Raw genomic sequence first — 122,347 nt, 5'->3', positions numbered from 1 at the left:
GTACACAAATTTTAGATGTGTTCATGTGAATAATAAAGTAGGGAGGCCATGAAATTCCATATCCTAGAAAAGGATGAAGAGGCTAGGGGGCAAAATGATAAGAAGTTGGCAAGCGACTAATGTGGTTCGAACAATTCTCTATTAAAAGAATGGGGATTAAACGACCAAAAGTCGACAAGCAAGGGTGGGAATGAGGGTAGAGTAGACCCTATCTTAAATAAAAAGGGGGCCGGGGCACTAAACAATTTGATATTGGCGGGCAATTGATGCAGTTAACCAGTTAATATAGTCTCACTTTGAAAAAAAATGGTGGGTTGAATGAATGAATAAATGTCTTACTGAATGAAGGGGTGGATCATTGGAGATAGCAAATAATTGCTTGCAAGCAATTAGGACAATCATTTTTATTGACCAAAAGGGGAGAACTGAATAATATGAATTATTGGAGTCACAAAGGTGGTCGGAACAATCCTTTTATGAAAAAGTAGAAGTGCATCACCTGAAGCTGACAAAAAAAAGGAAGTGAATGGGATAATTCCCCTTCCTTTAGAAAGGGGATTGAATGATCGAAAGTAGATGAATAGCTACATGAAGGTCACTAAGTTAATTCATTCCTTGGTTGAAGAGGGAAATTAAACAATATGAAATTGGTGGTAAGTGGATCGAGAATCTAGAATCGTCATAACGATCAACTATAAGTGGTAGTGAAAATCCTACTCCTCGAAAGGATGAATCAAAATTGACGATGAAAGGAGAATCTAGAAACAACAAATAGTCAACTGGGTCTCGAAGAGGCAAAACAAGTTTTTAAATGCTCAACATTTTGGAGCTAAGATTGCAAAAAAATAAGAAAAATTGGGTTCTATTTACATATTTTGGAGGAGACATTATAACCTTTATATGATGATGCATCAAATTAAACATTAATCATTCTTATCAACAACGGATTCACAAGATTGTGCCCTCCCCTAATAAAAAAATGAAAAATCATTCCTTTGAGCTAAATCAATTAGTCAAATCAAGCCAATGTCATATCAGGTAGCCATCTGGTGGTCGACAATGATAGTCCAACAAAAGTGTGACTGTGGTTGCTGCAAGCAACATATCTAATCAACTAACATAACATACTTTTTTTTAAGTTCCTGATGTTACAAACCCAACGAAGTTGAAAAATAGTGATTGGTTTCTGTCAGGTTGACCAGAATAATTTTGAGAGGATTTATGGAAGAAAGCATTTTGAGCCCAACATAAGTGTCGTTGATAGACCTCCATTGTTATGATGGAATGTTTGTCTTCTCAAGAGTAATTCAAATTGTAAGCAACATATCTAATCAGCTAACATAACATACTTTTTTTAAGTTCTTGATATTACAAACCCAACGAAGTTGACAAATAGTGATTGGTTTCTGTCAGATTGACTTGAGAGGATTTATGGAAGAAAGGATTTTGAGCCCAACATAAGTGTCGTTGATAGACCTCCATTGTTATGATGGAATGCTTATTTTCTCAAGAGTAATCCAAATTGTAGGCTGTGTGCCCAAAATCTAAATGGGGAGAATTTTTTTTTTCTTTTAATAAATAACAATAATAATTATCTAATATTATCTATCAATAATAAATAATACAGCATATTCTATAATTTAAAATATCAATATACACATATATTTTCATTCTCAAAAATCATATACACTACTCAGGATATACACAATCAATTCATAACTACTCTATCCTGAGAAAAAAAGAAATAGAACCTGAAGAATCCTGACCAGCCTTACACTCCTGCTCCTCTGCCATTGACCTAAAATCATTTAATCACATATAATGATCTTAAAAAGTCCAGCAGGTCACTAAAACCTATACTGAATTCAAAGCACAGTACAGGAGTAATATGCATTTCAGCAATCAAATTATAACAGTTACATTCATATGATCATTGAATCGGTGCAAAAACAAAAAAATTTATATGCAATAGTAGTAAAAACTATAAACAACAAAACACTACAATATAAAAAGCCGGTAAAGCAATAAATTAGTACGAGTGTCAAACCTATAAAACAGTCATCGTACTCATAATATCAATCAGTGAAGAAATTATATAAAGCATCCAATCAAAACTTCAGTAAAGACCGTTGAAATTAAATTACTGTAGTAAAATCATATCGAAATGTACACATGCTATTAAGTTATTTTATATTACATGCTCAATATATCATATATATATATATAGCATCAGTACAATGAATCAGTAGTATCAAATAGTATCAATATCTATATAAATAGCAATAACAATCTAGTGGCAAGAGTAGTAGAATAATATAATAACAGTAAATACGTATAGTAATAATAAATTCATACAATAATAAGAAAATTACCTCAAAAACATGCATTTTAGAAGTCACACTAAACAAGTAAGAAGTCATGACTATCACAGTGTTTTTCAGTGTTGTATCAGTATCAGTAAACAGTTGGCTCAGTAAATAGAGTTGTCACTCTTTGCCCGTCAGCACAGTATCATCTCCTTATAATTTCAAATCAATATCACGTGAATAAATATAAGATAACACCAAATCACGTTATTTAAAGGAAATCCCGCCAGCCCACCATCCTTAGGGGTGTCAAAACGGGTCAATGGGTCGAGTTTGGGTCCAATCCTAGTTGACCCGGAAATAAACAGGTCAACCCGAACTCGACCCATTTTGACATGTTTCTCAAAGCAATTTTCTAGTACAAAATTAAAATTTGGTATTAAAATGTTATTTTAAGAAACAGTTAGAAAGATCTCTCACACAGAGCTTAAAGCGGTAGAAAAGTCATCCCAAATATAGTCTTAAATAGTTCAAAAAGGAAAGAAGTAGATAAAAGAAATAACACGTTATTTTTAGAGCCTTTCATTTTGAAATAGCAAATTATTTAAAACTACAGTAAACACTTGAACTTAGTCAACATTAGATTAATAAAACTATTTAATTCAAGGTTTTAATTGCAAGCTTAATAATCATAATTGAGCTTGATACGTCACAAGAAATCATCTTAATTAAGCACGAATCTCGAAACAATTGAATTAGATATTTCCAATTAAATTTAGAAACATCCAAATTCTGATTTTACCGAATGTGTAGTCAAACGAAACGTCTTGATGAGACGAACACAATGATACAAAAAAATGGTTCAATCTGAGCCCAAATAAGCCCAAATCAAGAACCTAGAGCATAGTTAGAAACCTCCAAATATGAATTGGATGACAAAATGATCTCCAAATAATACATGCTTATAATCAAATCGGGCGGCTCAATGAGACGAATCCAACGAGCCCAAGATAATTTAGTTCTGACATCATAAAGACATTTAAAGACATAAAGGCTTGATGATGATGATCATAAAGACATTTAAATGTTGAAGAAACAACCTATGATCGAGATAATTAATGAGTAGTCCAATTAAGTGCTCTAAATTTGCTCTATATTTTCTTCATATTTGCAGGACATGTTACTCTTAAAATCTATAAATATATCCCCATTGGGAATGAAATTCAAGATATTTTTGCAATAACTTTTATATACTCCATTGGATGCATGGTCCATATTAATCCCTTGATTATAGATAATTAGTTAGGCATTTAAGATATTAATGACATTAGAATTGAACTAAATTGGGCTCATTAGATTCCTCTAATCAAGACAATCATTTTATTTTAAGCATATAATATTCAGGGATCGTATGGTCACACATAAGTATTGTGAAATTTCCAACTATATTCTTGAATGTTTCATTTAGGATAAAATATCATAACTGAAATATAGAAAATAGAGTTAGAATCCCAATTATATAACCAAAATAGGTAAAAAAAATCACCGGACACTTTAAGAAGCAATAAAAACCCAAAATTGGAAAAAAAATACCACCAATCATCTTTAAAAAAAAAAAAAAAACTAATCTTGGAATCAATAAATACAAATTCACAAATCAAATTTCGTCCTAAAATGTCCAAATTACAGAGATCTTTCGTCTCATTCCGTAGGCAAGGTTCATTGAGCCGAATTTGGAACGATCTCATCCGTTCAATAGAGCTCAGAGAAGAGATCGTCGTTACAAGCAACACCATCACCGCCGCCAAGTCCACCGCCGGTGATGCAAAGGTACATACCTCTGACCATCTAAGATTTTCACAGCCTAGACCTCGCAAGACACAAGCTCAACCTAAGGCCCATAGATGCGGCTTGTCAACCATTTTCAGATCTTGCCTAAGACCTTCCATGACTACCCAATAGGTTATACATATGTTATTATGTTGTAGAAATTATTTATAAAATATTAAATATTTGATCATGTGTCACATAAATGTATACTATATTATGTATACTTATTTTTGGGCAAAATTTGTGTTCTAATCATTTTGATTGTTTTTATGATTTTTATCAATTAGAGCTTATATTCAAAGCTTGGTGATTATTAAAAAAAATGTCAATCACAAATGCTAATAATATATTAATGTAGCATTTAAAAATTTTTTTGTGTTGAAGAGTCAGCATGTTGATCTTGGTGATAATTTATCTTCAGACTCCTGCTGGAAACAAATGAAGATTTTTTTTTATATATAGAAAAAAATCCAATAAAATTAATTTTTTTTTTTATCAAAAGGACTTATGTAGCAACAAAATGAAGAACAAATTAAATAATAAGAAATAATTGTAAAGACAAAAATAAAAGCTCTATGATGAAATTAAAGTGGCCAAATGATTTGCTTTAGTAAGATCATAATTGCTTCTATTTCACTCTTTAAAAATAAAAAATAATAATTAAAATTGATGATGATGAAGTCATGAATTATTGCAAAAAGCCATAGCTACTAATCATCTAACAGAATTAGCGTGCAAAAGCTGTAATCCACAAGCTTACAAGGTGGATGGGGTCACCACCAATTTTTTCTTTTGTAGATATAAGTTTTGTTTGTGACGACTTTTTTATTGCTTTTTAAAGCAGCTTTTTAGTACACAAATTAAAAATTTTGTACTAAAAAGCTTCTTTAAGAAACAGTAAGAAAGTCATTAGCCATACTATAATTAAAATAACCAAAAATCAACTAGGATTCAATAATATAAAGAATCATATCAGTGAGTGAAAGAATCCCATAGCATCTTCCTTTTCATAGCACTATTCTCAGCATAATTAAGAGTAACAAATAACTTAATAATAAAAGAGAATACTAACCAGCCAAAAGGATGGAAAATTACAACCACCAATGATGATTTAAAGTTATTACAACAATGCTTTTGAGCAAAAACTATATATTTTCTTGCTAAAGGATTATCAACTAAAGAAGAGGTAGAAATTTACTCACAAGAAAATACATAAAAACAATCTTTGGATCTCCTGCAATTGCTGATTCTAGCATCCACCACTACAGCCATTAGCATTTCATGAGATAATGTTTGGAACTGGCATAGATCACTATGAATTTGTAGGGAAAGACTCCTTTTGTCTTGCTTTTATGCCCTTTGAGGTAGAATGTACATACTTATTTGTCTGTACTAATTCCACTTAATAAGTTTTTGTAAATGTCTTAAAAGAGGAAAGAGTTTTCTCCCTAAGGGGAACCAAACATGATTGGTGATTGATGGAACAAGTATTATAAGAGGGAGAGAAAACTTTACAAAAGGGAGATGAGTTCTACAACAAGGCAAGATCGGGGTATATTTCATTTAGGGTCCATTTGGAATGAATATAGTTTTTTTGTAAAATGATTATAAGGTTGTTGCCAGGAAAACAATTTTTTTGAAAGTTCCTGTAAAAAACAACTTCCTAGCACATAAATTTCTTAAAAGCATTGAAAAAATAATAGCCGAATAGAAACTATGATTGCGATATGAAAAGCAGAGTAATAAGAAAGTCATCGCAAACGAAGCCTAATCTAAGAGAAGGAGAGGATGGATCTTCACTGTCAATAAAAGAGGATACATGAATATTAAGATTATGAGTCATAGCAGGAGAAATTATTATGGGAGAAAAAAGAGACCGTCTGAGGCAAACTATTTTCTCTAGCAAATGTATGCCTTTAAACACGGACAAATTTTGATAATATTTCAAGCAAATATAACCACACATTAGATATATAAACTCTATTAGAATATTTATTAAATAAATATTTCAAGATGTAAATTTTTTTTTAAAACAAAGGAAACTTTTTATCATACATAAAAAATATATTTAAAATAAACTCAAAATTTTTAATTTAAATAATAATAGAAAATAAATATTTTTTATCGAAATCCCTTAAAGCCATCTATTTTCCATCAAATATTTAAAAAATGATACAATTATATTACTAAATGCTTAGGTTGTAAGCTAACATTAATGATTTTGACCTTGTATCTAAATACCATGAATATAAGACTAATAGATGAACAGAGAATAATGTGCTAAACAAAAACCACCAAGCTAATGAATCCAAGTATAATTCAAATAAAAATTGAAAATAATGAAAACTATTACCTGCTGGAATTTGTTCAACCAGATCAAACAAACTGCATGTTGTACAGTAATAGGCAGTATTATGATATATCATAATCACATGAAGCACAAATCACCAATAACAGTAGAAGAAACCACCATATATACAGCATAATAAAAGTACTCAAATTGTCTAGTGAAAAAAAAAAAAGGATTCAACAAACTAATCAAGGTGTAAACAGTAGTGATTATCTAAAAAGCTTAGCAGAAGTTCCTTCTCCATATTACCATATAGTTGCAGTGGATGCAATTTGCAAATTACATTACAGATATTTCATAAAAGGCCTGAAAGAGCAAAATAGCTGTTTTTCAATGCGTTCTGTTTATTCTGATATTATTATGCCAGCATCTTCTGAGAGCTGCATATTTCAACAAAATATTAACCATGTCAAACATCAATCCTGTTGATTATACTTTATAGTATAGAATTTGATGGGTTAATCAAATTTGACGAGCTAATGATGGAAAAAAGCAGCTGCAGCTGCAGAACATAAAGGATTTGAAAATACTAAACAATTGTTTGAAAAAATGAAAAGAAAAGAGTTAAACAAAAGGCCAATCCTTGCGTTTTGAAATATATTATCTGCACGGGGTACTAACATTCTGCAAGAAGGCCTACTGCTCTCGCAGGAGAAAGTAAGTGTTATTGATTCAAGTCTTCTGGATGACGGGATCAAGCATAATATACATCAACAACAACAACAACAACAACATCAAGCCTTTAACCCAATTCGTGGGGTCGGCTACATGAATCCTTTTTCTCCATTGTAAGCATAATATACATCCATGCCAAAAAATATTTTGATCTGAAGCTAGATATTTGAATCAATAAAGAGTAAAGCCACTCATCCACCTAAGCATCCTCACCTCTGAAATACTTAACTTAATATTATGTTTCGCTTTTAATGGCCAACATTCTGCACCATAAAGCATTGCAGGTCTCACTACCATCTTATAGAATTTTCCCTTAAGTTTGAGAGGGACTTTTCTATAACACAACAAGCCCAATGCATTCTTCCACTTCAACTAGCCAACTTGAATTCTACTAATAATATCACCATCAATATCACCATCACTCTGAACAATAGACCCAATATATCTAAAATGAGTGCTCTTATTAATGACTTGATCGCCCAAAGTCACAATTCCCCCACTAGATCTATTATAAATAAAATTACACAAAAAAAAATCCTCACTACACAAATAATATAGCAATTACTTCTGCATGAGTACCCAATAAAGGACACCAGCTATTAAGAAAGAAAGATATTGAATTATTGTTCTTGTTTTCTAAGTCATAACACATAGAAAAGGAGAAAAATGCTCCACTTAAGAAGCCACATAAGCGTGTCTTGATAGCTTTTTACATAAGGCGGAATTTTGAAGTAGGCGGCATTTTGAAGCCTTTCTCTTTTAAAAACAACATTTATCTATAGCTAGGAGAACCATAAAAAAAAAACATTTCTCAGCCATCTTATAAGTAATCCCAAGCATTATCAAATAAAAGAAGTCAAGCCAAGCATTATTCATTTCCTAATACCACTGGAATATTGGCAATTAAAAACATTAGCTCAACGTTTTAATAGGGAAAAAGCGCAAGCAGCTATCTTCCATATGGAATCCAAAGATAAAGCATAAATTTTCATCCCATTTATGAGCCTCTAAAGTTATCATTGTAATTGGTTTTCTTATCAGCCATGCAATTTTTAATCCAAAAGATTTTCAATAAAATTTCTGGATTCAATCCCCTGCACAAAATCGAATCAAAATTTTTTATTCAAAAGTACTCTGATTTTGATGAATTTACTCCCAGCCACGCAAATTCGTTTGCGAAGAAGAAGGCAACTTACAATGTTATCTGGTAACTGGAGAAGATTTGATGTTCTTGCCCGTCCTTGTAAATTGTAATACTTCCTTTTTTTTTTTAAAGAGTAAAGCTACTCAGTTCGAAAGGTCCTGCCCAACTCTCTCACACTAGAATAGTTTAAATGGGAAAGCAAACCATTTCTCCTCTTTTTTTTATCATAAAACCAATTTTAGGGTTATCTGTTCACCAAATTTAATTCATTTTCCTCCTCATAAAAGAAATCATAAAAAACCATTCATTCCAGATGCTCACGGCAACCCAAAAAAAAAAAAAGTCAAGTTGACATCATCGCATACTTTCCCCTAAAAAAAAATGAAAAATCAACAAAAAAAACTAAATCATATTTAAAAGAATAAGCCTTACACGATACAACCCCACGCCATGTTCCACCAAGTCCTCCGACAACCCCTTCTGACATGAATGAATGTTCTTAAACTGTCCGACGCTAAGCTTCTTCGTAATCAACCAAACATCGAAGTAGATATAATTGGAGGGCGGAAGATCAACCTTGATGGAGTCGACGTCAAACCATATGAAGAAACGGTGGACTTGGATGCCCTTGAGATCGTCGATCTCGCCATAGCGTATGACACCGGTTATCTTGGGCGAGTAATAAACCAGGTATTCGAAGTTAACGTAGCACTCTCCAGCAAGGTTTACTTCAAATTCGCCGTTACTGGCGAGGGAGAAGGAGGTGACGGTATTGGGGAGGAGGCCGGAAGGGAGACCGAATTTGGGGAGAAGTTCGTATACTGTGGTGCCGTTTGATGGAGGGGATGGCGACGTAGCTTCCGCAGAAGCGGCGTCAACGGCGCCGGCGGCGACAAGGAAGAGGAGAAGGATATTTAGAGAAGTGTCAAGCATGACTTAGCATTTAGATAGAGAGAAGAAGAAGGGGGTAGAGACTTGTAAACAAAAAGTTCAGGACTTTATGCTTATTTTACTTATTATTTTAAAAAAAAATCCACCTTTGAAAGTTACAATCCCCTTCGAATTTTTTTTTTTCTTCTTTTTATTATAAAAATATTATTTTAGCTTTATTAATGCACATGTTCATTTAAACTTCATTTAACTTTTTTACTAGTTATTAAAATAGTTTTTTATAAATATTTTTTATATTTTAAAAAGCTGCTTTAAGAAGCAGTAAAAAATTCGTCCCAAACAAAGCTTCAATCATATTTTGTGCAAACACCAGATATCATTCTGAGGTAAATCATATCACACCACGTCACCTCTTTGATGTGTATCACAGCTGTGTATCAGGTGACATGGCACACTCTAATTCGCCTCTGAACATAGAGCTATTTTTGATATCCACACAGAATAATTTCTCCTAATACGACATCACAAAATCAACTTGATCGGGCACGAATCTCGAGGCAAAAGCTAGTTGGAAACTTCAAAAATTAATTCCGAGAGCACCCGAACTCCGATTTCGGCGAGCTTATAGTCAAACTGAGCATCTCGAAAATACGAACCCAACGACACCAAGATCAACCCAATTCGAGCCCAAATGAGTTTGAATCAAGGACCCGAAGCTGTTGGAAGGTTCAAACCGCAATTTGAGTTACCAAACGATCTCCGATTTTAACTAGCTTCTACTCGAATTGAGCGGCTCGACGAGACGAATCCAACGAGTCCAAGATCGCCAAATTACAATATCATTAAGGCCTCCAAATGTCCAACGAACGGTGCACGATCCAAGCGTTCAATATCGGCCGTCCATTCAAACCACTCCCTATTCACCCATGATCTCACACCTATTTATGAGATATGCCACTCCAGAAAAACTATAAATAGAGCCCTCATTCTTCACAAGAGGAACTCAAGTGAAGAGAGAGAAGAAGAAGAGAAGGAGGAGAAGGAAGAAGCTCCTCCTCGACCACCGCCGGAGCTCTTCCCGCCACCTGAAGCGCCGGAATTCTGGCAGATTTTCGGGAAAAGCAGGGAATTTGCAAAACTTTGTAAAGTTGCTTCAAGTTGTAATCTGATCGTCCCGATTTGTGGGACGAATCAGTTTCTTGTAATTTACAGAAACACTAGTGGAATTTGTGGGACGAATCAGTTTCTGGTGTTCATTTCTCTTTTCGGTTTGTGTGCTGAATACTCGTGCAACGCTAAGACGAATTTACAAACTCTACCGCCGCGTATATTCTAGCACACAACATCTCCAATCATACAAAGGATGTTGTGTTTATTTATTTTATAAAAGTAATTGCAAATATAAATTACTTTTTAATATATAAAATAGATTATGATACGATTCTATAATCATATAATTGCATACAAATTTTAAATCCACTTCAATAAAAAAATAGTAAAAAATTTAAATTAGAAAATATATCATATATTATGATATATATTTTACATTATAATTAATTCAAAATTCAAAAATCTTAATTAATAAAAAGTATTAATGCTGATTGAGTTCAAAAATATATACATAAGTTCAATTTTTAATGATTTTATAATTGCTTAACTAAGTAAATGATTTGATTTATTCAAACAAAAATCAAACTTACCCTCTAAAATAATAAAAACTCTGTTAAAATATATTTATATATTTTATAATAAGAAATAGCTACTTTTATTATACATATTTATTATGTTATCATTATTGTTGCGTCTTGGAGTATTCATGGTGGTACAAAAATATAAAATTTAGCGTCTTAGCGTTGTACGAAAATCCAGCACGCAATCAGATAAGAGAGGGTGTAGCATTCATGAGACATTAAGATTTTTACGTGGAAAACCCCTAAAAAGGGGGAAAAACCACGGGATATAGCCCAATTTGAATGAATCCACTATTATTTGCAGTCGATTACAAATGAGGCCCTTCCTTAGGGGGGTAAGGCATTGGCTTTATGTACATTATATGAAGTACATGATGAGAATACAAAGAGTCACTATTGATGTGTTCGTTTAGTTGGAAGGATCGTAGTCAATGGGCGACGTAAGTCGGAAGGACCATAGTCAACGAGCGACGAAAGTCAGTAGGATCTTAATTGGCGGGCGACGTAAGTCGACAGGACTGTAGTCAGTGCGCGACGGAGGTCATAAAGATCATTGTCTAGCGACAGAGGTCGGAAGGACTGCGTTAGATAGAAGTCCAGCAATGGACAAAAATCCAGCATCAGATATATGTCAGTCAAAAGTCCAACAACGGGCAGAAGTCCGATGTCGGGTATAAATCTGTCGACGAGCGGAGGTCCAACGTCGGGTAGAAGTCCGATGTCAATAGACGGCCGGGGAGAACTCTGACATTAGATGGTGTTCAGGAAGAACTCCAGAGTCACTTGGAGATCGGGCAGAGTTACGGCGTCACTATAAAGTCGGGAGGAATTCCGGCATCACTTGGAAGTCAGGTGGAATTCCGGCGTCACTTGGAAGTCGGGCAGAATTCCAGCGTCTTGTGGAAGTCGAGTAGAGTTCGGACATCCCTTTGAAGTTGGACGAAATTTCGGAATCATTTGGAAGTCTGGCAGAATTTCGGCATCCCGTAGAAGTCAGGCAAAATCCCGGCGATGGTCGATGAGGAGTTTCTTCCATCCCACTCTTCTCTTCTTCTTCTTGCTTTAGTCCCCCTCTCAAGAGAAATGAGGGGCTATTTATAGTATTTTGAGGATGACATGACCCATAAATAGGGGGGAGGGGGGGAAATAAATAGGGGGGGGGGGGATAAAGGACAAATGTGGAGTGTATTGGATGGACGATCGATATTGAATCCCTTGATCATGGACCGTTCGTCAGACATTTGAAGGTCTTAATGATATCGGAATTCGACGATCTTGGGCTCATTGGATTCATCTTGTTGAGCCGCTTCATTCGACTATAAGCATGTCATATTTGGAAACTGTTTGGTAATCCAAATTATGGATTGAACCTTCAGGCCTGGTCATGGAAAGAGGAGGGGGTGAGGTAGCCGGCGGCCAGGGGTGAGAGAGGGATGGAATCCGGCAGCCAAACGAAGATAAGGAGGAGGAAGAATATGAATATGACTATGATGAACAATAAGAAGGAACAAAACAAAAACAAAGAAAGAAGATAAAAACCGCGAGCCTTGGACTCTTCCAAAGACTGACTTGTGATTCTTTGCCCTTCTCTAAGGGACTTCAAGTCACGAGCCCGGACCTATCCTGCGGATGGTGAAAACTCTGATTCCTTCCCATAGGAATCTCACTATCGTCCTCTCAAAAGAACAAAAGTGTTGAACACAAATTTTTAATATCAATCATCCATCTCTATTACAATAGCTTAAGTCTCTATATATAGACCACAACATAAGAAAACTCAAAATGCAAAATTGCCCCTTGGGCTACAAGACCAACCTAGGGGCAAAACCGAAAATACATCAAATAAGAACTAAAATTCAGAAAAATAACTCATAATTGAAGATTTAAATTATAGCCGTCGATTTGCGACGCCTCCTGTGATAGATGCGCCAAATCTTCGTACCGATATCCACATCATATATTTATTTCTATATCACTTTAATATCTAAATCATATTAACATAAATACATGAAAATATATAAATAATTTTTCTTTAGGAATTGCTAGAGGTTGCAATAATTTTTATTTTTATTTTTACTTTTTTCCCCACCAAATAGAAACTACATTTCAAAGTATGAAAATTGAAATGCATTCATTTCTTTAAAATATTTTTTTTTCTAGCGAATTAAAAATTAAAATTTTGAATATAACTATCTGGTTCTTAAAAAAGGACCCTCACATATTTTCCATGAAGAATTTTTTGAATTTAAATTATTAAATTTCATCTCATTTCAATCAGATAAATATTTATAAAAAGTTAAATCCACTTCTATTTGAAAACTCATCAAATTACTTTTTTAAGGCTTTGAAATTAAATTTTTTAAATGTGAGTTTTATGCATCCATGTGATAATATGTATGTATGTACATAGGCATACATGAACACATGAATGTGTATATGCGCACGTATGCATAATGACAAATTAAATCACCATATGCACATGACAAAGGATGTCTAATGAATACTAATTCTCACATTAACAAAATTTTAATGTAATTTTCAAATTTACAGTTTTCTATTCTCTGAAAACAAAATAATTCAATTCAATTAAAATATTAAATATTAAATATAATTTAAAAGCAAGCATAGAATGACAGGTTCTGTTAATGCCCATTTGGACAGATGAAATAAAGACAATAATTTTTTTGTCGCAAGTGAAATAAATGATGGAAGCTTCCTTGCAATTGCAGGTGAAGTTGCTCTCAGCCAATCTTAAGAGTACAATGATAGGAATAAATATTAAAAACCCCTTCCAAGAGAGATTATTCTGTGTGGACACCGGACATAGTTTATCGTTCAAAAATGAATCAGATGCAATCATGTTATCCAATACCGAGTAGAGCCAAATTGCGGTACCGAGTATGAGGTGACATGACGCATTTTCATTGGGCTCTGGATGACGTTCAACGTCCGCACAGAATAATTCATCCTCTTACAGGGAATGATCAATCATTAGATATCACATACATAACAAGATTTTTATAATGATATGATGGATGGAAATTGTTAATCATTCTTCCTCATATGTGTAAGTTTTACACAGAAATTGAATGATCATTCACAGCAAATCTTGAAGCAAGATCCATATGAACAAAATAATGAACAGAAATTAATTGCAGAACCTCAAATTCATAAATAAAATCTTGCAAGTTTCCATCCTTATGGATCATCATTCTGCAGAAGCAGAAAATCAATCTCATGTGCTCGATTCAAAGAATTATACAGTGTGGAGTTTGGAAAGGAAGCAGGAAAATTTACCATATACAGACCCAAACAACAAAGAAGAAAATTTCAGCAAATTAGCTAGATCAAAAATAAATCAGACCCTAATTTGGAAATGCAACACAATAGTTGAAGAAATTGAATGAAACAAATTACAGCTAATTATACAGGGATCTGTATACAAGAGAAAATTCAGATTAGGAGCTTCCATGTGATCTTACTGATGACATAGACATTGCAGAAACTGAAGCTGTTGGGCTGTTAATGTCTCTCTCTCCATTGCCCATTCTAGCCTTTCCACTTATCTTGCTTATATTTTCTTGAGCAATATCAATAAACCAATCATCATTAGGAAGAACACTGCATTTGAGGATTCAAATTCAACTTTAGGAAGGTTTAGAATGTAAATGTTATAAATTAAGATGTTTTTCCAGTAATTATATGAGCATTATGATTTAAACATGTACAAAGAAGGGCTTCATATGAACAAATTTGTATAGGATACACATGGATAATACTTGTATCAAGAGCTCATATAGAACAGATCAATAGTATACATTTACTTTAAAATGTTTGCTTGAGACAACGAGAAGCATTAATATATAAAAAATATTGCATTTTTATACTACAAAACAACACCCAAAATTAATATTTTTCTTAAGATGAAGTTTAACTCTCATCTTGGCTTATGAAAGTTCTTACAAACTTTGGCAGTTGGCTAGTTCAATTTTTTAATGTCAGATTTTTTTTTTTCAAATCAATAATAATCATCTCTGGAAAATAAAAATCATAATATATGTAAAATAAAAGAGCAGTACACTTCCTTCCCTAAAGGCAATGGATAGTTCAACTAGAGATAAGGCGATGTAGATTAGTGTGAGGTAACTAAGGCTTCGTTTGGGATGGCTTTCTTACTGCTTCTTAAAACAACTTTTTAGTACAAAAATAAAAAATTTTGTGCTAGAAAGCTACTTTAAAAAGTAGTAAGAAAGCGCTTTTTTACTGCTTCTTAAAGCAGTTTTTTAATATAAAAATTAAAACATTTATACTAGAAAGCTGCTTTAAGAAGCGGTAATAAATCCATTCCAAATGAAGCCTAAATTTAATAGATAAAGGAAAGATCTCTATAAAATATATTTGTCATCGTATTAACTTTTGAGAAAAGGAGATTTAGGGTGCACCAACTCGAACACAACCAGTCCCATCCATCTAAATAGGAATGCAATGAGCAGTGTTAAGAGGTGATTGGTGAGGCAGTGCCTCTTAGGAAAACTTTTTCAGGCAAGATGAAAAAAGGGAAGCCTTCTGCTGCACGTAAGATTCCTTCTCCCCTTATTGCCCGTCCTGCGCTCCTTCTACCCAAACGTATTTCTATAGATGCGTCATTGTACTTTCATACACTGTACTTATTCGAATAAAGTCAATTAAAATAGCACTAGGATTTCTGTGCACATGTGTATAAAGAACATAAACTTTATGGTTATCTACTGCCTTCCATTTATTATCTCTTGGAATGTGGTACTATTGATGAATTATTTTCAATGCACTGTTATTTAGAATTCTTCTGAGATGAATGTGCTGAATAATAATACACAACAATAACAACAACATCAAATCTTTGTCCCACTACGTGGGATCGGCTACGTGAATCCTATTTCACCATTGTGTCATGTTAAAAGTCAAATTCTCATTTAAATCTAATAAAGAAAGATAATTTCTAATATTTTCTAACCAAGTCTTTTTAGGTCTACCTCTACATTTCTTAACATAAGTCAAATCTAATACCTCAACTTTCCTAACCGGGTCATCAGAAGGCCTCCGTTTAATGTGACCAAACCATCTAAGGCAACTCTCCCTAATCTTATCTTTGCTACTCCAACCTTTTCACGTATATGCTCATTTCGTATCCTATCTCTAAGGTTAAAGCCACTCATCCACCTTAGCATCCTCATCTCTGCAACATAATAATCTTCATTTAAACTCTTGTGAAGCTACTGAGATGACCATTTGTATTTTAAAGAAGTTAAAATCTTTTATTTGATGGATGGCATTTAGTTAAAACTACAAAAAACTACTTATGACCAGAAAATGAAGCTGAAGCAAGCATTCATAGTATTGCTTCTCATCAAATATAGAACTTGCCTGTCAGGATCGACTCCAGTTGCAGAAAACGCAGCCATAGCTCTATCCATGATCTCTACAATAACTTGATGAACATGTCTGGATAAGTATCGACCTTGCCCAAAAAGGATAACAAACTGCATGTCCAGATAAAACTACACATAATGCGGGAAGAAAACATCAGTAGTGAATCCATCATCGATAGTCTTAGAAGAGAGATGGAACTGAATCTACCTGCTGAAGACCTAGAGGGCCAAGAGGCCTAGGCCCTTCTTCAAGATCTTCCCAAAAGTTCTGATCTTCAGAAAGCCATAATATGACGGTTTCTGTAAGTCTCATCATTAATAATGTAGAAAATCGTTCCCTTCCAATAAACATGTCTGCAGCTATGCCAGACATCCTATTCAACTTCGCATATAATTCCTGGAAAAAAGAAAATTGAAATATCAATTAAGCACCAACAATGCCAATTTCCAAATGAGCCAAATTAGTTAAATTTTCCAATAATAAAACAAATCCATATTTGACATTGTCACTATTATTAACTTAATTATTTGGGTGCGGCATTATTATAAATCCTCAACCTTCATTCATTACTGTTGAGTATCATGTATTATGAGTAATTAAATTCATAATAACATTTTTATTTTTAAAAAATGCAATCAATAAAACATTGTGAGTGGCAATGGTAGGAGCAGAAATTTCAAATGATTTCATAACTATTTCCAAGGGGGGCTTCCTAATAACAATGTGACGTGTTCTTCTTTCCTTTGGGGTAATTTGTATCCATATTCTTGTCTTTCAAATTGATTAGCCATTGGTTTTGCATAGTGAACGAAATTTTTATCAAGATATATTATGAGTTTTCTTTTAAATCATGAATTTGATTAGTTGCTAAATTTTTATATTTGTGGTGTTTTCTTGTGAAATTTCATATTTTTACTAATTGTTAAATTACCTAGGGGAATGAATAAAGCAGGTGCGTTGTCCTTATATTATAAGTGAAGCATTTTTCTTAAATTATGAATTAGCAAAATATTAACTGTAATTTCCTTTTATTTTCTTCTTGAATATAATCCTAACTAGTATTAGTAACCCTAGACCCAAAACATTCTACATTATTGAAAAAGGGAAGGTTGGAATCTCAATTGTACTATTTTCTAGTTGAATTAAATCCACTTGCAGCAGTGAACACAACTTTACAAGGCAATAAAAAAACAAGAGAAAACAGATTACCCTAAATAAAAAATTTAAAAAACTAAAAATAGCAAGAACAACATCAAGGCACATGATTTGTATATGCAATGACTATAGATTTTAGATTGCTTTACCAAGTTTATCTATGAATATTTAACGAAAAAACTACCTGTCTTAAAAGCAAGATTACTTCTGCTCATGGAAAAGAACATAAAATTGGAGTAATAGTTACCAGGAATATTAGAGAGGGAGACCACTCTGGTTCTTCATGACTATCATCCATACTAAGGTACATTTCTGCACTGAGATGTGTTTCACCATCCTCCGTGAAAATAAGATCAAGAGCATGCTGCCGGCAAAATGAATCTCTTAGTCTGTCAACACAACGCTGCAGTTTTCTTTTCCATTCCCTTTGTTCTGGTAAACGATTATGTCTGTCGCTACTTTTTTTGCGAGAATCATCAGCTCCACTGTTCTGGTACAGTGAAATGAGCTTTGTGGCTGCTCGAGGGAGCAATTCTTCAGCTAACAGAGATGCATTTGCCAGTAAAGCTAGCTGTTGTGCTTCAGTCTCTGCCAATCTAACAATTTTATTTCCAGAACCTTCCAGATTTTCCACATCTTCCATTGAGCCTGGTAAGGCATTAATTAGTAAATTTACGTAGGAATTGAATACTTTGTGAAGGCCATCCAATGTGGAGCTACCCAACTGCATACTCATAAGTGGCCCTACATCTTCAAAAAAATCCTACAAGCCAATAACACAGACAAAACATGGTAAGAAAAAAAAAAGCCCATGTAAATGAGGGAAACTTGATGTTTGGTACTGTCTTAAACCTACAATTAATAAAAATGGATAAATAAAAACGAAAGAATTGGAAGTGTCTGACACAGTCTTGTGTATGCCATCTTTTTAGTTTTAGGCTTTGTTTGGGAATTGGGATGGCTTTTTTATTGCTCTTAAATCAGCTTTTTAGCACAGAAATAAAAAATTTTTAAAAGAAAGTTGCTTTAAGAAGCAGTAAGAAAGCCGTCCCAAACGAAACCTTAGCTTGCCTTATGTTATACTTAAAATTTTATATATAAAAAAAAGACATATTTGGCTGTAAATAACAATTTTTCCTTAAAATCCTCAACAATTTAGTAATGATTATTTATTTCAGACGAATTGAATGTCATGGAAATTAAAAATTATTTAAATTGAATCAAATAATTGCTTTTAAAATAAGTGAGCACTAGAAACAATAGTTCACATAAGCAGGACCTTGTTAAAACCAAGAACCTAAATATTCATCAATTAACGTCAAGGTACAAGAGAATTTTGCGCATAGAGTACATTAAGAAGGTTCTATAGAATGGGATGCATCTCATAGAAAAGAAGTAGAAGGGAGTGTTGATTACATTCTAACAAGCAACCATGAGACCATTTGTTCATGAGAACCGGCCAAGTTTGTATGACAAGGAAACAGTTAAAGAATTAAACTAACATGGCGACCAAATAGAGAGCCCATCAGCAGAAGGAGATGGCATTAAGGAGGAGCTATAGGAGTCCTATGCAAGATGAAATTCCTTCGCCCTTCTTCGGTTGGAAAGGGAAATCTCCAACAGTAGTTGATTCAATTGTTTAGGAAAAAAAATCAACTTGCTAGAGATTGTAAAAACACATCATTAGTCATAGATTGGGTCATACTTGTAATTCTTGTTCAATTCCAAGAAAAGATGAGGTCTCAATCAAGGTCTTTTCTTGATGCTCTACAGGAAGATGAATTTTTTTTTTGCGATCGGATGGAATTATTTGCCTCCACCAGCAAAATTAGGCGAGGCAACCTTTTCAATGGGCTTCTTTGGCACTAGAATAAATATTTGATTATTTCTATCACTTCATTAACCTTGATTTTTTTTGTCAAATTCAAATCAATATAAATACTTCAATATATGATGAAAAAAGGTTGCATCAAGCTTAGTGGCTTTACCATCATGGTCAGAAAATGAGATAAAAATAACCCTAGATCTAATAAACTCAAATGACTGTGGGCAGCCATTCATGGTTTATCATTTGTGAAGCTTTGATTATTGCGAAAGTTGAAGACTTTTCTTGCATTCCCAGTCGACTTATGATATACTCTTAAGGAATTCACTTGTAGAACATACATTAATCACAAGAACTCTCTCCCTTTCATAATTTTCCTCCTGTGGTTCACCGTATTTGGTTCTTCCTCCATAATTACAGTTTCTCATAAATTTGAGATTGCAAATGTCCATTTTGGAAATTTCACATCTAGATATCCACAAGTTATATAGGCTTTAATCCAGCCATAATGACAAACTTAACCGTCCTCTCTAATTCAAATTCAAATGTCTGAGTCTACAATGATTTATGTTGGTAGTAATTTTAATGCTTCAATGTTTCAAAACACCTTTTCATTTGAATCCATGCCAAATGTATTGGGTTGGGCTATCATTTTTAGGCTTCTAATTTGACTCCACTGAATGATGCTTTTGTATATCTATAATTTCAAAATTGGTATCTAGTCCCTCCGATTTGATGCTTGCAAATGCCGCCTCATCGCCAGCTTAGTTCACTGTTGCCGTTCCACTTCATGAAGATTTTCTATTGTTGCAGGCCCTCTACCAAGTTGGAGCTCTCTCAATGTTGAGTTTCTTCTTTTAGATGTTGACACAGTCAAGACTGTAATTAGCTTCCAAAAGTTCTAATAATCATATGATTTCCTTTGACTTTTGAACATATTAATTTTGAAATCCTGCAAAACAAAATTGTTCTAAAAAAATTCTTGAAATACAATTAAAGTAACGTAATCTATGTTGATTTCTTTACTTAAAAGTCCCCTTTCCATCCTTTGATTTTTCCAAGCTTTTTAAGCCCACAATTGTCAAATAACATGGTAGAACTAAAATACTCAATGAAAAGTTTTTTTTTTTCCAATGAAAAGTAACATTAGAAAAAAAGAATTTTATTGGACACCATTTACTAATTCACCTTCAATTTATGTTGTTGGATTTATATCTCCTCTTCTAGTTGACTTCTCAAATATTTAGCTAATTCTTGTGATGTTCTAAAATTGGATGATTCTTTTTCCTTGATTGATTGCTCAATCTGATTTCCTTAGACTAGTTTTCTTAAGCTCAATTTACTTTTATGAATATAGGAGCATGTAACGTTTGTAGCTTAGAATTTCTTGTAAGCATTAAATAAAAATTACCTTGTGCGCCATCTAGGGAAATGGAAAACAAATCCTAGAAATTTCTAGTTGGCTTTAAGCATTAACAAATCATATTTGTTAGAACTCCATTATTCTCCATTTACTAAAAAGCAAGACCAGCACCCAAAAGGAAGAAATAAGATAAACTCTTGTATGCATTGATTGCATTCAATAACAAGTAGCTTTAGATGAGTAGGTAATTGTCTAAAAATGTTAGCTAATGCATCATTTCCCTCCATGCTAGAGTTTTTGCTAGAAGATCCTTTTGACCATTTATTGGGTGTTATGTGTGGAGCGGGGGGAGATAGAAAAGTAAAATATTACTTTAGTCACAAAATGGCTTGTTTTAAATAATTAGGAGTATTTTTTCTCAAAAAGTTCAAGAAAAAAGAAAAAAATGCATTGGATATGATGCCCCTGTTGTTTAATTATCATTACAAAACATATTCAAGATAATTGTCAATAAATACTCGTGGATTTAAAAATATATGCACTTCTAATTCTTAAGGTGCATAAGTATATTTGTATAAGAAAATTGATAGAAGCATACTAAAATAGCCTTAGTAGAAAAGCACAGGTTATGAACAAATTAAATGTCATCTGAGTGGAAGAGCATCTCTTACCTGAACCATCGAATTAAAACGATGTGCACTGCTTGAAAGTTTGGGCTGAACTATAGCTATTGTGTTCGTCGATCTACCAGACACACGTGTTCCAGATGAAGGTTGTGTAAAAACCCAATCATCTGCAGCTGCCAGTGCTGCTGTACTTTCTTCAATCCGCTTTAAATTAGCTTCCAATGCTTGTTCAACACTGGGCCTGAAAAGTTTCATAAGAACAGAGGAAAGAGAAAGCCCGCGAGCTTCCAGCAAAGAACAATGTCCAATGGCTATCTGAACACATTCTGCAGCAGCTCTTAGACCTCCGGCAGCTGCAGATGAGGCTAATGCATGCCTCTTTACAAGTCGTGCAAAATCCTCGGTCTGCTTAGCAGACCATGTTACAAGTTCTGATGTATATGCTGAATCATCACCGAAGACTTCCAAAGAATCATTCACAGCTTGAGCAATGGCAGAGAAAACTTGTTGTGATAGTGCAGCAGTATATGCTCCTCCATATGAAGTGCTTGTTGGATGAATGGTTTGCATGTTATATTGAAGCCTACGATAATGAGCATTTAGCAATAAACTATGGGCACGGTGTCCATCCCCAAGCCTTTTCAGAGCTGAGGCAGCTGCACGAAGCTCCACTCCACGAGTAGATGATTGGCAAGCTGCTTCAGCAAGTTGATCTGATAACTTTTGACGACATTCAATAATAGTATTTTGTAGTGACATAAGCTGAGTTGAACTCAGTGTGTGGTTCTCTTTTCCATCTGAGGCCGCCACCCGTTCTGCTTCGTCCAGGGCATCTAAGGCTTCCTCCACCCTCCTTTCAGCAAGTAAAACGTCAAGCATATCAGGAAGCTCTCGCAACCATTTTTCTAAATTTGAAGGCTCTTGATCATCAATTTTTGCTGTACTGTCTTCCGTAGAATAATCAGAATCCTCAGAAAAAGTTTCAACATGAACTCCTTCAGCTAAATTATGAATTAAAGCAGCTTGAGAGGATAGCAGATTTCTGATAGAAAGAAGTTCACCTTCTAGATCTGATATTTCCTTGGATGTCCTGTAAAAGCATTGTGCCCATATCAATTTGCAAAGAACAAACCAAAATGGAAATAAACAAAAAACATAATGCATGACATTTTTAAGAGAAAATTTTGTATCAAACCAATGTGAAATGGAAACATGACTGATAAAGTAGATAGTATCTAGACCAAATAACTATGATGGAAAGAAGAAAATATAAATGTCATATATTCTTAAAGAAAAACTTTTGTGGTCATAGTCCCTAAAAAAAAAAAAAAACACCTTGTGCACCATCTAGGGTGTACACATACATAGCACTACTTTTCAAAAAAAAAGCTTGGCAATTGTGTGACAAAAACAAGCCAAGCTGAATAGCTAAATTTCACAAGCAATAGTAAAAAAGTGTACCAAAGAACAAACTTAGTGTATGAAAAATAAGTTGCCTTGACATGCAAACTCATCATCAAAGAATTTTAATGATTAGATTACATACCTAATGAATGCTGCATAGTTAGCATAAACACTTTTGCGCATTTCTTCCGCAGAAGCCTTCTTTAGATCTTGCAAATAGGCACACATGTGCCTTATTTCCTGCAGTGGGGGTAATCCAAAAAGTAACTTAGAATCACAAGTTATCGCAAAAACAATACGACAAGCGACATGATAGTTGTAACATAGTTATAAAAAAAAAAAAAAATCTTACACAACATGTAAACTCTTGAAAAAGTTGCACAAATTGACTTGATAAATAAATAGAACTGAATTGCAGAACAATCTCTCCATAATGTTTGGATTTTCTAAGTAGAGGAATGTGAGAAAAATAAAATTTAAAAAGAGCACAGCTTGCATTATATTACATTCCTTAACTTAATGAGGAAGCTACCCAAGCAAACCACATGATCTTGCAGTTCCACTCACCGACTTGATTAAATTCCTATAAAGCCAGCCTTTGGAGAGAGAGTGAAATGAAGCAGGACAAAAGAGAAAAATAAAGATAGTTACCCTACAAGAAACAAGTGCAATGACCTATTTATGCAATAACATACGGATTCATGAGTAAATTACCTAACTAATGAGTATGAAGTGATTTTAATTCATAGCAAATTATCAGCTACTAAGATTTGATAAGATTTGATAAATGATATGCGGAGATCCTACAACTTCTCTAATCAGGAGCCTCAATTCTTGTCAGGCTTTACTTTTAATGCATCATTTCCAAGTGTAATGTATAAAAAGCACAATATAAGAACAGTTCTAAAATTGAAGTAAATGGAAAAGAAGCTTTTTTTATGACAATAGACAAAAGAAACAAAGAAGAAAAAAAATGCATGGATCCATACAACATCAAGAGTGCTTATCATTCTTGAAATATAAAGAAGAAGAAGAAAATAATTAAGGGAAATGCTCACCATCCACATGCAAGAGACACAGCCAGTGCATGCATCAAAATCATAATAAAAAACTAAACAACCTACATAAAAATAGTTCCTACTTCAAAGTTAAGAGATGCTAAAACATGCATGGGCAGCTCAACATTCCAGTTGTGCAGCTTATTTCCTAGAGCAATCACTTCCCTTTCCAGCTTAACCAATATAGAAATCAACATCAAATTATCAATGAGTCTATATGATCCCAAAATACTGACTTGGTCATCTAAATATCATCCATTCGCCATAGGAAAGCATTTAAACCTCAAGCGCACAGTAAGTATACTAAAGACCATAACTTTGTGAAATAAAATTTGTTTCCACTGATTCAATATAAACGACTACACGGAACGAATGTACTACCAAAGCAGGCGTCACAAGCTACAACACTTAAAAGGAGACCAAAAGGGTTGATTGAAAGAAAATTCGTCGTGGTTATCAAAGCATGTGCTTTGACACATAGCTCGTCTACAATTTATAAATTTTGCATTCCTATAAAATCACCCCAAGCAGAATTCTCTCTATCACCCTAACAAATTAAAACTAAACATGATTCACAAACGAAGAAGGAAGGGAAAGAGCGAGGGAACTTACCTTCTCGTTCATGCTCTGGCATTTGGACTGCATGTAGGCATCCGGATCAAAATTATCAGTTTTGAATATCTTTAGCTTATCGGAAAGCTGTACAACACTATCTTGGGATCCAGGAATCGATCCTCCAAGATGCTGGATCCCCGTGGAGCTGAGGCCAGAGGGCCCCGAAGCCCTAGATCGAGACGACTTCGCCGAAGCCATCGGCGACAGAATAAGCTAAGGGGGCTGTTTGGCAATATGATTTATGCAAAATTTGAGCAGGATTTATGTTAAATCCTGTTTAACAGGATTTATGGAACCGTTAAATCTCACAGCGAGTTAAATCCTCCGTTTTGCTCTTTTTGCTGTAAATCCCGGATTTACTAAATCCGGGAGTTTGGTGGATTTACGGGATTTGGCCGAAGAAGTGCACGAACGGAAGAAAGATATGGCCAGCAAGCTCCCGTCATCTTCGGCGAACGGCGAGGTGTGATTTCGGATCCGATCGGAAGGAATGTTATCGAAGGAGGCGAAGGCGAAGATGAACGAACAGTGTGGAAGGGGAAAGACGAACCTACCGCATCTGCGGAATCAAGCTATCAAAAAAATATGAAAATAAAATAGTAAAAAAGTTAATTAAAAAAACATAAATATAGCATAGAAATAAATTAATTTAATTTAATTAAACTAATTAAAATATAATATAATATATAAATAATGAATTACTTAAATTAATTTATCATTAATTTAAATTTCTATTATATTATTTATAAAAAAAAAATTTAAAAAATAATGAGAAAGTCATTCCAAACGAAGCTAAGATAAATTTTTGAACGATAAGAGTTAGCTTGGGAAGAAGAAACCCTGAAAGAAATCAGCTTTTGCAAGATAAATATCTTCGACTTGAAATAGAATATCACACATTTCATCTTGATGTGTTGGTTGAGAGCTTAGACTATCAACTAAGACGTCTTAGATTCAAGTCTTGTGTATGCGATGTGTGTGTGAGTCTGTCTTAATTGACCTTAATGTCAAAAAAAAAAAACTCCTCATGATTAGCACAAATTAAACAATATGAGAGAGCGATGTACCACCGTCAGATTGACCATGAGACTTTAAATGACCGTTGGATTAGTCGGCATGTTGTTCGATGCAGTGAGTAGCGGGAACTCTTTTTTTTGGACATTTAGGCCGTTTAAAACAAACACACATACGACGCATGCACAAAGACTAGAATCGAAGATCTCTCAATCGGAAGCCTAAGCTCTCAATCAACATGCCAAGATAAGCTGTGTGTAGCAACCGAAAAACATTTTCTGAACGAAGAAAATGCGTTATAATTATATGGACTTAAATCTTGACCAGATAATGGGACTTATGGTAGCCTTGCAGCAAGACTTTTGACTTATGTTGCTAGTCCTTAGCATAAGTGTATTTAAAATTTAATTAAAGTATATATAATATACTTGAAATACTTAAAATTATAGAAATTAAATATAAGAAATTTTTATCTTATAAATTTTAAATTTGTATAAAACAAATTTATAATTTTTATTTTTACTAATATACATTAATTTGGATAATGAATGTGAGTAACTCTGCACCCACAAAATGTAAAGGTGGAGTTGTTTTAACGCTATTATTTTTTATTAAATGCACTTTTTCAAGGGGAAAGAATTAATATGAATTTATTAAAAATTATATTTAATTTTTTTAATTGAAATCATATTTATATCTTTAAAAAATAAAAAGATTTTTTCATGCTTGAAATTTGAAAGTGGCACATTTACTATAATTTGTATGCATCTTTAGGACATGTCTAACATATATCAATAAAATATAATTTGCCGTGCAAATTTGAATTAAAAATTATTAAAATTAAATTTCAAATTATCTGCACTTAATGATTGAATTAAATGTCTCAAAGAAACAAGCCAAAAAAAAAGAAAGATATGAGTACAAATGAGCTCAAATCAAATAATTAAGCACAATTGAAAACTTCATAATATTATTTGCCAAATCAAATGATCTCCATATCTTGTAAAATTATTATGTGCGGTCACTAGACGACATATGGAGGCAAATCACGATGCGCAACGTCACTTTTTGATGTGTACCTGTGTTACGTACCGCTCTGTACCAGATGACGTAACATATTCTAATTCGCCTTCGAACAGTCTGATGACCACATAGAATATTCTCTCCAATATCTTAAGTGCTTCCTATAATCAAATCATCATCTCAATAATAAAATCAATCAATTATGACATCATCATGTCACTACATGGAGAATATATGATAAGAGAATCAATAAGATGTGTCCAATAGGACAATTGAGGGGTTTTAATTAACATTATCAAAATGTCATTCAATAAAACTATAAATAGACTCATTCTTCATATGAAGGGAACTCAGGTGTTTGAATCCATTCGATTTCTAAAAAGAATTACTAATCCTTAACTTTTCGACGAATACTTCATCAGTGGTTGTGAATGACTAACTTTTTCAATCCTTTCGACCTTGGTTCCGTAAGAGCAAATCAGAAAGATTGAGAAATAGAACCATCTGATTTGATTAGTTCTCCATAGCCATTACATGATCATCTTAGGGTGTTAATTGATCGAAAACTTGCATAATGTGCATATGATTTTGTCTTAATTTAGGGGTGTCAATATTTGACATGACCCGAACCCGAATCGAAAATTTCAGGTTAGGGTCAACCCGAACCCGAAACTGGTCGGGTTCGGGTTCAGCATTTCGACCCGTTTCAAAAATCGGGTCTGGTTCGGGTTAACCCTTTGGCCCGAAATTGACCCGATTTTGACCCGGCAACCCGAGATTGACCCGAAAAGAGGAGTTTGACCCGTTTTTTACCCGAAAATTAGCCATTTTTTGTTGGAAAAGGGTCATTCGGGTCGTGTCGGCTTGACCCAGACCCGAAGCAGGTCGGGTTCGGGTTGACCCGAATAGTACCGGGTCAATTTCGGGTTCGACCCGAACCCGACCTGTGACCCGAAATTGACACCCCTATCTTAATTGACCTATTAGAGAGAGCTTATAAATCCAAAAAAGCTCCATAGACCTATCCAATGATAAGCCGCCACGAACAACCACCATCACAATTTAACATGATTCATTAAGTGATTACTCAAAACAATGAATTAAAAACAACATAATCAATATGAGAATTGTGTATGTTGTCAATCATAGAACTATTTAAAAAAAAAACTAAAAAATTTAAATAATTTTGTTTTTCCTGGAGAAACTGAGGGCCACAAGAAGCCACTTTTATTAGCTAAACTGAGTAAACATGAGAGTTGCAGGTAATCCTGTGAAAGGAAATACAACATTCTTGTATAGCTCTCCTAACAATTGAAGAAAATAAATGATCAAAATTCAAAAGAGGCAAATGACTGTACAAAAACGTATGAAATTATAACATCAATGCATCAAAACAAAAATAAGGCAGCTCAGATGTCCATATCAGCAAGAGTATATGAAAGACAGATGTTCATATCAAAATAAGCAGTATTCATCAATATTTCTTGAACATTACAAGCAGAAGCATGAAATACAACATCCATCAACTTCTCAATATGATATCCAAAGCTATATATGATTAGAATTGCAGAAATGTCAAAAAACATAAGAAATTCCATATCCACGATATACATTAGGATTGCAAACTAAAAGTCTTACTTATCATAAACATTAACAAACACATATAATATAACAATACTAGAACACAACACCTTACAACTTATATTAATTAAGAGAAGAAATATACAGATGAGGCGGAAACCGTGGATAGAGAAGAAGAGGAAGAAAACCGAGACGAAATAGTAGAGGGGAAGGGGAGAAAGGAAGCTAGCTCGCAAGCTAGAACAAAACCCGCAGATTTTACATTCAAAAAATCATCACATATCGCACTAAAACTGTCACTAAACAACCCCATTTATAGGGGAGAAAAAAAGGAAAAAAAAAAAAAAATTAATGCATGGAGTTAAAACACCACCCAAACAGCCACTAAAAACTCAAAATCTGCAGCAAACAAGGACGGAAGGGACAACAATCAAGGGGAAAAAGAATCAAAACAGCAGCTAGTGGGCACACAAACCGAAGGAATAGTTGCCAAGGGGAAAACACAACAGCCAATGAACACAGAAACCGAAAATCAGCCTTGAGAAGCTCAAACAAACTGTTTGGAAATTCCAAACACCACACACAGCACCTAGGGAATTCCAAACAGCACACACAGCACCTTGATTGCATCACCAAACCAGCAGAATTCCAAGCAGGGAAGGCCAAGTATTTAATAACATCCAGAAAAAAACATGAGTCATGTTTTGCCATAAAGTTTAAAGTTACCTACTAAAATGCCTCGGCATTTCGGTATCAAAATGAACCATTTGACACAGTACACATAAGACGAATAGCAACAATCTAATGAACCTTAAAAAGCTTCTATTACACGAGGGCCTATAAACTGAAAGAGTTCTCACAATTACACATGACAAAGTTCTCTAAAACATAAAAATAGCAGAAGAATGAGCTCCATCGGGCTAAAATGTTTATTCTGTATTGAATGTATCAAACGGTCGGTAAAGTATAAAACTGTCCACAAATAGGTATAGCTAATAAAATAGACACAAAATGAATTGCTCTTTTAAACCACCTAATTCTTTGCTAACATAGTGTCCACAACAAGGCGTTATTTTGCAATATGGCGCTCCTATTTTGGTCTATCGGAGGGAACAATCTGTAGAGTTGTATAATGAGATGCATTCAAAAACTGAACGGCTGAAAAAAGAATACCTTAAACTTCAAAAGCCCAACCAGAAAATTTACACACCTGGAATTTGAAGCATGCTATTTAGCTCAAAAGATCTAAGTATACAATAGAACATTATTGCAAAATAAAAATTCTTGAAATTCAAATCCATGTGTGAAAGATGAAATTCTTGGAGCCAAATACCAATTATTCGAAAACATCCAATTAAGCAACAGCCCTGCAATGGGAACTTTTATTTGGTCAGGTGACCTGACGTAGCTCTACGTTCGGACGCCAGTAAAATAGTGCAACATGTTCTTACTCTTTACCGCGCGGCCTGACAACCCGACTCGGAACGGACCCGGGATTGCTATGTTCTCGTATTGCTAGTTATTGGTCGATTTTGCTCGGCAATAACGAGAAATACCATTCTGTGAAGACCAATGCTTGCTGGGTATTGGCCTTGACAGAGCGGTATTTCTCGTTATTGCCAAACAATACCTAGCAATACCGAGCAATACCGAACATAGAAATCCCTGGCTCCGGTCCGGGTCGGGCCATCGGGCCGCGCGGTAAAGAGTAGAACACGTGGCGACATATTATTGACGTCCGAACGTAGAGCTACGTCAGGTCACCTGACCTAATAATTGTTCCTGTAGTGTACATAGGCTTCGTTTGGTTGCTCGGTTCCTTTTGTAAATGGTAGTATTTAAAAACGTTGTTGAGAGAATGGAGGTTTGTAACGGATAAGCAGATACCAAAAAACTTTTGAAAATAGTAGAAAATTTAAGTTTTGTAAAAAGTATTTTTACAAAAAAGTAACATTCAAACAACAATCGAAAAATAATTTTACCGTTTTGAAAAACAGATGGCAGAATTAATCCGTCCAAACAAGGCCTTAATGTCCGTAATGTTATTTAGATAAAAATGGATACCATATACTACAATGTTACAGCGCAGAATATAAATTGAAAATACTATAAAAAAATTCAATACAAGAGAAATTTTCATTCACTCGAGATTTCTACTCCAATCCACTATTCTCTCTCCAGTAGAAATTACAAGTTGATGCAATGCCTAAGCAGTCAACTTTTACCGGGCAAAACGCATGGTAAACTCTGCGGCAATTTGATCATGCTTGGCTCTATCGGTTACGTACAAGCAAGCAATATTGGACATCAGAGGGTTATCTACAGAAGAAAGCAAGTGTAATCTTTAGTTGTTGAACAAAAAAAAATTCAAAGCTAAAAGTTTACGTGACGCAAGAAGAGCGGGCAAAAAAGATTACAACAACAACATCAAGCTTTTATCCCACTACGTGGGGTTGGCTACTTGAATCCTTTTCTCCATTGTGTCCTATTAAAAGTCAAATTCTCGATTAAATCTAATAAAGAAAGATAACTTCTAATACTTTATAACCAAGTATTTTTAAATCTATCTCTACCTTTCTTAACATAAGACAAATCTAATGCATCTACTTTCCTAATCGGGTCATCGGAAGGCCACCGTTTTATGTGACCAAACCATCTAAAGCGATTCTCTCTAATCTTATCTTCCATTGACGCAACTCCATCCTTTTCACGAATATGCTCATCTCTAAGGGTAAAAAAGATTATAAAATATAAATACATCTTGGCTCATCTAATAAAAAAACAAAATAAATAAATTTCAATTCAAACAAGATATGTCTTCTGTAATTTTAAATTTAAGATAATCCCATCAGATAAAAATCAAATCAAACCAAAAATAATAATTTAATTGAACCGAATCAGTCCACCCAATAGTTTCTTTTTTAAAAACGAACAAAAAACTGAATAAATAAAATAAAATAAACACTTTGATTTAGTTTAAGTGTAAGGCAATTTGATTTTGATTTTTTTTTTTTAACTTTTTGATGGTCGGATAGGGTTCATTCCAAACAATAATAGTTCGGAACAACAAAGAATTGTGCATACCTTAGAAAGATCAGAGCATGTAAGGCATGAAACAAACTAATAAAGGATAACATCAGATTTAGCTTAGCAGGTATACAGGACATACAAGGATCAGGGTTGGTGAACATTGATTTGATGGCTATCAGCACCTTTGAAATTGTCAAAGCAGGGCTCCAACCGTCCTTCAGTATATCCAGACTTACATTGCCGCTTGAATCAACATTACAGTGGTATATTCGAGTTTTGGAAACCACCTGAAACGCAGAAAGAATACAAACGATCAAAAGAAATACTCGAGCTCTTGGAAAAGTTTTATAATGGAATGTAAGCGATTAAATAATGCGAGTCAAGTGTTCTGAACTAGCGTATTAATTCACAAACATTCAAAATTATCAATTCTTTCCATGGAATATTAAAAATTTTCATATCATTATTTCAGCTTTTGTAGTTTGTCTCGGACTTCGTTTGGGACGGCTTTCTTACTGCTTCTTAAAGCAGCTTTTCAGTATAAAAAAATTAATATTTAAACTAGAAAGTTGTTTTAAGAAGCAATAAAAAAATTGTTCCAAACAAAGCCTCAGCATGCTACTGTAGAGCTATTGAATGATAGTGACTACCGCATTGGTATTATATCAATGACAACACTGACATTCTTTAGAATATCAACAAGAAAACGCTTAGATACATCCTTTTGCCCGCTTACTTCTGTGGAAGAGGTGTTATAGATTGACTTTTAGGCACGGTTTGTATTGAAGAACTTGCAAGAGAGCAAATGAAAACAAAATGGAATGGAAAATGATAAAAAAAATTGAAATTAATTTTCACCTATTTGTTTGATATAGAAGAAATGAAATAAAAAAATATATATTTATTTCTTGATTAGTTGATAAGAAACTGAGTTTGTATTTCTGTTGAGGTGACATTTCGAGTGACAGAGATGACTCAAATATAATTTTTTCCCATTTTTCACTACAGTTGAAAAATGCATTTGCTCACATTTCGTAGTTAAATTAACTTATTTATTAATTATATTAGAACCAAACAACCAATATGAAATTGTAAAGTCAAATGTACTTTATCTTCCCTTCAATTCTTTCAAATCAACATACCTTAGTTAAAAAGGGATGGGTATTAAATAGACATTGATATATAAATGTTTTACATGAATTTTATTCTATTAAGAATTAAAAAAGTGGATTATATTCTATTTAAATTAAAGCTTGACAAGTCAAAATGTGACATGTGAAAGAGCATTTAACATAACGACAAGAGTACAATTTGTGAAAATGAGTAATATAACTTTGAAATATAAAATACAAGCATTCTTCCGAAATATTCATGAAAAGAAAATGTTTGAAATAACTCGTACATAAATATGTAAGTATAATATGCAAATTTGCTAACTAAAAAAAGTATTCTAATATCATATGTTCAGCTCATCTGATTTTAAATGGTCCTGCGAACAAAATTCCCAAAAAAAGAAAATTATCAAGCTAGCAAATATTAATCTTGATAAAGAGACTGTATTTCCATTACATGAAGATTTGCCATCCGATTCACATGTATCCAAATAGTTTATTAGAAACACTGAATAATGGGTTAGGAAAAAAAACTTCAACAGTAAATTTTTTTTTTTTGGGTGATTAGACTTAGGCTTCTTTTGGAACAGTTTTCTTACTGCTTTACTTTTCAGATCACAATTATAATTTCTGTTTCGTCAAAGTTTTTTCCGCTTTTTTGAAAAAAAAAAACAAAAAACTGGGAAGCTATTTTCTTATTTTCTACAATAACTTGATGCGCCTTGGTATTAAAAATAACAATCAAATCAACGGGATTCGAACAAAATGCAAAATTTTTTATTGCTATGAAATCAAATAATAAGAAGTAAGATACAATTGATCCTCTTTCGAGAGGAGGATCTTCTCACCTAAATCATAGAAGCCGCTAGGATCCCTCACACAAGAAAACTACTGCACTGAAACATAAAATTCTGCATAAGAAAAATAAACTCTAACTTTATACTTAAATAAGCATCCTCCTTCCCTCCTAAATCAACCTTTCTTTGTAAAGTGTTTCCCTCCTCTATTTGAAATTCAATTAGGAAAGGATTTCCTAATTGATTCCCTCCTAACATAATATTTTAATTCCATGCTGGCCCCACGCCTTCAACTGACTCCCTTGCCTTGTCCGCTGGCCCCACTTGGGTCGAAATCTGCTGAACAAGGCGATTCAGTGGCTAAAACAGGGAATTGTTGCTGCAAAGTCTGACATCACTCCCATTTGACCTCATGCTCTAGTAGGCCCTTCCACATGATCAATACTTCTTTGCTTCCAGCTACTCTCGATCACACTCATTCGATCTCTAGAAAGTGTAGAGGAAGGAACATGCTCTCCTATCACTCGTCACAACTGGGGCACGAAACACATGATGGATGGTTGCCGATGGTGATAATTGTAGGCAATAAGATATAGCCCCGATGCACTCCGCTATCTTGTAGGGACCAAAATATCGGGGGATAGCTTATCATTTTGTCTTCGTGCCAGGGTTTTCTGTTTGTAGGGACGAAGCTTTAAATAAACATTGTACCCTACCTCGAATTGAATGTCCTGCCTATGTGCATTTGCATTCTTCTTTATAATTTGTTGAGGTCTCAATAAATGCCCCTTCAGCTCTCTTATCTTGTAGTTCAGTATCCGTCAGCCTCTTGAATTTCCCTCCCTGTCGGGCTCCCGAACTGCCTTCCTTTGGCATCTCCCTTTTAACTAGTATGGGCTGCACCTTAGGTGCTAAGAAAGTGGTTGTCCTACGATAAGAACCTAATCCACTGACCCCTTTACTACTCTTTTGTAGTGACTTCTTGTCCTCAATCATTTGTGCCAACTCCATCGCCTCTCCCATATCACAGGGTCTTTCCACCCGTACTGCTGCCCTCAACTCTGATTTGAGGCATTTCATAAAGCTGCTTTCCAACACTGTCTCTGATAACCGCCCTACTCGTCCTGATAGAAGCTCAAATCGTTCTCGATACTCCATCACCGTGCCAACTTATGTCAAGGCAAAGAATTGCTTATAGTAATCCCCATCCTATTGGGCTTGAAAGCACTCCAACAAGCGTTCCTTGAACTCATCCCACAAATGGATTGGGTATCTCATCTCTCGCCATTGGTACCTTGCTAGTGCCTTCCCCTAAAGACAGAGCGGCGGCCATCATTCTCTCATATTCTGTCAACCCGTTTCCTGTAAAATATCTCTCCACCCTATATATCCACCCATGTGCGTCTGCCCCTTCAAATATAGACATTTTCAGCTTCCTAATCTTCCAAAGTCCCCTTTAGCCCCCCAGCCTCCCATGGCGCGAGCATTGAGGCCCCTCCGCAGTTCCCTTTCCTCCCTTCTCCATTCACATCCCCTCCTTCCTCCAAATTCAGCCCTCCTATTTTCTTCTTCCCATTCTCTCCTTCCCACATACTCCCTACCCATCCCCTCTATCATAAGAGGATCCATGTGGGGTATTTCCTCCTCTCCTAAAATTTCCATCTCCCCATCTTCCCTTGGCATGTCATCTTCTTGATTTCTACTCGCTTATGTTGGAACCATTTTGGTATGAATCTCCAACATCTGTTTCATAATCTTCTCAATTTTCCCAAACTTTCATTCTATCACTAAAATACGTTCATTCATTGACCCAATATCCGCTCGTAGTTGCCCTACTTCCCCTCCAACGTCTCAACTCTTTTTCCAGCTATTGGTACCCTGATCAAGGTTTTCTCGGCGAAAAACAATAACCTTTGACGTTGCTCTGGCTTCCAAACAACAAACTTTAACGGACAAAAAGGAAAACCGCAACAGAACTTAGCCACCAAAATCCAAATTTTGGTTCAAGAAAGTGCTATGATACCAATTTGATGCGCCTTGGTATAAAAAATAGCAATCAAATCAACGGGATTTGAAGAAAACACGGATTTTTTTATTGCTATGAAATCAAATAGCAAGAAGAAATATACAATTAATCCTCTTTTGAGAAGAGGATCTTCTCTCCCAAACCTAGACGCCGCTAGAATCCCTCATACAATAAAACTCAACACTCAAACACAAAATTCTGCATAAGAAAAATAAACTCTAACTTTAGACTTAAATAAGCTTCCTCTTCTAAATCAGCCCTTATTCCTAAAGTGTTTCCCTCCTTTATTTGAAATTCAATTAGGGAAAGGACTTCCTAATTGATTCCCTCCTAACATAATGTTTTAATTGACAACAACCGGCAAGGATGACGACAACTAAGTCACTGAGAAAAAGCCAGCCAGTAAGACACCGATGTTGAGGGTGTGGAGAACGAAAACATGAAGGAAATCAAACACAAAAGTTAACTACAAGTCAAAAGTTTTTCGTTGAAGTCAGGAAAAGAAGAGAACCGTCAAGGTTCTTCTTCACACTTCCATTGCTATATTCGGCCGATCTCCATTGAAGTGCAATTTTGAGTAAGCCAAACAATCTGATGGACCTTGATTTGTAATTTTCGGAATCCAAGCAAAACAGCCCAAAAACGATGGAAAAATGCGAAATTTCTTGGATGAAAACACTCACAAACACTTCAATAACTTGAATATTAAAAGACTTACAAGTTTCCACGGATACAATGCTCTCAATTCGAGAAGAGAAGCTTTCTCCCAAGCCCTAGAGAAAAAGAAAACTAAAACAGCCACCAAAATGAGATCCCTCCAAAAAGCCACCCTAACTCACTTTTAACTTTCACATGAACCCCTCAAATCCCCTCATTACCCCTAGGGCAAACACCACAACCTTTCTCTTCAATTTGGTGGGCCCAAGGGGCCCACCCGAGAGCTTTCCCCCCCTCGGCTTGTCCGCCCAGGCAGGCGGGTTCTCCGCCTGCAGTAAGTGAGAACCGGCCCTTTAAGGGCCGGTGTTGCTATGGACCGAACCGGTCCATCACAATCTTAGTTCTAAACCCTAAATTATTATGCAAATTGTTCTTAATATTCTTTTTTATTTTGGATTAAAAAAATACCTTTTATTGATTGATACGAAATTAATTGTATAAAATTGTTCGAACATTGTGTTTTTCTCTTGTGCAACGAGCATTGCAAGTTTTTTGTGTCGAATAGGATTCTATTTTTAGACGCTAAACTATTGCTGCACTCCTGATCCATCTTGTCTGCTTTAAAGTTTTTCAGAATAAATTCTTCTTTTGGATTCTATGAATGAGGGATCCTAACAGCACGGGTCAAAATAACTTGGTAGATTATCTTTTCATATATTTGAACAAGGGATTAATGAAAGATGCTTGAATCTGTGAATGTAGAATTGCTGTAGGGTTTGGATGACGCCTCCATGATCTCCTCTGATGGCCTAAACAATCACTCCATATAGTAATGATTCCTTACAGAATTTTTCATCGTTTCTATCGATAGGATGATGACAGATGATGTTAATGTACAGTTGAGGAGATGGATCTCGTTGCAGCGATTAAAGACGGCCGATGAGTTGAGTTGGAGGACTATAATCTTGAAATTGACTCAGTCATGAGACCTGAATATCCTTAATTGTTAAAGATGACCCACACATAATGACATAATTAAAAAAAAAAATAGAATGAGCGAGAGACAAAAATTTTTACTTGAAAAACTTAGAAAGAAAAAAATCCTAAGGCAATGTCCAGTTGAAATAACTTCTACTGACAAAAGGTATAAGTTATAAAAGCCACCTTCCTCGAAATGACACTGAAAGGTTAGGAGGGCTACTATGGATGGCTGTGACACAATTCTCCTTCCATAACTAGATATGACATGATCTAAAGGTAACGTAGATAGGTCATAGAGGCCACTAAGGATGGTATGATCAATCCTTTCCTTGCAGCAAGGCAACATATGATGTTTATAGAGGGCATTGAAGACGATCGGATAAATATTGCTTGGAAGGTAGAGATGATGTGACCTAAAGGCAGAGAAGGGTATCCAGATGTGTTCATGTGAATAATAATAATAATAAAAGTCTTCATGCGAATAACAACGTAGGGAGGCCATGAAAGCTTATGTACTAAAAAAGGATGAGGACAGAGGGCAAAATGATAAAAAAGTTGGAGGGGACTCATGGGATTTGAACAATTCTCTACTAAAAGAATGGGATTAAACGACCTAAAGTCGGCAAGCATTAGAGTATATCCTCTCTTAAAAAAAGGGGTACTGAACAACTTGATATTGGTGGGCAATTGAGGCAGCTAATATAGTCCCACTCCGAAAAAAAAGGGTGGATTGAATGAACCAAGGTCTTACTGGAATGAAGGGGGTGGATCATGGGATGACCTGGAGATAGCAAATAGCTACATGCAATTAGGACAACCATTCTTATAGACCAAAAGAGGAACTAGATAATATGTATGATTGGGCGACTAAACTAAACAAATTGAGATTGGCAAGTGACAAAGGTGGTCAGAATAGTCCCTCTAAAGAAAAAGTACAAGTGACTGGCCTGAAGCTGATAGAAAAATGAAGTGAAAGGGATAATTCCCCTTTCTTTAGAAGGATGATTGAATGATCCAAAGTAGATGAATAGCTGCAGGTCACTGAGAATCTGAGATAATTCATTTCTTGGTTGAAGGGGGAAAACTAGACAATTGGTGGTGAGTGGAGAATCTAAAATCATCATAACGATCAACTATTAGTAGTGGGTAGTGACAATCCTACTCCTAGATGAGGGGTGGATAGGATGAACCAAAATCAACAATGCAAGGAGAATCTAGAAACAAGAAGAAGTCAATTGGGTCTCCAAAAGGTAAAATGAGTTTTTAAATTATCAATGATTTTGGAGTTAAGATTGCAAAAAATAAGAAAAATTGAGGTCTAATTACATATTTTGAAGGAGACATTCTAACCTTTATATGGTAATGTACCGAAACATTCACCACTCTTATCAACAATGGATGCACAAGACTGTTCCCCCCCCTAATTAGAAAAAAAAAAGAACAATAATGCCTTTAAGCAAACCGGATAAGTCAAGTCGAGCCAAGGTCAGATCAGGTGGCTATATGGTGGCCGCAATGATGGTCCAATGAAAGTGTGATGGCGGTTGTTGCAAGCAACGCATCTAATCAACTAACATAACATACTTTTTTTATGCTCTTCATGTTACAAACCCAATGAAGTTGACAAATAGTGATTTATTTCTATCAGATTTCCTAGAATAATTCTAAGAGGATTCATGGAAGAAAAAAAATTTAAGCCTATCATAAGTGTCAATGATATACCTCCATTTTTATGTTGGAATGTTCTTTTCTCAAAAGTAGTCCAAATTGTAGGCACCTTGTGAATTGAATGTTTGTGGATACAAGAACTATGGTAACTTTTGATAAAGGCAAACAAATTGTTCAGAATCAGATGAAAATTGGGACGAACGTATAAAAAACCACCACAATATTGCTCACATTGAGAAAGGTGTAGTTAACTTGCACCTTAGTTGATTAGAATGAGGTCCTTGGTGTATGTTTTTTGCTAAAGATATAATTATAATCACTAAGATATATTGATTAGATGGAAAATTAGAATAATAGAAAAAATATTTAAAAGAAAAAAGACATGAATATGAAAACTATGATCGAGCATCTGATGTGTAATTTTTGTGGGATTAATATTATTGTATATTAGGCAATACTACTTGATAATAAAATAATACTAATATGATAATTTAGATATATTAGATCTATTATATAAAATAATGAGGAATGAGGAAATAGATGTTGATAAACTTCTACAAGTTAAAACTAGCTGATTAAAATTAAGAAATCTCGTGCATGTCAAGATAAAAGAAAATATAGAGAAAATTTTGTTTTATGGATTCGAGTGTTAGGCGCTAAAGAAGTCAACAAGAACAACAACAACATAAAGCTTTTATCCCACTACGTGCGGTCGGCAACATGAATTAGGCCCTAAAGAAATCATTGATAGTAAATTTGAGCATGATTGAGGATGTTAAAATAGATGCATGGCAAACCATGAATGATAATTTGAGAAATAATTGTATTAGAGGTGCGGTGGAAGTGACATCTATTGAAATTCATGTAAAAAAAAAGACTCGGAGTGAGCAATAGAAGATTAATCAAGGAGGTGAAGGGATAGATCAAAGGTAATATTAATAAAAGTTGCAAAAAAAAGTATTATGGAAAACAGGTTTAGAACCTCGTATAACACTAAGCAGTGATAAATGAAGGATTAGCGTTGATAAATCCAACCCCACATGATGGGTAGAAGGTAAATGTTAATGAATGTGTAAGAAAATATTTGTGATAAAGCAAATGAAGATTTCTACATTCAGGACCTTACAAATTGCACTCCATCTCAACTAAATGCTATATATATTTGACCAAAAAAGAAGAAATCAAAGCAAGAAATATCTGCATGCAGCTACAGATGCATGCAGGCAACAGTAGAATGCCTGGTAATGAAGGAACACCAGGTAAACAGAATAAATATCACATAATTGAAGAGACAAGTTAAATGCAAGTAAAAGAATCTGTGTTCCCTGCTCCTACATGTGTGTATCCATTCCTTTCCGACTTGCCTCATTGAGCAAACTTTTTGAAGGGTCAATTCTGTAGCAGTTTTCAAGTTATAACAATACACCACTGAGGCTAGCCAATAGTCAGCAGGTGGACTAGCATGTCGAGAAAGGTGTAATTTTCCTGATACAACCAACTAGGTTTGACTTATAGAAAGCAGAGAACAATTATGACAAATCAAATCTAATAATAAAAAGTAAATGGTTGTGTAATTCAAAGTGTATAATATCTAAAATACAATTCATAAATAACAAAGTCTGTACCTTGGGAGGTTTGAATGGATAATCACACGGAAAAGTAATGTCAAGGAAAAATATTCCATCTTCATATGGTGATCCTACAAATGAGCAGAAAAGACATAACAGCCAAGAACATCAATTTAATCGCATTCTTGAGATTAAATTTAAGAGCATTCCCAATGTTCGCTGGGTATTCTATGGTATCAGAACAAAAGAAACCAAAAAGGAAATTGAAAATTAAGAATATAGTACAAGATTACAACAAAAACAAAATAATGCGCAAGAATGACATTCACAACTCTTAATTCCTAATTCCTAAGTACATCACCAGATCAACAAAACATTAAATAACAAAAACAACATCAAGCCTTTATCCCACTGCGTGGAATCAGCAAAACATTAAAAATAAACAAAATTAAAGTTATGGAAAGGTTAGCGAGTCCATGTAAACCGATAAAATTAATTAGAAAGGCTAACATCAATCAATTAAGACTAACCTGGCGAGGACCTAATTATCACAATTTATTTTAGATGGCCTTTTACACAAGAAGTGAGTAGAACTTAAATCAACTATAGCAATTTGGTTTATTGATCGTACACAAATGTTTCCTTAAACATTTCATTAATACATTCGAACCTTCACCCAACTGTCTCTACTATGAACCCTTTGATATGTTGAACACCCTTTTATTACTTGATCAACAAAAACATACCTGATGGCCTAAGCTAAGAAGAATTTTGCAGTTGTATAGTTGCATTATAACAATAAAGATTTTTTTAATTTAAAAAAAAATAACAATAAAGGATTTTATAATATTCTTTTTCCAATTTTACAACACAAATTGAATCCTTAACAGGACTTTACAATGCCACTCACCTCACATTAGGGCCCTAATAAACTCATTGTAACACTTAAAAAGGGCTTACTCGATGCTTGAAGAACCCTCCTGAAGGTTTTAACAAGCAAATTTGAGCAAGCTAGCCTAAACTCAAAATTAAAGATTTTAATTTCAATTCGAAAGCAGAGTTTCAAACTGAATCAAGTAAAATATTCAAATTTATATGAAAAATTTAATAAAAATCAAAATTAATATTTACATAAAAATATCCAAATTATATTTATAAAAAAACATTAAAAAATATATCAAATATTAAAATCTGCATGTTTATGTGTGTATATCATATATTGAGTTAATATTAAGTTGAATAAACCTTAATTTGAATGAGTCATATTTGGGTCAGAGCATATAGATATTGATTTTAAATTGATTAAATTCCAAACAATTATCGAAAGAGTTTCCAATTTTAGACGAATTACTAGCCCTACTCTCGCATATGCATAATCCGAGGAGTGGTTAATACACACTCCTAGCTTGCATATTTATCATGACTTGAACTATAAGCTTCAGTTCATAATAGAGAGCTAACCACTACTCTGCAAAAACCTTAGATTAGACTTAGGAGATCATAATCTATTTCCACAGTAGCAAAATCTCAAATCTCTTTGCTCTTGCATAAATTGGGTCGAGTAATGAGTTGTGTTCATCAATAGAATTCACTGAAATAAACATATTTCAAGATACATTTTGCACAACAAGCATTTGTTTTACAATCCCACTTGAGAAAAATAAGTCCACATATATATATATATATATATATGTTTGTATATGTCTGTAAAACCAATCCTAGTTGTGCAAAATGTATCTTCTTTATAACTATATAAGTGTACAATATGAGTTGTCAATTTCATATATAATGCTCTAGGAGTAAAATGCACAAGCATTTCTATAAGTTACGGTGTTTTCATGTTTAATTAATTAATATGTTTTGCTTATTTCTTCTATATAACTATACAAGTGTACAAATATAATAACTATCTTATCTTTCTTCTATTTTTAGAGCTTTGCCCATTAGAGAAAGAAATTACAAGATGTCATTAAAATTTTTTTGGATTTCATCGATCAAGTTACAAGAGTTCAATGGATGTATAAGAGAAATGGTACTACAATCTATAGCTCTGTCCACCATGGAACATCAATACTATTTGGGTCGGTCTAATATAAAATGTCGTCGCAGGCAAAGTAATCCCCAACATATTGAGGTCTGGTTCCATCACTTGTGCCTCAACCATAATACAAGTCATCACAAAAACTTTTAATATGGAACCAACAACTATCACAAATCCCACCACCACAGTCGATGGCTCGATGCTACCAGCTTAACACCTACAGCATGCCCGAACTTAGTGCGATGCACCCATGGAGACATCTAGGGCTGCAAGCGAACCAAACGTTCGACGAGCTACTCGTTGTTCGGTTCAATTAAAGCTCGTTTGTGATCGTTTAATTAGCTAAACAAACAAACTTGAAAAATATTTTAAATACTCGGTTCTTAAATAAACAAACTTGAACACTAATGCGTTCGGCTCATTTATGTTCGCGAACAACATCATTTGAAGTTCGTGAACAAGCTCGACATTAAGCTCAATAAGAAGCTCGATAAAAGCTTGATTCGTGTTCGATTTTGAACTCGTGAATAAGCTAGATAAAAATAATTAATATTTGACCATAAAATTAATAAGTATAAATAATCATTGCCTTTGTTACATAGATAATTGCTTTTATTATAAATGTGTTTGTTCATATATATGTTCATGAACGTATTTGTTTGATAGTTAAAAAAAATTCATTAAATATGTTCGCAAACAAGCTCGATAAGTACTAAACGAACGAACATGAACTGAACATGAACCAAACATGAACACTCATTAATTTAAATGAACCAAACATGAACCCAAACAATAAAGCTCGAACAAACATGAACCAAACTTGAACAAGCTGATATTAAATGAACACAAACATGAACACTCACATACTCGGCTCGACTCGGTTCGTTTGCAGCCCTAGCGACATCTTCCGCCCTTCCTATTCAGGTGCAACATCATCCAGCATCCTCTAATGAGATCCACACACTCTATGCTAGAGATCTGCACAATATTGGATAGAGGAAACATACATCCATGGTTGCTTCTTTGTTCAATCGGAAGAGGTGGACAATTTCTTTGTTATTACATCTTCTAGTTTTTGTGAATTACCCTAACTGTATGGTTCTATTCTCAATTACATGTTATAATCATATTTTAATTAAAACTACCATAATAATTTCAGAATAGTAATAATTATGGTTTAATTAATTCATTTTATTAACTAATATTAATTGATATTATTTGTGATTTAATTTTATTCTATAGAATTTTTTTATGTTTCATTATTTAATTCTTGACTGATTAGTAATTATTTGAGATATTAATATATAATAATAACCATTTAATTAATCAAACTAGGGTTGGTAAAAAATTTTGATACCAGAATTTTCGTTCATTAGTTTAATACTTTACTAATAGCTAATAATTAGGATATTAATATGAAATAAGTACGATTAAGCATGATTTCACTAATCTTGTTATAATTGGGTAATAACTTTTAATTTCAACGTTAACAACAAGTATTAAAATTTTATTTGAGCTAACAGACTTAAATCATAAAAAAAGTGGCCAAATATTTTATCAAGATTTAATCGGATTTAATCTTTGTCATACCAAAAAAAATTTAAGATTTAACTACCCAAAGATTTACTAAATTCAAATCTATAGGATTTACTAAATCCTCCTTGACTTAAATCCTACACGCAGCCAAACAGCCCTGTCGGCTGCCTAGGACTGCCCTCGCATTCCTATTCCCTGGCCCAGACGGATCGATGGAACCTTCCAAATTAAACAAATTAATGTAAAGCAATTCGTCGGTGAGTTGAAGCAAATTAATTTTAATTTAAGTCGCCCATTTCTGAGCGAATTTCATGTTTCAGACAAAATTAGCACCCCTTATCGGCATTTGTCGCTCACAACTACAAATTATAGCTTTGGGTCTCAACTGAGTGAAGGAGAATAATAGCGAAGACAAATAATCGTCAACATTAAAAAGGGCAGGACTTAGAATTAAGTCTTCAAGGATTTACAAGTTACCTGGAGGACCGATGATTGTGGCGACCCAGTGGTACAAATTATCGCCTTTGGGGCCGGCGGAGCAATCCGAGGGTGGATCGGCGTTGAGCTCCATCATTTCTTTCTGAATCCTCTTCCCTGACGACGACACGGATGCGGTTGACGGCCAGGGCCGGACCCCGCTCCCGCCGACGCCGACGCCGCCGCTGCCACCGCCGCCACCAGAGTACGGGAGACTCATGGAAGATTTGGATTAAGCCCTAGATCGGCTCCCCAACCCATATTCGATTCCTCTCTCAAGCAGCGTGACTCCTTAAATGTGGAGAAAATAAGTGTGTTTCCCGTACTTGTGGGGTTGATTGCCGTTAGGCTCGTTGAGAGATTAATTAGTCTGCCAAAGTGCATCCTTCATGGGGGTGGCAACAACTAGATACACCATTTAAAAAGAAAAAAAAGATGATAAATTTATGCACTGATTATAATATTAATTATTTAATTAATTTACTTAATTATTAATATTTTTATTTATATTAATTAAATTAATCAATATAGCTTAGAGATGTCTAGGGCTCGCTGTGAATGTGACTTTCTCCCTTTCAAGCGCTTCTTTGGCCCAATCCCATAAATCCACCAAACTACATGATTTAGTAAATTCGGTATTTACGACAAAAGGAGGGAAACAGAGGATTTATTTAGGTCGAGCATAAATCCCATTTGGCAAGATTTACACTAAATCCCGCTCAAATCCGACGTAAATCATGTTGCCAAACAACCTCCAGAATTGTCAAAATGAGTCAACAAGCCGAGTTTGGGTCAACTCATAATTGCTCTAACCCTTTTAATAAACGGATCAAAAAGTAAAACTCGAATCCAACATGCTAGCAATTCAAACCTGACACGATAATCCATTTTAATTAAAAATATATTTTTATTATCATAAATTCAACATACACGATAATCATAATAATCAAAAGTTATCCCAAACGAAGCTTAAACTCCTGAATTTTATGAGAATTTTGATATAAAATTGAGGGTAGATGTCTAATATAATTTGAATTTATTATATTTTATTAGCACCTTCTCCAATAATAGTAAAAAAAGATGCCATTTATAATAATTAACTCATTAATTAATTATTTTACTAAGATTAAGCCCAATTCTTTCCCCTCATCAAAATTTTCATATATAAAAAAAAAATATTATCTCATATGTGCTACTCTCTAACTTCCAAAACTTAAATGGGTTACATAAACAGTACAAATTTAAATTCAAAATACAAATAATTAAATAAACAAGTTTTCTACAGAAGTTATAGAGGTAATGATCTCAACAAGCTTATCATGCATCCTCATCTAATGAATATTTGGCCTAAATTTCATTCACAGGCTAAACTAAGGCTTCCTTTGAGACGGCTTTTTTACTATTTTCTAACTCAATTTTTTAGTACACATTTTTTTAGTTTAAGAATTTTTCGTACTAAAAAATTGCTTTTGAAATTAGCATGAAAGTCGTCCCAAATGAATGGGGCAGTTTTCTTACTGCTTCTTAAAGTAACGTTTTAATAAAAAATATAATTTTTATATTAAAAAATTACTTTAAGAAGCAATAAGAAAGCTGTCCCAAAAGAAAACTAAATCTTAACTTCTTTTTGAGCTCATTTGTCTGCAAAACTGATACTGGTGAGTGACAAGCTAAAAGTAGAATAGTGAAAGCAATATCACAATGATTATATGCAGTGATGGAAGAAGCTGATTCTTTGTAATGCCATTGATTGGGCTCACAGGACCAAATCCTGTACTTCTGCTTGAACTGGAGTTGAGCCCCAAGCTGAGAAAAATGAAATTGCAAACAAGATAATTTTTGTGTAAGGAATAGTTAGAAGTTAATAGAAATTAATAAAAAAAAAAAATTTGAGTCAGAATTTCTTGATATAAATTTGATCAAGATGAATTTTCTGATCAGGAAAATAAGCAAAATATAAACTTACAGAAAATTTATCATGATTAGATTTAGATCAGAATATCCTAACTAAAGTGTTATCATGCAACTAATGAAAGATCATTTTGGCTTACCTCCCAGCAAAGATGCATGAGCCATGGCCTACAACAATAACAAAAAATAAAAAATATGTTAGTGCTACAAACATAATGGCCAAGTTGTGCAAGAAGGAACTGGCTTTTTGGAGCCTAAGTTTTGAGATATTATTTTGTGCGGACACCGAACGGGAAGAACCGTCTGGTTTTGTCACTGTGAACAGTAAAAAGGCAGCAAAAATAATAAAAGTGCAATGTTCTACGCTTATATTATTCACAAAGACAAACCGGACAGTTCTCTTCGTCCAGTGTCCGCACAGAATAATTCATCCTAATTTTTATATAAACAGGAGTAGGATTTCTTGCCATCTCCATTGTTGTTTTGAGTAAACAAAGTGTTTCTTAAGCTTCGTTTGGGATAATTTTCTTTTTTGCTTCTTCAAACAGCTTCTTAGTAAAAAAAAACTGCTTTAAAAAGCAAAAAAAAGCCGTCCCAAACGAAGCCTTAATCATCAAAATGAAGTTTCTTGTATCAAGATGTTGAAATTTTGATAAAGCATTAAAAATGAAAATAACAAGATCTTGATTGAAAATGAGAATAAACTGAATGAAAATGTTACTTTGATGAAATATTAAATTAGATATTTAAAGATGAAATCATTTGGAAGATAATAATGAACAATAAAATGGATAAACAAATTTAGGTTATTTGAACATATATAACAACTGAGAGAAGATGGATCCGTTATACGACTGGATAAAAAGTATTGTTAATAAACTGCTAAAAAACAGGGATGGACCTAAAGTCAAACCTCAGACAACACAACAAAAGTAAATGAAAAATGAGAATTTATAATGCCGACCATAAATAGTTAGGATAAAGTTAATGATGTCTTGATGATGATTTCTTATTTCAGAATTAATTTCATAAGGAATTTTTTTAATGAAAGAGCTTCCTTCTCTGAGAAAAGAAATTGTAAGGTGAACATAAATCCTTATTTGTGAATCATGAAATGATGGAAATCCAGTTCTGCAACCTTGATGGTGATATGGAAACGACTATTCAAGCAAATAAGCATATTTTTAGATGAAACACATGCTTTAATGGAGTTAAGAAAACTGATGTGCAGTTCAAGATAGGTGATAAAGTGTATTTGAAAATTCGACCCTATAGATAGAAGACCATAGCTCAAAAAAGGAATGAAAAGTTATCTCCATAGTAATATGGGCCTTATGAGGTTGTGGAGAGGATTGGTGTCGTAGCATATCATTTGCAGCTACCCCCTACTTCCACCATACACTCAATATTCCATGGGTCTCAGCTGAGAAAAGTTACCACAATCCATCAATGACGCTTCCAATAACTTTGACAGAAGAAATGGAGGTGATCTGGAGCCAATAGAAGTGAGAGGAGTTCGCTTGGCAATCGGATGATCTAGAGTAGTGCTGCTCGAGTGGAAAGATTTGCCCAACTATGAAGATACATGAAAACCGTGCAGGATGATTCTACAATAGTTTCCTTCGTTCCGCCTTAAGGATAAAGTGACTCTTTGGGAGAGGAGTATTGATTGACCGAGTGAGCCGGTCCAGCCAATTAACCCAGCCCCAACACGGGGGAGGCGATCTAGCTGGTGGGCGGAAAAGCCCTGTGATAACTTTTGAGAGGGGGCTCAAAGGGTGTTAATTCTACCATTAATTACTTACTATAGAAAACTAAAATTGAAAGGGACTTAGGAAGATTTACTTATATAAAGATGACAGATTTGAATTTAGATTTGGAGAGAATTAGGAAGATTTATTTAGTAAAGATGGATGATTTAAATTCAAATTTGGGAGGAAATTAGGAAGGTTTATTTAGGGTAAATTAAGCTATTTTATTTTCATTATGTGAATTGTGTTTTGTAGTAGTTTTCTTTGGAGTTGTTCCTAGTGACGCCTGGAGTTTGTGGAGAGTCGATCTACCTCTCGAATAATAGATTAACTTGTATCTTAGTTTGTTGAGCCAATATCAATAAAGTTAGCCCATAATATCATTCTTTCTCGTTGATTTTTGTTGTGTTTTCTCTTCGTTATTGCTGTTTTGGCAGTGTGGAGATCAGATTCCGATCAGGATGTTGCTTGTTTCAAATTGTGCATAGAAATGCCTCGAAAGAAAATCTCACACAAAAATGGGAAATGGAGCTTTAAGAAAGAACACAGGAAACATACTATATTAATATTATATTAAACATGTACGGTCTTTCAGGAGCCACCAAAACATTCTAAAATTTATGATATCAAGACAGCTAACTGTTGCTTTGCTCCATGTACTGCCAGCACTTGGCTTGGTATAATCTGCCAACTTGCAAGAATGTTTGATTTGGAGCAAGTACCATTTTAGCAGCTTTGCTAACTAGAAGATCTCATTCAAAAACCAACTTCACAATTACCAATCACTTGACTATTATTAGTTAGTCTAGCTATTGAATGCAAATATCTTCTTGTAATGGACATCATATAATGTTGTCCTTAACTGTCACCTTCAATTGTCAGAGTCTGTGCATTGGATGCTCACGATCAATATAGAAGATTTAGGCAGACAATCTAGCTTGAGAGACCAAATCCTCAATCTTGCTTGTTAATTCCTATTTCCTAGGAGTTCAGGCTCACACAACTCAAGCAGAGTCGAGTTAAAGCAAGTGAGAAGTGAGTGCGTCACATGCGAGTCATCGCAATGAAAATAAGCAGACTAATTTGGTGTGTGAACCAGCACATGATTCGGAGTCACAAACCAGCAGAATGTAGAATGAGTCGCGAGTAAGGGGAGTGAGTTGCAAACAAGCGGATCAAGACACGAGCAAGTGAGAAGGGCTGGGTTTTATAAGGGTTGGGGTGGGAAGTAGAAGGGAAATGCCTCTCTATCGGAAGAGATAATTCTGGTGTATTATTCACTAGAAGAAGGTGCACATATAAAAGCACAGAAGGAGAGTTTAAAAAGAAGGTAATACAAAGGTAAATATCCCCAATTAATAGGACAAAAAATGTAATAAAATTTATCTCCCTAATCTAGTAATTTTCAAAGATAACAATTTTCAATCTAATTATTTTCCTACAATAATAACTGAAACAAAAAGAGGAAACTTTGTTCACTCCCAAAATAATTTGGTGACATGACAAGCTCTACTTCAAAATTTTGCAATATTTAATATAACCGAATTCAAAAGACACATTCATGACCATTGATCAACTTGCTGATTTGATGTCAAGTCCACAGTTGGATATCAACTGCTCCAGCTTCAATTCGGTTTAGCTTCTAGCAAGTTGCCTGCTACTCACTCCATTCCAAGTGAACTCGATCTCTAGAGCCCCAATTCAACCTATCGACTTGCAAAAGATGTATTTTTTTAAAAAAGTTATACCATCAATGATTGACTTCGTTGTTTCGACTTCACAATAGTTGATTGCCCGACTATTACTTGCTAGGCTAGTTGTTGAATCTAAATTTATTCTTGTATTGCCCATTCTATATTATTTTCATTAACATGATAAAAAATGTTTAAAATGATATGCAACAAACAAGATATAATGCCTTAGGCAACACTCAACGAGAACTAATAGAAAATGAGGATTACTAAAGCTGGCTCCAAATAGTTGAGATAAGACTATAATGATGATGATAATGATTAACGACTTTATGCTATACCCGCAATGGAATAAGATGGATTAAAGAGATAGTATGACAGTAAATATCATTTTAAACATTGGTAGCTTAAAATAACTCTATATGTATTAATGCTTTGGCTTTTTTAAAACTATAAAACATTTAAGTCTTGGATCATTGAATTCATGATACTCTAAACAAAAATATTCGATGGAAGTTTTCTGGTTTAAAAATTTTCTTATCAAATCAAGATGGCTTCTTGCTAGTCTTTATTGGCTCAAATGCAGTAGACGATGATAGTAGTTTGTATAAGGAACTCACCTGAAATTAATGTACACATGAAAAGTAACAAAAACAGACTTGCAATTTGACTATTGCTAAGATGAAACTATCTGAGTGCCAAAACTAATAATTGTGTGAAATTATAGTATGAAAAGCAACGGGTATACAGGTATAGAAGTTGTTTTTTCACTGTTCTTTTTCAAACCAAAAAAAAAAAAGCATTACAACTTAACACAAGGAATTCTTCATTTTTATCATTATAACATACTGCTTCCACCATGGGCAATCCAACTACCAACAAACTTCCAACCCCTCTCCTATAATAAGAGGAGTATTAGTTTGTTAGAACATATAAAAATAATAGTAGGTGCTCATTTGGTTGTTCGGAGTAAGAAAATATGTATAACAAAATTAAAAATTACAGTATTCAATCAGTTGGTGGGTTGCAATTAAAAGCAATTAAAAATCATTAATCAATGTTTGATTTTGAACTCACAATTGCCTCAAACCCCCATCAAATGTAATGATTTCATTCACACAAAGCATAAGGAAAAACAAAAAAATATGTTTTCAATCTACATACAATAAAATGAGTAGTAAACATACAATAGAACTTCTAGGAGGAAATCTAAGAAATAATTTAAGAAATCATGCAAAAGATACTTCAAATATTGAACACAAATAAAATAAAAAAAACTTAACAAACTACTCGCAAGCATTCTAGCGACTAAAGTCTAAGAATTTCCTGCAAATGCTCTAAAGCTTTTTAATGAACGATAAACAAAATGGCATCCTGTATAAGTATGTGTACTGAGAAAAAAATGCATTTTTTATTCCCTACTAATACTACACCAAAATCCAATGAAATTATTTCATAATGTTCATAATCGATAAACACCTTTATTCCATAACTTGAATATGCATTTTGTGCCATTAAAATTCAAACTTTACTTTCACAACACTTGGAAATATAAAATGGCAAAAGATCAGAGAACTTACTGGGGTCATTTGTCGTAATTGTAGCCGTGTGGTCAAAGTTACAAGTTCCACCACTTGCTTGTGTCCTATGGTAATAGTCATTGTAAGCATACGAAGCTACAGCAACAATATTACCATCTTCATAACATGGTTTCCCAGACTGGATGGCACTACAGTTTGCACCGCCGGGGCCACAAACCCAGTCAAGTCCTCGCTTCACATCTGTCGGATCAGCACTAGAATTAGCCACACAAAAAATACCAGTCATCCCTGATAAGGCTGCGCCACTGTCAGCAACATCTACAAAGTCTAGAGCATATAGAACCGTTCTATTTGGAAAAAATAGTCCCCAGTTCTTCTCAGAAAGGGGCCCAGGCAGGAGATCTTCATTAAACAACTCATGGATGTATACATTAACTGGATTTTTCGGTTGACTGGGGGTGCCTGAATTGTTCAGTATATGCCGAACAAGGTTGGTGTTGTAAGCCAACGCATTATCCACATTAGCAAACGGTTCGTTATCCCCACCGTTCGATGGCCACCCTGAAGCCGTCACGATAATCGGAATCCCTGAGAAATTTAGTGCTTGAATGGAGAAGTAAGCAGCATCAACCATCGCATCAAACATGTTTGAATATAAGGAAAGGGTGTTGGGATCAACAATCTGATTGTCAGGATTGAGAGATCGAAAAAGAGCAAATTCAAGAGGAAAAATGCCATTTCCTTTTGTGTAACCATAATATGGCTGTGCATTTAACATGAATGAGGATCCTGTATTCTTCAAGAACTGGAGAAAATGATACATTATTGAGCTCCAAGTTGAATTGAAAGTGGCTGTGGATGGTGGAAAAGATCTAGGAATCATGTCCATGGATTGAGGGCTTGAGACTTTAACCTGAAAGTTCAGGTTAGCAGCTAGAAGAGCAGACTGGAGAAATTGCATGGCAGGAACAAGAACAAGAGCAGCATTAGGAATGGTGGTAAGAACTTCATTGCCAACTGCAATATAGGTGATGTTTGTTGCTGGAAGATAGGCTGCAACATTTCTGTTGATCCAGTCTGCTGCTGCTGATTGAGATTCCCCTACTCGTAGTAATTGGTCATTGGGAACACCAACCATAACTTCTATTCGAGTGTTTGCAAGGGCGGCGAGTATTTCATGGTCAGCATCGAATAATCGTACATGTTTGATCTTATGAGCTTCGAGGATGGACACTATGTTTGATGCTGATGGCAAATTCGAAATGTCTGTACCAATGTTAATCCCAACAAATGAACCTACATAAATAAATAGTTAAAGGAAAATCCATATGTTATCCATCCTGTAAATTACAGTGCCAAATTACGGATAGGTGATTCAAGTAATGCATGAAACAATTGGCTGGAACAATTAAAACCAAATAGTTAACATATGCAACCTTGTCAGTATTAAAGAAGAATTTTTTATCAGCGGTACTTGCTCAAAACCTCTCAAACTTCTCCCAAGAAGGAGAAATTTAAAAAGCTTTCCACGCTGGAAAGATAAGAAGATGCAGTTGAATACCTGAAACATCTGAGAACAGAAAGATGAGCAGTAGAATACTTCTTTTCCATATTCCATCAAGCAAGCGGCTGGAACCCTCTAAATCTGCAACCCGGCTAAGACAACATACAGGATGCAACTCACACATGTTCCGATATAGTGAAACTGAAAGAAACAAAGAAGCCATACATTCAAAGAAGGATCCGGTACTTCAAAACTACATAGCCTAGGCCTAAAAAAATTCCAACCTTCCTCCTATGGGGATGTCAAAATTCTCTTAGAATCATTAAAATCGCAAAACTAGTTAACAATCCAGCTTGTTTCAGGCAAAAAATTTATACTAAATAACATGTGCAACCTTCTAGAATAACACCACAAGGACTAAGGACCCAAAAGCATAAGGCAACATTACTTGAGAGCTTATTTTGCTCTTCAGAATTACAAATTCTTAAGTTATCAGCCGAAGATTTTATATCCTTTAGTGGCCAAAGTTCCTTCAAACTTCTTCGTTGAAGTTTAAGCCTAAAAATTTAATAACTCAATGTTAACATCTATTGATTATGCTTTAACAGCTAAATCAAACCTAAAAAATTAATAACTCAATCTTGTTATTTTGCTTTTTTATCTTTTTTATATTACATTTCGATTCTATCAGATCGTAAGCAAACTCAAACTTTAATACATTACACCCACCCAATTCCCATTTTCTAACTAGTCAATAGACAAACCATTGAGCCATTGATAGCATGCAATGCAGTGATTTCCTAGCGTGGAACTCCAGCCACCATGCCTGAGCTCACAAACCCTACAGGAAAAAATGCGAATCATGCCAAACTAAGCTAACCGATGCCAAATATTTCAAGAAAAAAAAAAAAACAAAATTTTAAAACCTATTCCTTTCTCCAAAATCCCTTCTTTCACAAAACTAACCCTATAAATACCTTTCCCCGAATTTCTATAACAACAAAACGCAATCTTTTTATCTCAAAAATTGCAGAATGTGCAACAAACCTCACCAATCCACCTCCACCTAAAGCATCAAAACCCTAAAGACCTGCAAACCAGCGTACGAACAATCCGAATTATAGAAATACTCGAAAAAAAACCAGAATGCAACTCTCCTAATAACAAATCAAACATTTCCCTAAAAAGTAAGATAGGAAGAGACGAACCCTAGGAAGCCTCCGAGCTCACAGAGTTCAGCTCTCATGCGACTCTCTGTAAAAAGCTGCAAGCTTTCGAGCTACAATGCTACCTGGAATCCAAAGAGACAAGTTAAATTAGCAAAAATTACATGAACGCTTTAATTTCTATGCCCATTTTACTGTTTATTAAAAAAATTAATTATGATTTTCCAGTTACAATAGTCCATATAGGTTAGTAAATGACTATTAAAAACTAATAATTTTGATTGATTATTAATTAGCCGTCTTTGATATTGATTAGTACGGCTAATCCATTTGGCCTTCTGCCAATTTTGATCAGTACGGATAATCATTTAGGGTTTATGCAGATCATCAATGTGGGGCCATTGTGCCTCCTCACATAGGTCATTTTCAGTTACAATTTGACTAAAAATTTCAAATATTTTTAGTTGGGTTGATCGGCTTGACTTTCAAATCTATCTCATGAGTTTTTTTTTTTAAAATAAATTAGTTGTATGAATAATTATATTATAATTGAATTTGATATGTCGTTATAATATTAAGTTGAAGTATGTATTTAAAATAAATTTTTTTTGAATTGACTTTTGTATCATTTGAATTTTATTTGTAGTAATTTTATAGTATAAATATGAATCATAATGGAATTAAAAAATAATAATTTTAACGTCATTAAGAAATTTAAATACTTAAAAGATATTAAATGAGTAAGAAGATTAGTACGGATCATTCAATTGAATGTACTTATTCTAGTTGAAATTATTAGAATGCTCTTTTCTTATAATTTGTAAATATATCATATATTTGAAGAGACTTAGGTTTCGTTTGGGACGGCTTTTTTATTGCTTTCTAAAATGGAGTTATAAAAAAAAATTGTTCTAAAACTCTGTTTTAGAAAGCAATAAAAAAGCCGTCCCAAACGAGCCCTTAGATGAGATCATAAAAGCAATTTTTGAGAAAAAAAATTTAGAGCTCTAGTTCTAGCATTTGATGCTTGTTGTTGCCACAAAAGTAATTTTTGAGAAGTGAATTTAGAGCTTTGCCACTAACATTATCTACAATGATGGACACCAACGTTGAAGCCCACCATTGACAATAACACTCATTGTTGTTGGCAAGACAGACCTCGTCGATAGCTAGTGTCACCAATAAGGCCAATATTTGTCATCATCAATAAAGCCAATTCTCATTGCGAGTGCCAATGCTTAATATCATTAACTCCAATGTTGTTATATGTCGTTGCCGGTAAAGCAAAGGCTCATCATTGATATTAATGTTGATGTCTACTGTCATCAACAAGGCTAAAGCCTATTGTCATCAATAAGGTAAATATATGACGTCAACACAAATGTTAATGCCTAGCATCAGTAATATAACCAATGCTCATTGTCATTAATAAAATTAACACTCATTTGCCGGCGTAGATGCTAACACACGACATTAGCATTAATGTTGATGTTTGTTATTGCCAATAAGATTGGTAGTCGTCATCAAAATCAACAATAGTGTATGTTGTCACAAAATAAGGATGATGCCCGTAGTTATCAATTTGGCATACACTTGCCATTAACACCAATGTTGATAGCAATATTGATGCTCACTATCAACATTGATGTTGATGTCCATCATTGCTAATAAGGCTAAAGCACACGATCAACATCAACTTTGATGACTATCATTGCTATAAAGTTTAACATGTTTTATTAACACCAATATTTGAGACTATCACTAATAATAAAGTTGGCGCCGCTCATCATCGATATTAATGTTGATATCCACTATCACCAATAAGATTAACAACCATCATTATCAATTGCTATTAATAAAGCATATGACTATCATCCATCCCAATATCTATGCCCATCTTCACCATGAGGCTGATGCCGTTGTCGACATAAATGCTAATGCGTATTCTCAACACAAACACTAATACTTATCATTTCTAGTGAGGATGATATTCACCTTATTGGTTGTTAGTCTCTCATCTTATTAGGAAACAATCCATCAACAACCTCTTAATGATATCTCAAACATATTAAAAATCATTTCACTTCCACCATGAAAGTGAGTTTTATATATTTTTAAAACTACATTATATTGATTTTCTTATCTAATTAAGTGAATATCATCATTTGTAATAAGCAACTTATATTAACAGAACAATTTCCAGTAGGTCATGTCTCCTATAATTGGGCTCCTACTCCTCGACCCGGCAGCATAAGGAGATCGAGAGTAAGATCTTTCCCTACGAGTTTGCCGGTCTTCGGGGGAAACAGATCTGTCCAAAAATATTTTAAAATTACAGTGAATCATCTCCAATCGAACTCCATTTTGTGTCCTTCGCAGAAGATAACCGTCCTTCTCCTCTTTCGCATGTTTCTTCCGCAAATCCGGTAGCAGGCGAACAGTGCAACGCCAATATTGCTGTCGTCGCAGTGTTCACCCGCAACCAAATGCCGAAAGTTTTGCCGTTCAGCTGGAGCTTGCGAGCGACGCCATTCATGCGTTTGGAGTTCGGTTGGAGAAGGCGAAGGGAAAATTCATGAATAGAGGGAGATAATTGCATACCTGGAGTGTCGTCCACGCTTGGGAGATGGAGAAGGTGAATGGTGAACGGGGCTGCGGGAGCGGGATTTTGCATGACGAGGGGAACGAGAATATCTTGAAGAATGGCGTGCTGGTGCTGGTGACCTTGAACGAGAATAGTGCGGGGAGCGAGTAAAGCGGCGCGGTGATCTCCGATGGCCATAGGATCTGCTGCGAGTTCAGAATAAAGGAAAACAAACTTATCAAACAGCATTACAAGCATGATGTATGACAATAACAAAAAAAAAACTTTCAATAACCTGCAAATAGCCTTTCTACAAGTAAATTATGGATGGAGCAATTGCAGAGTTTAGGTAAATGGTACGTCGCAAAACGGGAGGCCGGCTTTCTCATTGCTTCTTAAAACAGATTTTTAGTAAAAAAATTAATTTTTTTTAAAGCTGTTTTAAGAAAACAAGTAGTAAGAAAGCTGTCTCAAACGAAGCCTAAATCTCGTATTGAACAAATAAGCATAAAGTAAAACAACCAATTTCCTCAATTATAATCCAAAAAAGTCAAACTAGAAATTACAGGAACTTTAGCTTTTAATAAAAATGCATTAAATATAAAACACACGTGGTGAAGAAATAATGAATATATAGATTCCATATAATATTTTTTTGGGGAAAATTAAGGGACTGGCCTATTTTCATTGCTAAGAAGAAAAATTTACAAAGAATGAGCTGTAAAACCAGCTCAAATGCTGAAACATAGCAAATATAATAGCTAAAACAGAAGCCAAAGGCATTAAGGCCTGAAAATCAACATAGAAAAGAGACCAAATTAAAATAATTAAATAAAGGACTCAGATGCGGCTGGTGGTTCTCAGCATACGTGAAGACATCAGGATTCAAACCCAACTCGGTTGTCAGGTATAGCAGATCATCCAATGGTGAAGCAGAATAAAACAGCAGCCTAAGGCTTCGTTTGGGATGGCTTTTTTATTTCTTCTTAAAACAGCTTTCTAGTAAAAAAATTTAATTTTTGTATTAGAAAATTGTTTTAAGAAGCAGTAAAAAAACCATCCCAAATGAAACCTAAATGTAGCTGAAAAAAAAAAGAATAAAAACTAGATAAAAGCACCATAGTTGCCTCGACAAAGCCGGCAAGAGCATAATACAAAAATAAGTTGATAAGAACAACCAAAAGTAAAACAAAAGCCATACTTTACCAATAATAATAATAATTAAAAAAAACCAGCATGTTAAAAATTATGCATCAAATCTAAGGTTTTGCAAGTCACCTGACTCTCTCTCTTGCCCTCATGTCAACCGGTTTCTTCCTATTCTCCTCTGCATAAACAACTGTTAACTCACGACCAAGAAGAATCTGACCATCCATTTGATACTTGGCTTCTGCAGCATCAGCAGGGTCAACATATTGAACAAAGCCAAACCCACGGGGTTCTCTGAAAAAAAAGAAGAAGAAGATATGAGAGTAGAATTCTTGTAATAAGTGTAATATTCGTAAATGATGATTAAATAATTTTCAAGGTTGAGGCAATCCTGATAAACATAGAAGACCACTAGCAAATAATGCTTTAGTTATTTTCATGCAAATCAAGTAAAGCAGGCACCTGGCTGCTAACCTTGAACTCTTCAGAGTTAAAGATGACTTGAAATTCTTCAAGACTTGAATATCTTCAAAAATTATAAACTTCAAACCCATTTTCTTCCCCCTTCACAAGCCATTCTCTTCATAAATACTTACATCTTCTTGAATAGAACTCTTAAGACTTGACTGGTGTCTTGAAATCTTTATTTTCACTGTTAGATCTCAACAGCCTTAATAAAAAAAATTGTACAATGCATTTTACACACTAGTTAGGACTATAAAAATAATGCCCAATAGGAATGCAAGCTTAATGACGCCTTGCACTCCTAATTCCCAGAAATTTCTAAACATTGAAGTATGAAAGAATTAAAGGTAAGAAAAATAAAAAAGGAGAAACCATAAAAAGAGGGGAAAATGAGGCTTGGAGAGATAATGGTACGATACAGAATTGGAGCATAAATTTCAGTTATCTGACGATTATAAAGACGTACTTATAACTGCTTTATACTGTTCGACTACCTACAGTTCCCACAAGTTAAAATCAAAAGCAAAACCACTTCCTTACCCCGAGTAGTAATCACGAGGAAGATAAATGTCCTTAAGAGGACCAAACTGCCCAAAAGGCTTACGAAGATCCTCAGGCCTGCAAAATAAATAAATTAATTAATAAACAATTCAAGATTTATCCAATATCATCTCATCGTGCATATAATAACATAGTATTCCAAAGGAAAAAAAAAATCCGTATCATAGGAAATCAAATCATTGTTATAAACTTATAAGCATAAAGGAAAATAAGCAGAAAGTTCAAGCTCATGACAACAGCATGTAAACAACCACAATGACAACAGGATGTAAACAACCACAATGCATGCATAGCAAAAAAATCATATCAATAAATTGTGCAGCTACAAATATACACGATAAATTTTGATGCACCGATATTTCTCTTCAAAGAGGTATCAATGACCAACACATAACTAACATGCGCCCGACATGTGTCAGACACGCCAAAGATATGTTTGATTAAAAAAGTTCTAAAATAAATTAAACACGTGTATGGCGAACGACTTAAATATTTTATGATTTTTTTTTCAAATATAAATTTTTGTATTTCAAAATTTTATTTACTAAAAAAATAAAAATTAGATTTCTTATTTCCTCTCCACAAACCAAATCAGTTGCTCGCACTTAATTATCCATTTCTGATCATTTCCATTTTCATTTCTCTGGCGAATTCCGGCTAGGGTTTCTCGCAACAACGATCCATGCCATCTTAACATCGTTGTTTGATGCTATCACAACAACCATATTTTAAATCAACACAACATCGAAGTCTAATGTTGTCTTGGAACTGATACTTGATGCTGGTAATTTTCATACCCACAATCATGCCCCCACACTATTTAGACATCTAGTCTTTGTCCAACTTCATCTCGACATTGACAACAAATGTCATCTCGACATTGACGACAAATGCCCATTGCATAACATCGATGGCGGACCCTTGCTAGCATTGTCATCTCCCTCTCGATACTTGATACATGATATCGATCTCCGACTCTCTACATTCTAATATTAATAATTAAAATATTAGTTAAATCACTAATTATTTCTTAATTATTCTTAATATTCCGCTTATTGAATTTCTACATAATATTTTTAAGATATTGAAAATTATAATACCATATACAACCAGTGTCTTTGTCTACATCATAGATGATAAATTTTATGCATATACCGTATATAACCCGTGTTTGTGTCTACATCATAGATGATAAATTTTATGCATACCTCGGTAAAAATTTTAAAACAAGTTTGGGCGCACTATTACCAATATGACATGTTGTACTTCTTGCAAGTCACTGATCTCTTATATAGATCAAACTGCAAACGTACACATCCCCCTTCCAAGCAATGGAGACTTTTTGATTTCATAACTCATGACCTTAAATTACTAATTTATGCTAAACTAAGAGTGTGATAGGCTATGATTTTTATAGGCCTTTGACATTTTATGATTTTACTTTAATATATTACTTTGATGTTAATATGTGACTTATTATTTCATATTTTTCTTTGATATAATGATTTAATATTGAGATTTATGGCTCAAAAATGTATCGAGACTTATTGCCTTGCCTCACAAAAAGAAAACACCTCAATATTTGATTCTGCAATTTCAAACTTTGCATAAAATGATATATTAGTAGTCGCTAGACTACCAAACAGACTCTGCTTCATGCAGTAAGCCTTCTTTTTCTCAACGGTAAATAGGATAATCTATATGTGATGCCACTATTTAGGAGTAAGATGAAGAAAGAACTCAATCTACTATCAACCAACTCAATACTTGAGACGGTGCCTAGCCACAATTTTTATACCGACTATAGAAGTAAATATACAGATCTACAACCTAGCAAACGAAAGAAAACAAAATAACCATGTGCCAAAAGCAAGCCAAAAAATAAATTACAAAATCAAAATATTTAGTTTCACAAAACAAATAGAAATGAAAAATAAAAAGGAATTAACTGCAACTATTTATAAATGACTAATTAAGAAACCAACATTTCAAGCATTCGGTTTACCTATACAAAAAAAAAAAAAAAAATACAAACCTGCAATCATGGCGAAGATTTCTCACAAGAAGACTTGTAGGAAGGTCTCTATTACGTCCACCATACCGTCCTCTGGGACTCGGGCTTCTACCTCTTCCACGATAGCCCCTTGGTGGAGAAGGACTGTAGCTGTATCCTCTGCCCCTCATCCTGCCAAGAAAACAACCTGCAACACAAGTTACCATACAAGGTAAAATAAATTGAAGGGTAGATTCCTTTATCAATTAATATTTTCTGAGATAAATTGTGTAACGAAGAAAACCATGAATCTTGCAAGCCAGGAACCTTATAAATATACTTCAATCCTACCCCTTGTCAACTATTTAGCAAGCACTGTCCTGCTTATAAAAGTTTATTCCAAGTGGAAGAGCCACGTAGTTTCAAATTTTGAAAACTAAAGAATAAAAAAAAACCCATTCACAAAAAAATTTCAATAAAGTTTCCGTGCGCATGTAAAATATAAGCCAAATCGAAAATAAGTCAACCCAAGTCAGCCAAATCTTCAAATTTCCATTAAAATTAACAATAGTAGTAAGAATGGATTGCAAAAAGACACAACAAAGGAGGCAAAGCAAATGTGCCAGGAGAACTAATTGGAGAGCTGTCAACTTCAGTGCCCTAACATGGGTTGTCACTCTCCCTCCACTCTTCTTGAAGCTTCTTATGTTCTGGAAAACTGAAGGAGCTCGGCATCACCTTAAATAGCTTGCTTTATGATCTCCAAACAATCCTGATTACAAAATCAATAAATGTTTTTTCATATTTTTTTGCCAAATTTATTTCAGTGTATAGCATAAGCATTGGATATTTTTCTATTATTTTGATTATCTTGTAGGTACTAGACCACTGTTGCAAGGTGTGGACTAAGCCCATTGAATTCAATAGTTTAGTTGTTTTCAATTCCCTGTTACAACAAACATCCACTTAAGTATAAGGCTGAGATTTTAGCTTAATGATCGAAAATTGAATAAACTTGATCCATGAGCCAACTTACATAAGTTCCAGTAGATTTTGAGCCCACGCTTTATATGTTCGAAACCATCCCCTACTTATCTGTTTTGAGGCTAATTTGCAACTACTTTATTGAACTGTTGTTTCTAAGCCATTGCTATCGAGGATCAATGTTCTTGTTGATATATCACCTTCCATGGTTATTGATAGCTTATCTAATCTTTAATTTCTAAGAATATATCCATAGACAACTATTTGTACCTATGGTATTAGAAAACTAGTTGGCGACTCGGCTTTTCATGTTCTCTTCTTTGTACCCAATATTTGTTATTGTAATAGGCAATTACAACATTTATGGGTTGATTCGCTCGTAGTTTCCTCTTACATTGTTTGACTTGATTGGCTTACAATTTCTCATATACCTTGACTTGCTAGTTGCATCCAATCGCTGTTGCTATGATTCAATTATAATTGGGAACTTACTGAAATCAACAGGAACACAAATTTTTAGATTGTAAACTTTCCAAACATACTATAATTCATAAAGGGTGCATTGAAACATGTTGCATTTGAAGATTTCTATTTTGAATCCTTTGTGGGCTATAAACAAGACCCTCAAAACATATCAAATTGATTGAATATTGAGTATTGAAATAAAATTTTAGTTTCATAATTCATACTTATATCGATTGAATTTATTGGAGCACTTTGTGAGTGTAGACAACTATTCTTTGATGGGGGAGGAGGGGTCAATCTTTGCAACATGAGGCTTGATTCTTCCTTTGGGTGATTTCTATACTACGCTTCCTTTCATTTGTTTAATCAATAATACATAATTGAAGTTTTGCTATGAAATATGTATGATTTTGTTTTGAATCATGAACATGATCATTGGTGATATTTTATGTAAGTTCCCTATTTTTTTCTTGTCGAAATTCATATTTTAGCCTAGTAAATTACCTATCAGAAAGAACAAAGCATGTTTATCATTGTTACATTAAAATAATTTTTTTTTTGGCTAACGTTAGAGCTGATATCCTACAAATTGTATGTGTTTGTTGTGTTTTCATTTTGCATTTTATCCTAAATTGCATCAGTAACCCTAGGCCCTTAACTGTTCTATATCATAACCAATTATGAAGGTAATCATCGCTCTCAAATCACCAAATTCAAACGGAAAATTCAAGCTAATTTGCAAAACCACCAAAAACATGCACCGAAAACCCAACTAATCTATATATCACGTATAGCATATTTTATGCTTTTAAACAACTTCATAAATTGTGAAGCAATTATTTATTGCTTTCTATATTCTCAAGTGTGCTAAAGCATACATATTAATCATAACAACACTTTTCAAAAATACAATAACATATTTATCAAACAAAAAACCTAAAAAAGAAGCCCGAGAATCAAATCTGAAACAAAAACTTGGGGACCTGAATCCAATTAGTAAAATTAAAACCTGCAAACAGTGAAAAAGATATAGATTCATATTAACTCATTAAAGCAAATAAAGATAAACAGATTAGACAAAATTGGTATCCTACAAGATACATGAAACTTTTATAAATGTTTTTATACTGAGCTGGTGTGTTTTTTTACGCTCATTTTCCATTTCAATTTCCGATATCCAGACAAACAAAGCAATTAGAATTTATTTTCTTTCTTCCTTGAGAAGCAAGTTGAGATTTCTAACAGGAAATGCTTAGATATACAAAAAAGGGAGGATGCAGATTGTGAGCAATAACCGGATGCCTTCTCATATATCATACATCAGCTATCAAAACGGAAATATCAAGCCAGTACAACAAAAAACACTCAAAAAGTCATCTTACTTCAATGAACTTCTCCCCATCACTACATATTTGAGCTCCTAATCGAATACTTAAAGAATCTCCATATATCTATCCTACGCGAGCCCCTCTTAAGAGAACGTTACCAGTAGCTAAAGAGACAAATCACATTCAACCATACCAACCTAAAGAAATAGATCCAACAGTTAATACCATCTCAAACTCTATCTCAAACAAGATATCATCCTCAACAGAACACTAGTATACGACCCATCAGCAACATCTTAGCATTCTCCCTAAATCAGCACCCAAACAAGAGAGACGAAGCGCGATGAGAAACATCAGAAACGATATCATGTAAAACCCTAATAGATCAGACAACGCGGAACATACTGCAGGAGAAGAAGACGTAGAGCGCGAAGGAAACATACCACGAGAACTAATCGGAGGAAGCTAAGTCTGATTTTCGGTGCAAACCCTAACGGCGCTTTGTTTATCGCTACAATCCCTCCGTCCTCTTTTCGAAGCTTCTTCTATTCTGCGTAGCGGGGATAAAAAGCTTGGTTCTGTCACCAACGATCTTATTAGGTTTGAATAAATCTGAGCCGTTTAAGTTGCCCACTCCGAACATCGTCGGACGGCTATAAATCAGCAGTAGAATTCGCTGTGGAATGGGTCGGGCCACAGTGGGCTCAAAGAAAATTATATTAAGATTTATTGTAGGGGCTGAAAAAGAAATGCAATGTAAGAATAAAATATAAAAAAATATTGTATAAAATGAATATTTTAAAATTATTTGAATGAATATAAAGTAAATATATGTTAATAATTTTTTTATTTGATTAATAGTAATGAATGCAGAGTAAAGTCCTAAATTGTGTGAGAGGAGGCGGTGTGCGGCGGCGATCGTCACAAAAAAAAATATATGATTGATAAAATTGAATTATCATATTTAGTTGCTTAAAAGAGAGAAAATTGAATTTTTTATTTTTAAATTAATTATATAATTTAAGCTGCGATTTTCTCTAATGAAAATTTAATGGTTACCTTAATTAATTGCATAGCTTGGCATATAAACAAAAATTGACATTAAAGTTTAGCTTCAATTAGATACCTAATTGATTATAAGTTTCTTGGCAATTAATGTTGTTGTAAATAATAATATTAATCACCGAGAAAATAATAATCAATTAGTTATCTGATTGAAAAATATATTCAAGTAATTAAAAATATGTATATATGAGCTATTATTTGTGTTAAAACGCATGATGTTCGACCAAGTATTTTCCAATTTCAATTGGATTACATTAATGATTAACTTTAAGCCCATATCTTTTTTACTTTAATTATGGGTGTTCTTTCTGGACGTTTGCAAGAGAATGTACTTTGTTTATGTTTTTGCTAATGATATTCTTCTTATTGATAAGACTTGAGAGAGAGAGTTGATGAAAAATTTGAATTATGGATTTCAGCCTTAGCCTACATATTCTATGTTTATTGTTCGAAGTGATGATGAAATATATAGGGATATTTGAAGTAGAGGAATACATTCGACGTATTGTATGATAGAAAAGTAACCTTCAAATTTAGGAAAAATTTTATAAGATAGATGTGATACCTACAATAGCTTTATGGCGCAAAAAAAAGAGAATCATAAACTTAAATGTTGCAAAGATGAAGTTGGTTGAATGGACGAGTGACTTTACACTTAAAAGCAAAATGCAAATTGAGTATTTACATGAAAAATATCACATTTTATGTGGTTTGAAAATGTAATAATTTAGACAAATTCTTGAGAAAGAGTTAATAACAAAAAGGTATTTTCTCACCATAATTAATTTTGTAAATAGCACATATACGGGTGCCTAATAAGCTAAGCCAGCTCACAAGCCGTCTCAAACTCAAACTCATTAACAACCTCCTCATGAATCAAGCTTATTATGTCACAAGCTTGAGCTGAACCTAGCTCAACTCATAAGCTCAAGCTCATCCATTTGCTTGATTAACTTAAAATATGATTAACTATTAATTTTAAATCAATATTATATAATATATTTTGACTTTTTAAATTATTTTATTTGTATATTAAAAGTAATTTAAAAAAAATAAAATTATAAGTCAAAACAAAAAAATCAAGCTCCACAATTGAATCAAACTCAAGCTTTCCAAACGAACTCGAGCCTAAATTTTTTTAATGAACCAAATTTGATGAGCTCAAGCTCAATAAGAATGAACGAGCTCAATTAAATTAGGCAGATATTCAACTCGTTTACGTCCATGATCACGTGCATAAACATACCAACATGTGAAAAATGCATCTGGTTTTAACATAAAAATTTGGCATAAATTCATTAAAAAAATCCACCAATTCAATGCTTCTCTTCTCGAATCATACAATGGATGCTAACATAACTCTATAATGCATTATGATGCTTATAGTAATTTACATCAGAAACAAGCATTCATCAAGTGAATGATAAATAAACCATTGAGGCATAGCAGCAGCAACAAATTTAGCTCTGGTTTGAATCTGAAGCTTTAAAAATGGTGATGTGAAGAATAATGTCGAGCCCTCAAGTGGAAGCATGATGGATTCTCTCCAGTATCTGAATGACCTGATTCGGACAGAGAGGTTGATATGAATCAGAAGAATCAGAGGTAGAAGAAGCATCTGTGTTCTCAAGGAGAGGGAGAGAGAGCACAGCTTCCTGTTCCAGTAAAGTTAACTCCAGGAATTGGAGGAGCATATCTCCATCAAGCATGGTTGGAACTCCGGCCTGAATCATCACAAGGATTAATTACACGTCTAATCATTGGAAATCATACAATTAAGAGATAAACATGTATGGCTGGAAAAGAAAAGTGTTAGACGGGTCTGCCGGTCCGATGGGACCGGCTTACGCGAAACTGGCGGAGAGTTCTGCCTCTTGTACGCAGGAGCCGACCGCTCAGTTCATCTACGAGTTGTTTAGGAAGGTTTTTAAAGGGAGTTTGGAGGGAAATTTCTAAGTAGGGTTTGTTTAGAGAATTCTTTTTGAATTGTATGCATTAAATAGTTTGTTTTCCTAGAATTAGGGCATCTTGAATTTGGCTGAAATTTGAGATTTCTTAGGTTTAGATTTTCTTTTGGGCTCTAGCGGCATCTATAGATTTGAGAGAGGAAGATCATCCTCTCGAATAGATGATCAATTGTATCTTGTTGTTTTTCTTCTTCTACAAGTGAATTTCAAGTGTTTTCCCTCAGATTTTTTATTGTTTCTACTGTTTTTTTTTTTTAATTTTTCTGCTATGTTATTGTTGTTTTTCTCTAAAAACAGCCGTTTTCACTGTTGAGGTTGAGTGTTTCTGATGAGAGCATCCACCGTACATTTCGACATCGGCAGGATCGTAGATCGACGACTACGATTCATAGTTTTTTTATTTAATTTTCAGTTTTCCATTTGTACCCCTATGACTACGAGGGATTTGTGTCATGTTGTAGCCTGAGGGCATTTGTGTCTTTTACATTTTGTACTTTGGAAGCCTATATATAAAGGCCTAGCCTTTGTATTATTTTCTAATGTTTGATGAATGAAATTTTCTCTTGTTGATCTCTTTGTGAGTTTGTGAAATTTCTCAAGATATCTTTGTGAGTTCTTGAGGAGGTGGTACTTGTGGATCTCTTTGTGAGTTCTAGTGGAGGTGGTGCTTGAGGTTGGTAGCTCTAGATTTTCCCTTTCCCCTACACCAATTTTCCTCTTCCCTACCTAACCGAAACTTCACTCCCTCCCAATCCCCCCACCCACCCCATAGTTCCACCGCCGGCCTCTCCTGGCAGATCAAGCCACCGGCGGCTCAGCCAGCTCCCACGGCCGGCTGCCAGTCCGCCGCCCCCCTTGCCTCCAACCATGCCGCCGGCTCCCCTTTGATCCTACCTATTTTGAATTTCAAATTCCTCTTAATTAAATCACTTTCCTAATTAGTCTTTCTCTATTTAGGAAAGTCAATTAAGGGGATTTAAACCTATTTTGAAATTCAAACCCTTTTCCCTCTCATATTAAACCAAATTGGGAAGTTATTTTAAATTTACTCAAATATGAAATTAAAATCAGATTTGATTAGAATTTATTTATTAACCCATGGGCCCCACTTACTTAAATATCAAAGTCCCTCTCTCCCCCTCTACATGGCCAGCCCCTTCCCCTTGCTTCTCTCTCTCCAATTGTCTAATTGCCCTCAATCAAGACTCTCTAATTATCTCCCATAATTCCTCACCTCCCATTAATCCTTTGATTTGAATTTAAATTCAAATTCAAATCCTTCCCTCCAACTTCACAAAATCTGAGAATTAATTTCAGATTTTTGACTTTTCCCCTCCCAATTTAATCCAAATTCCCCCACAAAATCAGCCCCTATCCCCTCCTCCCTTGCCTCCCCTAGTCTTTAATTGATTAATTTGAATTTCAAATTAATTCCCTCCAATTTCACTTAAACCTGAATTTAATTTCAGGTTTCTAAATTTCCCCCAAGTGCTTCCCCAATCTAGCCGCTCCCCTCCCATTCCTCAAGCCGGCCCAACACCATCCCCTCCAACCACCACCTCCTCTCCCTCTTCTCTCCATTGGTGCTCCCTCATCTCCCGGCAAGAATGCATGGCGGATCCGGAAGTTGATCACGGATTCGTTTACGATTCTTAAGAGGAAGTCGACATCATTCAATCACCGTTCTTCGATCCCGAATTTGGGTCCGAAGGCACCATCAAAGAATACGTGGAGCATATTCATCGAAGAGCAACAACTTACAGGATCATGGAAGATCGCAGGACGACCACCTGTCTCTCCAACTTCGGCCAACTTTCCGTTGATCAAAACCTCTGGCATCCTCTGTCTTGCCGTGGCATCATTGGGCTTGCTTACTTTTATCCTCCGCTAAACCTACTTCCAAAGAATGATCGAGAGGGAAACTCTAAGGTTAATCGCATATTTGTTTACTATTTTGTTTTCATTATTCGAATCGCTCTGTTAATCTAACGTGTAACCGCATGCTAGAAGCAAATCAATAACTACGAAAACTGAAAATCCTAACTTAGTGAATCATTAATGTTATAATTTCATTGCGGAAACAAATTTCTTAATAAGATCCTGCAATTCTGTTGGTTGTTTCACATCAGTTTCCTATAAAAAAGGCTCATGGAGCTGATCAGAAATAGCTTAGATTACATAAATCTTTTTGTGGAATTCAATAGCTAAGGGGCTAATGGGATCATTTTTGTTTAACAAAAAGGAAAACACAAGCTGCTTTTGAAAATACTTGGGGGCAACATAATTGTTTTATTGAGATACTTCGACAAGCTCATAAGCAATTAAGTAGAGACAACAATTTTAGAAATCATTTATAGTTAGCTATGGTTGAAAAGATATGCATGCAGAACAAATACAATTTCGAAATTATACAGATAAATAATAAAGATATCAGCTTTCAAATATCAAGCTATCAAAAGAAAATAGAAAATTCTTATGATTAGATCAGGGAATCCATATATTCATAAAACTGAAGAGGAAGAACGCAATTCTAAAATTACCCATTTACTTAATACAGCCTTCGCATGGAGAAAAAAATGAATATATAGACAATATCAATATAAGAATTTTTTGAGAAATAGCAGGTGCAGAGCAAGAAATTTTTAGTAATGGGGCCGAAATTGATAATTTCTAAAACACTTAAATTTTTTCAGGTGATATACAAATAATAAAATTAATATTCGGAATTTAGTTAATCATTTAAATAGAAAAACTAAAAAGCTTATGAGTAAATTACACTATGGTCTACTAGATTAGAGGCTATTTAATGGTGCAAGAGTAGTTGGATTTAGGGTGTAAACGAGTCGAGTCGAGCTCGACTCATCAGCTTGTTCGCGATCTCGAACTCGAGTCAAGCTCGAGCACAGCTCGTGGCAATAACGGCGGGCTCGCGAGTTTGCTAATAAAAAAAAAGAAAAGGCAGGTCCCGGGAGGAAGTAGAACGAGCAAAAGAAGAAGAACAGGCAAAAGAAGCAACAGTTTAGAATAAAAGCTTTATAATTTAATCAGCCTTTACAACTTTTTATTTGCCTTAAAAGCTACATGTTTTAATGCCTTAAAAGCTATGGCTGAACTTATAGTTGTTTTTTCAAATGGAAGCTGAGCTTTGGAAACATTAAATTAATTAATTATATATATATATATATATATTAATTTTATTTTAAATAAAAAATAATAAGTATTTAAAATATGATTCGAGCTAGCTCGCGAGCTCACGAGCTCGTACTTGAGCTCGTTTAATAAACAAGCTCGGGTTTGAGCTCACAGCTCGATAAGCTCAGTTCACGAGCTCGTTAACAAGTCGAGCTCGAGCTGGTTCAGCTCACTTACATGGTTACACCCCTAGTTGTATTTGATCTGCAACAACAAATTTGCTTTGTTTTTAAATTTAAAATCAACTATTAAGCGAGTTTTATGTGTTGTGTGATGGGCTATATAATGAGCCATTTTGTAGGTTTTAACTTTTAAAATAAATTGTTATGTAATTTTCAACTATTATGTGACCACCCAGGCTCTGCCATGACAAATATTAAATCTAAAAGAAATTCAATAATGAACGAAAATGTTGATGTCTTCTGGGAACAAAACGGCACAAAATAAAGAAGATAAACAATGGCTAGAAAAAAACAAAGAAATCTTCTAAGACTTCTGTCAATAAATTTATCCAGCATAACACCTCAGAAGTTTTGTTCATACCCGCGAAAGACGTCCGCGAAATTCCTTATGGTCATTTCCTAGAACGGGAGCAGTCAAAGGATGAACAGCAAGCCTTGCCTGCACAGTCTCTAACAAATAATGTTCCTCACTGCAATTTCACAAAATAAAGAAAGATCATATAGAGAGATTTATAAAGTTATAATGCAAGAATATCCTAAAAAAAGAAAGTACAGCATCATAAAAATCAATTTTAGGACTGCAAATAGGGTTGTCGCTTCAGTTAGTAGAACTAAAACATTTAGGTATTTAGGCTGTTCTATATACCAGAAAAAATGGGTTCAGCCCATATTGTACTTCAAGGAAGGAGGACGGCAGATTGGTGTACTGTTAGTAGAAATTCATGGAGCTTTAACCGTGGTTATTTTGCAGCTAGTTCCTTCGATTGCTCTGCAGCCTTTTTCTCTGCATGATATTTCGACTTATATGGTTAATGCACCAATTTTTATTGGCAACTCCCCATATGATTCATAGGGCTTTTTCCTGCAGTTGATTTGGCCCATATCCATGAACTGTAGCAAGAATTGGCAGGCAGTAGCTTCTACGATTCCATCTAATGCCGGTGGCATTCTTGGAAGAATTTTTATTTCTGCTGTTTTGGTGTTTCACAAGGCTAATAAATGGTGGAAAAAAAACTTTTCTTTGGATGTTAGTCCTTTTCCTTCCAATGTAATTCTTTGATCGGATGTGAGATTTAAAATTCTACAAGAGGACATCTCCTTGAACGAGGCTTATATTTCGCTGAATTCTTCCCAAATACCTATTGCAATAGTGCTTACCCATGTTCTCATTCGGTCCGGTAAGTTATGTGTGCGGGAATTTCTAGATTTTTCTCTGCATGTGTCTATGAGTGTTCTCTGTGCATGTAAATGCATGAAATCTGTTCTAAAGCGAGTCTCAGAGGTCTGTATACATGATAACCAAAACCAAGAATTTCCCCTTGAGAGTGTCGCAGCCCTGGGGTGGCGGCACTATGGTGTTGAGCTTTTCATAACTTTGGAAACTTGGGGAATGTTGTGGCGCCAGATTGGGCATTGTGGTGCCATGTTCTCTGTCAAGAGTGCACTACGACGCCACAGTCTGGAGCGTCATGACATTAGATCAGATTTTTATAAAAAAAAAATCAAATTCCATGTGAAAATCCCATTTTGTCAAAATTCCCCCTTAGCTACCATTTTAGAGAGAGCAAGGGAGAAAAATTATAGAGAGAAAGTTTGATTCGAGCGACTTCAATTCATTTTCTGGCTTCGATTCAATTCAGAAAGTTGTTCGGATAGCGATAGGTTACATTCTAACTATCTCAATTTTTGTTAATGTAAAATTTTGGGATTTTTCTGATTAAAATTATAATTTCGTAGTATAAAAATGGGGATAACTTTGTATTCGCTAAACTTTCACTATGTAACTTTATGTAAGTTATAGATACTAGTATTCTGAATATTTTGGTATTTTCTCCAGAAATTTCCGCCAAATAAATTGAGAAGTATGCTATTTCTATCAAATTAGACAATGATTATGACATTAGAAAGTAACGTTGTAGAACATTGAAAGCTTCAAAACAGTGTTCTGAACAATCCTTGGCAATCTGGTGAAATTCTAAAAATTATGAAATTATGCCTCGGTCTTTGAATTTGTTGGCTGCTCATAAAGCATTTTGTGAGTTTCTACAAATTGGTTATTTTCATTTATTTCATTGAGAATCATATATATATATATATATATATATATCTGTGTGCGCGCGCGCTTGCATGCACTTGTTTATTTTCTTAAAATGTGCAATTCTAAAGAATTATGATGTTGGAGAAAGACCTGTTGTACTGAATACACTGGGAGTTATACGGATCTAAATTTCTTAACATCAAATGTACTAAGCATTTGGGAGTCAGAAGGGCCTGAATTCTAGATCTTTTCTATTGTGAGGCATAAGGCCCTAAGGGAATTCTTTACTTTTTGCTTTGACATATAAAATACTTATTTATTTTACATTAAGTATAAGTCTATTTAATTTCTGTTGTTTCTTAGCATTACTCTGATCAATTCAATAGCATGCTAATAACTGCTTTTAATTCATTATATGCATAATGGGTTAATTTTTAAAAATTTAGATTGGTGTGTATGACCTACTGAGCTGTGTTAGCTCAAACCTATTTTGCATTCTATTTCAGGTCAAAGATAGGGTAAGGAGCCAGTTGAGTAGTTGAGGTTAGTTTCTGATCTTCTAAGTTTGTGCAGGTATTTTTTTGGTCTATAGAATTTATAAAATCATGACTATTGTCTGTTGTGCTCTGCTCTGTTCTGGTCTGCTCTATAGCCATGTACTTTAGCGTAAAGATTTTGTTGTTTACACATTTTGAAGATGATTGAAATGAAAAGAAAATTATGATTAATCTTCTATTATGTTCATTCGAAGTTAACTACTAGCTCTTTTGTATGTTCATTATTGAAAATTTTTTGAAAAATTCTCAAAAACTAGATCTGCCACCACCCAACATGATATGACCTATTCTACTTGCCGGTTATATTGAGTTGGGTTGTGACATCTTCCCCGTCATTTCTCTTCTTGATTTTAATAATATGTTGAAAGTGCAGTTGAATTTTGTTAGATTTACTATATATCTTTCTATTGTATGATATTTCAATCATTCCCATTACGTTTGTCATGCCTAACTTTTTGCAATTCATTAACTCTTGTGAATTTTTCTTCCTCAAGTTTTCTTCAATCAGTTTCAGTCAAAGGAGATCACCACAAATCAAATTTCAAATAATGTATAGACATAAATATAAGAGCATTTCTATATAAATTTCAGTTTAGAAGATGCTATAACATCAGCAGCAGTAGCTTTTTCCCAATTTAAAAAAGTTCAATGCTCACCAAAGAATATTTCAAACTGTTTAATGATATTTCACAAAAAACAAAGTGAAAGTATATAAAAACAAAACTGCAGATAGGCAAGAAAAAGTCAAGAAAAGTGAATCAACTCAAAGAAACCTTCTAAATTTAGTAACACAATCTCCAATATGCCATAAATGCATGATGTTATATGCATTTCAAATTAATAAGAAGTTCGATTAATTTATGTTACCTTGTAACAGGAATAAGTATGAGCATACTTCCAAGAAGTGTGCTTGCAACAATGTTATTATCTAAAGACTTGCAACCTATATCAGTGCCATCAGAATCATTCAACAAGTCATCCACTGACGATCTGTACAAAAATAAACCCTGCATATATTTTTAAATGTTCAGTAAAAGAGAGTAGCAAACTTTGCACCTGTCACACAATTCCTCGCGCTAAATATTCTAGAATAGTTGACAATAATATACTTGGTTGAAATAAAATTGCCTTTCTAACCAAATTTCTATGATAATTAAGAAAAGAAATAGGAACTATATGATTCGAGTGTGTTCGCATTATTTTTCATGGCCATGGGTAGTGTATCATTTTGAAACTAATGGTAATACTGGCTACCAAAGAAGAAGAAATAAACCAAAATATTCTGCATAAAATTCAAATACTGAACATTGAAATCACAATTTTCTCAAATTAAGCAGCCATAAGTCTATCTGAGACCGCAAATTTTTCTTTTTTTGCTTTAAAATTTTCAAATTTCAGTTGAAAAAAATTAATAAGCACATAATGCAAGGATTTAGAACCGCAAGACACCCTAAAGTTGTCAACAGTAAAAGCAAAGACCATGCCATGCAAGATAAGTTAAGGTAACAACTAATTTAAAGTAGACGGTGCCATGGATGACTGCACTGGAAGTTCATGTAAGCTTCTGATGCCACGGCCGTAACAGACAGACAAATCCCACTGTTATCTCTGCTTTATCATCAATGTTCAAGTCACCTCAAAGCTATGAAGCAAAATTTACATTAAATTTGTTAAAAATCAGATCAAAAGCTGATTTGATACATATAATTTCCCTGATCTCTTACCCTAATTTAGTAGCTCTATTTGCCAACAAATTTTAGTATTTAACTCATTGAATGACATTTTTGCACATGCTTCAAGCAGCAAGCTACAGAAATTATAATGATTTCTGCCTAAGTTTTAGGTGGCTGCTGCAGCTGTTTATTCCCTTATTTCGTGCACGTGTTTGGGGCAGATTTCCAGATTTTACTGACCTGCTGCTACTGCGGTTTAAAAGTCTAATTTTTTGCATATTTATTTTTTTCCTTAAAAAGGCTCTCAGCTCTTCAGGCATAAATCTTGATAATTGCATCAAGTGAATTTCCTGTTTTTTTGTGTAATTAGTGTATTGCCTTATACGTTTTTCCAAACGTTAGACATGTATGCTCTGGTCTTCAGATGATTAAGCAATGAAGAATTATTATTCCTTCCCTGTTAATATGTCTAAGTTTTTATGCATGGATTAAGGCCTTGTTTTTCTTTGTGATATCAAAGGTTGCTCTAGCAAACAATCTAACCATTCGTATGACCAAATGTGTAAAGGAATTTGGAGGGCAATGCTTCACCTTCTAAGTCTACTCTGATCCAGACATTTTCATCCCTCAGCCCTCTAATGGAGCTAACAAGAAGTTGAATCCAATCACTGAAAGGTAAATAGCCACAATTATATTTAATGGCCATAATCAGTGATGTTGTTCATATAAAATAGAGGGGCAAACATGACCACTTCATGTGATTAACCCCAACCTCAGGTAGAGGAGATCCAGACTACAAACTCCAAAAAGCAAAGAATAATTTGGCAATGTCATGGCTTATCAAATCCACGACTATTGAGATAAGAAAATAATTCTTACTCTACTCCCCTACAAAGGAGTTTAAGAAGCTATAAAAGAAGCTTAAGTTTGAGAACACATCAGAACTCTTCTCGGTTGAAAAAAAAAAAAAAATCCTTCACAAATTCCTCAAGGTGATCTCTTTGTTAATCAATATTTCAATTCTTTCAACCGTCAAAGGCATAACTTGATCTATTAGAGCATCATGATTGGAAGTGCCCTGGTAATAAAACACAATATAAATCAATCATCGAAGAAAAAAATGGGTGTTTAAGTTCCTCATGGAACTAAAAAAAATTAATGATGAAGTTTGAGGAAGAAATTTAGGCAAAAACACCTTTGCCTACTATTAAAGAGACCTTCTTCGAGATTCAATCGCAGGAAACTCAAAGGATGGTGATGATGGGGCCATCAAAACCTTTACCAATTATATAAGGATTGGCTCTTGTGGCTTGTGAGTTATATAAATCTTCCTAAAATGACTTCAGGCAAAATAAAGCCATAGTGTGACTACTATAAAACATAAGGTCAGATCACATAAAGTCATAAACATGTTGGAAGTGTTAATAAAAACCTCAAAATTGGAAGTCAACTTAGAGGCCTCACACTAAATAAAGTAAATGACAGCATGTATGCATGTATCTAGTAGCAACACCTAGCTTAATTCCCTTGAACCAAGTATACCGACCAAGGAACAAATAAAGGCTCTAAAAAATCTACTAAGTTAGAAACAGAATGAAGAACAACTCAACCTCCATTCTTCTGATGTGATTGGAGCATGTTCTCTGGCCCAATCAGGTCATCAATTATACTGATAATGCAAAAAGGTTCAATAAGGTATGTGGATTATTGATTTTGAAGCCCTCGATCACATAACCAGTGACATTTCTCTCTAAGAACCATTGACAACTGTAAAAACAGACATATTTGTAAAATTGCCAACGGAATGATGACCAAAATTATTGGAATGAGAACTATTGTAATCTCCAACGGATTAAAACTCCACTCATTCTTATTTGCCCCTAATCTAGATTGCAAATAGTTATATATAAATAAACTTGCCTGTGATCATCGTTGCATTATAATTCTCACATAACCTTTGTTTTCTTCAAGATTTGAATTCAAGGAAGACGATTTGGAATGCTGAAGTATGCTCAAGACTCTACCCCTCAAACTCAATATTCTTTCATATCTTCATGTTCTTAAGATCACATCAACTGATTCAAACTCTAATAAAGATAGTTAGTTTATTTTACATCACTATTATCTAGATCACCTATATATTTTTGTACCTTAAAATATTGTTTCCTTTGCTTGACAAAAATATTTCTAAAGATCTTGTGAAGTTAACTAATTTTCTAAATATACTCAACAGCACTATCCCAATCTACCTTATTAAAGTTTATATCAATTTTCACTCATTCATTCTGATATCTAAGGACCCTTTATGGCTTTATAGTTAAAAATGTGTCTAAATCTAGATGGTTCAGCTCCTTCATAGATGATCACATTGGAGTTGCATGGATATTCTTGATGAAAGAAATTTTATTACAACAACAACAACAACAATATCAAGCCTTTATCCCACTACGTGGGGTCGGCTACATGAATCATTTTTCTCCATTGTGTCCTATTAAAAGTCAAATTCTCGTTTAAAGCGAGAAATTTTTTTTTGTGAACTTCAATACCATGATCCAAGCCCAATTCTACACAAAAAATTTAAGAACTGAAGACCGATAATGTTCAAAAATATTTTGGATCAATCTTGAGTGATTATTTATCCAAAAAAAAAAAATCATCAGAGCTCCTTTGTTGACACTCTTCAACAAAATGATTTAACTAAAAGAATAACCATATCCTAGTAGTCTAGTCTCTTATGTTCACCACCCTCATCACTAATATTTTTAGGGTAAAGTTTTGCTAACTCATAAATAGAATGTCCTCTCCTCTTGTATTCTCAGCTTTAAAGCCTCCATTTTTGGCCTCTTGAAAGCCTACCCATAATATAAGTAAACTGAATCCCATTTTTATTAAATATATATATTTTTTGTCCGGTACTTGTCTAACCAAGAGAGATGCAAATGCTACTCACCACTAAATGATCTGAAACACCATGGATGTGATCTTTCTTAAACAACAAAGATTCTTTCCTAAACCAGATATTCAAGGGGAGATCATACCAAAGGAATATTTTTCATAAAATTCCTATCACTAATCCTACTTGCAATTCAAAAGAAGTTGTTGCAAGCCCCCTAAACAATTTTACACTCTACCTTCCACTCAAAATATTAATACAAAAACTTTAATCTTATTTCAAACGGAGTCAACCATAAATTGATCCTACATACCAAAAACATGACCAGAAGTTTGAACCTAATCTGGCCTCTGCTAAAACAACATAAGATAACAAGAAAATTGTAGTCCTCAATAGTGATTTTTTCTATGATGATCTCACAAAAAAATTGTCTTGGGGAGAAATCTAAGAGCTTGCATAAACCAACATATCCATAAATTTATCTCTTATACTAATCTCATCATATCCACAATTTTGCATAATACTAGATTTGACTTGTGTTAAGAAGGGTGGAAGTAGATCTAAAAAAGACTTGGTAAGAAAATATTAGAAATGACCTTTCTTTATTAGATTAAATGAGAATTTAACTTTTAACAGGGCACAATGGAGAAAAAAGGATTCATGTAGCCGACCCCACATAGTGGGATAAAGGCTTTATAATGTTGATGTTGCTGTATACTAATCTCTCACCGAACTTCAAACTTTCATTGACAATCTCACTCAAAAATAGTTTCATGAATCCCTCCATGATGCCAAATGCTATCAACATTTTTAAATAGAAAGCAATTGATCCAAAAGAAATTTGGGCATTGAAAAAGAATAAAACATTGTAGATCTTGGATTTACCCTCAATAGCAAAAATTGTTGGAACAGATGACTATTTACTAACAAATACAAATCCCACGGGAATATAGAGAAGTTCAAAGCCTGCATTGTTGCAAAATATACACTCATACGTGCGGTAGAGATTACAAAAAGACATTTGCACATGTTACTAACAACAACATCAAGGTCCTCCTATCCATGGCAACTAAACTTAATTGGCCAATATATCCGCTTAATGTTAAAAATTCTTTCTTAATAAGTATATATGAAAATTCCTCTTGGATTCCACTCACAATTCCCTACTTATAAATAATACAAACTTAAGAAAGCTCTTACGGTTTGAAACAATCTTCTCAAGCCTAGTTTGAGAGGTTATCTAAAGTTGTCAAATATTAATGTGACACTCAATAACAACTAACGAAACTTTGTTTATAAAGAAATGTATTGATAGAAATTCATTCATCCTAATTATATACGTGCTATTGAACTTACAAGAAACACAGTAAGGAGATGGCAAGAATCAAAGAATTTAGGCCAAGAATTTTGAAATAAAATATTTGGGAAACATGAAGTGGAATGGGAGTTGCTAGATCCCACAAAGATATCACTATCAATCAACAAAAATATATTCATGATCTATTAAAAGAGCTAGGATGTTTGAATGTAAACCAATTAATACTCCCATGGATCCCAACATTTAACAAGGGATAAAAAGGCTAATAGGAAAACTCATCTCACTCATGCTTTTGTTGATGTTTTCTTTTCTATAAACTTATAAACCAATTCATGAATTGCTCCACTAAAGAACACATGGATGCACTTATGTGAATTTTAAGATATCTAAAAACAACCTGGGAAATAATTATTCTTCAAAAGGACCACATAGAAAAACATTTAAGTGTTAAATGATGCTGATTAGGCAAGTCTATGACTGAGCACAAATCTACCAAAGGTTGTACATTAATATGGGAAAATATTGTGACTTAGAGAAAAAAAAATGCAACCTACTATGGTCAAGAGTAATGTTGAAGTTGAATTTATGGTTGTGGCCCATGAAATTTAGGAAGATACTTGGCTACACTGACTCCTTGATGATAACCAAGCTGAGAGAAGTTATCTATCTCAAAAGAAAGTCCTATCAAATTACTTTTTCATAACTAAACTACAATAAGTATTGCAAAGAATCTTTTTCATCATGAAAAAACTAAATATGTGGAAGTTGATCATCATTTCACGAAGGAGAAAGTTGGCAATGGGTTTATATCTCTCCTTTACACTTTGACGCATTTACAAATTATTGACAACCTTACAAAAGCTCTCTAAAGAGGGAGTGTTAAAACTTAAAAATCAAATCGTAAGCTGATATGGAAACATATTGCTATGATCTCCTCCCTTCAGAAGCTCTATTTGCAAACATATTACAAGATTTAATTCCCATTGAATAGCATATTTTTGCACATACTTATACAGTTAGCTGCAACAATTACTTCCAGATTAAGAGGCTGATTTCAGCACATGCTTTAGGCAGTTCGTTGCAGATATTTATTCCCTTATTTGGTGCATATGATTGGGGCAGATTTCATGATATTGTTGGTGATGAGGATATCTGACTATGGAAAGTTTATCAAAGAAGGGGCCGAAGATCTACGGCCATGATTGGACCACTTTATTTTTGAGCTTTTAGTTGTATTTGATTTATTTATCTTTTCCGTTTTTACCCTCACTTGAGGGAGTAGGTTTATGTGACTACATGGGGCACTTTTGTCATTAGACGCATCATTGTATTTTGACTATTTATAGGCCTCTCCTCCTCTTTGGAGGGGATGATGAGTATGATGATTAAAATTTCCAGCACGTGTGTTCAAATAGTAATTCAGTGTCAAAAAACTTCTGTGAAGCACAGCATTAAATCAGGTTTTCCAATTCATTCACACATTGAAAAAGTAAAAACTGGTAACACAAGGAGGGCCTTTTCCCTATGCTCCCTTGCTCCAAGATACTGCCAACAAGAGAACAAGGAGGAAGTCCTACGATCTTCTATATGTTCTAATGCCAAAAAACATGCAGAAACAGCAAAAAATATGTTCATAATTAGGAAGCTTCTGGTAATATGAGAGTAAAGAGTAAAGAATGGCCTTGTGCAAGATGCATTTCATCGAATCTCAAATAACTGCAAATTGCAACACATTGCCATCCGTAGACTTCCATTTATTTAAGGATTATTTGCCTCTCCTATTTAAATGATATCAAAAAAATTGGATACACTGGTAATGAGATAGTCAACATATCTCCAAAACCAACACAAATTTATGCAAGCTTATAAATACAGATTACCTCACAATGCAAACATTTTATAATTAGTACAACAAATACAAAGCTATTATTTGAACCGCCTTTAAAGCAATCATGTATCAATAACAAATATTGTTATTTAGAGCTAGCAAAATGAACCCCATTTATCAACTCAACAAAAAAAAATATTTACCTTTCGGATGCTCATAACAGACTCTCCCATGTAATAGGAACAATTTACCAACAGGTTCTTTTCTGGATTGTCACTACCTGCAAGACAACAAATGAACGTATATGAAATGTAATTTGTGCCATTGTTTACCAGTTGGAATGCATTTTGTCAATTTGCAAAAAGAACAAAATATTTGTTTAACAGCGAAGTAGGATCAAGGGAGAAGAACAGCCGTTCTACAAGGATAAGCATTTTTTTTCTAGAGCAATTCTTCACTTCCCAAAGAAAATCCCCAGAAATTTGAGATTTTCTAGTTTCTTGTGCTTAAAAAATATATGGCCAAGTCCCCCCACCTCTTTTGAGTGGGTAACATAGGTTTGGTGCGCAAAAAAATCCAAAGGTTTTTTTGAATTTTTTTGGGGAATAACGCATTACTCTTTTTTCCGTTACTTCTCAAACATAGCACATCAAAACCTGTACCAAGGCCAAATGTCTCAACAAAAAATATTAGAATACTTAAATCTCATAAAGTTACTTTATCACTACAGACTAAAGTTCACTAAAAATTATCTAGAAAGCCATACATGAACATTACAAAAAGCTACATTCAGCCTTATTTTCCAAAATCTGTTGAATAACGGATTGCTTAAAACATCGAAAAATGTAAAACTAAAAGATGTAGGAAGTAGTTAAAGAAGGTTCAGCTAAACTATAAAACCAAATGCAAAACTGGAAAATAAATGAACAGATAAGAAAGATTCAAAAAATGAATAAATGCATGGGATACTGTTGATGACCACAAGACTAGAACTGATAAGGTTATAGTCAGCTCAGTAACAAACAAAAAACTATGGAAGATTAGAGGGATTCTGTAGTATGCAATGCAATACACCATGCATGAAAAATGCAGTAACCGATTCTCTTAAATTTGGTAAGCACGGATATTAATCTTCAACACAAATCCTCCCCTTCCGATTATGGTATGCCTATTTGTAGTTGGGAAATGTTTGCATATTTTCTGATTGCTAGGACCTACACTTACAAAGGCTTTCACCCTCTTCATTCCTCTTCCACTGCCAGCTGATTGATCTGTGAGATCTCGACTATCTAGTCATTAATGTATGGATTACTCTAATTATTTTTGTAATTAATTATATTCCTTGATATCATATTTTTCTTATTAGATGCTTTCCTAGGACTATAAATTCTGTATAAATTAAAATGAAATACACTCCACAAATTCTCTTCAATTATTATCAGTGGTTATTAGCTTCAGAAAAGGAAAAAGATGCATTGCATATGGCTTTCCAAAATAGTACAAACTGGATATTTGTCTAATAGCCAGATACTTCTCTCCGCCCACCGATGAGATGCCTACTTGATACGCCAGAAGGGAAGGGGGGGGGGGGAGATATTTAGAAGGTTCAAGGGGAGTTGTTTAGAAAGGTTCGTAACTAAGGGGGAACTGTGTAGGAAAGTTTTCTAATTATGTTTTATTGTTTAGAAAGTTTTCCTAAATCATATTTAATTTTTTATGAATGTTTCCTAAATTATATTTATACTATTTAGGAAGTATTTAATTGTTTAGGAAGGTTCTATTTATGTTATGATGGTTAAGGCTATTTAAGAGGAAGTTGTCTAGGGTTTAGATCATGCTATTGATGAGTTTTGTGAATGTTTGTTGTCCACTGCTTTTGTGAGGGATTCTAGTGACGTCTAGAATTTGGGAGAGAAGGTCCTCCTCTCGAAAGAGGACCATTGTATCTTGCTCGTTTGTATTTCATTTCTTATCAATAAAAATTTGTGTTTGCTGAATTTCTTTGGGTTTGTTGGCTGTTTTTGATACCAAGGCGTATCAAATTGATATCAAAACAGTGTCCTAGACCGAAATATCAAGCTTTCCTTGCTGATTTCTGCTGAGTTTGTCCTCTTTGTTTGTTGAATTTTGTTGTTTGGAGGCCAGATTCGTGTTGAAGCTGGTAATTTTTGCTGTTAAAGCCTTGATCCGAGTACCGATGGCCCGAAGAACAGTTGAGGCATTGGAAGAAAAGTTGGAAGGGTAGTGGGGCAACTATGAGCGGATTTGGGATTGATGAATGAACATATTTCAACCATAGAACGAAGGTTTGAGAATTTGGAAGATATGAAGAAAATGATCGAGATGTAGTTGAAAGCATCACCGGCGATTCCTAGGGCTGAACCAAAGAGAAAGGAAATTCTGGATCAGATGATGAGAAAGCTCATGGAGATGCGATCCAAAACCCCGCCGACGATTCCAATTGCTAACCTTAATCAAAATTTGATTGAGATTCCCTTGGTCGAATCTAAAGGGAATGAGATCAGACAGGAAGACTTTGGCAAAAAGAGCTTCTTTCATAAAGAGCACCTCCTAGGGCCCTGCGAATGGGGGACATAGGATTTTCAGATTGGGGGGGGGGGCCAGCAGGAAAGGAGTTTTATTGTGGAGGTGGTGGAATGATCAACCACTATGGGAGGCTTTTAGGCAAGGAGAGTGGACGATCGGAGGAGGAGGGCGGGCCGAACCATGGGTATCGGGACATATGAGGCAGATGGAAGAAAGGTGGGAGTCCCACCCTCGATACATGGGAGAAATATGGAGGGATCACGACAACTGCTATACTGGAGGTGGAAGAAGTTGTTGGGACGGTGGCGACACTAAGGTGAAAAAATTGAAGATGCGAATAGTTGAGGAGAAGAAGAGTGAGAGTTCAATAAGAGATACACAAGCTTCTTCTAAGGATAAACATATCGGCAAAGGGAAATATGTGAATGAATAGGGGAAAAAAAAACTTACAAAGCCAAGCTGATGATGCTGATCAGGAAATTTGCTGCATCAAATTACCTGGAGCAGTATATATTGGTGAAGTTAAGCTAGAAAATCAAAACCATGTAGTCAACTTTACCAGAGGGGAGGCTCTTCAGGCAATTAATATGAACCAGGATAACTATTGGAAAGAGGCTTTGAAAATGATATATCTTTTAGAGGAATTCAATGAAAACCATGGACTGTGCCCACCACCCATTCTTAGTGTACGTGGGCACATTTTTACATGAAGTATTTTATCTTTGGGATGGTTCATGTCAAACCAACAAACAAGTTGTGCGAAAATTGCACAAAGGGTTCTGGCTACTCTACTGTAGGTCTGCTTCCAATACAGGCATGTAGATTTATTTGATAGGATTTTTCACATCATTAGAGGTGACATAAGCAAGGCTTCTAGTGGGTTTAAAATTGCGCAATATGAGGCTCGCCTTGAGGCCCGCCTTTGCGCAATTCCAGTAAAAAACGCCTCGATGCTTACGCCTCGAATTTTTTTATGAGGCTTGCGTCTCAACTTGGTTGAGGCCCGCCTCGCTTCACTGCATCAGGCTTACGCCTCACGCTATATATATTAAAACTTTCATAAATCTTGAAGTAAATGCCCAATATTGGACTCTATAGGAGAGGAGGAAGGGGAGAGAGCAGTTCATCATAATGATGATTTAAATGAAGAACCCTTAATAATGACAGTGCTGATGACTTATGAGTTTTTATGTGACATATCATTGTTATTTATTTTTAGAAATTAGAATTATATCCTCATGAAAAGAATACTGGGATTTGGGAAAGATAGAATTTTGAGTTGAACTACATTTCATGTTGTCTTATTATTTGGATATTTTGATTTCACTCATATCTTATGCTTTTTTATGTTTTATATTATTCACTCATTACTCATTAGTATATAAAAAATTTATCATCTTATGTTTACGCAATCTTTGATTTTGAGGCTTACGCCTTAAAACGCCTTGAGGCTTACGCCTCGCCTCACAAATGAAAAACGCCTCAATACCCGAATACGCAATTTTAAACATTGGAATCAACCTAAGTGAGGATATCTTTGCAGGATTCAACTCGACATAAAGTCAAGAAAATACCACCCACTATGAGTATATTCAGGTTGGGAAGGGTCGTGATGTTGGACTCAACCAAATATCCCTATTTGAAGCAAAGGTTGCCTATAGCAATGGAGAACAAATACTTACCAAAGATATCTATCACCTGGGCCACCAATTTGACTTCTTCTGCATGCTTTCTTACTACTTCAAGACTGTAGGGTTCTATGTAAGCTCAATGATGGTTGTTATCATAGTCCACCTTTTCCTCTATGGCAAATCTTACATGTCATAAACTGGGCTTGAGTATGCCATTATGAAGCAGATATTGATGAGAGGAAATAATCCTCTAAAGGCTGCTAAGGCATCTTAATCTACCGTCCAACTTAGTCTATTGATGGCCTTACTCATGGTTATAGAGATTGGGCTGAAAAGGAGATTCAGAACTGCATTGGTCCACATAATCATCATGCAACTTCAATAGTACTTGGTGTTCTTTACATTCTTGCTTGGAATAAATTTCCCATTACTTTGGACGAACTAGGGGTGTAAGTGAGCCGAGCCGACTCAAGCTCGAATCGTTAACAAGCTCGTGAGCCGAGCTTATCGAGCCACGAGATCCGCATCATAGAAATGCAAGCAATTTGCATTTCCAGTGACTCCAAACTTAGAGATCCGCATCACAAACAGTGATTAAAATTTAGGCACCAATCATCACAAAAGAAAAGGCAGCAAATTCAGAGTGAATTCTTTATATTAACGATCAGGATGAAACAAATGTAAATAAACAGAAAATTTTATTAAACTTTAGCTTAAAAAAACTGCACCATATAATTCACCAACATCTGACAGAACTGAGATGCTCCCTCTACGGTCTGAGACAACAGCAGTGTCCATATCTAGCAGAGTACAGTCAGCAACCAATCTCTGAACTGGGTCAGAATAGAGCTGTTCCAATTTCCTAAGATCCTGTGTAAATAGAATCAGATGGGCTGAAAATATCATAATAATGTGCCATGCACCTACAATAATTAAACAAAACAATAAAAATAATTGATGCGAATTCAGTTTTAGAGGGGCACCGTACATCTGTATAGGAGTAGAAAAGGATGCCATCACGACAATCACCAACAGCAATTCTAGTGAAACATGTAGTCAAACAAGTTATGGTAAAGCGTGTTTTGGTCATGGAATGCCTTCTCAGTCGCAGAGGATTTTCAGTGACAAAGCAGAAGACATTCAACTGTACAAAAGTTGCTCATTAGTGAATGACTATCAGGAACAATTTTTTATGTTCTTACATTTAATTTGAAAATAGATGCAACTTTAAAATGTTAAAAACATCATTCTAAAGTACTAGTAAACTTTAATAGATAAACTTATTCCACCACAATACATGATGCAGAAGTGAAAACTTACAATAAAAGGAAAAAAAAAAGTGAAAACTTACAATATTACCAGAGGACGCCAATAGATAACGATTTAGAAATGGGCAGACAGCAAGAACAGCACCAGACAATTGATTCTGATAAATTACCCTTAACAACCCAGCCTCCGTTTCTTCAATTTTAACTCCATCACTACTACAATCATCTGGACTGCTGCCAACACTGTTGCATGATAACTTTTCAGTTGAATGTCCAACAACTTCATGCAGAGGCGAAGAAATCCGAGAAGGTGATGAGAAATTAGACTGATAGGTACTGCTTTCAGAGGTATTTTGTGCATTTCCCAAGCTTAATATGATAAGCCTTCCCTTTGTACTGTAGCATTGTGTGCAAAATAATCACATCAGTAATGAAATAAAAATTTATAAAATCAGTTGATGACAAGATTCGTGAAAAAAAGTAAATAATGTAATTCCAATTCTACATAAATTTGTAAAGATAATTCTTAAGTTTTTTTAGTGCAGTTGAAATAAATGTTTTTTCATATATAAAGCAAGGAAGAAAAATAAAATAAAATCTTCAGAGAAAAGGTAAACCTAATTTCTGGTTTATTTATGGCCATTTTTGTCCAAGGCTCTAGTTTGTCCAATTTAGTTTTTGACTCATCAAAATTTATCCTAAATAGCCCCCTGACTCAAATTGATCCAAAATAATCCAATTAAGGGATTATTTTAGTCACATTTGAGAAGTCAAAGAACTAAAACATATTTATAGTTTAGTACTAAAGTTGCTCCATACAAATAGTTAGTGAACATTTTGATCTTTTCTCATAATCTTCAGGATCCTGCACAGAGTTCAGAACACAAAAAAATTCAATTGCTTTCAATTTAAATCTGCACACACATTAGTAAGCTCGCTACAAGAAGGCATGAAGAACACCCGGAGGCATACCTTTCAGCTTCACCGCTGGGCATGATAGTCCGACCAGGACACTGACTAGTCCCAACAACTAATAGATGCTGATATCCTACTTTCATTATTTGCATACATTTTGCCGTTTCACCAAGCTCGCATGGGAACTTTGATATCACAACTCCACTAAAAGGATCCACACGGCATATATCTGATGAGAATGGAGTATCCCTAAGTCCCGTCCTCAATATTAGCAATGTCTTACTTTCTTTATGGTATAATACCTTCCGTGGAGTTCCTTCAATTGAGAACTTACGAACATTAATTCTCTTGTGATGACCCAGTTCAAGCTGCAGAATTTGGGTTTGCAGGATGGTGAAAATAAATATGACACATTAAAAACAACAAGAAAAAAAGCAAATATTTTCATAAATAAAACAGTAAAATAGTATAATAGGGACAAACAAACTAAGAGGACTACTCCAACAACATGGAAAAACACCATTAGGAGAATCGAAGCTCCCTTAGTTAAAAAGCACCAGTTTTGAGAAATCAATTCTTCTCTCTACTGTTAGGCCCATGATTAGTGTTACTTTACACCACGACTGAAACTATCCACAATACTCACCGCAGCATATTGCAACTCATTCAGTATTCAAAATCACTCATATAGTTCTAAATCTTGACTAAATCTTTCCATCATGGATAATACCACACCATCATGGCACATTGGCACTACATAAGTAAAGATTGTATTCCGATAGAGTAGTCACGCAAAAGGCGCCAAGTTTCACCTAGTTATAGCCAGGCAATTCTATCATAATTCAGCTGCGGACAAGTTTTCACCCTTCATTGTGGTAGATGTCATAGTATCACACAAAAAAAAAATCAAACTCAATCATTAAAATGTGCAAAAAAGGATAGATCTAATCAAGCATATAATATAATGACTTTAAATTTTGCAATTTGAGGCACACTTCAACGCTTTTTGGATAATTTTGCCTTGAGGCATGCGCCTCATGGACTTTTGTGTGAGGCATGTCTCATATATATGGTGGGGCGCGCCTCACCAAAAGATGTATAAGTCGCGCGCCTCATATTATTTAGGGAAAGGATATTTTTTAGCAAAAATATTAAAATAATATTACTCCAAATTATAACCTATTTATTATTTCTCCCACACATCTCACGCAATCTCATGCCTCTCTTGCTCTCGATCTCATGCAAAGCCAACCCCCTGTCTGTTCTCATGTTTCCGCTGACTATCCTCTTCCTTGTCGCCATCAAACGCCTCCTATCTAGCTTGTTGCAACCATGTCCTGCTTACCAAGACATCTTCCACAACAAGGACCACATCTCCTCTTCCAATAGGTCTAACACAAGCCAGGATGAAATAAGAAAAAATGTTCTGTAAAATATTGGAGTTGTAATCATTGTTGTTTAAAACTTTAATTAATATTAGTATTGATTATTATTGATTAGGGACTAGAAAGATAATTGAGATGGAAGATGAGGAGGAAGATTGGGAGAACATTGACATAACTAAGGATAAGGCAGAGGAGTAAGCAATTCATGATGATGATAATTCTAATGAAGATCCATTGAGTAATGAGAGTGCTGGGGACTTTTTGATTTTAGAAATTCTTAATCTAGTTGTTTGTTATGGTCTTTGATGTTGGATAGGAGTGGGGGAGAAATTATTTGCATTAAATTTATTTTGAATTGTTATGTTATTAGCTCTTTCATATCTTATCTTACTTTGATGTTTGTATAACACTTCTAATTTCATGTTTTGGTATTAAGATGTTAATATTTTATTTGTTAATTTATGCAATTTATTAGTTCTTATAATGTTAGGATGTTAACATATTACTTCTAGCTTCATAACTTGATATTAGTATAATAATTCTAATTTTACGTAATTTTTTTATTCTAAATCTTATGTCTTGTCTCGCGGACAAAAATTTCCTCAATACCTAATTGCACAATTTTAAACCTTGTATAGAATATTATGCTGCCACTTTAATATGACTTGCGATTTACAAGTGGAAAATTTTCAGCCTCTCCATATAAAATTGTGTTAATATCTTTCAAGTTTCACTGCCATTGGAAGACCTCTAATCACTCAAAGAACCCAACTCTAGTCCTTCCCCCATGCTGAAGCAATATGGTTTCCGCAAAGAAAACTAGGACCTCAAGCCCACTTTAGTATCAGAAGGTGCAGATCATAATTGTGAAGCGGCAGTAAGATAACACAAAAAATACTGCCAAAACCATTATCTTCTTCCTTCATTTTTTGATAAAATCATCACTACATTGGCAGCAACAGAAAACACTCCCTTTCATTTCCCAGTAAGGAAGAGGTCGATAACAAAAAGCTCTTCAAAAGTTCAGAACTAAGCCCTCTAAAGCCCACGCAGCCCAGTCACACCACACAACACACTTTCCTCACATACCAACTTGATCTTCGCTAGCTCCATCAACCCCTTCATCTCAACCAAAGATGCCATCCCTGATCACCACCCAAGCAGCCATGTGTTCGGGCGAGGTATCAAATGGGAAACCACCATGCACCAACATGAAGAAAAAAAAGACAAATCATTAGTCTTATCATAGTAACAGAGAATAAAAGGAAGAAACAATATATAATTCAAAATCAATACAAAAGATGAAGGCAAAAATATTAGCATTGTGGCATGCCAACATGCAAAACATGGAAAAGAGGATGAGTTTTGCATTTGAAATGCAGCCCCACTTGTAATAGCACACTAGCATATCAGCCACATTGTGAGCTTTCAAGTTAGCTCCACAAGCAACAGCAGCCTAATCCCTTTTGCAATCTCCATGTAGATTCCAACTCATATTTCCTTGCTGTCAAACACTAGGCTATGAGGGGCTTGCTCTATGCAGCAGTGAGGAGGAGATTCCAATGGTACTTCCCCACATATTCACAAGGATAAGACATAAACGACTATTCAACATGAACCATATTCATAAAAATAATATATCCAAGTCAAAAACAAAAAATTGACAGCATAAAGAACAGACTTTATGAAGTGTGAAGGAAAAAAAAAATTTTATATGCTGAAAATAGCTATTGGCAACTTTTAAAAGTGCAAGAAGGGGGTGACAGGGCTGACGCTTTCATAGCAAAGAAACTGAACGACATGCAAGTAAAACAGCAGTACTAAATAAAACATCAAGGATGTTTAAAAACAAAGATATAGAGAATAGGCTTATAAAGTCTCATAGGATACGTGAAAGCTAGGAGATTTGGACTCACATAATAGTAGATGAATTTACATATAGAATATAAATTATAGGAAGCTTTTCTCTTATTTAAAGTGCTTCAAATGTAAATATTTAACTACCATTTTTTATGAAACATACAGAGAGTTTGCTATCGCTGACAAATTTCATCATTTAAATTCAACAACTAACAAATATTTAAAATCTTATCAATAATATAAACATTGGATGATTAAGAGTTTGAATTGACGAAACTACAAGCCCTTTATAAGATAAATGGACATATAGACGACAGCTTAAATGAATGGTAGAATTCTCTTTCTCAGAAAAAATATTGAGATTCTTTTGCAGAAGAATACCGAGCTACTTTTCATAGTAGCATAGATAAACTCACCGATGAAAACAACTTATGCAACCTTCTAGAAAAAAGATCTAGCATGTATTTCTATATCATTCATGCACATCAGATCGGTGATGACATTGGACAATTTGAACACCTGAAACTAAGAAAATTTCCAAGAATAAATATCCCAAGGCATTGGGATTAGCAATCATCATGTTTATAACTTTGAATAGCAAGAAACCTATCAAACCAAATTTCTGCATTATCATTCTCGTATTCCTCCATCCACACACAGGCTCTCATCATCTTAGCTTCAAAGGCATAACAACTTCCATAAATATCATTATTTCTGCATTTTCAAATTTTCATCTATGTAGCTCACACTAAACCAAAGAAATAAGATATTAAATTTGTTTCAAATTAAACATTCAGAATCCAAGATAGTCATGATAAATGATTCAATAACTAAAAGAATGCTGCTCAGCATGCTTGAAACCTTAATTATAAATATCAAATGCGTGCTCAAGTCCCAGTTAAAATATCAAATTTCAGAATAAAAGATATTTACGTCATTCATAAAACTCATATATGCTAGTAAAACACGATATTGCAGCTTCTAGCACTTGAAAGTTTACAACTGACTGTTTGGTTAAATGTCATTTAGATTAATATTATCATCAAATAACAATTTTATTCACATAACAATGTTATCTTCATATTAAGTGTTTGGTTTAATATTATCTCACTTAAAAAATGAGAAGCTACATAGAATAATTAATGGTGATTATTTTTTTTTTCTTTTTTTCTTTCTTTTAAAGATCAAGACAGATATCTAGATGGCATCAAATTTTGCCGCTATCTAGGTTACAGTTTAATCTTGAATACTAATGCTACACAGATTATATCAATGTAATCGACAACATCAAAACTAACAATGCTTATTGTTAAATCTCAGCCGCTCTCTCTAGAAGAGAGCCCACAACAACAAATCCGGATCCGTGGGAAGCCCGCCTAGATCACGCCTAAATCACGATGACTTCTTTCCATAGTTAGGTAGCTGATTTAGGAAGGAATATATGATTTTGCAGTTATTTGTTTATTTATTAAGATATCTTGTATAAATCTATAAATAGGGAAGAAATTGTGTAATAATATATGATTTTTCCCTCTCAAATTTCTAATTTCAACATGGCATCAGAGCCATGAAAGAAGTGAAGAGGAAACCATCGGGATGGAATCTGTGAGGGAAGGACGGAACCAAGCAAACCTCCTGCGAGCGGGACGAAGCCAAAAGGATGGGACGAGCGAACCTCCTGTGTACACGCACGAGACGGAGCCTCCTGCTCGCAAGCCACCTCACGCGTGTAGAAGAAGAGGCCGAAGCCCCCCCCCCCCCCCCCCCCCCCCCCCCCCCCCCCCCCCTTTTCTTATCCGGGCAAAACGAGGTCGTGAGACCAAATCTGGCTTGATACCTATTCTACTAAATCCCTATTTACTCACTTAAATAGGCCTTCATTGCTTAATTGTTGATATAATTACAAGATAATCCTATTCTCTCACATAAAATCGTCCTTCATTACTGATATAATTAGAGATAATCTTTATTACTATATATTGTTGTGACACCATGATATCGGAAGAAAATTCATCCCAGAGCTTTGATCAATTTGAAGATTCTATGGTACACCAAGAACGAGGTGATCTCCAAAGCATGCAACCTTCTTATCGCCTAAACGGGAAGAATTATCTAAAGTAGTCTCAATTTGTGAAGACCTACTTAAAAGGAAAAGGAAAAATACACAACCTTCTTGGAGGAGGACCAAAAGGAGGAGATCCTAATTTTCGTGCACGGGATGAAGCGGACTCCATGATTATGTCATGGTTGTGGAATTCCATGACTCCAGAAATTAGTGATACGTTTATGTTCCTTTCCACTGCAAAGGATATATGGGATGCCGCCAGACAAACTTTTTCAAAAGCTTGAGATGTTGCTCAAATCTTTGAAATTAAGATCAAAGTAGGAATCACAAAATAAGGAAGCAAGACCGTAACAGAGTATGCCACTCTTCTACAAAACCTATGGAAATAACTTAATCACAACATATGCATAGAAACCTGATGTAGGAAAGGGGGGGGGGGGGGGGGGGGGGGGGCGGGGCGGGGGGCGGGGGGGAAAACATCTTGAGTCTTTGGGTTACTTGTTGCCTCTCGGTTTGGGTCTTGGCTGCTCTCAGATTGGGTCTTGGCTGGTTTGGTTTTGAGCTGAAATCTTGGGATCTTATTGGTTCTAGCTCATTATTGTTTGAGAAGATGTTTTAGCTCATTAATTGGAAGAGTAATTGCACTTGATAGCTCATTAATGGAGTGATTTCTTACCTCTTCCCCTTCTTGTGTCCCCTCGGTTTTCTCCTTGTGCTGTTTCCGTGACTTGTTGTTGGGTGCTAGTTCTAGTCCCCTGTGTTGGCTTTTCGGGTTTCTCCCTGGTTGTGTTCCTGTGGCTTCTCCTACCTGATTCCTGTGTTGTCTTTTGGATTTGTTTTGTGTTGACTGCTGGTCTTCCTCTTCCCCTTACCTGATTAGTTTGGTTGAAGGTTATGGTGGTTGTTTGGCTGCCCCTTTTTCTCCTATAAATATTAGGTGTTTTGTCTTAAAAAAGAGAGTTTATGATGTGATTTTTGGAGCCAAAAACATGCGGGATTTCTTGGAAAGCTTGCGAGCTTGTTCCATCCCTTCTCCTTCTTCTAGGAAAGCTTACGAGCTTGTCCTCCTTCGTCTCGGCTTCTTACCTCCTTCCTCTCTCCACAAGTTCGACGCCACCTGTATCTTTCGTCTCAAGTAAAGAAGAGCTCATTTAGGTTTTTATTATATAAGTTTGTTTGCGTCGTTTGTAAGCGTCAAAATTTGTAAGTCCTTTTATTTTATAAAAGTGAAGTTGTTTTTGGTTTATTTGTTGTATTTTGTCTAGTTTTTGGGAATTTTGTGTAATTTTCTTTTTATCCTAGGAAGAGTTTCTATTGCTTGCAAAAATTGGGGTTTTCTCCTAATTTTTGCTTGCATCAAAACCGGATGTCCAAAAGATGCTGCTATCCTGAAGAACTTTATTGAAAAAGATAGAGTTTATGATTTTCTTGTAGAACTGAATACAGAATTTGATCAAGTAACAGTCTAGATGTAAAACCCAAAAATAATGAATCTTGGCGTTGCAATGCGTTCCGACGCACTGCGACAAAAATAAGTGAATTTTCAACGTTCTCATAATGCGGCGAAATAAATTTTATAAAATTATACGCAAAATTTTGATCTTTTAGGTATAAAGAACTTATACTTAATTTCTTATGGGTTTAAAGTTAAAATCGACAAAGTTTATTTAAGTGCAAATTACTAAATAGCCCCCTTAGCGGCTTAGCTCTTAAGAGAAAGTATGGACTTAAGATACATGCATCATTTGAGCACTCCTCCCTCCCCACCATCCAAATAAACACCCAAGGGACCGAAATTTTCGGTCCCATCTTGTTTGTTTTGGGTGAATAGACGAGAGAATGGAAGAGAGGGAGAGGGCGGCGGCGACGACAGCGATTTCCGACAAGGTTTTGGAGGAAAACAAAGAGAAGAGTTTAAGGAAGAGATAGGGTAAGTTTCTAAACCTAGAAATCCTCATTTTCGCATAGATTTCTTTAGGAGAAATTTTTAGAATTTCTCAAAGACTTGGAATTTTTCAAGGAGAATGATAGGAAAAATTAGGGGAAGGATTTTAACCATGGAAATGAAAAATAAAATTAAATTTCATAGAAAGAAGAATAATATTAAAATAGAAAAGTAAAGATTAATGTTAAGGTAATATGAGTGATAATTAATGAAAATAATCCAATTGTTAAGGAGATTTAATGTCTAATATTAAGGAGGATAACGACAATGAAGATTAATGTAAGGATTAGAGCATGACTTAGAGTAAATATTTGACAATCATACTTACATTGTTTTTTTAGGGTTTCCAAGTGGGAGAGGAAAGGCATTGAGGGGAGGGGGGGACAACAAATTTCGTACATCCGTTGGGTAGGTAAATGTGATTCTTTTAATTTCAGATATTTCTGCTTTTTCAATTCTTTAGCATATGTCTTATGATATTTTGTGTTGAGCTTAGCATATTTTTAATGCAATGTAATTGATATATATATTGTGGAAAGCCTAATATACTTTTAAAGGCAATGTTGCAATGCACCTTACTCATGTGGAAAATGTAGATAGTTTAAAAAACGTTTTCTCCTTACTCATGTAAAAAATTTTCAGGAGAATCCGTTAATCAGTAATGACGGACAGACAGCCATTCACCTACCGTCGTAGGGAGACGACATGTAACAGGTTCTTTTGTTATTTTGATCTTTTGGTACTAGATTGACTTGTAGGATGGCTTGTGATAGTTGAATTTTTTTTTGGACATCTAAGTTTGTAAAGAACTATTATGTACATGTTTAATTATGAAAGAGAAATTGTTGTTTGGGATTTTTAGTAGCTCTTTCTTACCTTTGTTGGATGGTTAGTCTAATGTTATAAAGAAATGGTTTAAATTTTTCATCCTACTTTCGTTCCTGCCTAGTCTACCAAGCTTATCGGGCCAGGACGTGACAATAGATCCTTGGCAGAGAGGATACACCGTCATTAAATGAAACAATTTCTCTCATCCACATTGAAGAAAGTTGATGAGGTGTAATGTTGGAGCCAAAGGTTGTTGAAAGCTCAACAATGATGACCAGAGAAACACCATGAAAGGAAAAAGGTAAAGACTGCAATATTTAAAGACAAAGACTCTCTTTGGTGTAGTTATTGCAATAAATCAAGACATACGAAGGAGACATGCTAGAAGATACACGAACAGCCCCAAGAAGTGGAACCAAAGAAATGAGAAAAGGGATACATTATATGCCAACACTACAACAAGTCAGTCTAACCTAGAAACACAATCAGCTTCCAAAAACTCAATAAAAAATATATTAATAAACTAAGACAACACCTGCTATTCCTCGAAAAACCACCTACATCTTCCTCTCTTACACTTTCAGGTAAGAGGGAAATAAGACTGTAAATTTTTACCTTTAATGAACATGATGAGAAAGCTAACGGGATCTCTTAAGTTATTAATACATGAATCTTACCAAATGCAAACTGCTGTCAGCAACAAATAAAATTCCATTTGGGCAATCGAAAGAGGACACCGCGGTTACATGGGTAGCAGTTTGGAATGAGATCGATGTATAAACAATGCTGTGCCTTGCAACATGTAAAAGCCAGGGCATTTCACAGAGTACAACTACATCTGTATCAAGTGCATCCCGCAAAGGAACCAACACAACAGGAGCTGCACCAAGGCGTCGAATAGCAATCAACTCTAATTGAAAAGATCTGATGTTCCCACGGTTTTTCACAAAATAATAGGAAGAAGATAGAACTGATGTCTGAGACAACTCATACCGAAGCAGAATTCCATTTCTCAAGCCAGCAAGTACATAAAACCTATCAACTAACACAAGCCGAACATCTTCAGGGATGCAGCTACTTATAGGAGTTTCAAGCGGATCGTCTATTGAAATTTCCCCACTTGAAAGGATCCTAAAGTCTTGATCATGTGCCAAAAATATAACTTCAACAGATGGTGCGTGGGTACCAATCACAAAAGTTATGCAACGTCCATCTCCATTACAGACAGTTTCTTGATTATCTTTCTCGGCTAAATGAACAATTGATAACAGCTGTTCAAAGTTGATTTCTTGTTCGGGTATGGATATGCAAGAAACCTCATGCAGCAACTTCCAATGATGAATTTCATATAATTCATGTTGATATGCTGCTGCTAATGATCTTATGCCAAGAACAAACAAAAAGCAAGGACTAGAAGTAGATACAACAATCACATTATGGCCCACTGCACCTGAACTGATAGACATATAATCAGGGCACCAAGAGGTGCAAAATGGTATTAAGAGGGGGAAACCATTCACATGAGCAGCTGTAGTGGGCAAACACAGTCTCACGCCTGCCCTATGAATCTGAACCAGAAAACCATCGGACACCAAACCACATGCTAGAGTACAGACATCAGCCTGAAAACCAATGGCATCAGTAACATCAACGAAATTTAACCCAACTGAGAGAACTCTCGTCTCCTCAACAAAAGACACTACAAGAAATGAATGATAAGGATCACTCTTTTTCATCCTCAATGTCCAAGTTCCTGTTATTCCTTCATAATTTGGAGTAGTTTTCACAAGCTTATCCACACTTAAACCAGTTCGTATGACTCTCAATGATCCCACAGGACTCATGCCACAGCAGGAAAACATTTGATCTTGTTTTTCATCATGGTCATCAACAACAGCTAAATCCAAAATTGGTGCAATATTCTGAATGATGCTTTTGTACACGAGGCCTCCATCATCCAGCTTTAAAACAAAACCATCTCCCATTTCTATAAGTCCCATTACAAAACCACCCTTCAGCCATATAAGCTCCTTACAGGGCACACATCTGTAGAGGCAATCAGAGATATCAACTCTGATTCCTTCAATTGTTGAATGAATTTCAAGGATGTAAAGTTCCCCTACATCCAAACAAAGGACCAAATTTGCACTTGCTAACCCATCAGGTTCCCAACAACAGGCACATACATGCTTGGAAGTTGAAGTTGTTTCTATACCATTGTCAATATTCATGGGATCATCTTTGGCCATAGCAGCTGCTGAATCACTCAATTCCAGCAATGCACAAACAGCCACATTAGACATTCCTTCATCATCAATATCCATACTTCTAGAAGACTCATGAAAAGAACCCGGTTCTTCAATTATACTAGGTAAGCCAAAGTTTATTCTTTGAACACATTGTATAGAATATGGGTCTCTAAAATCCATTAGGAGAGCATCACCTATCCTAAACACAACTGCAAATCCAGAAAGATGAGGAACAGCAGATATATTAAGGGCCAATGGCCCAATTTCAGCTTCAGGGTATGATGAAATAAATTGAATAGCACGTGTTCTTATGTTACACCCAAACAGCAACAATTCATTCCTTAATCTTGCTTTCCTGGAATTGATTACAACTATCAGCAGTAGCAAGCTTAAATTTCAAGAAACAACAAGGACAGCAGCTATGATCTAGATGATCAAATTGGAATATCTCAAACCAAATATTAGGAAATTTAAAAAAACCTATGCATTATAGTGGCCAGTATTGGATAATATCCCGTGCTTGAACAATCAGTGCCATGAGAAACAAAGCACATGCTCCAAATTGTACCACGAACGTTTGTCCTCATAGCATCCTTTATAAGACTTGTTTCTCCTTTGTATTCTGGTGGATAGAACATTTTCTGAAATTAGGACATAGAATATCTTCAAAATCTAAAAATAATATTAACGAATTAAACAAGCCTTATGTAAGCAATAGCTACAATAAAAGCATCACCTCATCAATCATGTTGTCTCCAACAGATGTGGACATAGAAAACAAAGCAAATTGGTCTTCAAATGCGCTAGCTGCAATAAAACATCCACTGCAAAGGAAAAGGTTTAAGATTTTAAAAAATAAAAATTTTAACTGAAACATAAGATGCGGTAAAGACAAGTTGGGCTATCAGAGAAAATCCTGAAATTTTTTTTATCAAATCAAGTTATTAAATAACAATCTCAAGTCATCTACAAAATAAGTTCTAACACAACTTAACATGGGAACCTCCATTCGCATCTAACTTGAGGCTTTTTTAATCATAAATCATCTCAGCTTGTACCACTGAGAAAATCATATGCCTCCAGACAAATAACAAGACTTATGACTCCAAATAAAACACTTAGCATGATTATTTGACCAACCAAAGCCAAGTAAGCAAAGACCCTATAATAGTAGCCCATTTATTGTTGAACTAAAACTAGACATATATCAACTAATCCATGACCAACACCAAAACATAGGTAAGTTCCTAGTCAGTTTCTAAATAAAAATCCACATTACAAAGAAAAATATGAATTTCCAGAACTAGGTCATACCATGATTATATGACCAATCAAAGCCAAGTAAGCAAAGACCCTATAATAGTAGCCCATTTATTGTTGAACTAAAACTAGACATACATCAACTAATCCATGACCAAACACCAAAACATAGGTAAGTTCCTAGTCAGTTTCTAAATAAAAATATAAATTAAAAAAAATATATATGAATTTCCAGAACTAGGTCATATCTATTCAAGAGCACTATCAACGGATGGTGGATTCAGATTTGTCCCTTTAGACAAACATTCACCCCAGGTCTACAAGATCCCCTTGGATGAAGCGACCCTTGGCTGCCGACAAAAATCTTTCTGTCAGGTTGGGTCGACTACATCCTCTGACTAAGTAGAGCAGGGATCACGATGGCCCGAGACGACGGAACCATGGGATCTTGATCGGGTCCATCATCCATTCCCTCACCATCCACTTTAAGTGCAAGATGGTGTAATTTCAAATTTTAAATATCAAATCTTCAAACTCTCCAATTTTCCAACATTTTATGCTCATTGCTACTACTATATGCCAGATAACACGTATCTTTATGTATCTGATTGACGACTAGCCTTAATCGAAAGCTCTCTCTCGTGATCGGGATGGGTAATTAACTATAGGGGCTTGCGCCTATAGGAAAACAGAACTTAGATTATAAAGTCCTCGCAAAATGAGGGCGAAATCTCTGGGGTAGTGTCTTATCTATAAACCCATCAACCTACCTAAAATTTACCCCGGAACTTATTCCGTTAAAACTCCATCGCCAAGGAAAAGCAAAACAAGTGCGGGCGGAGGCCGGGGCCGAATTTTCGGAGCCCACATTGACGGATGCAATCTGATTTTGAAAATTTGAAATATTTTCCTCAAAATCTGATCTGAGTTGCCCAAGTTCTCCCTCTAAGACTTCAACCTTCCTTCCGACCATTGATATCCCTTAGATCAACGTGCTCTAATACCAATTTGATAGAAAATAGCAACCAATAATACAAAATTTTGCTAAATTTCAGAGAAATTCAACAAAACATAGCAGATTTTAAAAAAATGCAGAAAATCTGAGAGAAAATACTTGAAATTCACTAACAAAAGAAAAAAATAGCACAAGATACACAGATCTTCAATTAGAAAGGAAGAACCAACTCTCTAAATCTCTAGCCCAATACCAAAGCCCAAGCAACAAACATGAGATCCCAAAATCAAATTCAAGATAAACCTAACCCTAGCAAGACAAGACTAATTAAAGCAAAAGGACAAAAGTTTAATAAATAAACAGCCCATAATTTAAATTTTCTGTCCAATACAATGCTTAACTATTAAGTGGGCCCCATCTACTTAGCCGCCCCCCTCTCTCCACAGAAGAAAAAAAATAGAACAAGATACACGGATCTTCAATTAGAGAGAAAGAACCAACTCTCTAAATCTCTAACCAAAGATTAATGCCCAAGCAACAAACATGAGATCCCAAATTCAAATTTAAGATAACCCTAACCCTAGCAAGACAAGACTAATTAAAACAAAAGGACAAAAGTTTAATCCCTAAACAACCCCTAATTTAAAATTTACCTCCAATACAATGCTTAATTATTGAGTGGGCCCCATCTACTTAGCCGCCCCCCTCTCTCTATGGTTCCGCCCCCCCTTAGGCCCTCTCGCCTATCGACAAGAACAGGTCCATTAGGGGCCAGTTCAGCTGGTTCAGTCAGCCCCCCTTGGGCCAGCCTAATAAAATTGTCCAAATATTAAGGAGGAAGAGGAAGTAAATTGTCTGAATTTTCATTTAAGTCCAATTTAAATTTAGAAAAGAAATAAATGCATAAATTTTAGTTTTGATTGAAATAGTAGTATATGATTATGCAGTAGGAATAATTTCCATTGGTGAAAATCTCGGCTAAACAAAGAAGAACAATTTTCAAGTAAATAATAAAAACTATTTAAATATAATGTTTGATTATCATCAAGGAGTTCAGAAATTTGAATTGATAATGTGAAGTGTCCGACGTTGTATTAGTGACATTTATTGTTATTTTTGGATAGTGAAATACAGTAAAAGTTCTTGAAAGAAGTTAAGAGTTATATTAAGGAAGGCTATTTTAAAACTCGAACATTTGGAAGAAATTGAAGCACAAAAATAATTAGAATGAGTAATTACAATAATTTTATAGTAATTAAAATTTACTTTCATTTCATTGCAATTATTGAATATCTTAGCATATATGTGGACTGAATGTTTAATGTGTAAGATGAATCAAATTAAGGAAATCAAAGTGGGTGGTTACAACTATATATTTTTTATATATAGTAGTTATATTCTTTCATTTTGTTTCAATAAAATAATTTCATATAGTATCATATATTTATACTTATTAAATTAGAAAGCATATACTTCGCATCTTATAGAAGAATAGTGACAAATCAATGTTTCAAAATGTTATATATAAATATAGAAACAATTTATACTAAATGATTTGTATTTGCAAGGAAAAAGGAAAAGAATAAGATAATTTATAATATATAAATGAAAATATTAAAAAAGGAAAAGGAATATGCATGCAAATACCGGACTTCACCCATTTATGGTACTGGTCGGGGATGAAGCGTACCCGTGCATGCTAAATGGAAAATAAAATGTGAACGTTATAACAACTAAAAGTAAGTTACGATCCGGCCCGGAGGCTCAAATTAACGAGGCAGGAACATATGGTTGGACGACAAATTAGATTTTCAATTAATAAATCTATCTCCAATATACTGAAAGAGCCACTAAACTTCAAAAATATAAATTGATATAAAATGGCTTAAATACCTTTCTTCCGATGCACCATGCTTACGATATACATTTTCACTTATTCTGCCCATTTTGATTATATTGAATTATACTTGAAAATGTTAGAACAACTAAAAGCAAGCTACATATCAGTGAGTAAAACATGCTTCTAATCTACATTAAAAAAGGTAATATATATATATATATATATATACACACAGGCACACAGACACGGACACGCATACTTTTAAGAATTCAATGACATGTATGTGAATCCCCCTTATAAATATTGTTTCTTTTCTTTCCTACTTCTCATGGTTTTTGCCATATGCTTCAGTTTGCTGGGGCTGCAGTGGTATTGAAAGAAGGATCAATTGCTTCCCTATCAATTAAAATACCATGGAAGCTGCAGAACTGTCAGATAGAACTTGAAGAACTTGAACTTGTGTTTGCTCCATTCACGGGAAGCAAGATTCAGGTGTCTAGCAGCTGTTTGGAGTCAAGTAGCGGTCATAAACAACAGATGAGCCTTGGCCCAGATGAAAATGGACCGAAGATCAGCCGAGAGAGCTATGGATCAGTTTCTCTAGATATTCATGAAGGAGTTAAGACAATCGCTAAAATTGTGAAATGGCTTCTTACTAGCTTTCATGTAAGGTTAAAAAATTTATTAATATGTCATTTATCACTAATTATTTAATTCCTTATTTGGATAATTAATTTCCTAATTAGCATTTTGAATTAAAATTCATATTTTATTTAAATATCTTAATATCTCAAACTTACTCTCTCTAATTATTTTCTTTTAAAATCTTAAATTTAAAATTGATTATTATTATTTCTATATTTGATAAAATATCTCATTCCTATACAATTTATCTCACCAAAACTTCCCTTCCCTTCCTTAATTCTTTCTTCCTCCACCATCGAACCAAAGTTTATATCACTTGGATTCTTCTAACATAAAAATAAATAAATAAATAAAAATATATATTTTCTTATTATTTCTTCAACTAAATAAATGAGAAATGATTAAATCACTTATTTTTCTTTAAGAAGGAATTCAAAAAAAAATTCAAAATTTTCTTCTCTTTTTTATATTTCCCTTTAATATAGCTTATCTTTTTTTAGGATTAATCACAGAAGAAGAAAATGTCAAAAAAAAAAAAGAACTTGTAAACTTACTTTCATCTTCTTCCTCCAAGCCTCCTCTCACAATAGAACATCGTTCTCTACCGTTTTCTTCTACAAGAATGAATGAAACAAATATTTCTCACATGAGGAGTTGTTATTTTTCACTCTCCCACGCGTTTATCTATTAACACAACAAAAAAATCTATCAAATAGACGTATACACGCCCGCAATGACTACTCAGGTCGCGTTTCTATGCTCGGTTCCGCTCTGTGCTATAGTACAGCGCCGATTTTGCTGAATAGAGTTGGTTCTGCTGAACCTGATAAATCTGGTTCTCACATTTATTATGAAAACTCAGATTATTAAATAGAAATTTCAAGTAAATCTTCTGAGAAATAAATGGTTGAAAGAGAAGAATTCGCCTACAAAAGAAGATCAAATGATAATAGATAAGAACTAGTTTGTTATATGTTTAAACTAAAAAATTTGTTATAGTTGCTCTTCAATTATATGTTGGATATTAGTCTGTTAAGTATTTTATGTTATTTTATGTTATTAAACGAACTATATTAATTGTCCATCCATTTGTTCCTGCCTCATTAATTCGAGTCTCCGGGCCGTGTCGTGACATCTTATAAACAAAAGATGTCACGGTATAAGCCGAGAACTTTGACAACGACGGAAATGGCATGGAATCTATTTATATCAAACTAAGAATTCATGTCTAACATGCATCCAAGTTAAGTCTCCTTATGTGCAGAAAAAATTCAAAAAAGATGCTTGTACTATATACCCAAAGAGACATGCTTTCGCACATTTTTAGAAACTCTTTATAAGGTGAGATCAACCTATTAATTGTTGTCAATGGCTTATTAAGGTTCAAATGCTCGAACATGTTTAGCTACTATGCAAATAGATGTCACATCTATTATTTGGCAGAAAAAACCCTAGTTTTTAACAATTTTTGCTTGATTTAGCACATTTTGAAGGACTATGGTCCATGCCGAAACTCAAGATCATCTTATAACGTTTCCAATAGGTTTTTGTAGGTGTAATGAACGCTACCATTATATTTTTTTTCAATTCTTATGACAACTTGGTATTTAAAATCCTAGAAGATAAGGGCAAGGGAAAAATGGAGGCTTATTAATAAATTGTAGCGACTCAGACGAGCAAGGCAGTAAAGAGGGAAAATAAAGGCTAGATTGTCAGAGGGTAGAGTAAAACACTGAGGCCGGAGGCATGGGAGCTTGGCACAAAGACTTCTAATTGTCTCTACATCTCTGTAATGCTCTCAAAGAGGTTGAGATTTTATTACACTAATCCAATCAAGAAAAGAAGGCTCACTGAAAATAGCAGTCAGCCAAAGACTCTAATTTCATTCATCTAAACATTCCAAAGGACACAATCCAGCTTTTTATAATAATAGCTGGAGCACAGAAAGAGGAATTAACTCCTTAAGATCCTTCAAAACTAAAAGTAAATACACATAATAGCATAAATAACATGCAAATAGAAGACATAAAAAGACACAAGATCGTGACACTAGACTGAGCATCAGTAGTGCTCAGGGAACATAATAATAGGAAGGCTAGCAATAGCAATGATTACAGCTTGAAGAACGCTTTAGTGGACTCCTGACTTAAAAAAAAAAACAATATATTCTACATTTCCGCAACAAAATCTTAGTCTTTTCGCATGGAATGATCAAGATGTGCAATAAAGTGATCTAAAGAGATCTTCCATGACCTGAAGCTTCATGCGGATCTAAAGAGATCTTCCATGACCTGAAGCTTCATGCGGACTGAAACTGTACCATCACATCCACAAAACTTTTTATTAGAAAAAAGAAAAAAGGATCAACATCCTGCATCCAGCAAGCATTTAAAGTAATAAATTTCCTGTTGGACACCATTAATGTACAAATATTTAAATAGAACAAATAGATTCAGAAGAAGAGATCAACTAGTTCCTTGACTTCACATATACCCATCCTGCTTGAGAAATAAACTCTTGACACCGATGGATTAATAAAACCTTTTGGGGGAGAATTACACCAACCAATATAACTGGAAGTAAAGAAAGAGTGCTGCAGTGATTAAGACGATAGTACAGGACATGAGTTATTAACTCAAAGAATGAAGTTGTAATCTTTCAAGCTCACTCAGCCAAGACAACCAAAACATTGGTATGTGATTCAGTTGAAGAAGAAAATGTTAGATACATCATTTTATTTTTTAATCATTACATGCAAAATAATATCATTTTTAGCAAGTTTGATAATTAAGAGGCAGCTATGATGACCTCAATAATTATATCAAAGTGTAATTATTATATACAGCGAACATAGTTGTGATTTTCATTAAAAAAAAGAGCAAATTTTTAAAGTACTTGCCGCAATAAGAGAACTCTTCTGTAATAGGGTATAAATCATCCAAAAAAAATATTATCAAAATAATTAACAACTTAAACTAAAACAACAATTGAGACTTACTCCGGGTCAACAGCCAGCATTCTTCCAACCTGATCAATCGAATTTCCTGGCTTGGACAATTGTATATGGTTCATCGCAAGGAACCTACAAGGTAACTAGAATTTAGCAGTTTAAAAATGTTAATTTTCCAAAATATCAAACTTTAATTCAACGGTCAATATGGAAAAAATAGTTACCTAAATAATAAGGATAAATTGCATTTATGTCCCCTGATTTTATATATACTGCACAATGGTTCCACACTTTTAACATGCACAATTTTGATACCTTTGTTTCAGGAAGAAATGTTTTGGCCCGCCTTCAGTCAATAAATTAGAAGGGTATTCTTATAATTATGAATTCTTACCATGAAAAAAAAATGCTTCACTACTTCTACAACCATCTACCTCCGCTAATTATTGAGTGCGTGTATGTTTTTTTATGATGTTATGTTATGAATTAATAGCATTTCTCTTAAATAATTTATTTTTCATATTTTTTCTTCATTTGATGGATTTATTTTATGGTTTATACATCTAAATATCTTAAGGCTTGCCTCTCATCTCACTAAAAGAAATGTCTCAATACATAATAGTGCAATTTTAAACCCAGCAACTATTAAGAAAAGAAACAAATCTAGAATCCAATCTTTATCTTTGAAATTTAGAATTAACTACACAGCTTAAAATGGGAAGCTGATGTCCAAAAATTGTTTTATTTTTCATGTCTGAATTGTTATTGTTCATGGGCTGTTAAGTTGTATAAAGAACAAAGTTGGGCACGAATTCAGGATTATTTCACATGGACCCCAATAACAAGATGGGTAAGAGAAAGTTCACTAAGTTTGCCAACTAGACATTGTGATGGACCGGACCGGCCGGTCCATCCTGCATCCGCACCGGCCCACCAGGGGCCGGTTCTCGCCTTTTACAGGCGGAGATATCGCCCGCCTGGGCGTTCGGCCGAAGGAGAGGGAGGAGGCGGGTGGGCCCAAAGGGCCCACCAAATGTAAGTGGGAGTTTGTTTTGTTTGCCCTAGGGATAATTAGGATATTTTGGGGGTTTCATGTGAGGGTTAAAGGGGAGTTTGGGCTGGTTTGAGAGGGATCTTGTTTTGGTGGCTGTTTTAGCTTTCTTCTTCTCTAGGGCTTGGGAGAAAGCTTCTCTTCTCGAATTGAGAGCATTGTATCCGTGGAAACTTGTAAGTCTTTTGATATTCAAGTTATTGAAGTGTTTGTGAGTGTTTTCATCCAAGAAATTTCGCATTTTTCCACCGTTTTTGGGCTGTTTTTCCTGGATTCCGAAAATTACAAACTAAGTCCCATCACATTGATATTTACCTTTATCAATGGATGCGTTGTTAATGGTGAGTCCAATCTTCTTTGTTGATGACAACTGGAGTTTTTGAAAGCTAACATTCAAACATTCTTGTTTCAAAAACTAGATGAAGAATATACTTTGAAAAATGACAATACCTTATTTTGATCATGTCACTTCCATACCAAGTATTTTAAATTTCGTAAGTATTTTACCACAAATTATCTTGCCAGTTTTAATCTAGTTAACTCTTCTTGAAGTTACTTGTCAATATAAAACCATCAACATACCTAATTGGAATCTTTTTTTGCTAAGCGATCACTTGATAAAAAAAATGTGATCAGCATATCACCCGGTGTACCTATATTTCTCAAAATATTTGGATAATCTATCAAAACAAGTATGAATGGATTGTTTGAAGTCTGCATACCTTATTGATGTTTCTTTGATTTTCAATATAGGCGGAATCCCTTCATATACTTCTTCCTCCTTCAGATTCACATTAAGAAAAACATTCTTAATGTCAAGCTGATGTAGAGACCAATCCAAACTTTTTGCAAAAGGAAGCGGAATTTGAATTTTGTTTAGTTTAACAATCAAATTGTTCATTTATAGCCAATGTTATATGATAAGGAGTACCCTTTTGCACAAGTTAATCTTTGCACACCCCCATCTACTTTATGTCTGATCATAAGGATTTTGTTAGGAAACACATCTTGAATTAGAAGAAAAGCTTGGCAGAAATTGAATTTCAGTAAGCTTCGAACGGTCGTCAAGAAAGATTTATGTGGAATCATGCACAAGAAACCTTTTTATTGATAATAATAAGAAGAAACAAACACGATACAATGGATCTTCAATTCGAGTGGAAGATTCGTCTCTCCAAATCCCTAGCCGACGGCTAGAGCCCAAACAAACCTAAAAGAAATCCAAAATTCAACAAAAACAAAAATAACCCTAACCCTAACGGCCTAACCTTTCCCATCTATTTAAAGCATACAAATATAATTCTTTAAAAAAACAAATATAATTCTAATTACTAAACACCCCCTCCCAAATTCAATTCCCTCCTAAACTGCCCCCTCCTCCTGAATTTTTTATTCAAATAATGGGCCCCACAAGGGGGGCTAGCGGCTGTTTGGTCAACGCAACTTTAAGAACACCCTATCCACCACTTCAAATTGGATGTCCTTCATGTGTCCATCCGGCTACTTCTTCATAATTTGTTGTGCTCTCAATAGGGGCCTCTTCAATTCCTTCAACACCCTATCTCTTTCCTCCAAGTACTGATCTACTGAAGAGACAGGTGTGCTACTCTGCCCAAAATGCACCAAGTGTGGAGGGTCCCTTGCGCACAACACTTTGAAAGAAGTCATATGGGAAGTCAAATGATATGAAGTGTTGTACCAATACTCTGCACATGCTAGCCACTTGGACCTCAGCCGAGGTGTCTATGAAGCAAAACACCGTAGGTAAGTCTCCAGGCTCCTGTTTACTACCACGGTCTGTCCGCCCGTCTAAGGGTGGTAAGAGGTGCTCCTCTTTAGAACTGTTCCCTGCAGCCTGAACAACTCTCTCTAGAAATGAAAGAGAAACAGCTTATCTCGATAAAAAACTATTGACTCTGGGATCTCAAGTAATCTAACCACCTCTCGGATGAATGTTGTCACCACTGTAACTGCCGTATAAAGGTGTTGTATGGGAATGAAATGAGCATATTTGTTCAACCTATCAACCGCCACTAGAATTATTGTAAACCCCTCAGATCGAGGTAGCCCATCTATGAAATCCATGGCGACCTCCACCCACACTCTATCTGGAAGATCCAGGGGTTGAAGTAATCCCCCTAGAGCCATAGCCATGTACTTATTTCTCTGGCATCTGATGCAATCAAAAATTTGGGAGAGGGACCCAAATTTTTTATCACAAAAACATACCCTTACTAAGATAATAAAAATTCAAATAACTCATAAAAATTAGACTAATTAGACAAATAAACTAAAACACCATTTTCATATTATAAAAGGACTTACAAACAACTTGAACACTTGCAATTAAAAGTAAAACTCAACTTGTGTTGACCCCCCCTTTGTCTACATCAGCATCTCACACCTAGTCATCTTCTCCATATCCTTATGCATCCCCTTCCAATAAAATTATGCTAACAATCTCATGTATGTCTTCTGCATAACAAAAAGAAAGCCCCTCGACAACGCTCCCATGAAACTCCTGCAGCAGGTGGAAACTCCTGCAGCAGGTGGGGAATATGAACTGAGGTCCGTGGCAGCACAAACCTCTCTTAGTACAACAGTCTCTCCCCTTAGAGAATAGCTAGGGTGGCTCCTTGCATCCTTCAGTAGATCCGCCCTAATCCCCCTTAGCTCCTCATCTCATACACTCTCCTCCTTAATAGCCCCCCAATCCAACATTAGTGGTATCGAAATGGCTACCTCTTGGAGCTCTCCTACATATTTAGATAAGGCATCAGTCGCCTTACTCTCTAACCATGGCCTATATTGGATCTCAAAGTCATAGCCCAACAACTTTGACAGCCACCTCTGATGTTTCTCAGTTACCATCCTCTACTCTAACAAGTACTTCAAGCTCCGTTGGTATGTCCTGACAATGAAATGTTGACCCAACAAGAAAGGCCATCACTTCTGAATAGCCAATACAATGGTCATCAATTCCCTCTCATAGAATGACTTCTGCCTAGCTCTGGTTGTCAACACCTGGCTGAAGTAGGCTATGGGTCTATGATTTTGCATGAGCACTTCCCCAATCCATATGTTGATGCATCAGTCTCTACCACGAATGTCTGGATGAAATCGAGTAGGGACAAGAATGGGATCATGGTCCTGGTTGTCTTCAATCTCTCAAAGGCCTGAGTGGTTGCCTCTCCTTACAAGAAGTTATCCTTCTTCAGCTGCCCTATTAGAGGTCAAACTATGGTGTTGCATCCCCTAATGAATCTCTTGTAGTACCCAGTTAATCCAAGGAAGCCCCTCAGCTCCCTCAAGTTCCAAAATAGAGACAATTCAGCATTGCCTCAATCTTTAGCCTGATCAGCAGCCAGCCCCTCCTGGGATACCACATGTACCAAGTATTTCACAATATCTGTGCAAAACAATACTTCTTCGGATTGGCACTTAGTTGATGCTCCTATAAAACCTCTAAGACCACCCTTAGATGCACAAAAAATCTCTTCATTGGACTTGTTGTACACCAAGATGTCATCAAAGAAAACTAAAATAAACTTCCTGAGATATAGTCGAAACACCTTGATCATGAAGAATTGGAAGGTAGCAAGGGCATTGGTGAGACCAAACGACATCACCAAGAATTCATAGTGTCCCTCTCGTGTCCTGAAAGCTGTCTTCGAAACATTCTCCTCTCACATCCGGATCTAATGGTATTCGGACTTCAGGTCCACCTTCGCGAACACCGCCGCTCCACAAAGCTCATCCAGCAACTCATTTATCATTGGAATAGGAAACTTGTCTGGCACAGTCTCCTTATTCAAAGTCCGGTAATCCACACAAAATCACCAACTTCCATCCTTCTTCATGACCAGTAGAACTGGTCTAGAAAAAAGGCTCACGCTCAACCTGATGATCCCTACTCCAATATCTCTCATATCAGCTTCTCAATCTCACCTTCTGGATCAAAGGGTAGCGTTAGGGTTTGGCACTAATTGGTGACACCCCTCTCTCAAAGTGATGGCATGCACCTATCCCCTTTGTGATTGCAATCCCTAAGGTGGTTAAAAAACCTCATTGAATTATTGTATAACTAGCCGTATTGAAAGAGGGATGTCCCCCCCCCCCCCCTTGGCCCCCCCCCCCCCTTCTCCCCTCCGATCTCCTCTAAACTCTATAGGTCCACCAAAAATCCCCCTCCCACCTCTTGTATGGCCTTTACCATGATTTTGAGAGACACATTAGCTTTGGAGAGCCCTGCATCACCTTTGATCACCACCCTTCTCCCTGCCACCAGCAGTTCCATCATCAACTTTCCTCAATTGACCTTGGTATCCCTCAAGGTCTGCAATCATCTCATCCCCAGAATGACATTAATGCTCCCTAACTCCAATAGAAAAAAATCCTCCCTCACCTAGACCCCTGTATGGTCAGCATCACCCCATAACACCCTGCTTCCGCCAGTTTCACCCACAATTGGTCTACGACTTGATTGGAGATGAAATTGTGGGTAGCATCACTGTCTATCAACAGTATTACTTCCTTGTCTAATATTTCGCCTTTGACTTTCATGGTGTAATTTGGAGTGAATCCCACCACTGAGCTCAAGGAGACCTCTATCATGTCTAAATACAGCTTTTCCTCATCCATTGATGCCTCACTCCCACCTCCCTCCTCAGCTTCCTCATTATCACAGACAATGAGAACCTAAAGAGTTCAGTCCATACACTCGTGTCGCGGCATATACCTCTCATCACATCTGAAACATAACCCTTTTGCCAGCCTATCCTACACTGCCGTCCTGTAAAGCATTTGAAGTTGCCTCCAGGCGAACTCCTGTGCTCTTCTCCTTTGGTGATTCCCTCTAAAATGACACCTTCTGGGTTCTTGGTGCCAAGGTTGTAGAGGGGCTTCTGTAAGTCCCTCCCATGATGTTACTTCTGCTAGCATTCTCCCTCCGATAGTTTTTCCTCCATCGTTTCTCTCAGCCCTCTAGGTCTCAGTACCCTGAGCCCTACCTGTATGTCCTTCCTAAGCCCCTTCATGAAATTCCCTTCCAACCCTTTCTCAGAAACTCCTCTCAGTCTCCTCGACAGCAGCTCGAACTTCTCCCAATACTCCATGATTTTCCCCTTTTAAGTTAGGGCATAGAACTGTTCGTGAAGGTTTCCTTTTTGAATGGCTTGGAAATGTTCCAACAAACACTCATTAAATTCCTCCCATGAATAGATCGGACATCGATCCTCCCTCCACTGAAACCAAGCTAAGGCTTTTACCTCCAAGCACATGCCCGCTACCATGAGTTCTTCCCCTTTAGTCAGCTCATTGATAGCAAAGTAAAGTTCCATCCGGTACACCAAATCCTGAGCATTCTCCCCTTCAAAGACCGACATCTTTAGCTTCCTTGCTCTCACATTCATCCCCAATAGTTTCTTTCTTTGTTGGTTCCTCCCTTGTAGTGGTGGTGTGATTCCCTTCCATCCTCCCTTGGTTGAGTTGGACCCCATGGCTCCCCCCAACCATGACCTTCTCCATTCCACCTCTCCCCATGCCCGGGTAGTCTCGCAAAGGGGCGGCCTCCCTCCTCCTTGTTGTCCTACCTTCAAAATTCCTAGATCTGCCCACCAACGGAGCCCCACGTGGAGATCCTTGATGAAAAACATTCTCCAATTCATCATTGTCCTCCAAAAATTTCCTTTCCTCTAGGTTCAGCCCTAGGAATCATCAATAACGCTTTCGACTGCATCTCAAGCATCTTCTTCATCATATCTTCAAAGTTTCCAAAGTGGTTCTCGATGGCTAAGAGTCTTCCCTCTACCTCGGAATATTTTTCCTCTACTCCAATCTTGAGTTGTTCCATCTTCCCTTCCAACGCATCTATCTTCTTTGCTGTCATTAATTGGATATGGGCTCCAACCGTAAAAAACAGCAAAGACAACTTATTTTTCCATCTAAGAAAGTGCTCTAATACCAATTTGTTAGGAATCGCCTCTTGAATTAGAAGAAAAGTTTGGTTGAAATTGAATTTCAGCAAGCTTTGAACAATTGCCAAGAAAGGTCTAGGTAGAATCACACACGAGAAACTTTTTTATTGATAATAAGAAGAAGAAACAAATACGGGCGAATAGAGCCCAATAAAACCAAAGAGAAATCCCAACTTCAGCAAAATATAGATAACCCTAACCCTTCCCATCTATTTAGAGCATACAAATATATTCTAATTACTAAACAGCCCCTCCCAAATTCAATTCCCCCCCTGAACCGCCCCCTCTTGAATTTTTTATTCAAAGAAGGGGCCCTAAAAGGAGGACCGGCGATTGTTTGGTCTGCTTGGAATAAACCAGATGTCGGCCCTTGTGCTGGGCTGGCTGGACCGGTCCTTCTTGCACCAACCTAACAAATTCATTTGCATCATATCAATTTTTTCCTAATAGAAGTTCGAAAACTAAGGTTAGGATTTCTTCCAATGCAACTTTCTTTCACTCAAGTATTTTAAGAGCTTCATGAACATTATTTGAAATTTATATGATATCAAGATAAGTGACAAAAGCACAAAATCCAAAAGAAGTTTTAGGTCATGTAAAAATTGCTCTAATTTTGAAAATAATAAAGGCTAGTGCATACTTCATTGGTCCTTGAAAAGACATGTTAATTGTTACCGTCTTGATTTTTTTCCCTCCTAGTATAGGCACGAAGTTCATTTTGCATGGGTTAGATGTATTGACAAGGCGACAATGGAGTTTGCAATTCTGGTGGGGTTTCAATAGGTTGGATAAACTAATACGGTGATGAGGGGGTTTGTAGTTATGGTAAGGCTTCAATATTTAAATGAAGGGAAATGAGAAATGCTCGTTGTCAAGGTTTGATGAGAGAGAATAGTGAATAATCAAATAAATTCCAAACTTAAAATTCCTATTCTTTAATTTCCTCTGACTTGGTTTAAGGTTTATAGTGAATTAGGGGTTCAATGGAGGTCATGTCCTAGAATTGTAATTTTTTCTGGTGAATGGAGTATATAGTTTATATCATTTTAAATTATGGAGGATTCAATCAAGATAACCTTGATAGATTTATGGTCAAAATTGCTCTAATTTTGAAAATAATAAAGGCTGAATATCCAAAGATATTTGGAGAAACAAAAAAATGACTTTAAACTTGAGAAACAAAGAGAGAAGGATCTTAAGAGGGATTTGAAATTTAGGTGATCTTGAGAACATTCTACGAAAGAGACATGCAGTTGTTAGGATAGCTTCTCCTCAAATATATTTCAAAACATTAATGATTAATATTAATAATCTAGCAACCTCTAAGAGATGCCTATTTTTTATTTCAGCAAGTTCATTTTATAGAGGGGAGTCAACATAAGAGCTTTGTTGGATAATCTCTTAATGTAGGATATATTTTACTTAAACTGATTCGAAGTATTCTTTGACATTTTAGAAAATAGATTTTAACCTGAAACTGAGTATGGATCACGGTGTTAAAATTTCATGCTTTAGATTTTTCTTTGATTAAAAAAACGCAAGTGGCATGGGTATGATAGTCAACGAAGGAAATAAACAATCTAGCTCTAAACATGCTTCTGCTATAGATGGTCCCCACACATCATTGTGGACTAAAACAAATGTTAGAAATGTTTGCATGTTGGACTACGATAAATTTCACAATTAAAAATCCTTTTAATTGTTGTTGGTAGAAAAAGATGGAATATATTTTTTAAATATAGTTTGAGAGACATAGGCGTAATGTCAAAGTTTATACATTAACATTATTTGAAGTGTGTTTAAAATTTGAAGTGTTTTGATAGATACAAAACCGGTCATTTGAGTCGTACCTTGAGAGACTATTTTTTAGAAGATAGAATCATGATACATCTAAGCACTGTCAATCAATCTCCCCGAGTTCAAGTCCTAAAAGTGATAAAAAGTAAATGAAAATTTAGCAACACAATTTTTCTTAAGTCTCTTTCTTTTTTATGCAATATTATAACAAGTTAATAGTATGAGTATAGTAAAAGTAATTACCAAGAATTACCCGAGTACAAAAATATATCGAAGGACAAAAATATGATGTATGAAACAAAAAGATAAACCATCCCATAGAACTAAATGACACATTTGGACCACCTACTAGAAACCTAGTGAAAATAGGAGAATGATAATATTTTTTTCGTTTAAAGCACCGTCTAGTAAATAAGTTTTGAAATCACTAATCCATGAGAATATATCCACTCCTAATGCTCCCATCTGAATCCTCGTGATACAGAACATCATGGTTAAGCACTAAAAACACGAAGTATTAGATGTTTTGAAAGCACGATTTAAAATTACGTAGTTTGATTTTGAGGGCATTTTTCCTCCGTGATGCCAAGTGTAAGCCTTGAGTCATTTTGAGGTGTAAGTCTTTGAATAAAAAAATGGTGCAAAATAAGAGTGTTGTATGCACATCAAAGTATGAAGTGAGAAGTAACATATAAACATCATAATCTATGAACATATTAAAAAGTAACGCATTAACATCCTAACATAGAAAGTAGTAATAGATCATGCAAAGTATCAAGTAACATATTAATATCATAACATCAAATTAGGACGTAAGAAGTATTATACAAACATCAAAGAGTTCCTTTTAGTGGATGTAGAATTGATTAGGAGGCGGCAACAGCCACTGCGGCCATGGCTAGAAAAGAGACGGACGATGGCATGCGTAAAGAATTTAGAAGGAATTACGTGACAGGCGCTCTGGTAATGGCTATTCCGTGAGACCGAAGGTGTTCATGAGTGAGGCATGGTACTATTTGTGTACGTAGAAGTGCTTTATTATGTTTATTTTACTTTTTTTTAAAATATGCCCTATCTCTAAACTGAGTACGCCTCACATAGCACCAAATGAGGTGTGAGCCTCATTGCGAATTTTCGAAAAAGCACTGATGTGCCCCTCTCATATTGTGCAATTTAAACCATGTTTGAAAGAATAATAAAACTTATTATAACATGTTTAATATAAACTCATTTGTAAACCAAATATTATAATTTTAATGAAAATGATTGTAATTATGAAAAGCATTTTTCTCTCCTATTATAAGATCTGACACTTTTGAGTCTACTAAGTAGTAGCATTCTCTTTATTTGCAACGAGGACATTTGAGAATCTACCTTTTCGAGCAACCAAGAATATTCTAGTAATGTTTCAAGATAAGCTTTGCTAAGAGAAAAGTTTGTCATGCTTTGTTTTTCGGTCATATGGATGATAGAGAAAAAAAAGAGTTATTGTGATTTGTCTCTATCATTGGTTCCTTAAAATTTTTAATCCATATATTTCATCCTAGATTTTCTATGTTTCGACTATTTCTATATTGAGATCGATTTCCAACGTTCATATTATCGACTTTTAACTACTATTTTTTCCTAGCAACTATTACTGATTTCTTTCCAAGAGGATCCTTCAAATACATTTTCACCACTCTTGTTGGATGAAAATTAGCATTCAATGTAGGTTAAGGACTCATAAACTTGGAAGAGAAATATTATGTTGAAGGGCTTATCAACCTCATAGGGAGTAGAATCTTAATGTCTCTTAATACCATCTTGAAAATTAGAATGCGAAAAAAGAAATGGGAGATTTTTGGATTAAATTTTATTCCTTAGTTTTGCATTTTAAAAAAAAATTGTACATAAATAGTAGAGAAACTACCATCAATAAAAGAAATAAAGTTGAAAAAAAAAAGTCTTTCATTCAATAATTCAAAATTAATAATCATCGCATAAATATAATGTTGTTGTCCATCAATAGTTGAATTTTTGTACATGAAAAATTATTGTCCACAGATTGCTTGATTGTTGTGATAGAAAGTTGAAGTCCATGAATTGTTAGGTTGTTGTAGATGAAAAAGTATGGGCCATGATTTTATATTTATTTCAATAACTGAAGCCAAGAGAAAGTTGATAATGACTTAAGTGTGAAAAGGAAATAATTGGGTGAGAGTTAGAAGATTTTAAAATCCACTCTATGAGGCCATTCTTAATTAAAGCATCTGTAGAGAAACTATAAATGAGATAAATATTTATAATACTCAACCTAAAATTGAAGAAACAAGCTACAAATACCAAGCATATATCAATAACTAAAGGCCCAATCAACAATTTTGTGACAAATCAATAAACTCATATTAGAATTTAATAAATATTTTCTACAACATATTGCAAAAACATAAACAATACAACAAGAATTTAATGCATCGTCTCCATTTACTAAAAAATAAGAATAAAAGATGTGTGCATGGCTGCCCTAGACATTCTATTGGATAAAACACTTTAACCAAATTAAAAAAAAAAAAAAACAAAACCAAATCGATCCATTGCCGCATATTCTGATCATGCACTATAATTTTCTTTGATACCTAAAATTTATATATCCATCTCCATTTATGTATCCCCCCAGACCCAATTCCCATCCCTTTCCACCCATCTAACAATTAATCTATGTCTTTCTCATGCACTCCAACCCAACCCCACTAAATCCCCTCTTAGTACCAACATTATCTTATTTCACACCACTATCATCCTGAACCCCTTTCCCTCTATTATATGAGAAAATAATATTGTCAAAGTATGGATTAATTTATCAATAGTTACATGGATGATTTCATCCCAAAAATATGTGTAGTTACCAAGAGGAATTACGGACGATAATATGGTGATGCATCATAACTAGAAATTACAAAAAATGACCAAATTCTATGCTACGAAAAAAGTACATGGACCAACTTAATGGCTTTAATGAAATATTGTTTGCATTGCATGCCACAATAAAGGGGGACCATGGAATTCCACCCATAAATAAATCGTCACCGCTTCAAAAAGAATGTGGAGCATAACGAACCTATGCATCTCAAAGGAGAAGGCAAGAAAAGAAAGCTTTCCTGAATCTGAAAGAACCACCAATTGATCTTTCCCTATCATCTGAACAATTAGTTTTTTCCACATACTTAGCAATGAAAATTTGAAATCTCCAAAAAAAGCAAAAATTTTAAAACAATGATCCGAAAGGAAGAAGAACAAAACCTGTGGCCTTGATTGCCTAAATTTATCATTCCATCCTAAGATGGCAAGATCTTTGATAATCCCAAATACAGGTTGCTCGCAGATTGATTGCACTATTCCATCTTCATCAATTACCACCAACTCCAAAGATGTCTCCTAAAATGAATAATAATATGATAAAATTATATTTTGTAGAAAATTGTTTATAGAAAATAATTGGCATAAAAATTGAAGGAAATTATACAATTAACAACACATATCATAAATATAATATTTTACAACAGAAATTTGTAATAAATTCTCCAGAATTATTAGGGGAACACCTTAAATACCGACCATTTTATGGAGAAAAATCTGATATTATCCTAAGATTAAATAATACAAATCTAAAAAGGATTTTTGGAAATACCCAAGCAAACTTAATAATCAAGTGAGAATAATGGGGGCCACAATCTCAATTCCCCTCCCCAATATAACATGAGAAGTTGGGGTAGGGTTTTCACGATCTCCATTCATCTCCTACTTTATTGATAGCCACTACAACAAAGTTGCATCAAAGCTCCAACTTCTTCCTTTCCTTTATCGTGACTCACTGATGTTTCACCTTTCATTTCACCCATTTCCCTTCTCTTGTCTTCACCATAACTTTGCTTCTCATCCTATTTGACGTTAACCTAAGAAGTTCATGGGAAATTCTCAATCTGCATTGTATCATAATTTTTATCATTGCCTAAACTCTCGTTATTGTCAAGTGTAACCATTAGAGATTGCCATATTTACAAAAGGATTATTTCCTTGGTTGAGTCGTTACTCAATCTGTTTAATCATATTGTCCTAATTGGAAAGTTAACAAGGTTCCCATCCCTTTTAATCCAACTAATTGAATTATTATTTGATACATTCATACAATTTTAATTTGTGATATATAGATTGGATTAAAGTAACATTTACATTGCATTGACTAACAAGCACATTTTTAATTCCACTAGTCAAATTAGAATAAAATAACTTATGTCTAATAATGTCGTGTCTTTTAACTTAAATTAAAATAAAGAATAGACTTCTACCAAAGTGTTCAATTTACAGCAATCGATGACCTCGATAGAAATGAATGAAAAATTAAGGATTCATCAAGATAACTGTAAATAGTTGGATGACCCTAAAGATGATGATGATGGTTCTAAAATCAATTAGGACAACAATCGGTGAACCGCAACATGAACGCATAAATGGAAAATGAAGTTTTATAAAGCCAACCCCAAATAGTTGGGATAAGGTTAATGATGATCATGATGATGATGCTAAAATATGTTTGGATTGGCTTTTTTTTTTTTTTTTTGCGGAAGTATTAAACAATTTTAATTCATATATATGAATTATCTCAAAATAAATACATGTATGTTTAACATAGAATCCATAAAGCAAGACTTAGATTGTTCAGGGAAATTCTCAGTGGGTTCGAACTCAGCAAATCTAGTTACAAATGGACCAAGGAGTTGTCAACTTCATGCATATGTGGTTTACATAAAGCTACTTTGATTTTGGAGGAAGAAAAAGAAAATAGAATAGAAAAATCTTCAGAGGCACTGCGAAAGTAATTCAAGCAGGTATCCAGAAAAACTCCTCCCGCATTTCGATTTCACCCATGGACTTAGATCATATAACCGAACTTGAGGCACAAAAATGCATTCTTTTTATCATTTCTTCTTCGTTGTTTATTGGCTAATGAGACAAGATCCTCACAAGCAGCCTATTGCATCTAAAACCCACTGCACATGGTCATCTTCTTTTCATACATTCAAACGACCAGATGCAACAAATTCGACAGAACCTCGATCGAATGCTTTGAAAAATCTAAACACGGAATCAAGGCAGAGCTTAACAGAAATATCAAAAGAAAGCCAACGTGCGGAAGAGAAGTAAATCGAATCGATGAAGAGTGGTACCTTTCCAAATACGATGTCATCGGAGGTCGGGGAGCGGAGATGGCCTCGGACTGCGTGGATGACGGCACTACCACGAAGTAAGTACTTCGCCAAGTAGTACCCGCCGGGCCTCGGCGCCGACTGTTGAGGGCTAACGCTGCCGGAATCCTTTTCTCCTTCAGACATGCTTAACAGTCTCAGGCTATCGCTGTGGAACTCGACTCGATATGGTGCGATTTGATCGGGTAAACTAGTAGGCAGGGGCGGATACACCTTTAAATTTTACGGGGTCAAATTTATATCTAAAAATGAAGAGTTTTTTTTTTTTTATTTTTAATATCCTTACTATTAAAATTTATTTCGAGAGCGTTGTTTCTTAACCTCTATTTGTTCATCCTTATATATTTGGCAGATATGTCGAGTGTTAAGGGGGTAGCGCCCCTTAGCAAGATTTGACCATATAAATAAGGGATTACATACATATCACTTTATAATATTTTATTTACATATATATAACACCCAAAATTTTAATATTACATGCATATCACCTTATATTATTTTAATATCAAATATAACACTTATATTTCTTTCCTACCACTCATATATTTTATTTTTACTACTCCTATTTGATATGAAAATGAACTAAAGATGGTATGTATGTAATATTAAAGTTTTAGGAGTTAAATATCTAAATAAAATAATATTAAGTGATATGTATGTAAATCTCTCTAAAAAGAAATATTTACCCGAAATTTAAGGTGGATCCGCCTAGGGGTGTCAATATTTGACATGACCCAAAAACCCGACTCGAACCCGACCCGAAAATTTCGGGTTAGGGTCAACCCAAACCCGAAACGGGTCGGGTTCGGGTTCAACATTTCGACCCGTTTCAAAAATCGGGTCGGGTTCGGGTTAACCCTTTGACCCGAAATTGACCCGAAAGTGACCCGATTTTGACCCGAAAACCCCATTTTGACTTGGCAAACCGAGATTGACCCGATTTTGACCCGGTTTTGACACAAAAAGAGGAGATTGACCCGTTTTTTACCCGAAAATTAGCAATTTTTTGTTGAAAATGGGTCATTCGGGTCGGGTCGGGTTGACCCGGACCCGAAGCGGGTCGAGTTCGGGTCCAAGAAACTGACCCATTTTTAAAAACGGGTCGGGTTCGGGTTGACCCGAATAGTGCCAGGTCAGTTTCGGGTTCGACCCGAACCCGACCCGTGACCCGAAATTGACACCCCTAGATCATGGGCGGGCTTGGTATAATCGTATAATGATCATGTAAAATGATGGTGAAAGAGAAACTTTTTTCTCTAGAGAAAATATTCTGTGTGGACACCGAACCTTCCCTCAGTGGTACACAGCAAATGGGTGATGTGGTGCGTTCTGATTCACTTAGATGACGTCCGTATCCGCACAAAATAATTTCACCTTTTTTCTGAAAGATCGTAATTTATTATTTTTTATAGAATATCTAAGTATTATGATAATAATAATAAGTTCATGCGGATAATTATGTCTATCACCTTAAATGTAATATATTTATCAAATTGTCATTTTTTTGGAGGATTTATATATATATATATATACAAAGATCGTGCATAACAATACTCTCAATAAGATGATATAATCACAATTGGATATTCTGAATGACGAGGAAATAAGGAGCTCATCCAAGTTGCTAGTTTTGTTATTCATAAATTAAATAATAATAAATTCATGTGGATAATTATGTCTAATTGTCTACCACCATGAAAATATATGTGGAGTTGCTAGTTTTTTTTATTTGTAGTATTTTAAATATGAAAATGATAAAAATTTGAATGAGATGATAGTTTTTTTCTCTAACCTTGCACACCAAAATACGCACAAGGCACGACCTAATCAGACTCACGAACAATTGAGGTATACTCGCCATGGACTGAGTCAGACTCACCCTAGCCTAAGGGGCCAAATGCCCCAACCAATGGGATTACTTGCTCTAGCTTGAGACACCACTCACCTAGTAAGTAGAACTGTAGAAGCTACTCTCCTATGCCTATCCCATGATGATGACTAAACAAGCAAGTCACCATTTGTAGCATCAATTGTCAAATCCAAGTGATTTTTGTAACTAATTCTTAATTTTCTAAGTTAAATGGTACTTATGAGTCTTAAAATGTTAAATGGGATAGAAAACAACCATGGTTAGTGATTAAAAAGGTGAAAATCCAAATTTAGATTTTTGTTATGTGGGCACCACAGTGCGGAAGGATGCAATGCCTTGGCGGCAAGCTCTCAAAAAAATTGGCCAATAAATAGGTTTGGGTGAAGATCGCTACAAACTAAAGCATCACCACTACGATGGGTTGTAGGTGAGCATAATTTAGGGCCATCTAGAAGGTTCTCTAGAGCACTGCAACGCTGGGGCAGTCATGTGTTGTGGCACTTGCCGTAGAAGGAAGGGTGAGAATGAGGATAGGATAGAAGAAAGAGAAAGAGGGGATGATTTGGAGGTGAAGGTTTGGAATTCATCTTTCAAGCCAGTTCAAAAAATTGTATAGCTCCATATATACTCCTAAATTCCAGCCTCTAATTTTAATTCCAATTAATTATTCAAAAGCTATGAACAAAATTTTATTTTTCTTGAGTTTTATGAAGTTTTCATTAGGGGTGTCAAAAATGGGTTGCGGATCTAGTTCGGGTCGAACCCGATGACATGCTACTATTTTACCCGACGAAAAACCCGACCCGATTTTGGAAGCAGGTCAAAAATTTGAACTGGGACCTAACCCGCCCCAAACTCGGGTCGACTCGAGTCGACACGCTAACCTGGGCACAAAGCAGGCAAGACTGCATGGGCTGCAGGTGCACAAGGTCGAGCGCGAGCCACGGGTGCTCTGGGTCGAGTTCAACCCTGGGCAAATGCAGGGTGAGTGCGAGTGAGGGGGCCTGGGTAGGGTGTGATGTCCCAGAAATTGCAAAAAAAAAAATCATGCAAGTAAAATAATATAATTTCAATGATATAGAAAAGATGATTTGCAATTTTGAGTTATAATGGCCCCAAAAAAAATTATTTGACTTAGTCAACATACGGGTTATTACAATCTACACACTTTAAGAAAATATCATCACCGATATTTCTCTTAAGGATTCAGACATAAAATTGAGATAACTAAATCCATACAATCAAAACTCAAATCAAATCAAAACTCATAAAAAATCATAAAGTCAAACCGTTCATTGTATCACATGTGATTCAATTATGTATACAAACTAATGCATCTTAATATATCCAATTTATCCGATTCACAATTAATTCCTACAACTCTGGTAATAATCAATTCTTTCAACAAATATGCTCTGATACCAGTTGTCATGTCCTAGAAATTTAAAAAAAAAAAATCATGCAAGTAAACTACTATAATATCAATGTTATGGCGAAGGAGATTTGCGATTTGGAGTTATAATTGCTCCAGAAAAATTTATTTGACATAATCAACATACGTGTTATTATATATGGGATGTGGCGTTGAGTCGTAAGTGCAAGCAAGGCAGGTTGTGGGTGTGCCGGTTAGAGGCTGGCAGCACGCGCGCGGGTGAGGATTGTATGGCAGTCCGCTGGTGTGAGATGCGGGGTCGAGCCTCGAGCACGAGTGCACTGTGTGGGATGTCAGACGTGGAATTGAGTCAAGTGACACTAGGATCTGCGTCATCCTAGTCAACTTCGGATTTTTGTGTCAATCTGAACCCAACCTAATAAAAACGGATCAACAATCTAAACCCGAACCCAACTGGTTTGCCAAACAGTTGACCTGAACTAACACAAAATTTTTTTGGTCGAGTTTTCGGTCGGGTCATATATCGGCACCCTTAGTTTTCACCATGTGATTTTTGGTATGTTGTTTTGTTCCTTATTATGGACATTTTGGCTATATACAACCTGAGCTTTCAACGATTAATTTTTTTCGTGCAAATATTTGAGTATATTATTGAATTATTATTTTCTGGGCAATAATAGTGACTATAAAAATCTTGAATTATTCAGATGAATATATGTTTGATGGTAAAAATTGAAAAGGGAAAGTTTAGTGAGTAGTCTATTTTACAAGTGTCGTGGCATTTTACTTACAATTTTTACATCATCTGAATATTACGTTAAATGCCTAATTTATTTATTATTAATGCATTGCATTGTATTTTTTTCATTACATGGCATTAGAGATGTTATGTTCTGAAAGATGGAAAAGTGTACTATGTGCTATGTTACAAAGGGTCATAGATGTACTCTTTTGGCTCAATCTACCTAATGCAAATGTAGGAGGGATTATAGTCCCACTTACTGGAAGTAGGT

At 34.9% G+C, this 122,347-nt stretch overlaps 6 protein-coding genes across 9 annotated transcripts; all 6 read right to left on the bottom strand.

Annotated features, from left to right (window-relative positions):
• Positions 1-6,556: 6,556 nt before the first annotated feature.
• Positions 6,557-9,291, bottom strand: LOC110095469. Its single transcript, XM_020821020.2, has 2 exons — positions 8,738-9,291; positions 6,557-6,866 (listed from the first exon to the last, which is right to left on the bottom strand). Exons 1-2 carry the CDS (start codon positions 9,236-9,238, stop codon positions 6,831-6,833), a joined length of 537 nt encoding a protein of 178 aa, XP_020676679.1. The 5' UTR covers positions 9,239-9,291; the 3' UTR covers positions 6,557-6,830.
• Positions 9,292-14,025: 4,734 nt separating this feature from the next.
• On the bottom strand, positions 14,026-24,916 carry LOC110095467 (exocyst complex component EXO84B). Its single transcript, XM_020821017.2, has 7 exons — positions 24,340-24,916; positions 22,812-22,909; positions 21,311-22,355; positions 17,699-18,214; positions 16,504-16,692; positions 16,291-16,424; positions 14,026-14,508 (listed from the first exon to the last, which is right to left on the bottom strand). Exons 1-7 carry the CDS (start codon positions 24,538-24,540, stop codon positions 14,346-14,348), a joined length of 2,346 nt encoding a protein of 781 aa, XP_020676676.1. The 5' UTR covers positions 24,541-24,916; the 3' UTR covers positions 14,026-14,345.
• A 5,012-nt stretch (positions 24,917-29,928) lies between these two features.
• LOC110095466 (constitutive photomorphogenesis protein 10) lies at positions 29,929-44,101 on the bottom strand. The gene is made up of 4 exons (XM_020821016.2): positions 43,854-44,101; positions 39,857-39,930; positions 31,130-31,277; positions 29,929-30,279 (listed from the first exon to the last, which is right to left on the bottom strand). The coding sequence occupies exons 1-4, from the start codon at positions 44,071-44,073 to the stop codon at positions 30,182-30,184; spliced, it is 540 nt and encodes a 179-aa protein (XP_020676675.1). The 5' UTR covers positions 44,074-44,101; the 3' UTR covers positions 29,929-30,181.
• A 992-nt stretch (positions 44,102-45,093) lies between these two features.
• Positions 45,094-53,593, bottom strand: LOC110095464 (glucan endo-1,3-beta-glucosidase 4-like). The gene is made up of 5 exons (XM_020821015.2): positions 53,460-53,593; positions 52,309-52,452; positions 50,787-52,043; positions 45,905-45,932; positions 45,094-45,659 (listed from the first exon to the last, which is right to left on the bottom strand). Exons 2-5 carry the CDS (start codon positions 52,433-52,435, stop codon positions 45,524-45,526), a joined length of 1,548 nt encoding a protein of 515 aa, XP_020676674.1. The 5' UTR covers positions 52,436-52,452; positions 53,460-53,593; the 3' UTR covers positions 45,094-45,523.
• On the bottom strand, positions 53,487-63,539 carry LOC110095444 (serine/arginine-rich SC35-like splicing factor SCL33). Its single transcript, XM_020820986.2, has 7 exons — positions 63,390-63,539; positions 60,212-60,377; positions 58,156-58,233; positions 57,280-57,444; positions 56,019-56,207; positions 55,607-55,728; positions 53,487-53,542 (listed from the first exon to the last, which is right to left on the bottom strand). The coding sequence occupies exons 2-7, from the start codon at positions 60,358-60,360 to the stop codon at positions 53,487-53,489; spliced, it is 759 nt and encodes a 252-aa protein (XP_020676645.1). The 5' UTR covers positions 60,361-60,377; positions 63,390-63,539.
• A 1,738-nt stretch (positions 63,540-65,277) lies between these two features.
• LOC110095453 (splicing factor 3B subunit 3) lies at positions 65,278-118,287 on the bottom strand. 4 transcript variants are annotated; one of them, XM_028693837.1, is made up of 16 exons: positions 116,108-116,165; positions 115,926-116,005; positions 112,879-112,954; positions 105,776-105,834; positions 104,051-104,134; positions 97,089-97,176; positions 96,833-96,993; positions 94,781-96,707; positions 86,078-86,388; positions 85,189-85,501; positions 84,826-84,981; positions 84,566-84,707; positions 79,863-79,939; positions 72,815-72,954; positions 69,714-69,822; positions 65,278-65,735 (listed from the first exon to the last, which is right to left on the bottom strand). In XM_028693837.1, the coding sequence occupies exons 5-16, from the start codon at positions 104,122-104,124 to the stop codon at positions 65,532-65,534; spliced, it is 3,702 nt and encodes a 1,233-aa protein (XP_028549670.1). In that variant the 5' UTR covers positions 104,125-104,134; positions 105,776-105,834; positions 112,879-112,954; positions 115,926-116,005; positions 116,108-116,165; the 3' UTR covers positions 65,278-65,531. The 4 variants fall into 4 exon arrangements, with proteins under 4 accessions (XP_028549670.1, XP_020676654.1, XP_020676655.1 ...); XM_020820995.2 differs by lacking the exons at positions 105,776-105,834; positions 112,879-112,954 and adding an exon at positions 118,033-118,287 and having other exon boundaries at positions 116,108-116,242; XM_020820996.2 differs by lacking the exon at positions 105,776-105,834.
• Positions 118,288-122,347: the final 4,060 nt, after the last annotated feature.

Source organism: Dendrobium catenatum, unplaced genomic scaffold, assembly GCF_001605985.2.
Source record: "Dendrobium catenatum unplaced genomic scaffold, ASM160598v2 fragScaff_scaffold_370, whole genome shotgun sequence".
Classification (NCBI taxonomy): Eukaryota; Viridiplantae; Streptophyta; class Magnoliopsida; order Asparagales; family Orchidaceae; genus Dendrobium; species Dendrobium catenatum.
Note: the sequence above shows the minus strand (reverse complement) of the source record. Positions and strands in the feature narration are given on the sequence as shown.

Excerpts from the sequence above, each read along its gene's own strand:
- LOC110095464 (XM_020821015.2), bottom strand. The coding sequence starts at position 52,435 with ATGTGTGAGTTGCATCCTGTATGTTGTCTTAGCCGGGTTGCAGATTTA. Across the intron at positions 52,044-52,308 it reads TCTGTTCTCAGATGTTTCAG|GTTCATTTGTTGGGATTAAC; the intron begins GTATTCAACTGC and ends TTATTTATGTAG. Across the intron at positions 45,660-45,904 it reads TCATGCATCTTTGCTGGGAG|CTTGGGGCTCAACTCCAGTT; the intron begins GTAAGCCAAAAT and ends CATTTTTCTCAG.
- LOC110095467 (XM_020821017.2), bottom strand. The coding sequence starts at position 24,540 with ATGGCTTCGGCGAAGTCGTCTCGATCTAGGGCTTCGGGGCCCTCTGGC. Across the intron at positions 18,215-21,310 it reads GTTTTAATTCGATGGTTCAG|GATTTTTTTGAAGATGTAGG; the intron begins GTAAGAGATGCT and ends ATTGGCTTGTAG. Across the intron at positions 16,693-17,698 it reads CTCCCTCTCTAATATTCCTG|GAATTATATGCGAAGTTGAA; the intron begins GTAACTATTACT and ends TCTTTTTTCCAG.
- LOC110095444 (XM_020820986.2), bottom strand. The coding sequence starts at position 60,360 with ATGAGGGGCAGAGGATACAGCTACAGTCCTTCTCCACCAAGGGGCTAT. Across the intron at positions 58,234-60,211 it reads AATCTTCGCCATGATTGCAG|GCCTGAGGATCTTCGTAAGC; the intron begins GTTTGTATTTTT and ends TTTATTTTGCAG. Across the intron at positions 56,208-57,279 it reads AGGGCAAGAGAGAGAGTCAG|CAGATCCTATGGCCATCGGA; the intron begins GTGACTTGCAAA and ends CTGAACTCGCAG.
- LOC110095466 (XM_020821016.2), bottom strand. The coding sequence starts at position 44,073 with ATGAGTCTCCCGTACTCTGGTGGCGGCGGTGGCAGCGGCGGCGTCGGC. Across the intron at positions 31,278-39,856 it reads ATCCATTCAAACCTCCCAAG|GTGGTTTCCAAAACTCGAAT; the intron begins GTACAGACTTTG and ends TCTGCGTTTCAG. Across the intron at positions 30,280-31,129 it reads GTTCACCAACCCTGATCCTT|ATAACCCTCTGATGTCCAAT; the intron begins GTATGTCCTGTA and ends TTTCTTCTGTAG.
- LOC110095469 (XM_020821020.2), bottom strand. The coding sequence starts at position 9,238 with ATGCTTGACACTTCTCTAAATATCCTTCTCCTCTTCCTTGTCGCCGCC. Across the intron at positions 6,867-8,737 it reads ATGGCGTGGGGTTGTATCGT|CTCTCAGAAGATGCTGGCAT; the intron begins GTAAGGCTTATT and ends TGAAATATGCAG.
- LOC110095453 (XM_020820995.2), bottom strand. The coding sequence starts at position 118,197 with ATGTCTGAAGGAGAAAAGGATTCCGGCAGCGTTAGCCCTCAACAGTCG. Across the intron at positions 97,177-104,050 it reads ATGCTGGCTGTTGACCCGGA|TGGATGTTTTATTGCAGCTA; the intron begins GTAAGTCTCAAT and ends TTTCCTTTGCAG. Across the intron at positions 84,982-85,188 it reads TGGCGTCCTCTGGTAATATT|TTGAATGTCTTCTGCTTTGT; the intron begins GTAAGTTTTCAC and ends ACTTTTGTACAG.